This window comes from Perissodus microlepis, chromosome 18 (genome assembly GCF_051167445.1).
Source record: "Perissodus microlepis isolate ML-2025 ecotype Zambia chromosome 18, ASM5116744v1, whole genome shotgun sequence".
Taxonomy (NCBI): Eukaryota; Metazoa; Chordata; class Actinopteri; order Cichliformes; family Cichlidae; genus Perissodus; species Perissodus microlepis.
The window spans coordinates 34,619,320-34,755,882 of NC_140478.1; the positions used below are offsets into that span (position 1 = coordinate 34,619,320).

A 136,563-nucleotide genomic window follows, 5' to 3' on the forward strand; every position below is an offset into this window, starting at 1 on the left:
GGGACAGGTGTTAGGAGTTAAGGTGAAAATTACGATGCAACGGTGGAGGAGGAAGACGGGGTGACATCAGCAGAAGGAAAAGTAGAAAAAGTAGAAAAAGCAGAAAAAGCAGGAGTGCTCTTTCTCCAGAAGAAGCGGAAGCGTTTTTTCTTCTTTTCCATCATCTTTTCCACGAGCACTTTTTTCTCTAGGATGAGGGTTCGTAACTCATCAATTGTTTGTGTATTTTCCTTCTCGAGTTTCCTGCATGTTGTCTCCACTTCTTCTAATTTGGCTTGTTTTTCTTCGAGCCTTTCTTTCAGTTCTTTACATTTGGCCTCCTGCATAAGCTTTGCCTCGTGCATCTCTGTATAACTGTGTTGTAATTTGTTGTGTGCGTCTTGTAGCTGCTGACTTCTCTCGAGTTCTTGAAGTGTACACTGCAGGTCTTTGTTTGTTTTCTCTAGTTGCTGCTTTAACATCTGCACCTCAGTGTTTTTGCACTTCAAGTTGTTGGAAAGTTTCTCCAGTTCTGTGTTGTTAATTATTCTTTTTGAATCATAATCAGGTTACCACAAATTGTTTTTTAATTTAGTAGAACTTGAAATGTTTGTCAGTGGGTAAACAATTCATAATGCAAAGTCAGAAACATCAAGTTATTCTTAGTACTGCATACTTGCAATACATAAGTTGTCCTAACAGTCATGTAGGGCATCCGTAGTTCAGGGGGTCGGGAAGCTCATCTTGTAACTGGATGTAATATTAGCAGACAGAGGGTTTGATGTTGCAGAATCTTTGGAGTTGTACCATGCTGAATTGAAGAGCCCAACTTTCACCAAAGGAAAGAACTAACTGGCCCCTAGATTGCCCAATCAAATCTCTTAATGCCACCAGCCCTCCCCTACCTTCACTGTGTGCTCAGCTTGTAGAAAAGAGTTGACTGTGGAAGAAATGGCAAAAATGTGGAGCTGAAAAGCTAAGAGAGAAAAAGAAATTATATATAAACCAACGTGTCAAATTAATGGACATGTTAGTTATTGGAGTTCTGGCTGCATTTTATATATCTATATTGTGTCCTTTTTATAATAAATAATAAAAAACATTATTTATCCTCACTGTATGAACATTGTTGGAGTCCTTGAAGTCTCGTCATGTTGAAGTTACTCATGTGATGTGATGTTGTTATAATGATCCAGCTGGTGTGCAGCCATCATATTAGAGTTCTCTTTCTTCTTCTGATTTTATACAATTTTTCTGTGATGGTGTCACATTTACAGTGGTCGCAACAATTGCACCTATAGGACCCTGAAAAACTGGTGCACAGACTTCAGAGTCTAATAAGTGTCACCACTGTAACCACTGCATAATGCAAACCATGACACGAGTTTAGTCTTGGTGTGAAACTCATTTTGGTTCATAGACACCAATCTGACCTTAAGTGGAACAGACCCATAAAACTAATGCGTAATAAATATGTTAATAAATAAATCCAAATTCTCCCATCATCATTCTTTGGTAGGAAGTCATAAATAGGAGTTAAATTCAGACTCGCACAGGCTCACCTCTGCACGACTGGCTTCTCCTGTAACCCTGCATGTTTCTAAGGTTTGTTTTCTTTCTTTTTTTGTTGTTGTTCTTGTGCTTTTTGTCCTCGGGTGAGGTTTGAAGTGTCTGTGTGGTGCAGCTGGTCTGGTCTGTCCAGGCTGCACCACACAGACACTTCCAATCACCACACATCAAAGTACAAAGCGTATGACGTCATCACATTCTGTGTTAGGAAGTCATATTTAGGAGTTAAATTCATTGTTCATCATACTCAAGAAATCTTTCTGTTATCTTGATTAACTTATCCCAACATTGTTAATCAGACTAAGTGATCACATGACGCTAGTTATCAACTCTATAAGGTAAACCAGGGTTTCCCATTTTAGCTACTAGCCTGTTTACATGAAAGGGGTGGCGTTGGGGGCATCTGACCAATCACATACAGAGCAGCAGAACAGCTGACTTTACAAAGAAAGATAAAACTATAAACATGAGCATCCAATCATGATCCAGGTGACAGTGAACCGCCATCGAGCTCATCCACTGATCAAAGCCTCTCCATTTCAGCTCAAAAGAACACAGAGCTCAGGCTGTACCCAAGACTCGGGTACAGAGGCTCTCTTTTTTTTTTTTTTTTTGCCCCCACCACCAAATAACAGGAATGCATATAAGAGCAGCGGTAGCTACTCACAGATCCCTGTCAGAACAGGCATGGGGTCTGTCAACTCCCCGGCCGTTTCTGTGAGATTGGAGGCGTACGACATCGGAGAGAAGAAATGCATCTCGGATGTGAGGAGGACTTTCTGCCTCTTTGTCACCTTTGACCTCTTGTTCATCACGATGCTCTGGATCAAGGCGCTTCATAGATACAGAGAAAAGCCCAACAATCATATGACCCCCTATGAGCAAGCACTTTGGCGACAGTGGGAAGGAAAAACTCCCTTTTAACAGGAAGAAACCTCCGGCAGAACCAGGCTCAGGGAGGGGCGGCCATCTGCTGCGACCGGTTGGGGTGAGAGAAGGAAGACAGGATAAAAGACATGCTGTGGAAGAGAGACAGAGGTTAATAACAGATATGATTCAATGCAGAGAGGTCTATTAATACATAGTGAGTGAGAATTAAGATTCTCCCATCATCATTCTTTGGTAGGAAGTCATAAATAGGAGTTAAGATTAAGATTAAGATATATCACCAGACAGTGAGCCTTTTTGACTGAGTCAGCCTACTCGGGAGAAATTTATTGGATGCATCTGCTGTCTTCTATGTATTTTGCTCAAGAAAAAACTAAAACTGAAGATGATTTTATTATTTCCCAGAGATTAAAGGGTTATTTAAAAGTAAAGTTAAACAAAGTCAGGAAAGATAAAACGCTAGTATTGAAGTTTTTAAAAAACTCCAAAGTAGGTGAAGCCGTTAAAAGGCCAGGCTCAGAGCCTTTGGTTTTGCTTTTTTGTGGAAAAACATTTATTGTTCTTTTAGAGCATTTAGAGTTGTTTCTTTCAGCTTGTGGTGGACTTTCGGATTGACAGCATCATTCCTATCTGCTTTTACTTTTGTGCCTGATCGGTACGATTAACAGCAGTCAGCTTGACGCACAAGTTCAATTTCAAGTTGGCTTTTATTGTCACTTCAACCATATACATTTAGTTCACAGTGAAACGAAACAACGTTCCTCCAGGACCAGCCGATCGGCCACAATGCTGGTGGCTTTGCGAATACAGCGTGTAGTGTAGATGTCCTCAATAGAGGGGAGAGAGACCCCGATGATCTTCTCTGCTGTTCCCACTATCCGCTGTAGGGTCTTGCGGTCCGATATGGCACAGATGAACTGAATAACAAAAATAAACACACCGTAGATTTCTGATGCACTAAATCACTTTGGAGGAAAAATGAGTTTCCTCTGCTGACTGACAGTTATTGTTTGTTGAGCTCAGTTGTATGAAAGTTCAGAGGAACTCATGAGTAGCCACCGATTTGTACACAACTGATAGCAAAGTGTGGAATATGGCATTACATGTGAACAAAGGTTTAAAGCTGGTGAAGAATGCACGTTCCTTATCTGTACAGACTTTTTCTTAACTAAACTATCAAGTGGTTTAGTTGGTATCGTGGTTTACAGTGGTTCGCCTACCAGGTGAAAGATCCCAGAAGGAGACGCTTATCCCATTGGGTTTGGTTCAGGAAAGGCATCTACCTGCTGTGGTGACTTCTTGTGACAAGGGAGAAGTAATACCATTACTTCTTCCTGTTCACAATTTTTATCTTTGTAACAACAAATCATTGAGTAATAAAACCAGCTGCCTTTTCAGTGAGTCTCTCATCCAGTGGTGGTTGAGCTCCAAATCCACCGTCTTACACATCAGTTTGCGGCAGCTATCCTCGTTCTGCTCTTGGTGAGCTTCATATAGAGGTACAGAAGCCAGTTCTTGACATGGTGCAGGTTCTGCAGATGGACTCTGTTGAGGGCTTCAGTCCAGTTAGGTGGAGTCAGACAGCTGGATGAGAGACTCTCTGGAGAAGCAACTACAGAACTCCCAGAATAGCATCATAACCAGAGAGCCGGCTGGTAGTGATGACAGAATAAAGGTAGAGCAGATAGACACTGAACTTTCAAAATAAGAGCCACAGGATTGTCCATAAGTAAATCAGTCGCAGATGGCAACGTCCTTTAAGATGGATTAAAAAGGTATACCCGTTGATATACCTGATTAGATCTGTGCGCTGTCATACAACGCAGCGGCCAGATTGCACCAGACTGTCCTCCTCCACAGTTATTTAAATGGACTATAAAATATGCAATAAGATTAATGCTACAGGTTATTTTAACCAAACCAAACTATTTGTGCTTTCTCAGCACTGCCCCACCACTAACATCTGGATGAGTGTTAGAAAGCTAACTAACTTTATCAAATTACATCCAGGCTTTGTTTTAAAAGGAAAGAATTTCTTGTCTTTAACAAACGGCAGTGTTGTTAACCCATCCAGATAAAAACAAAAACATACATCTGTTTGTTTCTATTTTTTTTACCATGGTGGCAGTTTAGGAGGAGCTCTTGCAGGAACTTTTCTGGTTTTTAGTTACTGAAATGCTGCAGTATGTGCAGGGTGCCGATCTTTGTTTTTTCTGCTTTGAACCGTGATCTCAGGGTCTGCTGATTTAAACTAATGGAGAATTTACAGGCTCGTGCTGCAGTATTGAAGTGTCCAGCATGTTGGAACAGTGTTTGTGTCCTCCAGGACTCTGAACTGTTTACAGTATTTGACTGAAAGTTTTAATTTATTCTGAACACGTTTATCTTCTTAGATGACAGCAATCATTAATTAAGCCGAGTGGACTCTGTCTCTCTCCTTTTTGAAGATGTTACTCAGCGTTGTTGCTTTTTCTGTAAATGTCACATCTGAAAAAAGCCGGAAGGAACATTTAGTAAAAAATGTTACTAAAATGCCATCACGATAAGAGATGGATAAAGTCAGCAGAATTATCAAACGTATTCCTGTAAGGGTGCATTTAGATACCACAAACAAACAGAGTTTATGAACTACAGAAAAAAAGTTTTTTAATCTTGTGCACACATTAATACGGTTCCTGCTCAGTTTGCCTGTTTACATGTTTTACTATTTTATCTTATTTGACTTGTTAAAAACAGGTCTGTTAACCATTAATCGGGAGGAAGCCGTTACATTATTGTCAGTCGTCCTCATCGTTTCAAATTGTACGCTATCGTTTGTTTCGTGGTTTCCAAAATAAGCTGTTTACGGCAACGTTTTTCCATCGGGGCGCAGAGAATACCAGCATGGCCAGTGAATATGAGGCAGAACCAGGTAGCTCCAAACAGAAGGACTAGTCGAAACAAAACGAGGACCTTATTCCTAATGAGGGCCGGCCCCTGTAGCATGGACATGATTTGGTTATGAAAAGTCTGACACGGACCAGAAAACTCTACTATGCAAATTATGCCGCAAACCGGTTCCCACCACAGACTCAAACACGACAAACCTCTTCTACCACCTACGCAAGAATCACGTGAAAGGTTGTTGACAGAGTTTACAGATGAGAAGCAAAAAAGAGCCGTCAGGTGCTCAAAATAAACCTTAGACTCAAACGTTAGAACAGGCTTTTCCTCGCAGCACGCCGTGTAATAAATACAAAGAACATGGTGGCCGTTACATATAGTTTCATGCACCGGTCAAAACACTCGGCTCCAGGTACACGACACCCAGCTGAAAACACTTCACACAAGTCGGGTTGCCCAAGATTCATAGAGTTTACATAAAAAGCCCTTTTTTGTCATATACATCGTTATCAGGATGAGAAATGTCTTACATGAGGATATGAGATTTTGGTCATCGCACAGCCCTAACCCCAAATGTTTATTTGAATCCTACAACTTCTCATGTTTTTTGTGTTGTATTAAAACTTATGATTATTATTTTAGATGGAATAAACTTACAAAAAATATTCCTCTAGTAACAAAAAATATAACTGCCTCACTCAGGTCATTTTAGCCTCAGTTGTGTCAGGGTTAACTTTAACATTCAGAGTATTTGTCATGATGAGCTGTTTGTGTTTGTCAGGTGAACGGCGGCATTCAGAATCGGCTGGAACAAGAAGTCCTGCACTACGACTACCACGCCTCCTTCTTCGACATCTTTGTAAGGTTCTTTCTTTTGCTTTAAATGATCAACTTTATATCATTTATTTTATGTGGGGGTTTTTTTTTCACTATTTTTTTCCTTCCTTTTTGTTTCTCTCCTCCTTCTGTGCCACCTTCACCTTCCTCCCCTCCCTCAGCTGCTGGCAGTTTTCAGGTTTGCCGTCCTCATCCTGGCCTACGCTGTCTGCAAGCTTCGTCACTGGTGGGCCATCGCGGTAGGTTTTAAGGCTGTACGCCACAACAGTGTTTCTGTAATTGCGCCAGCAGAGGGCGCTGCCCAGCAAGAGCTCACATTGTTGGGTGCACAGTGAAGTGTCTGGCAGGAGGATGCACTAATTCTTGTTTCTGTGCATTAAATATGTCTTCAGGGGGCATCAGTGTTTGTTACAGGGTGATTCTGTGATTTTTCCATTTCACTTCATTATATTCAGTATATTTAGAGAGTTAAAGACCATTAACATGAGGATGTTTTCAGGTAAAAGGGGTTCTGTTTAAAATATTAGCAAAAATAAGAGCATTTCTGATGTTTTCTGTCTTTGTGCAGATCACCACTGCAGTCAGCTGTGCTTTCCTGATTGCTAAAGTCATTTTGTCGAAGGTAAGAAAAAGCTTTACAATTCCTAACTGTCTGCACTCCTGGGTGCACTCCTACACACACACACACACACACACACAAACACACACACACACACACACACACACACACACACACACACACACACACACACACACACACACACCTTAACAGCACCTCAGAAAACAGGGTGGTACTTAAAGCTTTGATCTAAGAAACCTGACAACATCTAATATTTTCATTATTTGTAACAAAAATGTTGCACTGACTTTAGTTTTTTACTTCTAATAATATCTTTATTTATTTTAGTATTGGTGTCAATGTCCACACACAAAAACCTCTTAGAGGACAGTTTGTTGTTGGAGTTAATTTTCCTCTGCAGTCTTTGCTCCATATTCCCCGATGGCGATGCATACATGAGGATTTAAGGAAGTGAAGCAAACTATCTCCTTCCTGTACAGGAAAACCTGTAATTGCTGCTGCTTAACAATAATAAATATTTGTTTTTGCACCTTCTAAATTTTAAATGGTCAGATTTTGTATGCTTTGTGTAGAATTACGTATTCATATTGGGACGTGTGTGTTTCTTGTGTAGCTGCTGAGTCAGGGGGCCTTTGGGTACCTGCTGCCCATCATCTCCTTCGTTCTGGCCTGGATAGAAACGTGGCTGCTCGACTTCAAGGTCCTGCCTCAGGAGATCGAAGACGAAAACAGTGAGTCTCAATTGAGCTAATAATAAAAAAGGCACCTTCATTACTGTTGCAGTACTGCTGCTGTCGCTGCTGTGATCTCTGTCAACAGATCGTTTACCTTACAGGTTCCTTTTAAAACCTTCCTTTAAGTTAGCAAAAGAATGTGAAAAAACAAGTACTATGACTCAAGAGCCTCTGAGTGGAGAATGAAAAAGAAACAAGAAAACGATAAAGAACAGCAGCAGACGCTCTGGTGAAACACTGCCACCTGCTGGTGAACATTCAAAGCTACATACTGAGTAATTTTATTCAGTTGTTTTATTTCAAATAAAAGATCATGGGATAAGAAGTTAATATTATAATTATTTATTATAATGTTAGAGTAAAAAGCGTAATGCATCAGCTTCCTGTTGCTATTTCACAGGTAGTTTACCTGTAATTATTAATAATTATATGCCATGAACAACATCTACAAATGTGTTTACTCACCTGATAAATGAAAGTTATTTCACCACTGTTATGTTATTTTAACCTCATTGATGTCCTGCTGATGCAGTTATTCCTGCTTCCTTCATCCTGCTGTGTTTCAGGACATCGGTCCATCATAGATACAAGTAGGGCTCCTCTCCTGGGTCCAGGTCCTTTATCTGATGGGCAGTTCTACTCTCCGCCAGAGTCTTTGGCAGGTCTGTTTCCTCCCACTGACATCAGACAAACCCAAACACACCCGACACACTCGCTTCAGCTGTCGCTCCTTCAGACTGCTCAGTCTGATGATTCTGACTCTTCATTCCCATTTAAATGAGCGTACAGACACAAAATATGAAGATATACAGTTCATTTTATTGTCATTATTATTATTATTATTATTATTAGAGTTTTTAGATTTCCAGCTTTGCACTTCACACCCAGAAATGAGTGGCGTAGCTCCTTCAGTATTTGTTTCACTGCACAGTGAAAGGAGCTTTTTCATCTGCAGACATCTTATTGCTTAGAAAATAATTCAATTACTCAGCTGCCTCTGCAGTGAGCCTTCCATACAATGGGTGGGCCCATCCTTTGCAGACACAGACACTCTCCAGAGCAGAAGCAGAGCTGCAGTCGATAACACAAAATACAAAAATAATTCCCGTTTCTGTAAAATGTGAAGAATTAAAAGTGAAGGTTTATTCTCACACCAGACTCCTGCAGCTGCTTTGAACCTGCAGCCTCCTGCAGACGGATTAAGACAAGCGCGCCTCAGTTGTTTCACACAGGTCAATAAACAAGAAAATTTAAAAATGATGAAACCTGACAAGACAGGAATTGTCAGGCTGGTTATCAGTGGCTGAATTTTCAAAATAAGAGCGAAGGGCATCATCTGCTATTAAGCAGTTGTAGATGCCATTAATGTCTTTAAGGATAATACATTTAGTTGGCATGAATACCTGAGCCGTCCGGGTTCAGAGGGGTCGTCTTCTAATCTGAAGGTTGGCAGTTAAAATCCTGGCTCCACCGTTCTTTTATCATCCTAAATTTTCTGTGGTGTTTCTATAAAAACGCTGACCGATTTCCCTTTCGTGCTCAGACTCTGACGAGGAGCTGGATGATAAACACGAACCTCAAAAAGGGCTGATTACACAAGTGACTTAACAGGTAAGAATACGTAATGACAGACGTCAGTCAGGATTCGTATCCACAGTATTAGTCTGATGTGCTGTTTTATTTCTCCACAGGATCGCCGATCCTGAACATGGAGGGATTTTTGGGTCCTCCAGCGTTGTGCTACTGAGGGGAAAACTTCTGCCTTACACCTTCAGCCATTTTAGTTTGTATTTGTTCATATCCACAAATGCAGCTCACGTTCTGATATCAGCCTTCTGCACGTACACCGCGACCGGGAAAGTGCCACTTAAAAGTTTCAGTGTCATGAACTCTGGTTACTGTATGAGTTTTGTTTCTCCACCTTTAAGGAACTCGAGACCTTACAAGAGATTTATCAGAAATAAATCATTACATCCTTATCAGTATCCATCCATAATTCAAAACATTACATTCATTTTAAAACTTAAAAAAATATATATACACTTTCAATTAAAAAACAGAGTGTTAATGTCTTATTTCCAGCATAATGTTTACTTATAATTCTGTGATCATTTTCTTATGCTTCGGTTGTGTCACTGCAAAGGAAAATAAGCTCATGGATGCCACAGAAAGGATTGTTCAGCCAGTATTGAGCCTGCAGACCAGACTGTAGCAGAAAGAGAAAGTCAAACTCTTAGAGATGTTTATGATTACTTCAATGTCTTAAAAATGTGCATGAAAGAATATTAAGGTAACATATAGAGATGTGAACGATACTGTTTGTTTTGAAACGAGTGAAGGATTGTGTGTTAAAGAAAACGAGCCATAAACGTGCAGCATGTACACTCGGAGATTTGGGTTTAGTGCACTGAACAGAAGGGACGCTGCTCTCGAAAGCTGCTGTGACGGGCGGGGAAACGTTCTAATGGAAATGTACATATCTTCATGCATGCTTTGCAAGCTCAGTGGATGTTTATTCTTTTTTTTCTTTTTTAAAGAAAAGCCCGTCTGTATAACAGAATCATTAAAATGTTAAAGGTTATGTGGTTTTGTTTAATTGTTTATGTCAAACGTCGACCTTAAAGAGATCAACAGAATAAGAACTTAGACATAAATTAGCCTTGTGAATAAATAAAATGTGAAAATATCAGTTTGTTTCAGGTAATGTCAGCTGTTTATTAAAAAAAATATTCCTTTATAAAAACTTTTTCATCTCTATTTTTCTTAAGCCAAATTACTAGTCTTAATTAAGGTGAACAGACTCTGAATGGGGGACTTTTATTTTAATTGTGTGTAATATATTAATTACATTTATTGAATTAAATAAAGATTAACCCTTATTTTTTAAAGAAGACATGCTACTGAATACATGGACTGTAGATAAAAGATGGAGGTGACCTTTTACTAGAGTTATTAGTTTCGAATTTTCTAGTTTTTATTTTTCATTCCATTTTGACTTTTTAAGGTCAGTTTAGTGTCAGTTAGTCTCCAGAGTGAATTTTCTTCTTTCAGTTTAGTTTTTAGTAGTTTCAGTTACTTTTAGGCTTTTAAATTATTATTGTTATATGGAGGCCAAATGTCAGAGGGAACATTTATGAAAATCAGTAGAGAGATCACTAAAAATAAAGATTTACCCCCTATTTTTAGTTTAGTTTTCCAAGTTCAATGTCTTGAAATGTTTTATTTTTATCTCAGTTTGGGTTTAGATTAGATTAAATTTTTGGGGGTTTTGTTTGTTTGTTTTTTGCTAAGCAAGCATTGTCAACATGCTCCATCCATAAAATACAGCTCAACCTTTGTTTAATTTAATGCATTTTTTATTCATTAAATAAGATCAAACTAATTTTTTGGGGGGACTTTTTATTTAGTAATTTTTGTGGCAATAACCAAAAAAACAAGCAACATATTAACATTCTCTGACATAAGACAGAGAGGAAAAAAAACACCACGATTAATATAATGACATGTCGTAGGGGAGATTTATACCTTTATATTACAATGTTCCAAAGTTCGTGTTCATTCACCCAAGTATCTGGCCACACATCCATCTCTGGTGGAAGATCTCCACCTTCAGTTGCAGGCTTGCTGTCATTCTTTCCATTGTATGAACTCTTTTCAGTCTCTGTTTCCATTGAGTTATGGATGGTGAGTTTGTTTGTTTTCCTTTTCTTAGCTATCAGTAAGAGTATCTGCAGAATATATTTTTCATCTATGGTATACCTCTCTCTAGGTATAACTCCCAAGAGAAATATGGTGGGGTTCAGTGCAGTATTTACTTGTAGGATTTTCTCTGTTTCTTCTTTGATTCTTATCCAGAAACCTTGAATTATTGGACAGTCCCAAAAGATATGTGAATCGTCTCCTATTCCCCCACATTTTCTCCAACATAGTTCTGCATTGGGTTCCTTACAATATGAGGAGATAACAAGAGGTGTATTAAAAAAAAATCTAATTTTAAATTTCCAGTCAAACTCTCCATAATTGACTACTTATTCCCTTGTGACAAGTTTGACACATCTCTTCCCATACATTATCAGTGATAATAATATTTAGTTCTAGTTTCCATTTCTCTGTAATATGGCCTGTATTTTAAGATCAAACTAATTTTAATATTAGATAAGAATAACCCAAGTAAGTAAAAAAGTGTTTTATAAATGATGATTTCGTTAGAAATCCAGAAATCACTCAAACAGAACCTGTCTGTCAAAGTGAAGCAAGCTAAAAGCTCAGAAAAACAAACATCACACCACGATTTAAAGACGCTCAAGAAAACTTGTGAGAAAAATTACAAACAAAGTTATTGGCATCTATTAGTCTGCAAATGTTTGTAAGGCTTTGGGGCTCCAGTGAACAACGGAGAGGTGAACTTTCCAAGAAGCTACCAGTGACTCATCCAGGTCACATAAGAACCCAGAATAACATCTAAAGAACTGCAAACCACAGAAATCTAATATATAAAAAATGTATAAAACCACATGTGCTCAATGGGTTGTTTTTAATTGTTATTCTTCTGTTTCAATTCCTGTTAAGATAAACCAGCTGGAGGGAACGCGGCAGATAAACGACTGCAGACAGAAGAAGAAACACAAAGCAGCAGTTTCTGTAATTCTCTTTTATTAATTTTTTTCTTCACATTTTTATTGACAGAAGTCAAGTAACCAAGGCATCTGTAAACAGTGCATCCACAAATCTACATGTTGCCTCTCATCAGTGCGATCGTTCAGTCATTCAAAAACACTGTTTGGAAATAAATACAATACTGATTGTTTTTTTTTTCTTTAAAAAAAAGAAGAAGAAGAAGAAGGTAAAACCTACATCTGCCTGAAGGAGCTCGTAAAGATTCAGTCTTTGTCTGTAGTCACAGTCTGGAAATGATGCCACATATGAAGCAACACACGGAGGTAAACGACTCAATGTGGTAAAATCCTGAAGCCGGAGGATGAAATACTGACACCACCTGCACGGTTGGTTATGTGAGGTTTGAGTTTTCAGAGGGAAAAACAAACACAGATGTGTAACGAGCTGTAAACAGAGAGCCAAGAGGAAAGAAGCTCCGGCACTGATCTAAATTTATATTTCTGTTCCTAAAGCTCAGAAATGCCCTCACCGTTTCTAGACTGAGGAGAAAAGTTTTGGCCTGCAGCCACAGTGGAAGCAAATCCTCATCAAACTGTTTATATACAAAACACAAACATGGCTTACATGGTGGTACAGGTTCAAAAATATTTCCTTTGTAAATGTAATCTCTGGATTTAAAAGAATCCAAAAAATTTGGAGCAAAATTATTTTCGGGATCAAAAAAAGAAGTTTGTCCCATCACTGTGCGCACTGACAGTGTCCGACAAATGTTATTAATTTACTTTTACTAATACTATTCATTTATTGATTTATTGCAAAACTATTAAAACATTTTAGGAATTAAACTTGTTACTTTTTGAGCTTTCATCACTGTTAAGTAGCACTTCAGTTCCACAGTTTGTTTAGTGTAAAGTAGAATTAAAAACATAAAAGTCATGGTGTTTATTTGCTTCCACTGGGCTGCTAAATCAAAAATTTAACTACTTTAACCACTAACTAATTTTAAAACAAGCTTTAAATATGGCTTAATTGTTACCTTTAAAATCAAAACAAACAAGAAAAAAAAAGGTCTAAATTTTCTGTTATTGGGTTGTGTTTTCTTCAGATTGGTCATTTTTACTTATTTTTGTTGAGACTTCTTGTTGAAAACTTTCCAAATACGGTGACTGCTTGCTTTTCAGTGCATTTAGTAGCAGTTGTGCAACTTTTCCTTCACAGAACACGATCAGAACACGTCTACCAAAAAACGACTCTGCTTCTTCTTTGTGTAAGAGCTCAGTGAATACTCTCCTTTTGAGTTTAATATTATATTTTTTAAATGTCATAATAAATGGAGCAAAATTTATTCTGACCTTTAACGACTAAATCTGTTACACCAAACTGCCAAAAGAAAAAACAACGTCTGAGGTTCAAACTGGTGCTTCACGTCTTTTAAAGTCGAGCTGTTATCCTTACTTGCCGTTAAATGTCTGCTGTTTTAATGGTGAATATTTAAGTGAGTGAGCTGGGAAGTCCCTACTATTGTCATCTCAGGCAACACCACTCTGGGTGTGAGACCAAAGCCCCACCCCCTCCTGCTCAAACCTACTGTTTGTGAGGGGCAGCCAACCAGAAGAAAGCAGGTTTAAAGTGGTACTTTTTTTCCTATGCTCTTGCATTGACTCTAGATCAAGACCCTACGTTTGTTGTTAGTAATTGATAAAAGATGGTTTAGTGACGGGCAGTGGCGGTCCTAGCCTGTCACTAAACACTCCCTATGCCCCCCCCCCCCCCCCCCCCCCCACCTACACACACACACACACACACATTATGGATTGTACATTAACATAAAACTTGTTGGAACCATACTGAATTTCACCAGAGAAACACACACATACATGAAGAGAGAGAGAGTATGCATACTATGCAAACGGCTACCAAACAGCCATCATAGTTCGCCATACAATGAGAACAGGACAAATAAAGAATTGACAATGACTAATTAATATTGTGCTGAACACACGCTCTTTTCTGGAATATTCTCACTAATTTTCTTGATATTTATTTATAATCACCTCTGTTAATCCTTGATATTTATAACTGAGTGATCTGTATATATTAGTGCTATTTCTTAAATGTGTCAAATCTGTCACATAAGGTATTGTTTGGAGTTTAGTCTGTTACTGTTACTATTTTTACCATTTCTTCTTGGAGCAACTGTAACCCACATAATTTCCTTAGGGATTAATAAAGTATTCTGATTCTGATTGTTTCAGGATGACCTGCCATTATCCAATGACACATCTGCTTACCTGTATCTTTTGCTCGTTTCTCCTCCTCTTGTTTTCTCTTTTTTCTAAACTGAGGACCTGATGGCTTTTTTTCTTGTCCATCTTGGTTTTAATTTTGCGCTCCAGTATGAACACCCATCCCCCAACCCGAGGATCACCACAACATGATCTAACAGACCTACTCCTTAGTTCACAGATTCACTTTGTCTAAGGTTTATTTCTGGGATTTTGTACAACCCAGGGTTCAAATCATGAATACATAATGGGCTTGGATTTACAACATTATGAATGAAATCTGCTCTGTTTGGAAGCAGCAGGGCCCACCGCCCCTTTCGACGGGTTGTGTGTGAGATTTTAAATCATCAAACTGTAAATTTTAATAACAATAACAGTTGTTATTGATCCCTATACCCCGAGTCCTAAAGTGTATATTTATTTTCTTACTCTTCTTATATATATTGTTTGTTTACTTGCACTGCTGTAACTGGAGCCTCGTCTCTCTATATACTGGACTGTATGTAGCGGAGATAACAATAAAGTTTACTTTGACTTCAGCAGCGAGCAGGCGCACCGAGGGGTTTCGCGCTCACTTTTCGTGTATAGAATTTTGAAAGAACATCGGTGCAAATGATACGTCTGTATCATAATGTCTGGTGTTTTCATGTTTGTTGGTTTGTTTTAATTTTGTTTTATTTTGCGAGTTGGTTATTAGATGCTGCTCCAGCCAGCCAGAGAATCACCCGCCGCCCCGCCCTCTCCTCCCTGTGCCGCAAGCAGCAGGCCCCAGCAAACCCAATCGGTGCCTACGACATTCCCGATATGCGCTGGCATGATGTCGGGGCAGCATGAGTACGAGTAGTTTTTTTTTTTTGCCTGTTGAGATATTCATTGTGTGTACTCATGTTGTACAGTGTTTTGGTTGTCACCACGGGGAGGCGCTGTTTCATTGTGGGAGCGCGGATGCTGCGTCATCACGCCCCTGGGAAGAAGAAAGGTGTACCACAACGAAAATGGCACCCGTGAGGAAAGGTTTGCCATGTGTAATAAAGTTCCCAAAATATTAAGAACATTTTTGCCTCCGTCGTCATTTTTCCTTCGAGTTGATCGCTGTCGATGCTGCAATACTCAACAGGTTATGGGCCCAGGGCCGACTCGAAGAAGAGTTTTTTCTCATGAAGATCCGGAGCCGCAACGGATAGCGGGCTAACGGCTAAATAGCAACATGGATCAACGAGGAGCAAGCAGGCTGCCTCGACTCACGTTTGACGGAGATGAGACCAGGTATGAACTTTGGGAAACTAAGGTGCTAGGATATTTGCACTTGTTGGGATTAAAAGACACTGTTCTGAAGGAACCGAACAGTGAGGCTGAAGTAGCAGCAGACGGTAAGAAGAACGCTGACGCTTACGCCGAGTTAATCCAATTTTTGGACGATAAAAGCCGCTCACTGATTATGAGAGATGCCCCTGATAATGGGAGAAGAGCATTAGAAATATTGAGGGACTACTACGCTGGAAAGGGGAAGCCCCGAATCATCAACCTGTACACCACGCTGACATCGCTTCAGAAAAAGAGGGAAGAGACTGTCACAGACTATGTCATCAGAGCAGAGGCCGCCATTACAGCACTGCGGGTGAGACTTTAGGTGATGGATTATTGATTGCTATGGTTTTAAAAGGACTACCTGAAAGTTTTAAGCCATTTGCAATACACGTTACCCACGATAAAGACGATATGACATTTGCTGAGTTCAAAACAAAGCTACGGAGTTTCGAAGACACTGAAAAGTCAAGCGCATTGGAGTGTAGAGACAACGTAATGAAAACAGGAGGAAGAACCGGGCGTGAGCACACGAGATCCAGCGCACAATGCAGACACAAGAGCGATGTGGACATTGTGTGTTTCAAGTGTGGACTAAAAGGCCACCGAGCAAAAGTGTGCAGACGGAGGACGTGGGGCAGTCATTGCAAAAGCAGCACACACAGTGATACCACATGTAGACATAAAGACAAACAAGATGGCGCGCGGAAGGTCGCAGATGAGAGCGGCAACGGATCCAAAGCAGAAACGCCGGATTATGCCTTCAGGATTAAGGGCGTAGACATCAAAGTCCAGCAGTCAGCATACAGCATTGAGGAGAAAGGCCTGTTGGTGGACACTGGGGCTACCTCACACATCCTTAACAGCATCGCCAAGTTCAAGAGCTTCGACAACGCGTTCAGACCGGAGTCACACAGCGTAGAACTGGCAGACGGTACCCAGTGCAGAGGCGTCGCCCAACAGAGGGGGGACGCAGAGGTGTTCCTGATTGACAATACAGGCCAGCGACGCAAAGCAACGCTGAAAGATGCGCTGTTTATTCCATCATACCCCCAGAACATATTCTCTGTAAAGTCAGCCACTGCATTAGGAGCAACAGTCACCTTTAGACAAGGGCAGGACATGTTGACCCACAAAGACGGTACTAACTTTAACATTCATGTGTATGGCAAGTTGTACTATTTGCAGACTGAAGTTGAGGGTAATGATAAGTGTAACACCTGTCATGACATACAGGCATGGCATGAGATATTAGGTCATTGCAACTATGAAGATGTAGTAAGATTGCAAGGTGTGGTTAACGGTATGCAGATTAAGGGGAGAACCGATAGACCTGACCAGGAATGTGAAGTGTGTATCCAGGGAAAGTTTGCACAAACCCGAAACAGAGATCCTGATACAAGAGCAAAGGCTCCTTTACAAATGGTACACACAGATTTAGCAGGTCCGATAGCCACTGAATCTATTGATGGGTACAAATATGTGCAGTCATTCACTGATGATTATTCAAACTCAGTGTTTCTATATTTCCTGAAGACGAAAACTGATACAGTGCAGGCAACAGAGAAATTTCTAGCGGATGTTGCACCATATGGCAATGTAAAATGCATTAGATCAGACAATGGGACAGAGTTCACATGCAGAGATTTCCAAACCCTGTTAAGAAAAAATGGCATTAAGCATGAGACATCAGCCCCGTACTCACCCCATCAGAACGGTACAGCCGAGAGGGGGTGGCGTACTCTTTTCGAGATGGGCAAGTGCATGCTAATTGAGAGTCAGCTACCGAAATGCCTATGGAACTATGCCATTCAAACTGCTGCTGTAACACGGAACAGATGCTTTAATAAGCGAACAGGGAAAACACCCTACCAAATGCCTACAGGTAAAAAGCCAGACTTGTCAAAGATGCAGAAATTTGGGTCTGTGTGCTATGCATACAAACAGGACAAGGGGAAACTTGATTCAAAATGTGTCCAAGGTTTCTTTGTAGGTTATGATAAGAACAGTCCCGCCTACTTAGTTTACCACCCCGAAACTGAGAAAGTTCAGAAACATAGACTTGTTAAGTTTGTGAGCAAAGTAAATGTAGAAAGACAAACACAGACAGATGAGGGAGAACTAAATGATGACTGTAGCAGAGTAAGACAGCCTACGGCTAACAGACCTTCAGAGAAAGGTGACAAGGACAATGAGGAGGTTCCAGAACCTATTGTGACAGACAAAAGTCCACAAAGTGGTATACCTGATGAGCGTGAACGAAAAGGGACAAGTGTGACAAGTGATGGATTTGTCAACAAAAGGTATCCTATTAGGGAGAGAAGAAAACCAGGACATTTAAATGACTTTGTAGCTGCCAACAGTGGCAGCGATGAGATCCACACTACCATAGACTACTGCTACAGGGCAGTGTGTGGTGTCCCAAACACATTTAAGGAAGCCATAGAATCAGCTAACTCAAAGAACTGGATCAAAGCCATGGATGAAGAAATTCACTCGTTACGGGAAAATGACACTTTCACCCTAACCACTTTGCCAAAGGGAAAGAAAACAGTGGGGGGGGAAGTGGGTTTATTCCGTTAAGAGTGACATTGAGGGAAACGACAGATACAAGGCAAGGTTCGTAGCCAAGGGTTACAGCCAACAGTTGGGGATAGATTATGGAGAGACATTCTCACCAACAGCCAATTTAACCAGCATAAGAGTTTTGTTACAGAAAGCAGCACAGGAGAACCTGTTACTCCATCAAATGGATGTGAAGACAGCGTATTTACACGCTCCCATTGATTATGAAATCTACATTGATCAGCCAGAAGGTTATGAAGAGGGAGAAGGGCTAGTCTGTAGATTACAAAAATCCTTGTATGGGTTAAAGCAATCTGGTCGTAACTGGAATAGGATCTTGCATGAATACCTAACAGCGAACAGTTTCAGGCAAAACCCAGCAGACCACTGTGTTTATACCAAAGAGACAAAAAATGGCATGGTGATTATGATCATCTGGGTGGACGACCTGATAATTGCTGCTGGCAATGAAAAGGTAATGAAGGATGTGAAAGAAATGCTTTCAGTCAAATTTAAGATGAAAGACTTGGGCAGACTTAAGCATTTTCTGGGTATTGATTTCACTCAGTCTGATGGATGTGTAACAATGTCACAAGAAACATATGTCAACAAGATACTGATGAGGTTTAACATGCAGAACTGTAAACCCAGAGAAACTCCCTGTGATCAGAAGTTGTGTTACACAGAAGGTGCTACTAAGATAAGAGATGTGAGGATGTATAGAGAGGCTGTAGGCAGTCTTATATACCTCGCATCAGGTACCCGTCCTGACCTGAGTTTTGTGGTAAGCAAGTTATCGCAACATTTCCATGAGCCTACGGAAGAACAGTGGGGAACTGTGAAACATGTGTTGAGATATCTCAAAGGGTCCAAAGATAAGAAGTTGAAAATTTGGGTCTAGTGGCCTACAGTGATGCTGACTGGGCAGGTGACACTGCCGACAGACGCAGCACTACTGGTTACTGTGTACATCTATGTAACAACAGTTCTTTAGTTTCATGGAAGACCAAGAAACAGCCCACTGTGGCGCTCTCTACCTGTGAAGCAGAGTATATGGCTCTGGCTTCCACAATGCAAGAGTGTATATATTTAGAACAGCTTTTGAAAGGTATAGATGACTACAGATACACTCAAACAATAGTGTACGAGGACAACCAGGGAACAATTGCCCTGGCTAAAAACCCTGTGAGCCGACAGAGGTGCAAACATGTGGACATTAAATATCATTTTGTAAGGTCCATTGTAAATGAAGGGAAAATGTGTCTGTTATATTGCACCACTGAAGAAATGGTTGCAGATGTTATGACCAAACCTGTTTCTAAGCTAAAACTTGCTAAGTTTGCTGACATTATGTTTGGTGCTTAAAAAGAAGAAGGAAAAAAAAAAAGAGAGAAAAAGAAAAAAGGAAGTGTGGTAGAGATTGTACAACTGTTTATCGTTTATTGTACAACTTTTCTTGGATTCCAGCAACCTGAGTACAAGAGGGGGTGTTGAGATATTCATTGTGTGTACTCATGTTGTACAGTGTTTTGGTTGTCACCACGGGGAGGCGCTGTTTCATTGTGGGAGCGCGGATGCTGCGTCATCACGCCCCTGGGAAGAAGAAAGGTGTACCACAACGAAAATGGCACCCGTGAGGAAAGTTTTGCCATGTGTAATAAAGTTCCCAAAATATTAAGAACATTTTGGCCTCCGTCGTCATTTTTCCTTCGAGTTGATCGCTGTCGATGCTGCAATACTCAGCATTGCCGATGCCCGTGAATCTGCCCCCCACCACGATGCCGCCCCGGGCAACCGCCCGTGTCGCCCGTATCAAAAACCGCTACTATATAGCAGTGGAACAGAAGCTGTTGTGGTCTTCTTGTCCTGAGACATGAATGTTTGTAAACAACTTTATTTTTTTGAATGTGTTCATATTTCGACAGTGCACATCTGTATGCTGAAACTGTAATGAGGAACCTGAGGTGATGGACAACAGAAGTAAATATATATAAATATGAAAACATATTGAAGTAATGTCTTTACCCTGTGCAGCGTGTGGACGCTGTGCACACAATCACCTTATTCACTGTAGTAAACGTGCACCGCTACCTCACGTGACTGACTCTGTCTCCATGGTTACATGTATATTATTAGCTGTGTAAACAGCTTCCAAAGATACCGCCATAGCTCTCTGCAGCCGTAACACCTTCACACTTTGCAAATCATTTCACGTTTTTGATAGTTATGAAGACAGAATGTGTTTTTAAGCTCATGCTAGGTGGTTGCTATGGTGGTTGCTGTGGACTAGGGTGGACCGCGCGTCCGATTCCTGTTATTAGCTGTCCGCTGTAGGAAGGCTGCGTTCCATTTAGAAGTAGCGACAGTCTGTCGTAACTCGAACTCAAACCCCGTTTTGTTCTTTAAGAAAATGCATTTATTTTAAAGCCGTTCATAACACGCACTCACATAAAACACTTTGCCTCACCATGACAGTGCAACTTTACTAAAAAATTTCGGCTCTTTTGGCTCCTAACCGGCTCTTCAGGTTGTTTTGTTGCTTTAATTAATTTATTATCAACAAAAATATGAAATTATGCACAAAAGGAATTAATAATGTAAAAAAAAAAAATTCTGTTTTTTTTTTTATATATGTTTATATATAAATATATACGGTGGCCCCTATAGACAAATCACGTACAAAGCTCAGCATTGCCCCTAGCATCCTGGAGCACTTCCGTTGTGTTTTGTACATGTTTTTGTCTCTCGGGGCCACCGTAAATATACTTTTGTTTATTCACTCCACATAAAATGTAATAAATAAATCATATAATACAAAAACCAACGATTTACATTTCAACTTTTAACTATTTAAATTTTCAGCTTTTTCTTTTAAACAAATTTAAAGTGAAACAACACAAAACACTGCAAACCACAACACAATTAAATATAAATTAAAATATGAAAACAAAAAGAACATGCATATTCTCTGTCATACGGGCCTGCATGAATAAACTTTTTGAATCCTTTATCATCCGCAAATGAAAATAGTTGTGGATGATTACTATACCTTTCTAATCTGACGTTGTTGACCCTGGCTCGCTATGTTATATATGAGAGAAAGACAATATCTTCTTGGAATAACCCCCCACCCCAGGGGGGAAAACCTATACAAGGTGTAGGTCTATTAGGTGTTGATACTGGAGTGCAAAATTGCTGATGGACAAAAATGGACAAGAAAAGGTCAAAGCCATCGGGTCCTCGGTTTAGAAAAAAACAGAAAAGGAGAAACAAGCAAAAGATACAGGTAAGCAGATGCGTCTTTAGATAACGGCAGGTATTATGTATCCTGAAACAAGACAACATTCATTAGTAGGAATTGGGAAAATTTCCAAAAGATTAAAAGATTATTGAATCTTTTGGACTGTTCAGCATAATATTTATTCGATTTTACAGTCCTGTGGTCTCAGCCTCAGATACTTATCAAATCAAACAAAGCTCATAAAAAAACAAACAGATGGACGCTGAATGAATTATTAGATTAATTGGAAGAGGTGTTTTATTGATTTGTCTGCTACTCTCAGTGTATGATGAATTATAATGGCTGTTTGTCATTTACTCTCTTTCTCTCACTATATCAAATATTTATCTGGTTAAATTCAGTATGGTCCCGATAGCAGTTTCCACAATAACATATGTTAATGTACAATCCTTAATTTGGTGTGTGTGTGTGTGTGTGAGAGAGAGAGAGAGAGAGCGAGTCAGTGTGTGAGAGTGGGCGGGTATTAACATCTTCGCTGGGACCAAAACTTGGTAGTTTACTATACTCGTGGGGACAAACAGGCCTCACAGGGACCAAGATCCCAGTCCCCACGTGTTTGAAGGCATTTTTGAGACTCAAAATTTGGTTTTAGTGTCAGGGTTACAATTAGGTTATGGTTAGGTTTAGGGTAAGGGTCAGGGTTAGGCATTCATTTTTGATGGTTAGGGTAAGCAGCTAGCTTGTGTGTGTGCCTTTCCTGCCTTTACTCCATGTGCACCTAGAAGCAGTTGAGTCTTCCAGCCAAGTGGTTCACAAAACGTTCATTTCTCAAGGCTTCACACAGCGTGTGTGTGTGTGTGTGTGTGTGTGTGTGAGGGTATAATGAAGGTCGCCTTCATTACTTAACCATATAAACACACATGGGTGATTTTAATATTGATATTTAACTCAAACAAAAGTTTGTTATGTTTTATTGAATGTTTGTTTATAATCCTCAGATTTACCCGTTCTTATATTTTGCTTGTTCTTATGTTATTATATTGTATTTTTCTTGCAGACAAGAATTTTGGATACGATTGTCTTACCTGTGATTTCTCTTGATTGTGTGTGAAATGTGCGTGTAGCTTCGTTCAGTATGTAACCCCAGATAGTGGTTTGGCTTCAGGGTAAATTAGCAGCAGTCTATAAAGGGCTGCCAGTTAACATCAGACGGCCTCTGATGTCCAAATGAAGCTTTCTGAAGCTTGGATTGAAAAACGGTTCATTACTCGAAGCTTTTCAACACAGTCCTGTTTGGTGACATCTGGTGGACAAAACTATGAAGCGCAGTTGAATCTACAGCTTATAATGAACTGCTTCATTATGATTGCCCACTCTGCAGAGATGAACTGACAGCTTCTCTTTAATGTCACGTGACAGTTGTGTCTGATATCGGGCTGATATGGTGCTTTGAACATGTATTTGTTTTACGTGAAAAAAATTCTGTTACGTCGATTTTAATAATAAATAATTTAGATGAATAAAACGTTCTTGTGTAAACATGTGCCATGGTGTGTTCTCCTGTTGCTTGTGACTTCTTGTAGTTTGTTAGTAATAAAAAATACATTATATATATCAATGTAAAGCACAATATTATAATAGGTTGTGAGTATGCTTGTGCTGTGAGGTCACTGCCTCCACCTGATTATGTAATTAACCAGCAGACTGGTACATTTATATATAATATACTATAAGTTATATCATTATAATTATGTGTATATCATATTTCTTATGTACATTTTAGACCTGGGAGCAGAAATGCTGATGAACTGGTTTTTATTCAGGAACAGGCAGAGCGTCCTCTCTTCCTGGCTCCATGTCTATAATTATGTCACACACTGATTCGCTCTCACAAAATCACCAAAACACAGCACAAATCCCACCAATGATTCAATTCCTTATAAATCATTGAATCAGGTACTGAAGCAGTGACGTGCTGAATGAAGCTTCAGACGTCATTGATCACGTGACTCTGTTCAGTCAAACCAAGCCTCAGCACAGCGTTTCTGAAGCAGTGTGTTGATTTTTTGACACATGTGCCGGAGCTTCAGCTTCAAACGGGCCGTCACCATCAGAGTTGCTGGAACCATGTCCCACTACTGGCTACTCTGTTTTATTCTGTGTTAAGTTTCTGAATGTGAATTTTCTGTGTTAAGAATAACAAAGAAAATGTAATGAAGTGATTTTAAAGTTTAAACTTTGTGTTAAATCTTGTAAATCAGAGAGAGAGAGAGAGAGAGAGAGATGAGGTGTGGGTGGACATCAGATGATCAAATGTCAACAACCTGATTGGCCCAAGTGTGAAGATGTGACGTCCACTGAGGGAAGGGGGGAGAAAGGGTGAGCAGGTATAAAAGTGAGGTGAAGAAGAGATTCGGGGTTCTTCCCTTTTGTCCTCTGTGAGATGAGCAGTTCAGAAGTTTGGATCTAAGAGGTTCACAGTTCAAATTCCAGCAGAGACGCTAAAAGGAGAACCACAGTCCAACCTGTGAATGTTTTTAACCCTTTGTGAAACAACAAAGGCATAAATATGATCATATAAATATTATCTACTGGGTCAGACTCATAGGATCAGGGATTAGAACTCCTTTTATCAGAGAGATGAAATCTACTTCCTGTACAGGGCTTTTTTGTGGGCCTACCGATCGACAGAAAAAGGTCAGAGGGCAGCATCCACTCTGGTTTTACACAGTTTTGCAGGTTTAGCTCTTCTGAAGTTCAGCACCTGCTTTTTCAGCCAATCAGAAGCCAGTATTGTAGAGAGTTCATATTTCTTTTCATGCAATTGAATAATTTTGAATGTTTAGGTGAATATTTATATTTAGAGTATTTTCTCGATCAGTGTCTTCAGTCCTGACCCTGAGTGCGTACATTTAAAAATAAAGTGATATAACTTCTTTTACATTACTGTGAACTTCTTGTACAGTTTGACAGCTGATTGTTGTCGTGTTTGTCGTCATATGAAGATCGTTTCCTAAAGAGGACTGAACAGTCATTCAGCCTCTGGCTCCATCCATGAATCTGATGTTTGCTGTATAATCTGTGCTGTTAATAGTGTAATGGAACATATAATTTGTACATATAATTTCATATGTAATTATGATGATCTTTAGAGAGACTTACAGGGCTCTCAGCGAAGGCGGTCGCACTTTTCTCCTCTCCTCTCCTTATCTTCCCTACTTAGCTTCTTATGTCCTTGTCTTGTCTTGTGTTTTTACTTACTTCTCCCTGGAAGACTCTCTCACAGTCTGTTCTCTAAAACCTAAAAGAGGAATTATGGATTTGATCAACTGGTCTCTGAATGCAATTGACACCCCTTCTCAACGAGAAGTCTGGGCTCGGCTGAGCCTGACTGCTGAAGATATCTACCTATTCGGAACCATGATAACAGGGTTCTTGCTGATCGGAGCTGGCTTGGCCCTGGCTTATCGAAGAATTAAGGAAGCGGAACCGGCTGTTCAAACCCCCACAAGGCTGCCCGCTGGGATTGAAATGATGGGACGAGGCGTGAGTTTCTCAAAATGGGCTCATTGAGTGCAGCACGGAGAAGATCTTGGAGAACGCACGGCTGCCGTGAATACTCAGAACAAGACCTCTGAGTGGAAAACTGGATTACATCTGGAGTGGCTAGCTCGACTAACACCTTTGAGCGCAAATTGATCACATCTTGGGGAAGTGCACTGCGGTCATGAGTTCTCAGAACCTGCTCTTTGAGCAAAAAGAATGACAACATCACGAAACGTAAGTTTGGATAACATCATGGAGAAGCTCGCGGCTCTCCAACGGGAGATTGAGAGACCAGTGTTGGACTGTTAGAACAGCTTTGAAATTCATATGAGTTGTTCGCACTAAAGTAAAAACCATCATCACTTCATGCGGAGACCCCTTCGGCGCCAGCTGCAGTCTCAAGGCTGGAGCTGAACAAAACACCCTGATAACGACTGTTTAGACTGTTCCCCCCATTCCATGCAAGGCCACCTGGGTTGGCTGGAAGACTGTTTACTTAGCCTAGCAGGGCGAAGGACACTGTCTCCGCTGAACTCTGGACACACACACACACACACACACACACACACACACACACACACACTGATATGCACACACTGATCCCCCCTCCCTTTCCAAACGCCTTCGATGCTTGTGCCCTACTGGGGAAGATGGCAGTCGACTGGACCAGCGCAGACATGCTGCAGGACCGGATGCGCTGTCTACACCGGCTCTCATTCACCCTTTACCCGCCCCTGTTGCTTGTCTTGTGTTTCTATGGTGTATTGATAGTCATGTGCTTTTTGTGCTGAGGTGTTTTTTCTGTTATCAAACTGTTCTCCCACTAGGAGCTCAGTCTGAGTGGAGGTTTTTTTCTCCTCCTCTTACCTCATGTTATGTATTTTTGTTGTTTTTTTCCTATCAGCCTACCTTTCTGACATGTCTCCCCAATGTGATGTTTGTGTAAAGTTGGTCAGAAGGTTTCTTTGTAAGTGTGCATGCGCCATTAGCGTGCTGCCTGCTGTAACCCTAATTTCCTTCGGGATTAATGAAGTATTCTGATTCTGATTTACCCATTAAGATTTTAAATGAACGATAAACAAAGGCCAAGAAAACTGAGTTAAACTCCTGAGTCTACTATATATTTGCACCATGAATAAATGAATTGTTTGCACCAGTAATAAATAATCAAATATATCAAATTATCATCAATATTTAAATAAAAGCAAGCATCGCACCAAACAAAACAACAATTCAACAGACAGTTCTATAAAACTGTGGATGATTCAAAGTGCTGCTATAACTGCACAACAAAACTGCAGTGAGAAAAGCTTTGGATGTTCAGTTTAGTTATAATGACAGTTAAACAACTAAAATACTCGGTTAAGTAGGTGAGAAAAAGTTACATTTACTGGATCAGTTTAAGACCAAAATACATTTGAATGAATTACTGACATGGACACTTTGTGAAAAATTACTAAACAGTTCAGGCAAAATTTTACTAAAACCTTGAATTAAACTTGAAAGTTTTCATTTGAACTCCACTGTGACTGTGTACACAGGAAAAACTACAAAATAATGTTTGTTTGTTTGTTTTTTAAACATTGTGGACCGATCTGCATTTGTTGTTGCTAAATTTAAATATTTGTTACTATTTAATGATCATAATCTCATTTGAACATAGGTTTGATTTAGTGGAGTCAGTTGTTCCCATGCATCATTCTGTAAGTGTGAGAATGAACTAAGATTAGAAAATGTCAAAATATAAAGTTTGATTTATTTTTATTCATCACAGCATCCTAAACTTTGCTGAACTTTTTGAAATATAGAATGAACTCGCTGAGTGTTGACTGTCATAACTCAAGAAAAGTTTAACTGGGCTGACCCAGTTGAAACTAATTTTAACAGTTTAAACCAGTTAAACCAGTTTACCTGGGTCAGACTTGTTACTGCATGTTGTAATCACACATACCACACCCTGAATCATGTGATTGGCTCTTGGTCGCTCTGTAAGAATATTTCTTTAGTGCCTCCCTTCACAGATGTGTCTGTATCAGGATGGGTCTAAACAACATGGTGTAAATGCAGTTGCTGGTGAGCCTCATTTCCTGTAGGAGGTGAACAAGAGCAGAGATCTGTTTCCCTTCAGAGCACAGAGGTTGTTTCTGTTCAGAGGAAGTGAAACTGTCTGACAGTCACTGAGAGACGGTGAAACGGCACAGCACATGAATCAAATGGATCAAACAAAATTCTGCTGTTCAGTCTGTTTGGATCTACTGAAGGATCCGGTGACTATTCCCTGTGGACACAGCTACTGCATGAACTGTATTAAAAGCTTCTGGGATGAAGAGGAAGAGAAGAAAATCTACAGCTGCCCTCAGTGCAGACAGACTTTCACAGCGAGGCCTGTCCTGGTGAAAAACACCATGTTAGCAGATTTAGTGGAGGAGCTGAAGAAGACTGGACTCCAAGCTGCTCCTGCTGATCACTGCTATGCTGGACCTGAAGATGTGGCCTGTGATTTCTGCACTGGCATGAAGCTAAAAGCTGTGAAATCCTGTCTGGTGTGTTTGGTCTCTTACTGTGAGAAACACCTTCAGCCTCATTATGATGTGGTTCAATTAAAGAGACACAAGCTGGTGGAGCCCTCCAAGAAGCTCCAGGAGAACATCTGCTCTCGTCATGATGAGGTGATGAAGATGTTCTGCCGTACTGATCAGCAGAGTATCTGTTATCTCTGCTCTGTGGATGAACATAAAGGCCACGACACAGTCTCAGCTGCAGCAGAAAGGACTGAGAGGCAGAGAGAGCTGGAGGTGAGTCGACAAAACATCCAGCAGCGAATCCAGGACAGAGAGAAAGATGTGAAGCTGCTTCAACAGGAGGTGGAGGCCATCAATCAGTCTGCTGATCAAACAGTGGAGCACAGTGAGAAGATCTTCACTGAGCTGATCCATCTCATCCAGAAAAGAAGCTCTGATGTGAAGCAGCAGATCAGATCCCAGCAGGAAACTGAAGTGAGTCAAGTCAAAGAGCTTCAGGAGAAGCTGGAGCAGGAGATCACTGAGCTGAAGAGGAAAGATGCTGAGCTGAAGCAGCTCTCACACACAGAGGATCACATCCAGTTTCTACACAACTACCCCTCACTGTCAGCACTCAGTGAGTCTACAGACTCATCCAGCATCAATATCCGTCCTCTGAGCTACTTTGAGGATGTGACAGCAGCTGTGTCAGAGGTCAGAGATAAACTACAGGACATTCTGAGAGAGGAATGGACAAACATCTCACTGACAGTCACTGAAGTGGATGTTTTACTGTCACAACCAGAGCCAAAGACCAGAGAAGGATTCTTAAAATATTCATGTGAAATCACACTGGATCCAAACACAGCAAACAAAGAGCTGTTATTAGCAGAGGGGAACAGAAAAGCAACATTCAATTTTTTTGGAAAGTCTTATTCTGATCATCCAGACAGATTCACTGACAGGTCTCAGGTCCTGAGTAGAGAGAGTCTGACTGGACGTTGTTACTGGGAGGTGGAGTGGAGAGGGGAAGGAGTTTATGTAGCAGTCGCATACAAGAATATCAGCAGAAAAGGAGGGGGTAAAGAATGTGGATTTGGACGTAATGACAAATCTTGGTCATTAGATTATTACAACAACAGTTATACATTTCGGTACAACAACATCCAAACTCCTGTCTCAGGTCCTCGTTCCTCCAGAGTAGGAGTGTACCTGGATCACAGAGCAGGTATTTTGTCCTTCTACAGCGTCTCTGAAACCATGACTCTCCTCCACAGAGTCCAGACCACATTCACTCAGCCACTCTATGCTGGACTGAGGGTTTATTGTGTTGGAGCCACTGCTGAGTTGATTAAAGTGAAATAGACTGAAGTCTTTCATATTGTGGGTTTAAATCTGTATTTTAGTTTATTTTATTTTCTCTCCATCATTTCTGCACAGAGATCAGCTGTCAGTCAAACATTATGGGTGGTACCTCCACATCTTCTAGTTGTTCTCTTGATGTTTCTGAGTTTTTAAAGGAGATCTTTCCTGTGACTGTTTATGGAGGCTATCACTGCTCATCATCATTTTGATTTACTAAAATATTTCTCCACATGAAAATGTAAACTTCTCTATCCTCTAAATGTTTCTGGAATATTTGTATTGAAAAATGTCGACATTTCTCTTTATGAGTATGGCAGACCATGTGTGTGTGTTTGTGTTTGTTTTTGTCAAAATCATCAAACAAATGAGGAAAAACTGTGATTTTAATGAATGAATTCATATATTGTGTTGATGTTTTATTGTGTGAATAAACTGGAAGGTTTGACTATAAATCAAACTTTGAACAAAGTCTTTTCTTCTGTCTTCATTCCAGGATCTCACTCAAATCTGATGCAGAAAATATGAAACTAATCTGAGAGAATAACTGAAGCAGTTTTCCTCCTGAAGCATCACAAAGTTCAGAGTTCATGTTTAGAGCAGAAGATTCAGCAGTCGCTCTGTGACCTTTCAACTTTCTTCACTAAAACAGCTTCATTACAGAGAAACAAGTCACATTTTCTTCATGTTCTTAAGTCCTTTCAGATGTTTGTAATGGTCCTTGAATGCAGCATCAGTGTCGCAGAAAAGGTCACTTTCTGTTGTGTTCAAAGATTTCCTTCAGATATGGTCTTTAATCAGTAAAGCCAGTGATACAGCAGTGTCATTAGCTGTGTTATTGGCACCAGGCTGTGTTTATGTATGTATTTAATTCTGTCTGAGGATGTCTTCAGCATGAAATGATCATTTGCTCAGCTGCTGTGTCTCATCTCTTATCAGACATTGGTTGGAACAGAGTTTTGTTGCTGACCATCTGACAAGAGGGTGAAGAAAAGCTTCAGGCTTCATTTGGACACTGCGTTGGACAGAAGTCTCCACAAAAATGACTCAGAAACACAAATATTATTAATGAAAGTCCAAATGTCAAAAAGGGGTCATACATGATCCTGAGAAATGTCCTTGAACATTTGAACATGAGTCAGAGGGTTGTCAGGTTTCTACACTGCATCGTGGCATCAAGCCTGAGATGTCTGTGTAAACAAGTATGGAGGACACAAATGCACAGACGCAGTCGAGCTGTTTACTGCTGATGAGGAAGGAAAATAGTCTGTTGGATATTAAAGCAGCATTTATTAGAGTAAGAACAGATACTTGTGTCCTTCATTTGATCCCCGTCAATTTACAGAAGACTTAAGGACCCTTTGACTTCTAACATACAGCTGCATGTTTACAATTTTATTATTTATTTATTGATTTCTAGCAAAGCGAGACTTTACTGATTAAAGACATATAATCAGACATATTACTGTTACTTTCTGAAAAAGACTCACATAAAGCAGATTTATCACAAGCAAACATCAAGACACATCCTTCATGGCTTAAAGTTGCAGTGGGACTCTTTCGCCATCTGGTGGTTGTAACAGTTATGACAACTGTTCCTGCATATATGTCCCTCCTCAGTGTGAAGAAGACTGGACTCCAAGCTGCTCCTGCTGATCACTGCGTGTTCCTCCTGTGTCTAAAATCTATTTCCATTATGAATCAGGAAACTGTTTGCACCAATCATAAAGCCAATAAAATACGTCACACACTAAGAAATAACAAAAAGGAATTGTGGATTTCAAGGAGATTTTTCCCTCGTTTTTTTGAATCATAAGAATACAAACTAATGCAAGACTGTCATGTTTTCATAAGTTTGTAGAGACACTGTTCTGTTGTATTCTAGGACATCAGTCACCTTTTTAAATGCATGCTCCTCCTCCTCCTCATCATCATCATCATCAGCACCCATGACCTCCTTTTAGTCTTTGTTTTGTTATTTTTCAGAGTTCAGGAGATGTTCTTATGGGATTTCCACAGTGTACAAGTACTGTTTAGACCCTTTACCTAAAAGAAAAGAGTAAAGTACAAAGTAGATTTACTCACTGCAGGAAAATAATGCCTCAATCTGATATATTGTCTTATATGACAAACTGAAAGTGATGCATCAAAGTGTAAGCAGCATTTTCCTGTTACAGCTGGTCTAGATGGAACTGATCTGATCTCCTTTATGTACAGGTAGATATCCAGTGGGTTTGCTAAGGGTCACAGATGAGGGGCTGTGTGAGATGTTTAATGGGAAAGGAAATAAAACCATTGTTCCAGACCTGCAGCTAAGATACTCGAGTATCTTAAAGTATGAAGCTGAGTATTACTTCCATACTTTCCTCCACTGCTGATGACCTTGTTACCTGCTGCTCCCTGTTAATGATCAGCCTCAGTTCTGATAGTAAACTGTTGGCTCTCGTTCTGTCAGGTTGTCGCTCAGTGACGTCTTGTTTTCATTTTCCTTCTTCTTCAAATGTGTCTTCCTTTAACTCTTTGCTTTTGTTTCTTCTTCAAACACCAAATGATACACGTGCTGCACCTCTGATGGTTTGTCAGAGAGCAGAACAATTTACATTACAGAGAATATTTTACAGTTGAACATAAACTTTCACTTTTTTCCTCTAAAGTGTGCTCACTGGTTTTTCCAGCTGCTGTGAGATGTTTCTGCCTGACTGTAAAGATGGAAATAAACACAGATGGAAACACTGAGTCAGAGTGTTGCTGCTGGTTAGTCAGTATATAGGGAGTGCAGAATTATTAGGCAAGTTGTATTTTTGAGGAATAATTTTATTATTGAACAACAACCATGTTCTCAATGAACCCAAAAAACTCATTAATATCAAAGCTGAATGTTTTTGGAAGTAGTTTTTAGTTTGTTTTTAGTTTTAGCTATTTTAGGGGGATATCTGTGTGTGCAGGTGATTATTACTGTGCATAATTATTAGGCAACTTAACAAAAAACAAATATATACCCATTTCAATTATTTATTTTTACCAGTGAAACCAATATAACATCTCCACATTCACAAATATACATTTCTGACATTCAAAAACAAAAACAAATCAGCGACCAACATAGCCACCTTTCTTTGCAAGGACACTCAAAAGCCTGCCATCCATGGATTCTGTCAGTGTTTTGATCTGTTCACCATCAACATTGCGTGCAGCAGCAACCACAGCCTCCCAGACACTGTTCAGAGAGGTGTACTGTTTTCCCTCCTTGTAAATCTCACATTTGATGATGGACCACAGGTTCTCAATGGGGTTCAGATCAGGTGAACAAGGAGGCCATGTCATTAGTTTTTCTTCTTTTATACCCTTTCTTGCCAGCCACGCTGTGGAGTACTTGGACGTGTGTGATGGAGCATTGTCCTGCATGAAAATCATGTTTTTCTTGAAGGATGCAGACTTCTTCCTGTACCACTGCTTGAAGAAGGTGTCTTCCAGAAACTGGCAGTAGGACTGGGAGTCAAGCTCAACTCCCAGTCCCAGTAGGACTGGGAGTTGAGCTGCATTTACTCCTTATGCAGCATAAGGAGTAAATACAGAATATTAACCAAAGTTGTGATTAAAACACCTTTTACAAATGCACAAAAAAACCCAAAAAAGAAATCTTTCTACCTTCTGCAAAGTTCATCGCCCCAGAAAAGACAAGAGCAGCAAATTCTCCGACACTGAAACCTGCAGCAGCGACACACATCTCAATGGCCTGTGTACAGCAGGAAACAAGTCAAAAAAAATAAAAATAAAAATGTAACAGCCTCCCGATTATGACCGATATATCATTTATGTCACTGATACATCCGTAACTGAAATTAACTCAGAACAATTTGTTTATTTTTTTAAATGGTCATTCAGAATCAGAAGATTATTTACGGTGATGTTTTTGGTGGGAGTGAAACAACAATCTACTGATAAAAACAATAAAAAGAAGATGTGATAATAAGAAATAACCACTGTTGGAAGCCTTATTTACTCTGTCGCCTTAATCAGGTGCAGTAATTAAAGTTGAAATGAGAAACTTTGCATTTGAAAGATGCTCTTCTACTGGGCACTCAAAATGCTTTCTTACAACAAGCATCATTCATCCACACCTTCATACATAATGTGCGCACATTTTAAATATAAATTAATATTACTGTAGCAGTATTTTTTTTTTTTTATTAAAAAGATAAAATGGCCACATTTAAGAAGGCAGGACCTGCAGTTATTGTCCTTTTTCCAGACATTTATCTGGCACTTACTTTGGGGTTTTCTTGGTTGAGTCTCTCCACAGCAGCCAGGGAGGTGACAAACACCGCCGGCTGACAGTGAACCGTTTTCTGCAGCTCAAATTCAAATTCAAATTTTATTTGTCACGTACACAGTCACACACAGTACGATATGCAGTGAAATGCTTAGACAACTGCTCGTGACCTAAAGAAAAAAAGAAAAGGCTATGAATAAGATAGGAAATAAATATGAAAATTAAAAAGGGGTAAATTTAACTGGGAAAGAATAAGATAAAATATATAAATTAAAGTTAAAAAAATAAAATAACTGTACAACAAAATACACAATACACAGTATAGAACTATATAAGAATGTATGAAGAAAGCTCGTCCTCGGGGCCCTCCAGACACAGAGACAGCAGGTCGTAACCCAGGATCTTCTGGGCTACGGTGAACATTTCTTTAACGTTGGGGTATTTCAAAAGTCCTCTGCCCATGCCCACAAACTGGCTGCCCTGACCGGGGAAGAGGAGCACGGAGCAGCCGCTGGGGTCTTTTTTGGGTCTCCGCTGAGGCTCGCTGTTCGGGGGAGAAGCGGGGGCTTCAGCCGGAGGAGGGTAATCTCCAGCCGTGGAACCGGGCTTGTTGGTGGACAGCGTCCTGCTCAGAGAGACCAGCGACCTGACCTTCCCTCTGGAAGATGCTGCCATCCTGACTGCCACTGATGCCAACATGAGCTGTTCCTCATCCAACGACGTGTCTGCGGATGAAATAAGACGCACAGCCCGCCCGGACAAACTGTAATCACCGAAAGAGTCAACTTTGCTTGAACTCAACTCTGACATCTGCTCGGCATGACACCTCACAGGGAGACGCCATGTTGTTTATACGGAGTTTATTCTCGTCTTCTTCCGGTTGACGTTCAGGCTCTTTCACGCTGCAGCGCCACCTCAGGTCAAAGTATGTCATGCTCTAATGTATCGTGTTTTTCTTTTCTGTGCTTTAATTTGTCTACAAAGTGAAAATAACTATAAGAGCTTTTAAGTATACACAGACATGCGCTTCTTAAATTTAGCTTAATTGGCTCCAGAGGTAGGAAGTAAAAAAGTAAAAAAAAACTTCCTTACTGTACTTAATTTTTACTCCCTACATTTTTAAACAAATATCTGTAGTTTCCTCTCCGTATATTTTCAAAACAAACTCGTTACTTTGGGTTTAACGCATTTGGGGGAAGTTAATATTTCACGTCACTGCAGGCCTTCAAACAATGAGATTTGAGCCTAAACAGTGACACATGAAAGGCAGTCGCGTTTTAATCAGTAGAGATGAAAGAGCAAACCATGTACCGTAGTTTTGATTTATTTATTTTTAGCACAACACCAGAACAACCCCACGTGCCCATAATTTGCGGTACTTCAGAAAAAAAGGAGTGAACATAAAAGGGAGTAAAATGTTGTGGCAGGTAATTTCAAATGCAGCATTTCTATCACCTCAACAAACACTAACTGTGTCACAGTGTGTTGCTAGCTAAAGCTCCACTTGCTGTATTTCACAGGAAGAGAAAGAGTGAGAGCTAACTTCACTCAGAGATATAGAAAGAAAGAGAAAGAAACCAGGCTGTATTTAAAGGTAAGGACTGCTTAGTGATATTTGATAAAATGTAATTGTATTTTAACAGGGACATAAAGTGCTTGTCTTACTCCCTTCTTCTAGCTCGAAATTACTTGCCAAGTGGTAAGGACCGTTCATGGTCACACGGTGAGAACATTGGTGTTGACTATGAAGAGATATGGTCAGACAGGGGAGGGGCCAGTCAGATTTATCAACTCAACCTCCTTAAAGCATGGAGAGAGGCTGAAACCAATCTCTGGTGAGCCCGGTTAAGGAAAGAGATGAGTTGGTGCCTGAGATGCCAAATTCCAACATCCTCATTCCCGCCATTGAGATAACACTCTCACACAGGCCCAGAGAGCAGATGTTGCTGCATTGCAGATGTGTTATACCCCCTGCCCAGCCGAATGACTCTCAAAAAGAAAATTTTGCAGAAAATCAATGTGATCGCTTGGATCACTGGAATTATCATCTCGATATCTCTTGTCCTTCTTTCATTTCAGACGTCTTGAAAACAAGTTTTAACAAAGTCCTGGAGAAGTGCCCAATGCTGGAGGACCTCCTGCTTTACCCCTGGCTCAGATAAACTCCTCTCTGACACAAACACACACGCATACTGAATTCACATCTTGCCATACAAATGTGATACAGTAACCAACTTTCTTTCTTTCAGAAAAAAAGAAAATTGGGAGATTCAAAATTTTCCTCACAGTAATGTTTGCATCAGTCTATCAGATGAATCCCCTCCAAGTCCAATATTTACATCAGTTACAGTGATAATGCTTGGTGTCTACTTTCAGCCACCGCAGTAGAATGCCAGGAATGAATCTCATTGAAATTGTAGTTGCATTTGCTATTTAATTTAATTGTCATGGATGATACACAGACAACCCAACAGCAAACAGAGGAAAACAATGGGCTTAAATACACAGAGGGATAAATGAGGGAATAAGACACTGGATGAGAGCACAGCTGCGAGAAATCACAAACAACAAGACCATGGGGAAGGAAAACTGAAAACACTAACATAGTCTAAGGAGCTTAGAAAGAAAACGTCTGGACTTCTTTAAGTTGCTTGAAGACGTTCAAGCAAAGTTTAAGTTCTTTTCTTCCAAGAAGGTGAAACATCTTCAAGCAACTTCAAGTCCAAACGCTTTCTTTCCAAACTCCTTAGACTACGATGACCTAGATGACTGAGAACCTTCACAGACATGAAAACACTAACATAGCACACAAGACTATCAAAGTAAAACAGCAAACAAGAGACTTTTACAAAGACACAGAGTTGACACAGAGACATGACTGACTGGGGAGAAATTGGGGAACATGGAAACAAGAGTGACTAGACATGACACGTGGGACACAGGGGCAAGGCAAAGTAACAGAAACCTAAAGCCTAAGAATATAACACAAGAAGAAAACAATAAAGAGAACCAAAAACATACATAAGAATAATCAATGAATATAAATGAACAAACACAAAACACTGGGTCACAGACTCAGTACCATGACAGTTAAATGTACATAATAAATACTTTAAATCAGATGACAATGTAGCTGACACTGTGTTTATTAGTGTGTGGTCAACCACAAATCTTCATACTGTCATCCATACATGAGGTCTTTATACAAACGATGAAAGATAATGAAAGAAACTGTTTAATTGATGTGAAATGATTGAATTATATGAAATATTATGGCTTTGTCTGCCAGTGTTTTTCTGTAAACTACTTTGAACTACTGGCAGTCAGTGAAGTCACTGAAAGGCAAGATTCTATGTTGTGTTGCCGTAGTTTCCAGAGTTTACTTATAAAGCTCACTAACAGAATTCAGTTAGAAAAGTCAAGCATTTGAAGGGCGCACATTTGAAGGAATATTAACTCAATATTAACTCATTACGGTTTACATTTTCGAGTTTAAAAGTTCTCCGAAATTACAATGAAAAAGGAAACAAGAAAAATTACCACTCCAGCCGATAAGAAAGATTCAGGAGATCAAGGTAAGTAAAATAATAGAATAAAATCCTGGTAAAATCCAAATCCTAGAAATGTTGACACTGTGTGAATAATTTTTGGAGCAATTGAATCATATGTTTGATTGAAAATAGCTGTAATACAAGATGTCTAATCAAAGAAAGGTTACCGGTCTTTTGGTAAAATAATGTAATAAGTTTATTCTTGGACTCAACAGTAAAAACAGACCAACAAGTGTCATCAAGATCTAAGACTTAGTAAACCTAGTATCAATTCGCACTGGTCAGTTTTTTTATCCCAAGAATAAACTTGTGATAATTTAAGCAAAAGCAATTTCAAATTCTTTGCCATCAAACTGCTTCCAGTCCTGATGTCGGGGACTCTTTTTCACCACTGTGTTGTTGTCGTTTATAGATTGTAAGAGCAGGACTGCTAAAAGAAAGGCCAGTCCTGAAAAGAAGACCCCAATAAAAAGGAGGAGGGTCGCTGAGCAGGCTGGTCCTTCCACCAGCTCAGATGTGGTCAGAGGAGTGAAGCGCAAGGTTGTGCAAGATGAAGAGGGCACAACAAAGAAAGCAAAGAAGGCTAAACTTCTCGACCATATGAGCGGTGACAAGGAGCAAGCATCCTCCTCGTTGGACTCTGGTAAAGGTAGGCTAATTAGTTGAATAAGGGGGTAGATTAAGTGTGGTTGCTAGGTTTAAGATATTAGTGTTTAGTGTTTGTGTCTATCATCCAGTGAGCTGATGTGCTTTTGGTGTTTTCCACATCTCCAGACTTGAACAACAAACAGGTGTGCGCAAAAAATGGCAAAAGAAAGGCCGCGGGAGACAACAGAGAGTCACCCAAGAAAAAAAAAAGGAATGTGGACCAGGACAAAAAATCAGTGGCAGACCAAAAACGTAAGTAGCAAGCAGCTTGGGTTTTATATTCAGGGGAAGGGCAAAAGGAACATTTAGGCTACAGAGGAGAGTAATTTGTGTCACAGCTGTAATAAAACAAGATTTGTTGTTTTGTCTGTTCAGGTGAATTCCAAGCCAGATATGTGGAGGAGCACCAGCTCGGAGAAGGAGGCTGCGGAGCAGTGTTTGCTGGCTACCGGATAGAAGATCATTTTCCAGTAAGTGTTCAGATGATGGTAGTAAGACAGGCAGTAACGCAGATAATGGATAATATCGTAAACTGAGACGTCTGCTGTGTTTCCACCTTTCATTATGTCATACTGAGGAAATGCTCACCAATGCTCTGTGTCTTCTAGGTTGCCATCAAACACATTCCCAAAAATAAAGTCTACTGCAAAGTGGCGGTAAGCGTCCAACACTTGAATCAGTTTTACATTACTGGATTGAATGCGGCGTTCCTCATCATCCACTTTGTTGTAATATTTCAGGATGAAAGCGGGAAGAAGCTCTCAGTGGAAGTGGCCATTATGGTTAAACTTGCAGGTGAAGCAGAAGGGTCAGTGGGAATATCAGCACCTGTGTCCTTGCTGGAGTGGTTCGACCTTGGCAAAGAGCTGATCCTGGTGCTGGAGAGACCTGTCCCCGCTGTGGACCTGCAAAAATACAAAGAAGAAAATGGAAGAACTTTACCAGAGGACAAGGCCAAGGTAGGTTGACTGGGAGAACCTTAGACTGTACAGCATTCAATCAAGGCAGAAAAGCATTAACTCATTATTGTGTTTTTCATCTTTTCCAGGTCATTCTGAAGCAACTAGTTGATGCTGTAAAGGAACTTGAGGATAAACACATCTTTCATCGGGACATCAAGGGACAAAACATTCTGATTGAGACCGGCTCAGATGTGCCTCGAGTTCGCATCATTGACTTTGGACTGAGCTGCTTTGTTAAACAGCGATCTCTGTATCGCATCTTCTATGGTAACATATTCTGCTCCTGCTTTTCACAGATGTAACAATTTGTGTCTTTTGTTTTAGAAGAAATTGCAATTGTGTCTGTTTGTTAGGCACTCCTCTTCACATCCCTCCCGAGTGGTACATTAGGAGCTGCTACAGGTGTGGACCCACCACGGTGTGGCAAATGGGAGTGGTGTTGTATGAAGCGCTTCATGCACGATACTTTAGTACCGCGAGGTTCCTCACAAAGAAACTGAGCATCAAGAAGCGTCTGTCCACAGGTAAGAAAACTTCACACTTCCAGATTCACTGATGCCTTGGATCACTAGAACTATCATCTTCATCTTTTTGATCTTTTCTTTCTTTCAAGAATGCCGGAATTTCTTGGACGCATGTTTAACTACAGTCCCGGAGAAGCGCCCAACACTGGAGGAGCTCCAGCTTCACCCCTGGCTAAGATAACACACACAAACACACAATTCACACCTTATCATATAAGTATGATACATTGTAGTAACTTCCTTTCTTTTTTCTGTTGGACAGGAATAGATAGAATGGGTCAATCTTAAAAAATAAATAAATAAAAATTTAGCTTTTTTGGAGTTCCTGTAACCCCCCCAGCCATCCCAGGAAAGGGGATCTCTCTTTGAATGGGCTTTCCCGAGGTTTCTTCCCATCGATCTGGCCCCCTGGGGAGTTTTTCCTCGTCTTCATAGAGAGCTTGGGCTGGGTCAGGAGCTCCATCAAAACTGTCTTTATTTGATGACATTAAAGTCATCAAATAAAGATGTGTTTTACTTAAAGTAAAATTTGATCAAAATAAAACTTGTTTAATTCATCTTTGCTGAGGATTCTCCTTCATTACTATTTTGTTTTGTTTTTTTGTTTTGTTTTTTTTTACCCATGGTGCATTTTGACAAATAAGAAAACTGAATCAGGTTAAAGTGTGCACAAAGACAGTCACACTGCAAATGATCTGAAGACTTGCATCTGTTGCTCTAACCCCCAACTAGTTTAGACAGATTTCCTGGTTCTACCAGAGGTTTTTTCCTTCAAGAAGGGAGTTTTTCCTTCCCACTGTTGCTGAGTGTTTGCTCATAGTGGGTTGTAAAAGCATAAAAGTTAATAAGAGTTATCACAGCGGGAACTATATAGCTTAAGTGTACAATTTCTACAGGACGAATTATAACTTCATTATGTATAAAAGCTCCTGTGGATAATTACTCCTATTTGTAACTTTACACAAGAGAAAGTTTGCTGTCACACTATTTATAACAGGTTGGATTTTGTCCTCTGAGTTGAGCCTTTGGTTGCAGTTTATTGAAGAATTTCCTCTAAAGTAGCTGTTGATAAAGATTTAAAGTCCTGTTTATATACAGAAATATGCTTTAGTTCATGTTTTTTTACATGTCTGCCTCAGTGGATCAGTAGAAGAACTGGCACAGGAAACTAGATGATGAAAAAAGGGTACGAATACACATATATATCTATATCTATATAGATACAGATATATATACACACACACACAGGTTGCAATGTAGTATTTTCATTTTTTCTTAGCATTTCTTTAACGTCTTGGTGCAAAAGAATACCTGCATTTGTGTGTAAAGAAATGTTACATATATACTAAAAACAGTTGGAAAAAAGAACTACAAATTTGGAAAGGAATTTATTCATGTTCTTACTCATAGATGGAGTACATGGTTTAAAAAACACTGAGGAAACAGATATGAGGCGGCTGTATCAACATAAAAACATTAATACAGTTAAAAATGAATAAAAAGTTGCACGCTTAAACTTATTTCTCTACAGTTTGTACAATTAATCCATGTAACAATAGGTTCTCTCTTAATATAGTAGTTAATTAAAATATCTTTACATAAAAATACATTTTTAAGTACTCTCCGGTGGAAGTCTGTTGTGGCTTATGTTTCTAAATGACACAACCATAAAGCAGCCCACAGAATATACAAATATGTCTTTGATAAGTGAATGTTGGCTCCCACAATGGCCTGTTAAGTTATTGCAAAAATAATTTACTGCATAATATGTCAGATTAGAACATGTTATAAGCACAAAACTGAAGGGGAAACAATAAAAACAAAAATTAAAAAACAAATACTAAATTAAGTTAAAGGATATTTCTTACTATACTATATAATTGTATAATGTTGCGTTTGATTGCAAAAGAAAACCCACCAAGAAAAAAAGAAAGAAAGAAAAAGAGAGAATAGAGTTTGATTTATTCAAAACACATTCTTTTCTTTTATTTAAGCTGTAGCGAGATTCAAATGGACAAAAGAGAAAGAAAAATATTACAGATTTGTTTTATTAATCATGAATAAACTTTATTATACACAACTCTAAATTTCAGTTGGTCTTAGTCAGATGTGTTTTTAATTAAATCCTGCAACACTGTGCTCGCTGCCATCACTTTATATCTTAGTGTGCAATTCAAATATATACTTATTACAATATTTTTCCCCCTTAACTCTCAACTCGCGTTTTTAAAATGTCTGTGATCATATTTGTCCGTTGACTTCTGTCTGGGCCTCGAACGATTCATCAGGCAGGTTGGCAGCCTCCAGCTGATGCTCCAGACTTTCATCATCGCCTCTATTCTGATCAACTCTTATCTTAAACTTAGTGATGAACTCATTACTGGCCAGCGCGCCCTCCTTTTTAGGGCATGTGGGCTTTGATAACAGCCGGCTTTCCAGTCGCTCTGCAAAGAAAATTCACAAAACATTTCTTATTTGGTAAGCTTGTTAACAAATTTTAGTTCAGTTTTGCTGAAAGTTATAGCATGCATCAGGTAAGAAGCAATTGGTTTTTAAAAAGCATATACATTCCCCAAAACATTTTTATTATGTGCATTTTGGAGAATAAAAGATTGTACACAATTTCCCTTTTTAAAGTAAAAAGATTATTAAGTCTAATTCTTACTTATTCAGTAGATTAAAGTATTGAAACATCATTATTCATAAAATATGCACATTACAAAATTAAAGTTATTCAAAAGTTACTCAAGTACTTACTCCAATACTCACATTATTCAAGTACATTTAATTTTTGCCAATGTAATGTCACATAAAATCTTAATCTGAATAAGGGATTTGAACCCCACTGTCACGGCCAGGGGATCAGCAGGCCGCTGACTAGTAGTGTTCTCTCTCTTGCTCTCTCTGTCTCTTGCTCTCTCTCTCGCTCTCTCGCCAGGGCGGAACTCATGGTGGGTTCACGCCCTCGGCCCACGCCCCTCTGAAGAGGAAACACCTGGGCCTCATCAGTGCAGCCAGCATTTAAGCCAGGGAGTGGCTTCTACTCATCGCTGGATCGTTGTGTGTGACTCGCGTCAGTGCAGCCCGGCTCTGAGCAAGTTCTCTTTTGCTTCCCTGTGCAAAACCTCTAACGTGTGTTTCCTTCTGTACATAGATCCCCTGGACCCGACTCTGCATTCCCCGAGCGGATTCCCTTTTTGTGTGAGTGTTTGGAGAGAGAGTCAGAAGAGGAGCAAGTGTCTTTTCCCTACCTGGATTTCCCCGGAGCCTTTTCCCTGTCACCGCTTTGTATATAGCACTATCCCCTGCACTGTTTGTATATACACCTGGTGGAACTGTAATAAATACTGACTGTGCCTCTGAGTCCTGAGTGTGAGTCCTCAAGCGAACCGTGACACCCACACAGATGAGAGCTTAGCAGTGAAGCTCTCTCTTAAAATTTGAGTTATAAAGTCAGAAGTTATCACTGACAGAGATCCATGTTCTTTTAACATAAGAAAGAATATTTGCTGTATTGACATTAATCCAAGCCCTTAAAACGCCATTTTGGATTAAGCATTTCCTTTTAGAAAAGTCTTCAATGAGCAGGAAGCTCCAGTACTGAAAAAGAAGCCAACATCAACTGCTAAACCTGCTAAAAGTAAGTAAGTCCCCGTAGACTCCTATGATCAAAACACATACAGTATAAAAGTTATAGGTTACAGATCTGAAAAGTAAAACAAATGTCAAAGTGCAAAAAGACTTATGGTCCCATAGAAGTCTATTCCATTTGCCTGGAATTAGGTGAACACCTTTGTGACAAATTTAATGGCTCAGTCATTTGTTTCATGTCATATTTAATAAAAGACTGACATGGTGGCATGTTGAATTGTCCATTTTGCACATATTTGGTCATTCTAAGCGTCAGAAGGGGAAAGATCATTCTGGGAATGCCTACTGGCGAAGGACGTGTGACTGACAAGTCCAGTGTGTGAAGTTTAACTACAGTCTAAGGAGCTTGGAAAGAAAAGCATCTGGACTTCTTTAAGTTTCTTGAAGATGTTTCACCTCTCATCTGAGAAGCTTCTTCAGTTCAGAATTTCTTCAGAGAACTGAAGAAGCTTCTTGAATGAGAGGTGAAACATCTTCAAGAAACTTAAAGAAGTCCAGATGCTTTTCTTTCCAAGCTCCTTAGACTACGATGACCTGAACGACTGAGAACCTTAACAGACAGTTCTTCCCTTCATTCATCATACCTGATTTCAAAACACCAAGATGGCAGTCGTGAAAACACTCATCTTGAGTCTTCATGGGACTACGGTGAGATCAGTTATGCCTCTTATGATGCTGTCCCAGACTTCAAAGCAGTATAAAACATGTTTGCAGCCTGTAACAACTGTGCATGCGGTTATTTTTCGTTTTAAGATTTCCGTGTTTAAATCATAATAAGATTTAGTTTTCATTTTAATTAACTTGAGGTGAGTCAGATTCTTTCATTCAAGTCACTGAATGAATCTCTTGACATGTTTGGGGGTAGGTGCCTTTTGTAGCATTTTAATGCAATTATCTGACAGATTATATGGTCTACACTGTTATTAACTATACTAACACTCTGTTCCAGAAGTCTGTGCTGCAAAGAGGCAAAGTGAATACGGCACCTGCAGGAGTAATGGGGGTCATCAGTCGGTTCAGCTGGATGTTCCAGTGCCGTACATGTTGACTGGCATTCCTCAGCCTCTCCTGAACCTCCTGGAAACAAAAATCATGCAGGCATCCTCATCAGTGTTGTTTTAGAAGAGCACTAAATAAGATGCTGCTCACAAAGCCAGTCAAAACAAACTTGTTCACCTCCAGACGCTGGTGGCTTCTTTGGCGAGATGCCTGCAGATCCTGGAGCTCCTGAGAGGCAGAGTTGAGGGCTGAGGGGGTGTCCTCATCGGGACTGCCATCTGACAGCTCCTGTATGGGGCTGAGGTTTTGCATTGTACGTTGCTGCTCCTGGAGGAGCTGGAAATGTTTCCTCTTTTCATCTTCAGCCTGCAGCAACCTGAAGGAGGGGAAAAAGGGAAGAAGCAACTGAAAATGTTAATACTTCTCATGGATATATCAGATCTCCATCACAAATAAAATAATAAAGGGCCATAATAAGAGTTAAAAATCCATTGTTACCGCTCAAGCTCCAGTCTGGCCCTCTCCTCCTCCAGCCGAGCCTGGATCTCCATATTAAGGGCAACTTCCAGCTGCTGCTGTGTCAGCTCCAGCTCCCTGATCCTCTTCTTCTGTTGTTCAGCCTCCTTTTCCTTCACCTGCATCTCAGCCTGCATGCTGTCTTTTATCTATGCACACACACAGCTACATAAACAGATGCACCAACAGAGCGGTATGAACTGACCTATTCCTGAATCACCTTTTCCTGGACTGTCATAACCATTTTTCCAAATCATTAAAGACTAGGTTGAAGCCGTTGTTATGTTTTATTGATTGTTTGGCTTTAGGTTTTCCAGTTTTCCAGCTGCTGCTGTTTAATGTTTGCCTGGGAAAAGAAATTTCAGTTAGTGTGGGAAGTTTGGTTAAGCTGGTGGAAAACAATACTGTTACACTGACCTTTTGGATAAGATTGTCTTACCTGTGGTTTCTCTGATGTGCACGACAAAACAGTCTCCAGGCAGCTTGAGTGCCCATTTAAAGGTTCCTGGTGGTACCAAGTGATTGAAGAGAGGATTGAAAAGCCATATTAGTTTATTGTAGATTGTAGTCAGTTGGCCAAGCTTGTAATGAAAAACGGTTCATTACTCGAAGCTTTCATCACAGTCCTCTTTGGTGACATCTGGTGGACAAATATATGAAGAGCAGCTTGAGTCTGCAGCTTATAATGAACTGCTTCATTATGATTGCCCACTCTGCAGAGCTGACAGCTTGTGTTTGATGTCATGTGACAGTTCTGTGTGATATCGGGCTGATATGTTGCTTTGAACATGAATTTTTGGGGGGTGAAAAAATTATGTTATCATCAATCAATCATGTGGTCAGAAGAATCTGTGCTTACCTTGCAGGAATGTTTTAAATTTACAGATTGGGAAGTTTTTATTCAGTCTTGATGCTTTGGTGGATGTTAGCTCATATGCAGTTTTTTGTAAAGACATGATTATACCCCTTAAGCGTGCTAAAGTGTACCCTAACAATAAGCCATGGGTCACCAAATGCATCAAATCCTGTTTAAGGAAAAAGAGACAGGCTTTTAAAGAGGGGGCTGTTACTGACTTTCAGGCAGTCACCAAAGACTTGAAAATCGAGCTCTTGAAAGCAAAACAGATCTACAAAAACCTTCTTGAAAGCAAATTTGCTGCAAAAAATTTTGGGTCTGCCTGGACTTGTATGAAAACCATATCAGGGTTTCAAAATCCCCAGAGCAGCAGTCAGATCATTGTAGACGGTTTTAAGTCAGACAGAGATGTGAATATGCTTTATGCTCGTTTTAGTTCTTCTGAACTGAAACAGAAACTGAAAGATACTCAACACTTCATCACTGAACTCAGCGATGTCCAAAAGGCCTTTCATACAGTTAATGTGAACAAGAGCCAGGGCCCTGATAACATTAGTGCCGCCTAATTAAATCTTGCGATAAAGAACTCAGTCCTAAATTTCAGGTTATTTTTAATAAATCCTTTCAAATACAAAATGTGCCCTCGCTTTGGAAGGAAGCTGTCGTCGTTCATGTCCCTAAATCTAGTCGTCCAAACGTCCTGAATGACTTCAGGCCTGTTGCCTCACCTGAGTTGTCATGAAAGTCTTTGAAAAAATCATCAGAAATGTGATTATGGAAGAGATTGAATATCAGCTGGATCCAATGCAGTTTGCGTACAGGCCCAACAGAGGAGTGCAGGACGCGCTTTTGACTCTAAATCTGATTCTTAAACATGCAGAGAGTAAAGGGACTTTTGCAAGACTTCTTTTCATTGATTTTTCTTCAACTTTTAATACAACACAGCCCCATATTTTAATTAAAAGACTTTTAGAGGAGTTTGAAATCAGGAAAAACCTGGTTTGCTGGATTTTAGATCTTTTAACTGACAGGTCACAAAGAGTGAGAATAAATGGGGTTCTGTCTGACCCAGTGTTCTCCTCCACAGCTTCTCCTCCAGGGTGTCTCTTATCGCCCTTATTATTCATTCTCTTTACAAACATGTGACAGAGCAGATATGAAAACAGGGCCATCATTAAATTTACAGATGACTTTGTTATTGTCAGCTTACTGAAAGAGGGTGAAACTCACCACGGTCCAATCATTGATGACTTTGTTCAGTGGTGGGAGGAGTCTTATCTCCAATTGAACATATCTAAAACAAAAGATATGGTTATTGATTTTAGGAAACAACAAAATGGGCACAGAGTCACTTTAATTAAAGGTCAGAAAATAGAGCAAGTGCAATCATATAAATATCTTGGGACCATAATCAATGAAAAACTGAACTTTTATTGCAAATCGGTCTGTAAAAAGGGTCACCAGTGCCTTTACTGCCTCAGGAAACTTGCTCATTTCCACATTGAGCGAAAGATTTTAACTTTGTTTTCTTGTTCTTTTATTGAGTCTGTTTTATCTTTTTGTTTGGTGGCATGGTTCAGTCAGACCTCTGTCACAGAGAAAAATTGACTGAATTAGTTAGTGAGATGGTCCAGTCGTCTGATAGATGAGTCACAGGCCTGTTTAGACTCCCTGTACTCTAAACAGGTACCACAGATGGCTTAATCAATCCTTAAAAATGGTTCCCATCCTCTACGGGGTGGATTTAGCTTCTTTCTTCAGGACGGAGGTTTCTAGTTCCAAGATGCAGGACAAAGCATTATAAAAACAGCTTTGTCCCTGCTGCTGTCACTGAACTCAATAAGAATTGTTTTTGATTTGATTCACTTTGTTTAATTACTAAATATGTGTTTTGTCAGGTTTCATTAGGTGTGTGTGTTTGTGAAGGGAGGCCAAATGCTATCATTGTTCTGTAAAGCAAATTTACCTGTGGGTATAAATAAAGTAACCTTAACTTAAAGCTTATAGGAGGTTGTGAGGTCAATGCCTCCACCTGATTATGTAATTAACCAGCAGACTGGTACGTTTATATATAATATACTATAAGTTATATCATTATAATTATGTGTATATCATATTTCTAAACGAAGCCTCAGCACAGCGTTTCTGAAGCAGTGTGTTGATTTTTTGACACATGTGCCGGAGCTTCAGCTTCAAACGGGCCGTCACCATCAGAGTTGCTGGAACCATGTCCCACTACTGGCTACTCTGTTTTATTCTGTGTTAAGTTTCTGAATGTGAATTTTCTGTCTTAAGAATAACAAAGAAAATGTAATGAAGTGATTTTAAAGTTTAAAGTTTGTGTTAAATCTTGTAAATCAGACAGAGAGAGAGTTGAGGTGTGGGTGGACATCAGATGATCAAATGTCAACAACCTGATTGGTGTGAAGATGTGACGTCCACTGAGGGAAGGGGGGAGAAAGGGTGAGCAGGTATAAAAGTGAGGTGAAGAAGAGATTCGGGGTTCTTCCCTTTTGTCCTCTGTGAGATGAGCAGTTCAGAAGTTTGGATCTAAGAGGTTCACAGTTCAAATTCCAGCAGAGACGCTAAAAGGAGAACCACAGTCCAACCTGTGAATGTTTTTAACCCTTTGTGAAACAACAAAGGCATAAATATGATCATATAAATATTATCTACTGGGTCAGACTCATAGGATCAGGGATTAGAACTCCTTTTATCAGAGAGATGAAATCTACTTCCTGTACAGGGTTTTTTTGTGGGCCTACCGATCGACAGAAACTAGAGTCAATAAAAAAACTGGACATTGGCTCAATGTGTGTGTGGCACAGGGAAACAAGGACTGAGCGCTGTGTAGTCCCACATAAAGTCAGACACCTGGTCACCCTAGGTGGACCATGGCATGGTCTATATGGAGGATACAGACACTGCTGAAAACATGACTCTGTCTGGTTTAGATGATAAAATGTCTTTACTTTAGGAGGCTGTGGCTCAGAGTACATTCACATAATGCCTTTGAATAAATGTAAAAAGCTTGTTTTTCTCCTGCTTTGATTTCTTTGTCCAGGTGACGATACCCAGCCCTACTTTTTATCAGTTTGAGCTGGCCGAGTTACAGAACTCTGATGTTCTGAAAGACGCATTCAAGCCCAACAGTCTCCTTGACTTCTATGCCGCCCTCCCAAATGACACGTACCCTAACATAAAAAACACGCAATGAAGATGTCCACACTTTTTGGCAGCACGTATATCTGCGAGCAAACCTTTTCACGCATGAAACTCATGAAAACTCCGATGAGATCAAGATTGACAGATGAACATCTGCATCAGTGTTTGAGACTGGCTGTGACTAGAATGGAACCGGACACTCAACTTCTCACCGGCCAGATGCAGGCCCACAGTTCACACTGATGAACATACAGTACATAGGTAAGCTCACTTTTGTGACTTGAATGAGTTATTCTGAGTATAAACAAATAGAATCATAATAAAATCTACTGGGATAAAATCCATCTCCACAACCATTGAAAAAAGCTTGTGAAAATGTTTTGTGCTGTGTAGGTGCTGTATCACTTAGTTCGGTTTCTCAGCCTGCTTGCTTTGTGGTTTTCAGAGGGAAGTTGGTGAGAGAGAGCAAACAGTGGTGTCTACTAGGCTACCCTACTGGAACCTACAACACTGGATTATAAGGAAAGAACACAAGAACTTTGAGAGACTGCTCATATGAGTCATTTAAGAGATTCTGCTCTGACAACTGAAGCGTAAGATTGTGCACGGCACAACAGAAACTTTCTTTCTGTGAAGAACCCAGAGAGGGTTATTTGATTATTTATTGATGTCATAAATAGTGTTATTAAGTATTTCCTAAGTTAATTTTTTCTGTTAAGAACCCAGAGAGGGTTATTTGATCTCGGAAAGGGTTATTAATATTTGGTTATGTGTGGCTTTCTGGAAAACAATAAATGTTTACATTTCGGCAAACCTGCGATCGTCACACTTTTTCTGTTACAAACTGACCCTGGCCCCCCATCAGAGAAGGAAAAAGTTTGGGGACCCCTGCTCTGGACTTTACTAGACAACGAGTGAAGAACAGATAACGAATATCATCTTTAAAGTGATGAATAATAACTCTGCCTCTGTCTTCATAAAAAGATCGTACTTCTGAAAGGTCAGAGGGCAGCATCCACTCTGGTTTTACACAGTTTTGCAGCTTTAGCTCTTCTGAAGTTCAGCACCTGCTTTTTCAGCCAATCAGAAGCCAGTATTGTAGAGAGTTCATATTTCTTTTCATGCAATTGAATAATTTTGAATGTTTAGGTGAATATTTATATTTAGAGTATTTTCTCGATCAGTGTCTTCAGTCCTGACCCTGAGTGCGTACATTTAAAAATAAAGTGATATAACTTCTTTTACATTACTGTGAACTTCTTGTACAGTTTGACAGCTGATTGTTGTCGTGTTTGTCGTCATATGAAGATCGTTTCCTAAAGAGGACTGAACAGTCATTCAGCCTCTGGCTCCATCCATGAATCTGATGTTTGCTGTATAATCTGTGCTGTTAATAGTGTAATGGAACATATAATTTGTACATATAATTTCATATGTAATTATGATGATCTTTAGAGAGACTTACAGGGCTCTCAGCGAAGGCGGTCGCACTTTTCTCCTCTCCTCTCCTTATCTTCCCTGCTTAGCTTCTTATGTCCTTGTCTTGTCTTGTGTTTTTACTTACTTCTCCCTGGAAGACTCTCTCACAGTCTGTTCTCTAAAACCTAAAAGAGGAATTATGGATTTGATCAACTGGTCTCTGAATGCAATTGACACCCCTTCTCAACGAGAAGTCTGGGCTCGGCTGAGCCTGACTGCTGAAGATATCTACCTATTCGGAACCATGATAACAGGGTTCTTGCTGATCGGAGCTGGCTTGGCCCTGGCTTATCGAAGAATTAAGGAAGCGGAACCGGCTGTTCAAACCCCCACAAGGCTGCCCGCTGGGATTGAAATGATGGGACGAGGCGTGAGTTTCTCAAAATGGGCTCATTGAGTGCAGCACGGAGAAGATCTTGGAGAACGCACGGCTGCCGTGAATACTCAGAACAAGACCTCTGAGTGGAAAACTGGATTACATCTGGAGTGGCTAGCTCGACTAACACCTTTGAGCGCAAATTGATCATATCTTGGGGAAGTGCACTGCGGTCATGAGTGCTCAGAACCTGCTCTTTGAGCAAAAAGAATGACAACATCACGAAACGTAAGTTTGGATAACATCATGGAGAAGCTCGCGGCTCTCCAACGGGAGATTGAGAGACCAGTGTTGGACTGTTAGAACAGCTTTGAAATTCATATGAGTTGTTCGCACTAAAATAAAAACCATCATCACTTCATGCGGAGACCCCTTCGGCGCCAGCTGCAGTCTCAAGGCTGGAGCTGAACAAAACACCCTGATAACGACTGTTTAGACTGTTCCCCCCATTCCATGCAAGGCCACCTGGGTTGGCTGGAAGACTGTTTACTTAGCCTAGCAGGGCGAAGGACACTGTCTCCGCTGAACTCTGGACACACACACACATACACTGATATGCACACACTGATCCCCCCTCCCTTTCCAAACGCCTTCGATGCTTGTGCCCTACTGGGGCAGATGGCAGTCGACTGGACCAGCGCAGACATGCTGCAGGACCGGATGCGCTGTCTACACCGGCTCTCATTCACCCTTTACCCGCCCCTGTTGCTTGTCTTGTGTTTCTATGGTGTATTGATAGTCATGTGCTTTTTGTGCTGAGGTGTTTTTTCTGTTATCAAACTGTTCTCCCACTAGGAGCTCAGTCTGAGTGGAGGTTTTTTTCTCCTCCTCTAACCTCATGTTATGTATTTTTGTTGTTTTTTTCCTATCAGCCTACCTTTCTGACATGTCTCCCCAATGTGATGTTTGTGTAAAGTTGGTCAGAAGGTTCCTTTGTAAGTGTGCATGCGCCATTAGCGTGCTGCCTGCTGTAACCCTAATTTCCTTCGGGATTAATAAAGTATTCTGATTCTGATTCTGATTTACCCATTAAGATTTTAAATGAACGATAAACAAAGGCCAAGAAAACTGAGTTAAACTCCTGAGTCTACTATATATTTGCACCATGAATAAATGAATTGTTTGCACCAGTAATAAATAATCAAATATATCAAATTATCATCAATATTTAAATAAAAGCAAGCATCGCACCAAACAAAACAACAATTCAACAGACAGTTCTATAAAACTGTGGATGATTCAAAGTGCTGCTATAACTGCACAACAAAACTGCAGTGAGAAAAGCTTTGGATGTTCAGTTTAGTTATAATGACAGTTAAACAACTAAAATACTCGATTAAGTAGGTGAGAAAAAGTTACATTTACTGGATCAGTTTAAGACCAAAATACATTTGAATGAATTACTGACATGGACACTTTGTGAAAAATTACTAAACAGTTCAGGCAAAATTTTACTAAAACCTTAAATTAAACTTGAAAGTTTTCATTTAAACTCCACTGTGACTGTGTACACAGGAAAAACTACAAAATAATGTTTGTTTGTTTGTTTTTTAAACACTGTGGACCGATCTGCATTTGTTGTTGCTAAATTTAAATATTTGTTACTATTTAATGATCATAATCTCATTTGAACATAGGTTTGATTTAGTGGAGTCAGTTGTTCCCATGCATCATTCTGTAAGTGTGAGAATGAACTAAGATTAGAAAATGTCAAAATATAAAATGTGATTTATTTTTATTCATCACAACATCCTAAACTTTGCTGAACTTTTTGAAATATAGAATGAACTCGCTGAGTGTTGACTGTCATAACTCAAGAAAAGTTAAACTGGGCTGACCCAGTTGAAACTAATTTTAACAGTTTAAACCAGTTAAACCAGTTTACCTGGGTCAGACTTGTTACTGCATGTTGTAATCACACATACCACACCCTGCATCATGTGATTGGCTCTTGGTCGCTCTGTAAGAATATTTCTTTAGTGCCTCCCTTCACAGATGTGTCTGTATCAGGATGGGTCTAAACAACATGGTGTAAATGCAGTTGCTGGTGAGCCTCATTTCCTGTAGGAGGTGAACAAGAGCAGAGATCTGTTTCCCTTCAGAGCACAGAGGTTGTTTCTGTTCAGAGGAAGTGAAACTGTCTGACAGTCACTGAGAGACGGTGAAACGGCACAGCACATGAATCAAATGGATCAAACAAAAATCTGCTGTTCAGTCTGTTTGGATCTACTGAAGGATCCGGTGACTATTCCCTGTGGACACAGCTACTGCATGAACTGTATTAAAAGCTTCTGGGATGAAGAGCAAAAGAAGAAAATCTACAGCTGCCCTCAGTGCAGACAGACTTTCACAGCGAGGCCTGTCCTGGAGAAAAACACCATGTTAGCAGATTTAGTGGAGGAGCTGAAGAAGACTGGACTCCAAGCTGCTCCTGCTGATCACTGCTATGCTGGACCTGAAGATGTGGCCTGTGATTTCTGCACTGGCATGAAGCTAAAAGCTGTGAAATCCTGTCTGGTGTGTTTGGTCTCTTACTGTGAGAAACACCTTCAGCCTCATCATGATGTGGTTCAATTAAAGAGACACAAGCTGGTGGAGCCCTCCAAGAAGCTCCAGGAGAACATCTGCTCTCGTCATGATGAGGTGATGAAGATGTTCTGCCGTACTGATCAGCAGAGTATCTGTTATCTCTGCTCTGTGGATGAACATAAAGGCCACGACACAGTCTCAGCTGCAGCAGAAAGGACTGAGAGGCAGAGAGAGCTGGAGGTGAGTCGACAAAACATCCAGCAGAGAATCCAGGACAGAGAGAAAGATGTGAAGCTGCTTCAACAGGAGGTGGAGGCCATCAATCAGTCTGCTGATCAAACAGTGGAGCACAGTGAGAAGATCTTCACTGAGCTGATCCATCTCATCCAGAAAAGAAGCTCTGATGTGAAGCAGCAGATCAGATCCCAGCAGGAAACTGAAGTGAGTCGAGTCAAAGAGCTTCAGGAGAAGCTGGAGCAGGAGATCACTGAGCTGAAGAGGAAAGATGCTGAGCTGAAGCAGCTCTCACACACAGAGGATCACATCCAGTTTCTACACAACTACCCCTCACTGTCAGCACTCAGTGAGTCTACAGACTCATCCAGCATCAATATCCGTCCTCTGAGCTACTTTGAGGATGTGACAGCAGCTGTGTCAGAGGTCAGAGATAAACTACAGGACATTCTGAGAGAGGAATGGACAAACATCTCACTGACAGTCACTGAAGTGGATGTTTTACTGTCAGATCCACCAGAGCCAAAGACCAGAGCTGAATTCTTAAAATATTCATGTGAAATCACACTGGATCCAGACACAGCAAACAAACAGCTGTTATTATCAGAGGGGAACAGAAAAGTAACATTAATGAATCAACAACAGTCTTTTTCTGATCATCCAGACAGATTCACTGGATGGTTTCAGGTCCAGAGTAGAGAGAGTCTGACTGGACGTTGTTACTGGGAGGTGGAGTGGAGAGGGGAAGGAGTTTATGTAGCAGTCGCATACAAGAATATCAGCAGAAAAGGAGGGGGTAATGAATGTAGATTTGGACGTAATGACAAATCTTGGTCATTAGATTGTATCAACAACAGTTATACATTTTGGTACAACAACATCCAAACTCCTGTCTCAGGTCCTCGTTCCTCCAGAGTAGGAGTGTACCTGGATCACAGAGCAAGTATTTTGTCCTTCTACAGCGTCTCTGAAACCATGACTCTCCTCCACAGAGTCCAGACCACATTCACTCAGCCGCTCTATGCTGGACTTTGGCTTTATTATGGAGCCACAGCTGAGTTGATTAAAGTGAAATAGACTGAAGTCTTTCATATTGTGGGTTTAAATCTGTATTTTAGTTTCATTTTATTTTCTCTCCATCATTTCTGCACAGAGATCAGCTGTCAGTCAAACATTATGGGTGGTACCTCCACATCTTCTAGTTGTTCTCTTGATGTTTCTGAGTTTTTAAAGGAGATCTTTCCTGTGACTGTTTATGGAGGCTATCACTGCTCATCATCATTTTGATTTACTAAAATATTTCTCCACATGAAAATGTAAACTTCTCTATCCTCTAAATGTTTCTGGAATATTTGTATTGAAAAATGTCGACATTTCTCTTCATGAGTATGGCAGACCATGTGTGTGTGTTTGTGTTTGTTTTTGTCAAAATCATCAAAGAAATGAGGAAAAACTGTGATTTTAATGAATGAATTCATATATTGTGTTGATGTTTTATTGTGTGAATAAACTGGAAGGTTTGACTATAAATCAAACTTTGAACAAAGTCTTTTCTTCTGTCTTCATTCCAGGATCTCACTCAAATCTGATGCAGAAAATATGAAACTAATCTGAGAGAATAACTGAAGCAGTTTTCCTCCTGAAGCATCACAAAGTTCAGAGTTCATGTTTAGAGCAGAAGATTCAGCAGTCGCTCTGTGACCTTTCAACTTTCTTCACTAAAACAGCTTCATTACAGAGAAACAAGTCACATTTTCTTGATGTTCTTAAGTCCTTTCAGATGTTTTTAATGGTCCTTGAATGCAGCATCAGTGTGGCAGGTTTAAAAGGTCACTTTCTGTTGTGTTGAAAGATTTCCTTCAGATATGGTCTTTAATCAGTAAAGCCAGTGATACAGCAGTGTCATTAGCTGTGTTATTGGCACCAGGCTGTGTTTATGTATGTGTTTAATTCTGTCTGAGGATGTCTTCAGCATGAAATGATCATTTGCTCAGCTGCTGTGTCTCATCTCTTATCAGACATTGGTTGGAACAGAGTTTTGTTGCTGACCATCTGACAAGAGGGTGAAGAAAAGCTTCAGGCTTCATTTGGACACTACGTTGGACAGAAGTCTCCACAAAAATGACTCAGAAACACAAATATTATTAATGAAAGTCCAAATGTCAAAAAGGGGTCATACATGATCCTGAGAAATGTCCTTGAACATTTGAACATGAGTCAGAGGGTTGTCAGGTTTCTACACTGCATCGTGGCATCAAGCCTGAGATGTCTGTGTAAACAAGTATGGAGGACACAAATGCACAGACGCAGTCGAGCTGTTTACTGCTGATGAGGAAGGAAAATAGTCTGTTGGATATTAAAGCAGCATTTATTAGAGTAAGAACAGATACTTGTGTCCTTCATTTGATCCCCGTCAATTTACAGAAGACTTAAGGACCCTTTGACTTCTAACATACAGCTGCATGTTTACAATTTTATTATTTATTGATTTCTAGCAAAGCAAGACTTTACTGATTAAAGACATATAATCAGACATATTACTGTTACTTTCTGAAAAAGACTCACATAAAGCAGATTTATCACAAGCAAACATCAAGACACATCCTTCATGGCTTAAAGTTGCAGTGGGACTCTTTCGCCATCTGGTGGTTGTACAATTTTCTCTCGTCTCTTATTTGTTGTGTGTGATCAGGACAATTCTGGAGAAGACGAGCCTGCAGCGGAAAGTCACCCCCTGCAGGCCAGAAGGAAATGAGATATCTTAAAAATACAAAGTATGTATGTGTGATATCAAGAAGATAATTCTTAAGAACAAAAGTTAATAAATGCAATTACTAAGAGTTGTGTTGTATTGATTTGCTTCCTGTCCTAATTCCCTCTCTCCCTGAGGACACTCCAGGGCCATCTATGCACACAAATCAGTTACAGGATCAAATGAATAATAGAAAATAAACAGAAATAGAAAATGTTCTTCTATAAGTTTCACAGAGATTTGGTTTACATATTTTATATAATATAGTAAATGTGCACGAATGACCAGCAATCATTCAGTCACTGCGACATTTCTGGGTCCATTTTAAAGTTGTCACGCTTTGGCGCTAGCGACCGGAAAAACACAGAAGTGAGTGCAGACTTTACTGAAGAGTAGAAGACTGTCCAATTTCACAGCAGCTCACTTCCGGCCTACCCGGCCTTCGAAGGACCCGCCCTATGTGGACCGGGTAGGCCGGGTCCTTCGAAGCATGATACCCCTGAACTTGGACACAGCCCCAGAGAACATGACTGGGGAAACATGGATAACATGACAGGAAGAGGAACAGAATGAAACATGAGGGAAGCAAGAACTCACAACAAAGACAATCACAGCCACACAGAGGGAGACACAGAGGGCAAAAACACAAGGGGGGAAATACTAACTAATACAAATCTAAACAGGGACAACCTCGGCACTAGAGAATCAACTTAACCAAAGACGACTTAAACATGAAACATAATACAAAATGACATCAAAACACAAGAAAACTGAAAACGCTGGGTCAATGATCCAGGATCGTGACAGGTTTGAGGCCTCTGTGTTGTCACTGCAGTAGATCAAGCAGTCAATATAATAATCCTGACATGTTTGTATAGTTGCATGTAGATCAAGTGTAAGCATACCACAGGTTATTATTTATTTATTATTTGCTACTACATATGTCATATTAGGTGAACTGACATAAGATTTGTTGCCAAGAAGCATTTTTACAACAAAGAAATAAATGAACAGACACAACTTTCCTTACATTTCATACAAAGTTTAGATGGTTTTCCATGTTTTTGTTTGTTTGTTTCAGAAATACTAGAACATGGATTCTCCTTTATTGAGCTATTTCACTGCTAACCTCTAAATCCTCTCATCTCCAGAAACCCTGGATGGATGGATGTTAAGACATTATTACTTTATTGCAACAGCAGAGAGTCCAGCCAAACTGATCCTTTCATCAGAGCACATTTTTAACTTTGAGTTGTGCCTCAGTGGTTGTTTGTTTTGGGGAACTGAGCAGCAGTTAGCCTGGGAAATAGCTAGCAACACTAGATTTAAGGAGATAGCAGCATAACTAAAGGCTGGTTTAGCATCACTGCCCTTTTTATTAAAAAATAAAGTTTTATATCCAATCTTAAAAGTGGCGTTTGGCCTCAATTATTATCTCTGGACCTGAACTCCACATAAGACTGAATGATGAATAAATCAACATAACACTGGATGAGAGAAAATAAGGCATGCACCCTGGCAAAATAAAAACACAATGAAAGTGAAAAAAAGTGAAAATGAAAAGTGTTGGTTGTTTGTAAACGGTGTCGTACTTGCATAGGTCCTGTCTACTCACAGCACTTTCTGCTACATGTCTCATGTACCCAGTCACACACGTTCATGCAGCACTTCTATCTGTGCCTGAGGGCTTTAGCCAACATTCACACACGCTGATGGACTTGGGGTTCAGTGTCTTGTCCAAGGATACTTTGGCATGTGGACTGGAGGAAACTGTGGACCAATCCACTGACCCTGCGACTGGTACCAACTGTACCACCTGAACCACAGCTGGGACAAGATTAAAGCTGCTTAATAAAAGAAAACAGCAAGAGCAAAGAAATAAAGAACACTTGGGAAAGTCCGAATAGAGATAACATGTGTTCACTGCTTGAGCCGCAATCTACTAGGTAACCTGAGTGAAGGAAAAGATTTGTCACGATTAACCAGCCTCTAAAGTTGGAAGCTCCTTGTAATGAATCATTTGACATTTCCATTTATTGCCAGTCTTTAGGGACTGAAACACTAACATGTGAAATTGGCTGTCAGAATTCACAGTTATGTTCTGCAGCAGATTTTAATCAAACTTTATGCAGCCTGGCGGGTGTTCATCAGCCTTCCTGGTGATTTAATTGGCCAGCATCTTAGCGTGCAAGGTGAATACAGCATGAATCACACAGGCTGCCATAAACAAAGTTATGCCCAAGACACTGTTACGGATTCAAATATTGGGGATGGATACAAGAGGAAAAACCACAATAACAACACTGGTCCGGCCGGGTTGAGTCAAACGATGATTTTTAATGATCACACGCGTGGGAGATGGACACCGTACGCAGACAGCATCAGATCTCAAAATGGTGGAGCATTGATCAAACTCTTATAGCCTCTAGTGTTGGTCAGTCACTGTCCTGCACAGTTTTAATGCACAGTTGTTAAGGTCAGCATTCTTTTGCTCGGCCTCACTTTTCCTCTGGGCTTAATGGGCGTCTCGTCAGAGCTCTGTTAGCTGAAGCTGTCTGGAAATCTCCCCCGTGTAGTGAAACGGGCCTTGGATTTAACGCTCTCCGTCTCCGCTGCATGAGATCGTTTTCCTGCAGCTCTGTTGACATTTTCAGGTTGTTGTTGTGGGTCCAGCTGCTGTAGCATTTGGTCAGGGTCACATCAAAGATGGTAGAGGAGTGAGCAAAGATGGTAGAGGGGAGAGCAGGAGTCCAGGTCAGCCTCGGCAAAGCAGCCTGTAATCAAGCATAAAGAGAAAAAACAAAAACAAAACAAAAACAAAACAAAAACAGACGAACAGGAAAATGATGTTGTGTTGGCTGTGTTATTCGGAGAGGGGAGAAACACCGGGCCAGGCCCTGTGTCAGCCTTCTCTCCCCCTTTTTTTTGTTTTTTCTCACTATATAATCAACTCATAACCCACCAAGCTGACAGGACAACACAGGTACATGTTAAAATTCTTAAGATCATGTTTAAAAGCCCATAAAAGGAATTTTCTTTCATTCAGTAATCACTTGTATTAATCAATCAGCAGAAAACATGTCACAATTTGAATCTTTTAACCACTAAATTTGTCGTGTCATCACTGGTTGGTCAGACCAGTGTCTTTTTTGAAGATAAGTTGTTGTCCTGCAACCCAGAGAGTTTATTTGTTAGTAGTGGACAAACTTCATCATTTAACAACAGGTGTATGTTAAATTTCGCTGCTTTAACCTTGTTGGAAAATCTTCACGTGTTCATGAATGTAAGCTGTTTCTTCATTGCGTGTGTGTGCGTTTGTGGGTGGGTTATTTTAACTTTTTTCTCAAACAAGGCATTTCTTCTAACACGTGCCTTTCTCATACATTTCTCTGGTTGTGTGTGTGTTTTTATTTTGTTTCCCAAATTTTGATTTCCCACCTTAAATAACAGCATTCCATGTCTTCAGCCAGGAGTTAGGGCTTGCTTGTGAGATTCAGGGACACATGGTGCCAACAACAATTCAGTCAAAAACTTGCCTGCAAATTTCCAGTGATGGTAACCGATAACTGGAGGAGAAGATGTCCTTTAAGTTTCTTTTCGGGGTGGGGACAAAGTGAGGTCAAGCTGTAAACTTTTGAGCCAAAGCTTGGCCTGTCTGTCGTCCCAATTCTGTTTATGCTTTTGCCGCTGTACTCAGGTTTCCAGGTTGAGAGAAATCCACCTGTATTAACACACTAAAACATTCACTTAGTATTTCTTTTCTGAAAACATCAGCTCACTTCATCCGCCTAGATTTTACTCTCTCTCTCTCTCGGTGCATACTTCTCACAGTCAGGCAGTTGTCCCCTATGGGCATGCAGAGTTCCTGTCACACACACAGCTGAAATTCGTGCTTGATCACACCCTATATTATGATAAAACCAACAGTAAATCAAATGTAACCGCTTATATTATTGAGCTGAACCAAGAGTCAGTTAAAAATCTTATAAATCCTGCTTCACACCACAAAACTGAAACAAATGACAGCTGTACAGGGAGTGCAGAATTATTAGGCAAATGAGTATTTTGTCCACATCATTCTCTTCATGCATGTTGTCTTACTCCAAGCTGTATAGGCTCGAAAGCCTACTACCAATTAAGCATATTAGGTGATGTGCATCTCTGTAATGAGAAGGGGTGTGGTCTAATGACATCAACACCCTATATCAGGTGTGCATAATTATTAGGCAACGTCCTTTCCTTTGGCAAAATGGGTCAAAAGAAGGACTTGACAGGCTCAGAAAAGTCAAAAATAGTGAGATATCTTGCAGAGGGATGCAGCAGTCTCAAAATTGCAAAGCTTCTGAAGCGTGATCATCGAACAATCAAGCGTTTCATTCAAAATAGTCAACAGGGTCGCAAGAAGCGTGTGGAAAAACCAAGGCGCAAAATAACTGCCCATGAACTGAGAAAAGTCAAGCGTGCAGCTGCCAAGATGCCACTTGCCACCAGTTTGGCCATATTTCAGAGCTGCAACATCACTGGAGTGCCCAAAAGCACAAGGTGTGCAATACTCAGAGACATGGCCAAGGTAAGAAAGGCTGAAAGACGACCACCACTGAACAAGACACACAAGCTGAAACGTCAAGACTCGGCCAAGAAATATCTCAAGACTGATTTTTCTAAGGTTTTATGGACTGATGAAATGAGAGTGAGTCTTGATGGGCCAGATGGATGGGCCCGTGGCTGGATTGGTAAAGGGCAGAGAGCTCCAGTCCGACTCAGACGCCAGCAAGGTGGAGGTGGAGTACTGGTTTGGGCTGGTATCATCAAAGATGAGCTTGTGGGGCCTTTTCGGGTTGAGGATGGAGTCAAGCTCAACTCCCAGTCCTACTGCCAGTTTCTGGAAGACACCTTCTTCAAGCAGTGGTACAGGAAGAAGTCTGCATCCTTCAAGAAAAACATGATTTTCATGCAGGACAATGCTCCATCACACGCGTCCAAGTACTCCACAGCGTGGCTGGCAAGAAAGGGTATAAAAGAAGAAAAACTAATGACATGGCCTCCTTGTTCACCTGATCTGAACCCCATTGAGAACCTGTGGTCCATCATCAAATGTGAGATTTACAAGGAGGGAAAACAGTACACCTCTCTGAACAGTGTCTGGGAGGCTGTGGTTGCTGCTGCACGCAATGTTGATGGTGAACAGATCAAAACACTGACAGAATCCATGGATGGCAGGCTTTTGAGTGTCCTTGCAAAGAAAGGTGGCTATATTGGTCGCTGATTTGTTTTTGTTTTGTCTTTGAATGTCAGAAATGTATATTTGTGAATGTGGAGATGTTATATTGGTTTCACTGGTGAAAATAAATAATTGAAATGGGTATATATTTGTTTTTTGTTAAGTTGCCTAATAATTATACACAGTAATAGTCACCTGCACACACAGATATCCCCCTAAAATAGCTAAAACTGAAAACAAACTAAAAACTACTTCCAAAAACATTCAGCTTTGATATTAATGAGTTTTTTGGGTTCATTGAGAACATGGTTGTTGTTCAATAATAAAATTATTCCTCAAAAATACAACTTGCCTAATAATTCTGCACTCCCTGTATTTATCACTCAATCTCACTCTGCCGACTGAAGTGTCGGTCTAAATCATGCACGATTTGTCTCTTCTATATCAAAACCCAGCCAAACATCAAACATTCACCCTAGTCATTCAAAACCTTATTTGTAATATTATAATCACCAAACTCAGTGTCTTATTTACAGGTTTTTAACAGTATTTGCAAATCATAATTATAAAACTCAAAAAACACGTTAAACAGGAAGCAAAAGTCCTCTGTGCGCTTCACAGCAGCCACCTCATTTGCATGTTCACACACCGTCTAAAAATAGCTCGCAGCGCTGCAGCGCGCTGTCGTCACACACAGTCTCGTCTCACACACAGCTCTATTATTTTATATTACAAAGACATCTTATATTTACAATCACTGTCAGGCCTGACAGATTTAGCGCCTACACAATTTTGACAAATTTAAGTTAACGGTCCAACTGAAAAAGTCCAACTTTTTTGTGATCAATTAACCAGTATCTGTCCAACAGTTTCTGGCCTCATCTCTAAAGTCCCTAACTCAATTTAAAAGTGTCCAACACCCAAGGTCCAACCTTTGCTGCCCAAAAAAGCGCAGATACCGTTCCAAACGGTAAGGAGCATCTAACTCCTAGCTTATTCCAGGATGCCCCGTACCCCACAGTTAAGCCAAACTGAACTAACCCTGTTAGCTGACAGGTCAAGGTCGCGCGTCCACGGCCAGGAGGGAGCGTAACCTCCGGGCTATGCGCTTCTTAGCAGTCCAACTGCCGTTCTTGAAAAATTTATAATACTTTGAAACAACAGTCAACACCCCAAAACAAGTGTATGACTGACGCAGGTCCAACCTGTCTGACCAATGGGGACTCTAACCCACAAAATGACCAATTCCCTATCCAACTAAATTCACTCAGCAGTCCAACTGCTCTAACTACTCAGTACTGTCACAGTTCTCATGAGATTTTTCATCAAAATCAAAACAGACATCTACCAGTAATTTCAGTGAGTAGACTTCAATTTTGTCATGTCCAATTTGGCACACTTTGGAAATAATTCAACAGGTAGTGCCTTACCTTTGTATAAGCCGGCTTATGCCCACTCACGTCAGACCACTGGCTCGTGCCTGTCCGTTCGACAACCTCGGACCGTCCAAACCTCCAAAATTCCACCCCAATACCACAGGACGAGCCCCCAAACTGTTACGGATTCAAATATTGGGGATGGATACAAGAGGAAAAACCACAATAACAACACTGGTCCGGCCGGGTTGAGTCAAACGATGATTTTAATGATCACACGCGTGGGAGATGGACACCGTACGCAGACAGCATCAGATCTCAAAATGGTGGAGCATTGATCAAACTCTTATAGCCTCTAGTGGCCCCCACCTAATCATAAAAGCCTAAACATTCACATTCTTTCTCTCACACGGCGCCTAAGCTACGACCTTGGCTCCCTGTTTATCTGCTCCTGTTGAGATGGGACAGAAAACCTCTCCAGTATGTTCTGTTCTCTTCTAATCAGACAAATAAGGCGATGACTTTCTGCAAACAGTATTTCTCATAACTCAGCAGTATAATGCATCATAAAACAATATCATTCATTCACAATAAATCAGCAGTCTAATGTAATGCAACTCAGCTTAACAAATGCAATAGTTATCACCTTCTTCTAATTCAGGAGAATCATGCAAACTAAAACTACATAATAATTCACCATCTTTAATTAAGGGTCTAACATGGCATAAAATAATATTATAATCTGACAACACATATTTGAAATTAAAATCAGCTGAGGACCTCGGTGCTGCTGCATACACACCTCCACACCACGTTATACACCTGAACACCACACGGCTAGTGATGGAAATTCCAGCTCTTTTTAGAGAACCGGCTCTTTTGGCTCCTAACCGGCGCTTCAGGTTGTTTTGTTGCTTTAATTAATTTATTATCAACAAAAATATGAAATTGTGCACAAAAGGAATTACTAATGTAAAAAAAAAAGGTGGTTTTATTTATATATGTTTACATATAAATATATACGGTGGCCCCTAGAGACAAATCACGTACAAAGCCCAACATTGCCCCTAGCATCCTGGAGCACTTCCGTTGTGTTTTGTACATGTTTTGGAGTTTGTACGTGCTGCTTTGTCTCTAGGGGCCACAAGGTGTAGGTCTATTAGGTGTTGATGCTGGAGTGAAAAATTGCTGATGGACAAAAATGGACAAGAAAAGGTCAAAGCCATCGGGTCCTCGGTTTAGAAAAAAACAGAAAAGGAGAAACAAGCAAAAGATACAGGTAAGCAGATGCGTCTTTAGATAACGGCAGGTATTATGTATCCTGAAACAAGACAACATTCATTAGTAGGAATTGGGAAAATTTCCAAAAGATTATTGAATCTTTTGGACTGTTCAGCATAATATTTATTCGATTTTACAGTCCTGTGGTCTCAGCCTCAGATACTTATCAAATCAAACAAAGCTCATAAAAAAACAAACAGATGGACGCTGAATGAATTATTAGATTAATTGGAAGAGGTGTTTTATTGATTTGTCTGCTACTCTCAGTGTATGATGAATTATAATGGCTGTTTGTCATTTACTCTCTTTCTCTCACTATATCAAATATTTATCTGGTTAAATTCAGTATGGTCCCGATAGCAGTTTCCACAATAACATATGTTAATGTACAATCCTTAATTTGGTGTGTGTGTGTGTGTGTAGGTGTGTGTAGGTGTGTAGGTGTGTGTAGGTGTGTGTAGGTGTGTGTGTAGGTGTATAGGTGTGTGTGTGTGTGGGTGTGTGTGTGTGTGTAGGTGTGTGTGTGTGTGTGTGTGTGTGTGTTTGTGTGTGTGTGTGTGTGTGTGTGTGTGTGTGTGAGTGTGTGAGAGAGAGAGAGAGAGAGAGAGCAAGTCAGTGTGTGAGAGTGGGCGGGTATTAACATCTTCGCTGGGACCAAAACTTGGTAGTTTACTATACTCGTGGGGACAAACAGGCCTCACAGGGACCAAGATCCCAGTCCCCACGTGTTTGAAGGCATTTTTGAGACTCAAAATTTGGTTTTAGTGTCAGGGTTACAATTAGGTTATGGTTAGGTTTAGGGTAAGGGTCAGGGTTAGGCATTCATTTTTGATGGTTAGGGTAAGCAGCTAGCTTGTGTGTGTGCCTTTCCTGCCTTTACTCCATGTGCACCTAGAAGCAGTTGAGTCTTCCAGCCAAGTGGTTCACAAAACGTTCATTTCTCAAGGCTTCACACAGCGTGTGTGTGTAGGTGTGTGTGTGTGTGTGTGTGTGTGTGTGTGAGTGTGTGAGAGAGAGAGAGAGAGAGAGAGCGAGTCAGTGTGTGAGAGTGGGCGGGTATTAACATCTTCGCTGGGACCAAAACTTGGTAGTTTACTATACTCGTGGGGACAAACAGGCCTCACAGGGACCAAGATCCCAGTCCCCACGTGTTTGAAGGCATTTTTGAGACTCAAAATTTGGTTTTAGTGTCAGGGTTACAATTAGGTTATGGTTAGGTTTAGGGTAAGGGTCAGGGTTAGGCATTCATTTTTGATGGTTAGGGTAAGCAGCTAGCTTGTGTGTGTGCCTTTCCTGCCTTTACTCCATGTGCACCTAGAAGCAGTTGAGTCTTCCAGCCAAGTGGTTCACAAAACGTTCATTTCTCAAAGCTTCACACAGCGTGTGTGTGTGTGTGTGTGTGTGTGTGTGTGTGTGTGTGTGTGTGTGTGTGTGTGTGTGTGTGTGTGTGTGTGTGAGGGTATAATGAAGGTTGTCTTCATTACTTAACCATATAAACACACATGGGTGATTTTAATACTGATATTTAACTCATACAAAAGTTTGTTATGTTTTATTGAATGTTTGTTTATAATCCTCAGATTTACCCGTTCTTATATTTTGCTTGTTCTTATGTTATTATATTGTATTTTGCTTGCAGACAAGAATTTTGGATACGATTGTCTTACCTGTGATTTCTCTTGATTGTGTGTGAAATGTGCGTGTAGCTTAGTTCAGTATGTAACCCCAGACAGTGGTTTGGCTTCAGGGTAAATTAGCAGCAGTCTATAAAGGGCTGCCAGTTAACATCAGACGGCCTCTGATGTCCAAATGAAGCTTTCTGAAGCTTGGATTGAAAAACGGTTCATTACTCGAAGCTTTTCAACACAGTCCTGTTTGGTGACATCTGGTGGACAAAACTATGAAGCGCAGCTTGAATCTACAGCTTATAATGAACTGCTTCATTATGATTGCCCACTCTGCAGAGATGAACTGACAGCTTCTCTTTAATGTCACGTGACAGTTGTGTCTGATATCGGGCTGATATGGTGCTTTGAACATGTATTTGTTTTACGTGAAAAAAATTCTGTTACGTCGATTTTAATAATAAATAATTTAGATGAATAAAACGTTCTTGTGTAAACATGTGCCATGGTGTGTTCTCCTGTTGCTTCTGACTTCTTGCAGTTTGTTAGTAATAAAAAATACACTATATATATCAATGTAAAGCACAATATTATAATAGGTTGTGAGTATGCTTGTGCTGTGAGGTCACTGCCTCCACCTGATTATGTAATTAACCAGCAGACTGGTACATTTATATATAATATACTATAAGTTATATCATTATAATTATGTGTATATCATATTTCTTATGTACATTTTAGACCTGGGAGCAGAAATGCTGATGAACTGGTTTTTATTCAGGAACAGGCAGAGCGTCCTCTCTTCCTGGCTCCATGTCTATAATTATGTCACACACTGATTCGCTCCCACAAAATCACCAAAACACAGCACAAATCCCACCAATGATTCAATTCCTTATAAATCATTGAATCAGGTACTGAAGCAGTGACGTGCTGAATGAAGCTTCAGACGTCATTGATCACGTGACTCTGTTCAGTCAAACCAAGCCTCAGCACAGCGTTTCTGAAGCAGTGTGTTGATTTTTTGACACATGTGCCGGAGCTTCAGCTTCAAACGGGCCGTCACCATCAGAGTTGCTGGAACCATGTCCCACTACTGGCTACTCTGTTTTATTCTGTGTTAAGTTTCTGAATGTGAATTTTCTGTGTTAAGAATAACAAAGAAAATGTAATGAAGTGATTTTAAAGTTTAAAGTTTGTGTTAAATCTTGTAAATCAGACAGAGAGAGAGTTGAGGTGTGGGTGGATTTCAGATGATCAAATGTCAACAACCTGATTGGTGTGAAGATGTGACGTCCACTGAGGGAAGGGGGGAGAAAGGGTGAGCAGGTATAAAAGTGAGGTGAAGAAGAGATTCGGGGTTCTTCCCTTTTGTCCTCTGTGAGATGAGCAGTTCAGAAGTTTGGATCTAAGAGGTTCACAGTTCAAATTCCAGCAGAGACGCTAAAAGGAGAACCACAGTCCAACCTGTGAATGTTTTTAACCCTTTGTGAAACAACAAAGGCATAAATATGATCATATAAATATTATCTACTGGGTCAGACTCATGGGATCAGGGATTAGAACTCCTTTTATCAGAGAGATGAAATCTACTTCCTGTACAGGGTTTTTTTGTGGGCCTACCGATCGACAGAAACTAGAGTCAATAAAAAAAATGGACATTGGCTCAATGTGTGTGTGGCACAGGGAAACAAGGACTGAGCGCTGTGTAGTCCCACATAAAGTCAGACACCTGCTCACCCTAGGTGGACCATGGCATGGTCTATATGGAGGATACAGACACTGCTGATAAAATGTCTTTACTTTAGGAGGCTGTGGCTCAGAGTACATTCACATAATGCCTTTGAATAAATGTAAAAAGCTTGTTTTTCTCCTGCTTTGATTTCTTTGTCCAGGTAGAAATTCTGCTTTTTGCCTCTAAAATCTGAAACAGTTTGAAACAAAGTTTGGCGCTCTAATCCTCTCTGTGTTTTTCCTTTGGTCAGATGGTGATATTGAATGAAATATTCCAGTATTCAGTAGCTCAGCAGCTTTGTAACATGTGGTTTTGCACACTGTTCAAACCTCAGATGTTTGTGTAAACAAGTGTGGAGGACACAAACTCACGGGGGGAGGAACGACATTTACTGTTGATGTGTCTGACATTTAGTCTCCATGAGTTCTCATAAGACTGAAGAACTCTGTGATCTCTAACATGCAGCTGTATGTTTTGAAATTATGTGTCTCATTCTCTGGACCAGTGGTCCCCAAACTACGGCCTCCACATTTGACCCAGCCCCCTGAACAATATTAGAGATGCATTATTATTTTTTCAGTCTGGCCACGTGATCGACACTAATGCACCCATAGCACACTGGGGTGTAGTGGGCCTGCCCGACTGAATCTCTGGAAATGTTTCCTCATGTTAATAAAGCTCATTTGATTTGAATTGTGAACCGCGCTAAAAAAATTTTTTTGCTACTACGACCTCACTTTGCCCAGAACGTGAACGTGACCCCCCCAGAACGCAATAATGTTAGGTAAGAGAAAAATTGCTTCAGAATGCAGGGTATTTAACCTGCAGTGGACACACGATTATTTTTTTCTTCAATGCAAAGAAAAGGCTGTTTGTCTCATCCAACACGTGGCGGTATTCAAAGAATACAATCTGCGCCGACATTATGAATGCCGTCACAAAGACAAGTATGATAGCTTGCAAGGCCAAATGCGAACAGACAAAATCTCAAAGTTAAAAAGTGGACTGTTAGCTCAGCAGACTGCATTTGTACGCCAAACTCAGCTGAACCAGTCATCAGTTCGGGCCAGCTTTCGTGTTGCTCAACTGATAGCAAGCTACGGTAAACCTTTCACTGAGGGAGAGTTTGTCAAGAAATGTTTGAATGTTGTTGTGGAGGAGGTGTGTCCCGATAAGAAAGATGTCTATAATGCTGTGAGTCTATCGGCGAGCACAATCACCAGAGGCGTGGAAGAAATAGGGGGTAATGTATATGCCCAGCTGCAGCAAAAGACGAAAGAATTTGACTTTTTTTCATTAGCACTGGATGAGAGCACGGACGTGCAGGACACAGCGCAGCTTCTTATTTTTGTTCGTGGAGTTAGCGCAAACTTTGAGATGTGTGAGGAGCTGGCAGCCCTCCAAAGTCTGAAAGGCACTACGACGGGGGAGGATATTTTCGACAAAGTATGTCAAACAATGGAAGAGTTGGATCTGGACTGGGCAAAGCTTGCTAGCATCACGACTGACGGGGCTCCTTGTATGGTGGGCGCATCTCGGGGCCTAATAGGACGCATGAACCGCGAGATGGAAGAACGGGGTCTCACCGCCCCTCTACAAGTCCACTGCATAATTCACCAGCAAGCGCTTTGCTGCAAAGTGTGGAAGTGGGATTCTGTCATGAAGGCTGTGGTATCATGCATAAACTTCATCAGAGCAAATGGACTTAAACACAGGCAGTTCCAACAATTCCTGTCTGAACTGGAATCTGCGTACGGAGATGTGCTGCACTACACAGAGGTCCGATGGTTGAGCCGCGGCAGAGTTTTGAGGCGTTTTTACGAACTGCTACCCGAAATTAACGCATTTCTTCATTCAAAAGGCAAAACGGTCCCAGAGCTGATCGACCCAGAATGGAAGTGGCACCTCGCATTTCTAACAGACGTGACGGAAATGCTGAACGGCCTTGACTTGCAGCTACAAGGCCAGGGGAAACTCATTTGCGACATGTATTCCCACATAAAAGCATTTGAGTTGAAACTAGCGCTGCTTTTGGAACAAGTGAAAAAGCACAACTTCACCCATCCCCCTGCTACCCAAAACCTTTCTGCAGAGAACCCAGCGGTCCTGTTCCCAGCTGAAAAGTGTGTGGAAGCACTGGAAATGCTGAAGGCGGAGGTCAGTGTGCGCTTCCGTCAACTACATGTTCATGCAAAAGAAACCCGTCTTTTCCAAAACCCCTTTGTTGCCGACATCGATGAAGCCCAGCCTTTTTATTAGGGGTGGATTTTTATAATCGATTTATCGATTAAAATCGATTCTGACGTGGAAATCGATTCATTAAAATCCTGAATTCGTTTTTCAATATAAATTTATTTTGCCCGAAATTCCAGAATCTCAGGTGAAACCTCACAAAATTTCAACAACCACCAAACAGCTAAGACAGTAAATGAGAGCAGGAACACGGATTCTGCACAAAGACGTAAACACAAAACTCGGACCCGCCGTCGGATCAGAATCAGTGAGATGTCGCCTTTCTCACCGACTGCACGGACACGGTCGGGGCTGAAAGCCGACAGCTCGCTGATTCTGATGTTTCGGCGGGTCCGCGCTTTGTGTTTACGCCCTTTTTGCACTGATTCTGAAGCTGTTAGTTTTATCTCTCTCCAAACAATATTGACCGAACCAGCAGCAAAAGAAGATCCAAACTACGCTTCACATAAACATCGTCATGAATTCACTCTGACTTTTGCTGTTTTGCTTCCACCACAATAAAATCACACCTCATACACAGCTCTCTCTCTCTCTCTCTCTGTCTCTGTACTTCAAGAAAAGTTTCCCCTAAAAATCTGTTTTCTTCATTATTCGCTTGCTTGTTAGGCACGAATCTACCGTTGTTTACAGCGCTGTCGGACGCTGTTTTTTTTTTTTTTCGTTTTACATACTTCCGAAAAGAAAACCTAATTTCTGCCGTTCAATACTGAACAAACTTAAACTTAAAATTATGCAAAATGCAAAACGCTTAGCGTGTCTCTAATAAAACCTCTGTAACTTCAGAGGTAATGTTCATATGTTGATTAATGGTTTTCTTTCGTTTTTGATGTACTGCAGAATATTTTTATAAAATCCCAGGCCAGGAAAACCGCCTTCATGTTTTTCTGTGTTTTATCTTCAGCTACTTTGACACAAAGGCATCTGCTGTGATGCTCACACCTTTGATAAAGTCTGGAAAGTGTCAGCTTCCTTCCTATAGATACAAAAATATGTAAATGTACTGATCTGAATTATAATATTTCTGACTGTCAAAATTTCCCAGATTCAAATCGAATTGAATCGAATCGAATAGAATCGATTCGGGGATCGAATCGATTCGGGACCTTGTGAATCGGAATTGAATCGATTCTAGAAATCAGTGACGATACCCAGCCCTACTTTTTATCAGTTTGAGCTGGCCGAGTTACAGAACTCTGATGTTCTGAAAGACGCATTCAAGCCCAACAGTCTCCTTGACTTCTATGCCGCCCTCCCAAATGACACGTACCCTAACATAAAAAACACGCAATGAAGATGTCCACACTTTTTGGCAGCACGTATATCTGCGAGCAAACCTTTTCACGCATGAAACTCATGAAAACTCCGATGAGATCAAGATTGACAGATGAACATCTGCATCAGTGTTTGAGACTGGCTGTGACTAGAATGGAACCGGACACTCAACTTCTCACCGGCCAGATGCAGGCCCACAGTTCACACTGATGAACATACAGTACATAGGTAAGCTCACTTTTGTGACTTGAATGAGTTATTCTGAGTATAAACAAATAGAATCATAATAAAATCTACTGGGATAAAATCCATCTCCACAACCATTGAAAAAAGCTTGTGAAAATGTTTTGTGCTGTGTAGGTGCTGTATCACTTAGTTCGGTTTCTCAGCCTGCTTGCTTTGTGGTTTTCAGAGGGAAGTTGGTGAGAGAGAGCAAACAGTGGTGTCTACTAGGCTACCCTACTGGAACCTACAAAACTGGATTATAAGGAAAGAACACAAGAACTTTGAGAGACTGCTCATATGAGTCATTTAAGAGATTCTGCTCTGACAACTGAAGCGTAAGATTGTGCACGGCACAACAGAAACTTTCTTTCTGTGAAGAACCCAGAGAGGGTTATTTGATTATTTATTGATGTCATAAATAGTGTTATTAAGTATTTCCTAAGTTAATTTTTTCTGTTAAGAACCCAGAGAGGGTTATTTGATCTCGGAAAGGGTTATTAATATTTGGTTATGTGTGGCTTTCTGGAAAACAATAAATGTTTACATTTCGGCAAACCTGCGATCGTCACACTTTTTCTGTTACAAACTGACCCTGGCCCCCCATCAGAGAAGGAAAAAGTTTGGGGACCCCTGCTCTGGACTTTACTAGACAACGAGTGAAGAACAGATAACGAATATCATCTTTAAAGTGATGAATAATAACTCTGCCTCTGTCTTCATAAAAAGATCGTACTTCTGAAAGGTCAGAGGGCAGCATCCACTCTGGTTTTACACAGTTTTGCAGGTTTAGCTCTTCTGAAGTTCAGCACCTGCTTTTTCAACCAATCAGAAGCCAGTATTGTAGAGAGTTCATATTTCTTTTCATGCAATTGAATAATTTTGAATGTTTAGGTGAATATTTATATTTAGAGTATTTTCTCGATCAGTGTCTTCAGTCCTGACCCTGAGTGCGTACATTTAAAAATAAAGTGATATAACTTCTTTTACATTACTGTGAACTTCTTGTACAGTTTGACAGCTGATTGTTGCTAAATGTAAATATTTGTTACTATTTAATGATCATAATCTCATTTGAACATAGGTTTGATTTAGTGGAGTCAGTTGTTCCCATGCATCATTCTGTAAGTGTGAGAATGAACTAAGATTAGAAAATGTCAAAATATAAAGTTTGATTTATTTTTATTCATCACAGCATCCTAAACTTTGCTGAACTTTTTCAAATATAAAATGAACTCGCTGAGTGTTGACTGTCATAACTCAAGAAAAGTTAAACTGGGCTGTCCCAGTTGAAACTAATTTTAACAGTTTAAACCAGTTACACCAGTTTAACTGTGTCAGATTTGTTACTGCATGCTGTAACCAAACATAACACACCCTGCATCATGTGATTGGCTCTTGGTCGCTCTGTAAGAATATTTCTTTAGTGCCTCCCTTCACAGATGTGTCTGTATCAGGATGGGTCTAAACAACATGGTGTAAATGCAGTTGCTGGTGAGCCTCATTTCCTGTAGGAGGTGAACAAGAGCAGAGATCTGTTTCCCTTCAGAGCACAGAGGTTGTTTCTGTTCAGAGGAAGTGAAACTGTCTGACAGCCACTGAGAGACGGTGAAACGGCACAGCACATGAATCAAATGGATCAAACAAAATTCTGCTGTTCAGTCTGTTTGGATCTACTGAAGGATCCGGTGACTATTCCCTGTGGACACAGCTACTGCATGAACTGTATTAAAAGCTTCTGGGATGAAGAGGAAAAGAAGAAACTCTACAGCTGCCCTCAGTGCCGGAGGACTTTCACAGCGAGGCCTGTCCTGGAGAAAAACACCATGTTAGCAGATTTAGTGGAGGAGCTGAAGAAGACTGGACTCCAAGCTGCTCCTGCTGATCACTGCTATGCTGGACCTGAAGATGTGGCCTGTGATTTCTGCACTGGCATGAAGCTAAAAGCTGTGAAATCCTGTCTGGTGTGTTTGGTCTCTTACTGTGAGAAACACCTTCAGCCTCATTATGATGTGTTTCAATTAAAGAGACACAAGCTGGTGGAGCCCTCCAAGAAGCTCCAGGAGAACATCTGCTCTCGTCATGATGAGGTGATGAAGATGTTCTGCCGTACTGATCAGCAGAGTATCTGTTATCTCTGCCCTGTGGATGAACATAAAGGCCACGACACAGTCTCAGCTGCAGCAGAAAGGACTGAGAGGCAGAGAGAGCTGGAGGTGAGTCGACAAAACATCCAGCAGAGAATCCAGGACAGAGAGAAAGATGTGAAGCTGCTTCAACAGGAGGTGGAGGCCATCAATCAGTCTGCTGATCAAACAGTGGAGCACAGTGAGAAGATCTTCACTGAGCTGATCCATCTCATCCAGAAAAGAAGCTCTGATGTGAAGCAGCAGATCAGATCCCAGCAGGAAACTGAAGTCAGTCGAGTCAAAGAGCTTCAGGAGAAGCTGGAGCAGGAGATCACTGAGCTGAAGAGGAAAGATGCTGAGCTGAAGCAGCTCTCACACACAGAGGATCACATCCAGTTTCTACACAACTACCCCTCACTGTCAGCACTCAGTGAGTCTACAGACTCATCCAGCATCAATATCCGTCCTCTGAGCTACTTTGAGGATGTGACAGCAGCTGTGTCAGAGGTCAGAGATAAACTACAGGACATTCTGAGAGAGGAATGGACAAACATCTCACTGACAGTCACTGAAGTGGATGTTTTACTGTCAGATCCACCAGAGCCAAAGACCAGAGCTGGATTCTTAAAATATTCATGTGAAATCACACTGGATCCAAACACAGCACACAAACTGCTGTTATTATCAGAGGGGAACAGAAAAGCAACATTCAATTTTCTTGGAAAGTCTTATTCTGATCATCCAGACAGATTCACTGACAGGTTTCAGGTCCTGAGTAGAGAGAGTCTGACTGGACGTTGTTACTGGGAGGTGGAGTGGAGAGGGGGAGGAGTTTATGTAGCAGTCGCATACAAGAATATCAGCAGAAAAGGAGGGGGTAATGAATGCTGGTTTGGACTTAATGACAAATCTTGGTCATTAGATTGTATCAACAACAGTTATACATTTCGGTACAACAACATCCAAACTCGTGTCTCAGGTCCTCGTTCCTCCAGAGTAGGAGTGTACCTGGATCACAGAGCAGGTATTTTGTCCTTCTACAGCGTCTCTGAAACCATGACTCTCCTCCACAGAGTCCAGACCACATTCACTCAGCCGCTCTATGCTGGACTTTGGCTTTATGATTATGGAGCCACTGCTGAGTTGATTAAAGTGAAATAGACTGAAGTCTTTCATATTGTGTGTTTAAATCTGTATTTTAGTTTCATTTTATTTTCTCTCCATCATTTCTGCACAGAGATCAGCTGTCAGTCAAACATTATGGGTGGTACCTCCACATCTTCTAGTTGTTCTCTTGATGTTTCTGAGTTTTTAAAGGAGATCTTTCCTGTGACTGTTTATGGAGGCTATCACTGCTCATCATCATTTTGATTTACTAAAATATTTCTCCACATGAAAATGTAAACTTCTCTATCCTCTAAATGTTTCTGGAATATTTGTATTGAAAAATGTCGACATTTCTCTTTATGAGTATGGCAGACCATGTGTGTGTGTTTGTGTTTGTTTTTGTCAAAATCATCAAACAAATGAGGAAAAACTGTGATTTTAATGAATGAATTCATATATTGTGTTGATGTTTTATTGTGTGAATAAACTGGAAGGTTTGACTATAAATCAAACTTTGAACAAAGTCTTTTCTTCTGTCTTCATTCCAGGATCTCACTCAAATCTGATGCAGAAAATATGAAACTAATCTGAGAGAATAACTGAAGCAGTTTTCCTCCTGAAGCATCACAAAGTTCAGAGTTCATGTTTAGAGCAGAAGATTCAGCAGTCGCTCTGTGACCTTTCAACTTTCTTCACTAAAACAGCTTCATTACAGAGAAACAAGTCACATTTTCTTGATGTTCTTAAGTCCTTTCAGATGTTTTTAATGGTCCTTGAATGCAGCATCAGTGTCGCAGGTTTAAAAGGTCACTTTCTGTTGTGTTCAAAGATTTCCTTCAGATATGGTCTTTAATCAGTAAAGCCAGTGATACAGCAGTGTCATTAGCTGTGTTATTGGCACCAGGCTGTGTTTATGTATGTATTTAATTCTGTCTGAGGATGTCTTCAGCATGAAATGATCATTTGCTCAGCTGCTGTGTCTCATCTCTTATCAGACATTGGTTGGAACAGAGTTTTGTTGCTGACCATCTGACAAGAGGGTGAAGAAAAGCTTCAGGCTTCATTTGGACACTACGTTGGACAGAAGTCTCCACAAAAATGACTCAGAAACACAAATATTATTAATGAAAGTCCAAATGTCAAAAAGGGGTCATACATGATCCTGAGAAATGTCCTTGAACATTTGAACATGAGTCAGAGGATTGTCAGGTTTCTACACTGCATCGTGGCATCAAGCCTGAGATGTCTGTGTAAACAAGTATGGAGGACACAAATGCACAGACGCAGTCGAGCTGTTTACTGCTGATGAGGAAGGAAAATAGTCTGTTGGATATTAAAGCAGCATTTATTAGAGTAAGAACAGATACTTGTGTCCTTCATTTGATCCCCGTCAATTTACAGAAGACTTAAGGACCCTTTGACTTCTAACATACAGCTGCATGTTTACAATTTTATTATTTATTTATTGATTTCTAGCAAAGCGAGACTTTACTGATTAAAGACATATAATCAGACATATTACTGTTACTCTCTGAAAAAGACTCACATAAAGCAGATTTATCACAAGCAAACATCAAGACACATCCTTCATGGCTTAAAGTTGCAGTGGGACTCTTTCGCCATCTGGTGGTTGTAACAGTTATGACAACTCTTCCTGCATATATGTCCCTCCTCAGTGTGAAGAAGACTGGACTCCAAGCTGCTCCTGCTGATCACTGCGTGTTCCTCCTGTGTCTAAAATCTATTTCCATTATGAATCAGGAAACTGTTTGCACCAATCATAAAGCCAATAAAATACGTCACACACTAAGAAATAACAAAAAGGAATTGTGGATTTCAAGGAGATTTTTCCCTCGTTTTTTGAAATTATAAGAATACAAACTAATGCAAGACTGTCATGTTTTCATAAGTTTGTAGAGACACTGTTCTGTTGTATTCTAGGACATCAGTCACCTTTTTAAATGCATGCTCGTCCTCCTCATCATCATCATCATCATCAGCACCCATGACCTCCTTTTAGTCTTTGTTTTGTTATTTTTCAGAGTTCAGGAGACGTTCTTATGGGATTTCCACAGTGTACAAGTACTGTTTAGACCCTTTACCTAAAAGAAAAGAGTAAAGTACAAAGTAGATTTACTCACTGCAGGAAAATAATGCCTCAATCTGATATATTGTCTTATATGACAAACTGAAAGTGATGCATCAAAGTGTAAGCAGCATTTTCCTGTTACAGCTGGTCTAGATGGAACTGATCTGATCTCCTTTATGTACAGGTAGATATCCAGTGGGTTTGCTAAGGGTCACAGATGAGGGGCTGTGTGAGATGTTTAATGGGAAAGGAAATAAAACCATTGTTCCAGACCTGCAGCTAAGATACTCGAGTATCTTCAAATATGAAGCTGAGTATTACTTCCATACTTTCCTCCACTGCTGATGACCTTGTTACCTGCTGCTCCCTGTTAATGATCAGCCTCAGTTCTGATAGTAAACTGTTGGCTCTCGTTCTGTCAGGTTGTCGCTCAGTGACGTCTTGTTTTCATTTTCCTTCTTCTTCAAATGTGTCTTCCTTTAACTCTTTGCTTTTGTTTCTTCTTCAAACACCAAATGATACACGTGCTGCACCTCTGATGGTTTGTCAGAGAGCAGAACAATTTACATTACAGAGAATATTTTACAGTTGAACATAAACTTTCACTTTTTTCCTCTAAAGTGTGCTCACTGGTTTTTCCAGCTGCTGTGAGATGTTTATGCCTGACTGTAAAGATGGAAATAAACACAGATGGAAACACTGAGTCAGAGTGTTGCTGCTGGTTAGTCAGTATACAGGGAGTGCAGAATTATTAGGCAAGTTGTATTTTTGAGGAATAATTTTATTATTGAACAACAACCATGTTCTCAATGAACCCAAAAAACTCATTAATATCAAAGCTGAATGTTTTTGGAAGTAGTTTTTAGTTTGTTTTTAGTTTTAGCTATTTTAGGGGGATATCTGTGTGTGCAGGTGACTATTACTGTGCATAATTATTAGGCAACTTAACAAAAAACAAATATATACCCATTTCAATGATTTATTTTTACCAGTGAAACCAATATAACATCTCCACATTCACAAATATACATTTCTGACATTCAAAAACAAAAACAAATCAGCGACCAATATAGCCACCTTTCTTTGCAAGGACACTCAAAAGCCTGCCATCCATGGATTCTGTCAGTGTTTTGATCTGTTCACCATCAACATTGCGTGCAGCAGCAACCACAGCCTCCCAGACACTGTTCAGAGAGGTGTACTGTTTTCCCTCCTTGTAAATCTCACATTTGATGATGGACCACAGGTTCTCAATGGGGTTCAGATCAGGTGAACAAGGAGGCCATGTCATTAGTTTTTCTTCTTTTATACCCTTTCTTGCCAGCCACGCTGTGGAGTACTTGGACGTGTGTGATGGAGCATTGTCCTGCATGAAAATCATGTTTTTCTTGAAGGATGCAGACTTCTTCCTGTACCACTGCTTGAAGAAGGTGTCTTCCAGAAACTGGCAGTAGGACTGGGAGTCAAGCTCAACTCCCAGTCCCAGTAGGACTGGGAGTTGAGCTGCATTTACTCCTTATGCAGCATAAGGAGTAAATACAGAATATTAACCAAAGTTGTGATTAAAACACCTTTTACAAATGCACAAAAAAACCCAAAAAAGAAATCTTTCTACCTTCTGCAAAGTTCATCGCCCCAGAAAAGACAAGAGCAGCAAATTCTCCGACACTGAAACCTGCAGCAGCGACACACATCTCAATGGCCTGTGTACAGCAGGAAACAAGTCAAAAAAAATAAAAATAAAAATGTAACAGCCTCCCGATTATGACCGATATATCATTTATGTCACTGATACATCCGTAACTGAAATTAACTCAGAACAATTTGTTTATTTTTTAAATGGTCATTCAGAAGCAGAAGATTATTTACGGTGATGTTTTTGGTGGGAGTGAAACAACAATCTACTGATAAAAACAATAAAAACAAGATGTGATAATAAGAAATAACCACTGTTGGAAGCCTTATTTACTCTATCGCCTTAATCAGGTGCAGTAATTAAAGTTGAAATGAGAAACTTTGCATTTGAAAGATGCTCTTCTACTGGGCGCTCAAAATGCTTTCTTACAACAAGCATCATTCATCCACACCTTCATACATAATGTGCGCATATTTTAAATATAAATTAATATTACTGTAGCAGTATTTATTTTTTTTATTAAAAAGATAAAATGGCCACATTTAAGAAGGCAGGACCTGCAGTTATTGTCCTTTTTCCAGACATTTATCTGGCACTTACTTTGGGGTTTTCTTGGTTGAGTCTCTCCACAGCAGCCAGGGAGGTGACAAACACCGCCGGCTGACAGTGAACCGTTTTCTGCAGCTCAAATTCAAATTCAAATTTTATTTGTCACGTACACAGTCACACACAGTACAATATGCAGTGAAATGCTTAGACAACTGCTCGTGACCTAAAGAAAAAAAGAAAAGGCTATGAATAAGATAGGAAATAAATATGAAAATTAAAAAGGGGTAAATTTAACTAGGAAGGAATAAAATAAAATATATAAATTAAAGTTAAAAAAATAAAATAACTGTACAACAAAATACACAATACACAGTATAGAACTATATAAGAATGTATGAAGAAAGCTCGTCCTCGGGGCCCTCCAGACACAGAGACAGCAGGTCGTAACCCAGGATCTTCTGGGCTACGGTGAACATTTCTTTAACGTTGGGGTATTTCAAAAGTCCTCTGCCCATGCCCACAAACTGGCTGCCCTGACCGGGGAAGAGGAGCACGGAGCAGCCGCTGGGGTCTTTTTTGGGTCTCCGCTGAGGTTCGCTGTTCGGGGGAGAAGCGGGGGCTTCAGCCGGAGGAGGGTAATCTCCAGCCGTGGAACCGGGCTTGTTGGTGGACAGCGTCCTGCTCAGAGAGACCAGCGACCTGACCTTCCCTCTGGAAGATGCTGCCATCCTGACTGCCACTGATGCCAACATGAGCTGTTCCTCATCCAACGACGTGTCTGCGGATGAAATAAGACGCACAGCCCGCCCGGACAAACTGTAATCACCGAAAGAGTCAACTTTGCTTGAACTCAACTCTGACATCTGCTCGGCATGACACCTCACAGGGAGACGCCATGTTGTTTATACGGAGTTTATTCTCGTCTTCTTCCGGTTGACGTTCAGGCTCTTTCACGCTGCAGCGCCACCTCAGGTCAAAGTATGTCATGCTCTAATGTATCGTGTTTTTCTTTTCTGTGCTTTAATTTGTCTACAAAGTGAAAATAACTATAAGAGCTTTTAAGTATACACAGACATGCGCTTCTTAAATTTAGCTTAATTGGCTCCAGAGGTAGGAAGTAAAAAAGTAAAAAAAAACTTCCTTGCTGTACTTAATTTTTACTCCCTACATTTTTAAACAAATATCTGTAGTTTCCTCTCCGTATATTTTCAAAACAAACTCGTTACTTTGGGTTTAACGCATTTGGGGGAAGTTAATATTTCACGTCACTGCAGGCCTTCAAACAATGAGATTTGAGCCTAAACAGTGACACATGAAAGGCAGTCGCGTTTTAATCAGTAGAGATGAAAGAGCAAACCATGTACCGTAGTTTTGATTTATTTATTTTTAGCACAACACCAGAATAACCCCACGTGCCCATAATTTGCAGTACTTCAGAAAAAAAAGGAGTGAACATAAAAGGGAGTAAAATGTTGTGGCAGGTAATTTCAAATGCAGCATTTCTATCACCTCAACAAACACTAACTGTGTCACAGTGTGTTGCTAGCTAAAGCTCCACTTGCTGTATTTCACAGGAAGAGAAAAGAATGAGAGCTAACTTCACTCAGAGATATAGAAAGAAAGAGAAAGAAACCAGGCTGTATTTAAAGGTAAGGACTGCTTAGTGATATTTGATAAAATGTAATTGTATTTTAACAGGGACATAAAGTGCTTGTCTTACTCCCTTCTTCTAGCTCGAAATTACTTGCCAAGTGGTAAGGACCGTTCATGGTCACACGGTGAGAACATTGGTGTTGACTATGAAGAGATATGGTCAGACAGGGGAGGGGCCAGTCAGATTTATCAACTCAACCTCCTTAAAGCATGGAGAGAGGCTGAAACCAATCTCTGGTGAGCCCGGTTAAGGAAAGAGATGAGTTGGTGCCTGAGATGCCAAATTCCAACATCCTCATTCCCGCCATTGAGATAACACTCTCACACAGGCCCAGAGAGCAGATGTTGCTGCATTGCAGATGTGTTATACCCCCTGCCCAGCCGAATGACTCTCAAAAAGAAAACTTTGCAGAAAATCAATGTGATCGCTTGGATCACTGGAATTATCATCTCGATATCTCTTGTCCTTCTTTCATTTCAGACGTCTTGAAAACAAGTTTTAACAAAGTCCTGGAGAAGTGCCCAATGCTGGAGGACCTCCTGCTTTACCCCTGGCTCAGATAAACTCCTCTCTGACACAAACACACACGCATACTGAATTCACATCTTGCCATACAAATGTGATACAGTAACCAACTTTCTTTCTTTCAGAAAAAAAGAAAATTGGGAGATTCAAAATTTTCCTCACAGTAATGTTTGCATCAGTCTATCAGATGAATCCCCTCCAAGTCCAATATTTACATCAGTTACAGTGATAATGCTTGGTGTCTACTTTCAGCCACCGCAGTAGAATGCCAGGAATGAATCTCATTGAAATTGTAGTTGCATTTGCTATTTAATTTAATTGTCATGGATGATACACAGACAACCCAACAGCAAACAGAGGAAAACAATGGGCTTAAATACACAGAGGGATAAATGAGGGAATAAGACACAGGATGAGAGCACAGCTGCGAGAAATCACAAACAACAAGACCATGGGGAAGGAAAACTGAAAACACTAACATAGTCTAAGGAGCTTAGAAAGAAAACGTCTGGACTTCTTTAAGTTGCTTGAAGACGTTCAAGCAAAGTTTAAGTTCTTTTCTTCCAAGAAGGTGAAACATCTTCAAGCAACTTCAAGTCCAGACGCTTTCTTTCCAAACTCCTTAGACTACGATGACCTAGATGACTGAGAACCTTCACAGACATGAAAACACTAACATAGCACACAAGACTATCAAAGTAAAACAGCAAACAAGAGACTTTTACAAAGACACAGAGTTGACACAGAGACATGACTGACTGGGGAGAAATTGGGGAACATGGAAACAAGAGTGACTAGACATGACACGTGGGACACAGGGGCAAGGCAAAGTAACAGAAACCTAAAGCCTAAGAATATAACACAAGAAGAAAACAATAAAGAGAACCAAAAACATACATAAGAATAATCAATGAATATAAATGAACAAACACAAAACACTGGGTCACAGACTCAGTACCATGACAGTTAAATGTACAATAATAAATACTTTAAATCAGATGACAATGTAGCTGACACTGTGTTTATTAGTGTGTGGTCAACCACAAATCTTCATACTGTCATCCATACATGAGGTCTTTATACAAACGATGAAAGATAATGAAAGAAACTGTTTAATTGATGTGAAATGATTGAATTATATGAAATATTATGGCTTTGTCTGCCAGTGTTTTTCTGTAAACTACTTTGAACTACTGGCAGTCAGTGAAGTCACTGAAAGGCAAGATTCTATGTTGTGTTGCCGTAGTTTCCAGAGTTTACTTATAAAGCTCACTAACAGAATTCAGTTAGAAAAGTCAAGCATTTGAAGGGCGCACATTTGAAGGAATATTAACTCAATATTAACTCATTACGGTTTACATTTTCGAGTTTAAAAGTTCTCCGAAATTACAATGAAAAAGGAAACAAGAAAAATTACCACTCCAGCCGATAAGAAAGATTCAGGAGATCAAGGTAAGTAAAATAATAAAATCAAATCCTGGTAAAATCCAAATCCTAGAAATGTTGACACTGTGTGAATCATTTTTGGAGCAATTGAATCATATGTTTGATTGAAAATAGCTTTAATACAAGATGTCTAATCAAAGAAAGGTTACCGGTCTTTTGGTAAAATAATGTAATAAGTTTATTCTTGGACTCAACAGTAAAAACAGACCAACAAGTGTCATCAAGATCTAAGACTTAGTAAACCTAGTATCAATTCGCACTGGTCAGTTTTTTTATCCCAAGAATAAACTTGTGATAATTTAAGCAAAAGCAATTTCAAATTCTTTGCCAAACTGCTTCCAGTCCTGATGTCGGGGACTCTTTTTCACCACTGTGTTGTTGTCGTTTATAGATTGTAAGAGCAGGACTGCTAAAAGAAAGGCCAGTCCTGAAAAGAAGACCCCAATAAAAAGGAGGAGGGTCGCTGAGCAGGCTGGTCCTTCCACCAGCTCAGATGTGGTCAGAGGAGTGAAGCGCAAGGTTGTGCAAGATGAAGAGGGCACAACAAAGAAAGCAAAGAAGGCTAAACTTCTCGACCATATGAGCGGTGACAAGGAGCAAGCATCCTCCTCGTTGGACTCTGGTAAAGGTAGGCTAATTAGTTGAATAAGGGGGTAGATTAAGTGTGGTTGCTAGGTTTAAGATATTAGTGTTTAGTGTTTGTGTCTATCATCCAGTGAGCTGATGTGCTTTTGGTGTTTTCCACATCTCCAGACTTGAACAACAAACAGGTGTGCGCAAAAAATGGCAAAAGAAAGGCCGCGGGAGACAACAGAGAGTCACCCAAGAAAAAAAAAAGGAATGTGGACCAGGACAAAAAATCAGTGGCAGACCAAAAACGTAAGTAGCAAGCAGCTTGGGTTTTATATTCAGGGGAAGGGCAAAAGGAACATTTAGGCTACAGAGGAGAGTAATTTGTGTCACAGCTGTAATAAAACAAGATTTGTTGTTTTGTCTGTTCAGGTGAATTCCAAGCCAGATATGTGGAGGAGCACCAGCTCGGAGAAGGAGGCTGCGGAGCAGTGTTTGCTGGCTACCGGATAGAAGATCATTTTCCAGTAAGTGTTCAGATGATGGTAGTAAGACAGGCAGTAACGCAGATAATGGATAATATCGTAAACTGAGACGTCTGCTGTGTTTCCACCTTTCATTATGTCATACTGAGGAAATGCTCACCAATGCTCTGTGTCTTCTAGGTTGCCATCAAACACATTCCCAAAAATAAAGTCTACTGCAAAGTGGCGGTAAGCGTCCAACACTTGAATTAGTTTTACATTACTGGATTGAATGCGGCGTTCCTCATCATCCACTTTGTTGTAATATTTCAGGATGAAAGCGGGAAGAAGCTCTCAGTGGAAGTGGCCATTATGGTTAAACTTGCAGGTGAAGCAGAAGGGTCAGTGGGAATATCAGCACCTGTGTCCTTGCTGGAGTGGTTCGACCTTGGCAAAGAGCTGATCCTGGTGCTGGAGAGACCTGTCCCCGCTGTGGACCTGCAAAAATACAAAGAAGAAAATGGAAGAACTTTACCAGAGGACAAGGCCAAGGTAGGTTGACTGGGAGAACCTTAGACTGTACAGCATTCAATCAAGGCAGAAAAGCATTAACTCATTATTGTGTTTTTCATCTTTTCCAGGTCATTCTGAAGCAACTAGTTGATGCTGTAAAGGAACTTGAGGATAAACACATCTTTCATCGGGACATCAAGGGACAAAACATTCTGATTGAGACCGGCTCAGATGTGCCTCGAGTTCGCATCATTGACTTTGGACTGAGCTGCTTTGTTAAACAGCGATCTCTGTATCGCATCTTCTATGGTAACATATTCTGCTCCTGCTTTTCACAGATGTAACAATTTGTGTCTTTTGTTTTAGAAGAAATTGCAATTGTGTCTGTTTGTTAGGCACTCCTCTTCACATCCCTCCCGAGTGGTACATTAGGAGCTGCTACAGGTGTGGACCCACCACGGTGTGGCAAATGGGAGTGGTGTTGTATGAAGCGCTTCATGCACGATACTTTAGTACCGCGAGGTTCCTCACAAAGAAACTGAGCATCAAGAAGCGTCTGTCCACAGGTAAGAAAACTTCACACTTCCAGATTCACTGATGCCTTGGATCACTAGAACTATCATCTTCATCTTTTTGATCTTTTCTTTCTTTCAAGAATGCCGGAATTTCTTGGACGCATGTTTAGCTATAGTCCCGGAGAAGCGCCCAACACTGGAGGAGCTCCAGCTTCACCCCTGGCTAAGATAACACACACAAACACATAATTCACACCTTATCATATAAGTATGATACATTGTAGTAACTTCCTTTCTTTTTTCTGTTGGACAGGAATAGATAGAATGGGTCAATCTTAAAAAATAAATAAATAAAAATGTAGCTTTTTTGGAGTTCCTGTAACCCCCCCAGCCATCCCAGGAAAGGGGATCTCTCTTTGAATGGGCTTTCCCGAGGTTTCTTCCCATCGATCTGGCCCCCTGGGGAGTTTTTCCTCGTCTTCATAGAGAGCTTGGGCTGGGTCAGGAGCTCCATCAAAACTGTCTTTATTTGATGACATTAAAGTCATCAAATAAAGATGTGTTTTACTTAAAGTAAAATTTGATCAAAATAAAACTTGTTTAATTCATCTTTGCTGAGGATTCTCCTTCATTACTATTTTGTTTTGTTTTTTTTTACCCATGGTGCATTTTGACAAATAAGAAAACTGAATCAGGTTAAAGTGTGCACAAAGACAGTCACACTGCAAATGATCTGAAGACTTGCATCTGTTGCTCTAACCCCCAACTAGTTTAGACAGATTTCCTGGTTCTACCAGAGGTTTTTTCCTTCAAGAAGGGAGTTTTTCCTTCCCACTGTTGCTGAGTGTTTGCTCATAGTGGGTTGTAAAAGCATAAAAGTTAATAAGAGTTATCACAGCGGGAACTATATAGCTTAAGTGTACAATTTCTACAGGACGAATTATAACTTCATTATGTATAAAAGCTCCTGTGGATAATTACTCCTATTTGTAACTTTACACAAGAGAAGTTTGCTGTCACACTATTTATAACAGGTTGGATTTTGTCCTCTGAGTTGAGCCTTTGGTTGCAGTTTATTGAAGAATTTCCTCTAAAGTAGCTGCTGATAAAGATTTAAAGTCCTGTTTATATACAGAAATATGCTTTAGTTCATGTTTTTTTACATGTCTGCCTCAGTGGATCAGTAGAAGATCTGGCACAGGAAACTAGATGATGAAAAAAGGGTACGAATACACATATATATCTATATCTATATAGATACAGATATATATACACACACACACAGGTTGCAATGTAGTATTTTCATTTTTTCTTAGCATTTCTTTAACGTCTTGGTGCAAAAGAATACCTGCATTTGTGTGTAAAGAAATGTTACATATATACTAAAAACAGTTGGAAAAAAGAACTACAAATTTGGAAAGGAATTTATTCATGTTCTTACTCATAGATGGAGTACATGGTTTAAAAAACACCGAGGAAACAGATATGAGGCGGCTGTATCAACATAAAAACATTAATACAGTTAAAAATGAATAAAAAGTTGCACGCTTAAACTTATTTCTCTACAGTTTGTACAATTAATCCATGTAACAATAGGTTCTCTCTTAATATAGTAGTTAATTAAAATATCTTTACATAAAAATACATTTTTAAGTACTCTCCGGTGGAAGTCTGTTGTGGCTTATGTTTCTAAATGACACAACCATAAAGCAGCCCACAGAATATACAAATATGTCTTTGATAAGTGAATGTTGGCTCCCACAATGGCCTGTTAAGTTATTGCAAAAATAATTTACTGCATAATATGTCAGATTAGAACATGTTATAAGCACAAAACTGAAGGGGAAACAATAAAAACAAAAATTAAAAAACAAATACTAAATTAAGTTAAAGGATATTTCTTACTATACTATATAATTGTATAATGTTGCGTTTGATTGCAAAAGAAAACCCACCAAGAAAAAAAGAAAGAAAGAAAAAGAGAGAATAGAGTTTAATTTATTCAAAACACATTCTTTTCTTTTATTTAAGCTGTAGCGAGATTCAAATGGACAAAAGAGAAAGAAAAATATTACAGATTTGTTTTATTAATCATGAATAAACTTTATTATACACAACTCTAAATTTCAGTTGGTCTTAGTCAGATGTGTTTTTAATTAAATCCTGCAACACTGTGCTCGCTGCCATCACTTTATATCTTAGTGTGCAATTCAAATATATACTTATTACAATATTTTTCCCCCTTAACTCTCAACTCGCGTTTTTAAAATGTCTGTGATCATATTTGTCCGTTGACTTCTGTCTGGGCCTCGAACGATTCATCAGGCAGGTTGGCAGCCTCCAGCTGATGCTCCAGACTTTCATCATCGCCTCTATTCTGATCAACTCTTATCTTAAACTTAGTGATGAACTCATTACTGGCCAGCGCGCCCTCCTTTTTAGGGCATGTGGGCTTTGATAACAGCCGGCTTTCCAGTCGCTCTGCAAAGAAAATTCACAAAACATTTCTTATTTGGTAAGCTTGTTAACAAATTTTAGTTCAGTTTTGCTGAAAGTTATAGCATGCATCAGGTAAGAAGCAATTGGTTTTTAAAAAGCATATACATTCCCCAAAACATTTTTATTATGTGCATTTTGGAGAATAAAAGATTGTACACAATTTCCCTTTTTAAAGTAAAAAGATTATTAAGTCTAATTCTTACTTATTCAGTAGATTAAAGTATTGAAACATCATTATTCATAAAATATGCACATTACAAAATTAAAGTTATTCAAAAATTACTCAAGTACTTACTCCAATACTCACATTATTCAAGTAAATTTAATTTTTGCCAATGTAATGTCACATAAAATCTTAATCTGAATAAGGGATTTGAACCCCACTGTCACGGCCAGGGGATCAGCAGGCCGCTGACTAGTAGTGTTCTCTCTCTTGCTCTCTCTCTCGCTCTCTCGCCAGGGCGGAACTCATGGTGGGTTCACGCCCTCGGCCCACGCCCCTCTGATGAGGAAACACCTGGGCCTCATCAGTGCAGCCAGCATTTAAGCCAGGGAGTGGCTTCTACTCATCGCTGGATCGTTGTGTGTGACTCGCGTCAGTGCAGCCCGGCTCTGAGCAAGTTCTCTTTTGCTTCCCTGTGCAAAACCTCTAACGTGTGTTTCCTTCTGTACATAGATCCCCTGGACCCGACTCTGCATTCCCCGAGCGGATTCCCTTTTTGTGTGAGTGTTTGGAGAGAGAGTCAGAAGAGGAGCAAGTGTCTTTTCCCTACCTGGATTTCCCCGGAGCCTTTTCCCTGTCACCGCTTTGTATATAGCACTATCCCCTGCACTGTTTGTATATACACCTGGTGGAACTGTAATAAATACTGACTGTGCCTCTGAGTCCTGCGTGTGAGTCCTCAAGCGAACCGTGACACCCACACAGATGAGAGCTTAGCAGTGAAGCTCTCTCTTAAAATTTGAGTTATAAAGTCAGAAGTTATCACTGACAGAGATCCATGTTCTTTTAACATAAGAAAGAATATTTGCTGAAATTGACATTAATCCAAGCCCTTAAAACGCCATTTTGGATTAAGCATTTCCTTTTAGAAAAGTCTTCAATGAGCAGGAAGCTCCAGTACTGAAAAAGAAGCCAACATCAACTGCTAAACGTGCTAAAAGTAAGTAAGTCCCCGTAGACTCCTATGATCAAAACACATACAGTATAAAAGTTATAGGTTACAGATCTGAAAAGTAAAACAAATGTCAAAGTGCAAAAAGACTTATGGTCCCATAGAAGTCTATTCCATTTGCCTGGAATTAGGTGAACACCTTTGTGACAAATTTAATGGCTCAGTCATTTGTTTCATGTCATATTTAATAAAAGACTGACATGGTGGCATGTTGAATTGTCCATTTTGCACATATTTGGTCATTCTAAGCGTCAGAAGGGGAAAGATCATTCTGGGAATGCCTACTGGCGAAGGACGTGTGACTGACAAGTCCAGTGTGTGAAGTTTAACTACAGTCTAAGGAGCTTGGAAAGAAAAGCATCTGGACTTCTTTAAGTTTCTTGAAGATGTTTCACCTCTCATCTGAGAAGCTTCTTCAGTTCAGAATTTCTTTAGAGAACTGAAGAAGCTTCTTGAATGAGAGGTGAAACATCTTCAAGAAACTTAAAGAAGTCCAGATGCTTTTCTTTCCAAGCTCCTTAGACTACGATGACCTGAACGACTGAGAACCTTAACAGACAGTTCTTCCCTTCATTCATCATGCCTGATTTCAAAACCCCAAGATGGCAGTCGTGAAAACACTCATCTTGAGTCTTCATGGGACTACGGTGAGATCAGTTATGCCTCTTATGATGCTGTCCCAGACTTCAAAGCAGTATAAAACATGTTTGCAGCCTGTAACAACTGTGCATGCGGTTATTTTTCGTTTTAAGATTTCCGTGTTTAAATCATAATAAGATTTAGTTTTCATTTTAATTAACTTGAGGTGAGTCAGATTCTTTCATTCAAGTCACTGAATGAATCTCTTGACATGTTTGGGGGTAGGTGCCTTTTGTAGCATTTTAATGCAATTATCTGACAGATTATATGGTCTACACTGTTATTAACTATACTAACACTCTGTTCCAGAAGTCTGTGCTGCAAAGAGGCAAAGTGAATACGGCACCTGCAGGAGTAATGGGGGTCATCAGTCGGTTCAGCTGGATGTTCCAGTGCCGTACATGTTGACTGGCATTCCTCAGCCTCTCCTGAACCTCCTGGAAACAAAAATCATGCAGGCATCCTCATCAGTGTTGTTTTAGAAGAGCACTAAATAAGATGCTGCTCACAAAGCCAGTCAAAACAAACTTGTTCACCTCCAGACGCTGGTGGCTTCTTTGGCGAGATGCCTGCAGATCCTGGAGCTCCTGAGAGGCAGAGTTGAGGGCTGAGGGGGTGTCCTCATCGGGACTGCCATCTGACAGCTCCTGTATGGGGCTGAGGTTTTGCATTGTACGTTGCTGCTCCTGGAGGAGCTGGAAATGTTTCCTCTTTTCATCTTCAGCCTGCAGCAACCTGAAGGAGGGGAAAAAGGGAAGAAGCAACTGAAAATGTTAATACTTCTCATGGATATATCAGATCTCCATCACAAATAAAATAATAAAGGGCCATAATAAGAGTTAGAAATCCATTGTTACCGCTCAAGCTCCAGTCTGGCCCTCTCCTCCTCCAGCCGAGCCTGGATCTCCATATTAAGGGCAACTTCCAGCTGCTGCTGTGTCAGCTCCAGCTCCCTGATCCTCTTCTTCTGTTGTTCAGCCTCCTTTTCCTTCACCTGCATCTCAGCCTGCATGCTGTCTTTTATCTATGCACACACACAGCTACATAAACAGATGCACCAACAGAGCGGTATGAACTGACCTATTCCTGAATCACCTTTTCCTGGACTGTCATAACCATTTTTCCAAATCATTAAAGACTAGGTTGAAGCCGTTGTTATGTTTTATTGATTATTTGGCTTTAGGTTTTCCAGTTTTCCAGCTGCTGCTGTTTAATGTTTGCCTGGGAAAAGAAATTTCAGTTAGTGTGGGAAGTTTGGTTAAGCTGGTGGAAAACAATACTGTTACACTGACCTTTTGGATAAGATTGTCTTACCTGTGGTTTCTCTGATGTGCACGACAAAACAGTCTCCAGGCAGCTTGAGTGCCCATTTAAAGGTTCCTGGTGGTACCAAGTGATTGAAGAGAGGATTGAAAAGCCATATTAGTTTATTGTAGATTGTAGTCAGTTGGCCAAGCTTGTAATGAAAAACGCTTCATTACTCGAAGCTTTCATCACAGTCCTCTTTGGTGACATCTGGTGGACAAATATATGAAGAGCAGCTTGAGTCTGCAGCTTATAATGAACTGCTTCATTATGATTGCCCACTCTGCAGAGCTGACAGCTTGTGTTTGATGTCATGTGACAGTTCTGTGTGATATCGGGCTGATATGTTGCTTTGAACATGAATTTTTGGGGGGTGAAAAAATTATGTTATCATCAATCAATCATGTGGTCAGAAGAATCTGTGCTTACCTTGCAGGAATGTTTTAAATTTACAGATTGGGAAGTTTTTATTCAGCCTTGATGCTTTGGTGGATGTTAGCTCATATGCAGTTTTTTGTAAAGACATGATTATACCCCTTAAGCGTGCTAAAGTGTACCCTAACAATAAGCCATGGGTCACCAAATGCATCAAATCCTGTTTAAGGAAAAAGAGACAGGCTTTTAAAGAGGGGGCTGTTACTGACTTTCGGGCAGTCACCAAAGACTTGAAAATCGAGCTCTTGAAAGCAAAACAGATCTACAAAAACCTTCTTGAAAGCAAATTTGCTGCAAAAAATTTTGGGTCCTCCTGGACTTGTATGAAAACCATATCAGGGTTTCAAAATCCCCAGAGCAGCAGTCAGATCATTGTAGACGGTTTTAAGTCAGACAGAGATTTGAATATGCTTTATGCTCGTTTTAGTTCTTCTGAACTGAAACAGAAACTGAAAGATACTCAACACTTCATCACTGAACTCAGCGATGTCCAAAAGGCCTTTCATACAGTTAATGTGAACAAGAGCCAGGGCCCTGATAACATTAGTGCCGCCTAATTAAATCTTGTGCTAAAGAGCTCAGTCCTAAATTTCAGGTTATTTTTAATAAATCCTTTCAAATACAAAATGTGCCCTCGCTTTGGAAGGAAGCTGTCGTCGTTCATGTCCCTAAATCTAGTCGTCCAAACGTCCTGAATGACTTCAGGCCTGTTGCCTCACCTGAGTTGTCATGAAAGTCTTTGAAAAAATCATCAGAAATGTGATTATGGAAGAGATTGAATATCAGCTGGATCCAATGCAGTTTGTGTACAGGCCCAACAGAGGAGTGCAGGACGCGCTTTTGACTCTAAATCTGATTCTTAAACATGTAGAGAGTAAAGGGACTTTTGCAAGACTTCTTTTCATTGATTTTTCTTCTGCTTTTAATACAATACAGCCCCATATTTTAATTAAAAGACTTTTAGAACAGTTTGAAATCAGGAAAAACCTGGTTTGCTGGATTTTAGATCTTTTAACTGACAGGTCACAAAGAGTGAGAATAAATGGGGTTCTGTCTGACCCAGTGTTCTCCTCCACAGCTTCTCCTCCAGGGTGTCTCTTATCGCCCTTATTATTCATTCTCTTTACAAACATGTGTCAGAGCAGATATGAAAACAGGGCCATCATTAAATTTACAGATGACTTTGTTATTGTCAGCTTACTGAAAGAGGGTGAAACTCACCACGGTCCAATCATTGATGACTTTGTTCAGTGGTGGGAGGAGTCTTATCTCCAATTGAACATATCTAAAACAAAAGATATGGTTATTGATTTTAGGAAACAACAAAATGGGCACAGAGTCACTTTAATTAAAGGTCAGAAAATAGAGCAAGTGCAATCATATACATATCTTGGGACCATAATCAATGAAAAACTGAACTTTTATTGCAAATCGGTCTGTAAAAAGGGTCACCAGTGCCTTTACTGCCTCAGGAAACTTGCTCATTTCCACATCAAGCGAAAGATTTTAACTTTGTTTTCTTGTTCTTTTATTGAGTCTGTTTTATCTTTTTGTTTGGTGGCATGGTTCAGTCAGACCTCTGTCACAGAGAAAAATTGACTGAATTATTTAGTGAGATGGTCCAGTCGTCTGATAGATGAGTCACAGGCCTGTTTAGACTCCCTGTACTCTAAACAGGTACCACAGATGGCTTAATCAATCCTTAAAAATGGTTCCCATCCTCTACGGGGTGGATTTAGCTTCTTTCTTCAGGACGGAGGTTTCTAGTTCCAAGATGCAGGACAAAGCATTATAAAAACAGCTTTGTCCCTGCTGCTGTCACTGAACTCAATAAGAATTGTTTTTGATTTGATTCATTTTGTTTAATTACTAAATATGTGTTTTGTCAGGTTTCATTAGGTGTGTGTGTTTGTGAAGGGAGGCCAAATGCTATCATTGTTCTGTAAAGCAAATTTACCTGTGGGTATAAATAAAGTAACCTTAACTTAAAGCTTATAGGAGGTTGTGAGGTCACTGCCTCCACCTGATTATGTAATTAACCAGCAGACTGGTACGTTTATATATAATATACTATAAGTTATATCATTATAATTATGTGTATATCATATTTCTTATGTACATTTTAGACCTGGGAGCAGAATTGCTGATGAACTGGTTTTTATTCAGGAACAGGCAGAGCGTCCTCTCTTCCTGGCTCCATGTCTATAATTATGTCACACACTGATTCGCTCTCACAAAATCACCAAAACACAGCACAAATCCCACCAATGATTCAATTCCTTATAAATCATTGAATCAGGTACTGAAGCAGTGACGTGCTGAATGAAGCTTCAGACGTCATTGATCACGTGACTCTGTTCAGACAAACCAAGCCTCAGCACAGCGTTTCTGAAGCAGTGTGTTGATTTTTTGACACATGTGCCGGAGCTTCAGCTTCAAACGGGCCGTCACCATCAGAGTTGCTGGAACCATGTCCCACTACTGGGCTACTCTGTTTTATTCTGTGTTAAGTTTTTGAATGTGAATTTTCTGTGTTAAGAATAACAAAGAAAATGTAATGAAGTGATTTTAAAGTTTAAACTTTGTGTTAAATCTTGTAAATCAGAGAGAGAGAGAGAGAGATGAGGTGTGGGTGGACATCAGATGATCAAATGTCAACAACCTGATTGGCCCAAGTGTGAAGATGTGACGTCCAGTGAGGGAAGGGGGGAGAAAGGGTGAGCAGGTATAAAAGTGAGGTGAAGAAGAGATTCGGGGTTCTTCCCTTTTGTCCTCTGTGAGATGAGCAGTTCAGAAGTTTGGATCTAAGAGGTTCACAGTTCAAATTCCAGCAGAGACGCTAAAAGGAGAACCACAGTCCAACCTGTGAATGTTTTTAACCCTTTGTGAAACAACAAAGGCATAAATATGATCATATAAATATTATCTACTGGGTCAGACTCATAGGATCAGGGATTAGAACTCCTTTTATCAGAGAGATGAAATCTACTTCCTGTACAGGGTTTTTTTGTGGGCCTACCGATCGACAGAAACTAGAGTCAATAAAAAAACTGGACATTGGCTCAATGTGTGTGTGGCACAGGGAAACAAGGACTGAGCGCTGAGTAGTCCCACATAAAGTCAGACACCTGCTCACCCTAGGTGGACCATGGCATGGTCTATATGGAGGATACAGACACTGCTGATGTCATGATCCTGGGTCCTTTTGACCCAGCGTTTGGTGTTTTCTGTTCTTCCTCTGTTTAGTGTTTACTCTGTTTTCTGCCGTGTGTTGTATTTTGTCCGCATTTCTTAGTTTGTGTCCTTTTATGCGTAGTTCCTGTTTTATTGTGAAGGTCTGCGTCTTATGTGAGTGTTTTCAGTTTGCCTCCCTAGTCTCGTCACGTTAATCACTCCCAGCTGTGTTCCCCACCTGTGTGAATTCCCTGTGTTCTCTGAGTGTATTTAAGTTGTGTCTTCTGTCTTAATAGTTGCTGGTTCGTCTGTGTGGTTTCCCCTCGGTCTCCCTGCATCTCTCCATGTGTATTTTCCCGGACCTCCCTGCATCTTCGTTTTTGGTTTGTTTTGTTAGTTTTACCCAGTTTAGGTTTCAGTTTCATGTTCCCAGTGCCTTTGTTGTTTGTTTTTCCCTTCGTTAATAAATACTCACCTGCACCAGAGCTGCCGCGTCCTGGTCCTAAATATTCCACACAGCTTGCCCCGGCAAACCGTGACAGCTGAAAACATGACTCTGTCTGGTTTAGATGATAAAATGTCTTTACTTTAGGAGGCTGTGGCTCAGAGTACATTCACATAATGCCTTTGAATAAATGTAAAAAGCTTGTTTTGCTCCTGCTTTGATTTCTTTGTCCAGGTAGAAATTCTGCTTTTTGCCTCTAAAATCTGAAACAGTTTGAAACAAAGTTTGGCGCTCTAATCCTCTCTGTGTTTGTCCTTTGGTCAGATGGTGATATTGAATGAAATATTCCAGTATTCAGTAGCTCAGCAGCTTTGTAACATGTGGTTTTGCACACTGTTCAAACCTCAGATGTTTGTGTAAACAAGTGTGGAGGACACAAACTCACGGGGGGAGGAACGACATTTACTGTTGATGTGTCTGACATTTAGTCTCCATGAGTTCTCATGAGACTGAAGAACTCTGTGATCTCTAACATGCAGCTGTATGTTTTGAAATTATGTGTCTCATTCTCTGGACTTTACTAGACAACGAGTGAAGAACATGTAACGAATATCATCTTTAAAGTGATGAATAATAACTCTGCCTCTGTGTCTTCATAAAAAGATCGTACTTCTGAAAGGTCAGAGGGCAGCATCCACTCTGGTTTTACACAGTTTTGCAGGTTTAGCTCTTCTGAAGTTCAGCACCTGCTTTTTCAACCAATCAGAAGCCAGTATTGTAGAGAGTTCATATTTCTTTTCATGCAATTGAATAATTTTGAATGTTTAGGTGAATATTTATATTTAGAGTATTTTCTCGATCAGTGTCTTCAGTCCTGACCCTGAGTGCGTACATTTAAAAATAAAGTGATATAACTTCTTTTACATTACTGTGAACTTCTTGTACAGTTTGACAGCTGATTGTTGTCGTGTTTGTCGTCATATGAAGATCGTTTCCTAAAGAGGACTGAACAGTCATTCAGCCTCTGGCTCCATCCATGAATCTGATGTTTGCTGTATAATCTGTGCTGTTAATAGTGTAATGGAACATATAATTTGTACATATAATTTCATATGTAATTATGATGATCTTTACCCATTAAGATTTTAAATGAACGATAAACAAAGGCCAAGAAAACTGAGTTAAACTCCTGAGTCTACTATATATTTGCACCATGAAGAAATCAATTGTTTGCACCAGTAATAAATAATCAAATTATCATCAATTATTTAAATAAATGAACCATCGCACCAAACAAAACAACAATTCAACAGACAGTTCTATAAAACTGTGGATGATTCAAAGTGCTGCTATAACTGCACAACAAAACTGCAGTGAGAAAAGCTTTGGATGCTCAGTTTAGTTATAATGACAGTTAAACAACTAAAATACTCGGTTAAGTAGGTGAGAAAAAGTTACATTTACTGGATCAGTTTACGACCAAAATACAATTGAATGAATTACTGACATGGACACTTTGTGAAAAATTACTAAACAGTTCAGGCAAAATTTTACTAAAACCTTTAATTAAACTTGAAAGTTTGCATTTCAAGCACATCTTGATGTTTTCATTGAAAATCCACTGTGACTGTGTACACAGGAAAAACTACAAAATAATGTTTTGTTTGTTTGTTTTTGTAAACACTGTGGACCGATCTGCATTTGTTATTGCTAAATTTAAATATTTGTTACTATTTAATGATCATAATCTCATTTGAACATAGGTTTGATTTAGTGGAGTCAGTTGTTCCCATGCATCATTCTGTAAGTGTGAGAATGAACTAAGATTAGAAAATGTCAAAATATAAAGTGTCATTTATTTTTATTCATCACAGCATCCTGAACTTTGGCGAACTTTCTAAAATATAAAATGAACTCGCTGAGTGTTGACTGTCACATTTCAAAGGACCAAGAAAAGATAAACTATTAAACTTTAACTGGGTCAGACTTGTTACTGCATGCTGTAACCAAACATACCACACCCTGCATCATGTGATTGGCTCTTGGTTGCTCTGTAAGAATATTTCTTTAGTGCCTCCCTTCACAGATGTGTCTGTATCAGGATGGGTCTAAACAACATGGTGTAAATGCAGTTGCTGGTGAGCCTCATTTCCTGTAGGAGGTGAACAAGAGCAGAGATCTGTTTCCCTTCAGAGCACAGAGGTTGTTTCTGTTCAGAGGAAGTGAAACTGTCTGACAGTCACTGAGAGACGGTGAAACGGCACAGCACATGAATCAAATGGATCAAACAAAAATCTGCTGTTCAGTCTGTTTGGATCTACTGAAGGATCCGGTGACTATTCCCTGTGGACACAGCTACTGCATGAACTGTATTAAAAGCTTCTGGGATGAAGAGGAAAAGAAGAAAATCTACAGCTGCCCTCAGTGCAGACAGACTTTCACAGCGAGGCCTGTCCTGTTGAAAAGCACCATGTTAGCAGATTTAGTGGAGGAGCTGAAGAAGACTGGACTCCAAGCTGCTCCTGCTGATCACTGCTATGCTGGACCTGAAGATGTGGCCTGTGATGTCTGCACTGGAAGAAAAATGAAAGCCTTCAAGTCCTGTCTGGTGTGTTTGATCTCTTACTGTGAGAAACATGTTAAGCTTCATTATGAATGTCCTGCATTTGACAAACACAAGCTGGTGGAGCCCTCCAAGAAGCTCCAGGAGAACATCTGCTCTCGTCATGATGAGGTGATGAAGATGTTCTGCCGTACTGATCAGCAGAGTATCTGTTATCTCTGCTCTGTGGATGAACATAAAGGCCACGACACAGTCTCAGCTGCAGCAGAAAGGACTGAGAGGCAGAGAGAGCTGGAGGTGAGTCGACAAAACATCCAGCAGAGAATCCAGGACAGAGAGAAAGATGTGAAGCTGCTTCAACAGGAGGTGGAGGCCATCAATCAGTCTGCTGATCAAACAGTGGAGCACAGTGAGAAGATCTTCACTGAGCTGATCCATCTCATCCAGAAAAGAAGCTCTGATGTGAAGCAGCAGATCAGATCCCAGCAGGAAACTGAAGTGAGTCGAGTCAAAGAGCTTCAGGAGAAGCTGGAGCAGGAGATCACTGAGCTGAAGAGGAAAGATGCTGAGCTGAAGCAGCTCTCACACACAGAGGATCACATCCAGTTTCTACACAACTACCCCTCACTGTCAGCACTCAGTGAGTCTACAGGCTCATCCAGCATCAATATCCGTCCTCTGAGCTACTTTGAGGATGTGACAGCAGCTGTGTCAGAGGTCAGAGATAAACTACAGGACATTCTGAGAGAGGAATGGACAAACATCTCACTGACAGTCACTGAAGTGGATGTTTTACTGTCAGATCCACCAGCAGAGCCAAAGACCAGAGCTGGATTCTTAAAATATTCACGTGAAATCACACTGGATCCAAACACAGCAAACAGATGGCTGTTATTATCAGAGGGGAACAGAAAAGTAACATTTATGAAACAACAACAGTCTTATTCTGATCATCCCGACAGATTCACTGAATGGTGGTCAGTCCTGAGTAGAGAGAGTCTGACTGGACGTTGTTACTGGGAGGTGGAGTGGAGAGGGAGAGTTTATGTAGCAGTCGCATACAAGAATATCAGCAGAAAAGGAGGGGGTAATGAATGCTGGTTTGGACGTAATGACAAATCTTGGTCATTATATTGTATCAACAACAGTTATACATTTTGGTACAACAACATCCAAACTCGTGTCTCAGGTCCTCGTTCCTCCAGAGTAGGAGTGTACCTGGATCACAGAGCAGGTATTTTGTCCTTCTACAGCGTCTCTGAAACCATGACTCTCCTCCACAGAGTCCAGACCACATTCACTCAGCCGCTCTATGCTGGACTGAGGGTTTATGATTATGGAGCCACTGCTGAGTTGATTAAAGTGAAATAGACTGAAGTCTTTCATATTGTGGGTTTAAATCTGTATTTTAGTTTCATTTTATTTTCTCTCCATCATTTCTGCACAGAGATCAGCTGTCAGTCAAACATTATGGGTGGTACCTCCACATCTTCTAGTTGTTCTCTTGATGTTTCTGAGTTTTTAAAGGAGATCTTTCCTGTGACTGTTTATGGAGGCTATCACTGCTCATCATCATTTTGATTTACTAAAATATTTCTCCACATGAAAATGTAAACTTCTCTATCCTCTAAATGTTTCTGGAATATTTGTATTGAACAATGTCGACATTTCTCTTTATGAGTATGGCAGACCATGTGTGTGTGTTTGTGTTTGTTTTTGTCAAAATCATCAAACAAATGAGGAAAAACTGTGATTTTAATGAATGAATTCATATATTGTGTTGATGTTTTATTGTGTGAATAAACTGGAAGGTTTGACTATAAATCAAACTTTGAACAAAGTCTTTTCTTCTGTCTTCATTCCAGGATCTCACTCAAATCTGATGCAGAAAATATGAAACTAATCTGAGAGAATAACTGAAGCAGTTTTCCTCCTGAAGCATCACAAAGTTCAGAGTTCATGTTTAGAGCAGAAGATTCAGCAGTCGCTCTGTGACCTTTCAACTTTCTTCACTAAAACAGCTTCATTGCAGAGAAACAAGTCACATTTTCTTGATGTTCTTAAGTCCTTTCAGATGTTTTTAATGGTCCTTGAATGCAGCATCAGTGTCGCAGGTTTAAAAGGTCACTTTCTGTTGTGTTGAAAGATTTCCTTCAGATATGGTCTTTAATCAGTAAAGCCAGTGATACAGCAGTGTCATTAGCTGTGTTATTGGCACCAGGCTGTGTTTATGTATGTATTTAATTCTGTCTGAGGATGTCTTCAGCATGAAATGATCATTTGCTCAGCTGCTGTGTCTCAAACGACTCCTACAGTCTTTGCTTATGTGACCAACTTTTAAACAACCAAAACAAATTCCCCTTTCCTTGATAAAAGTCAACTTATCTCGATGCATTTTAGCTTTAAACTGCTTACAATTCTCTAGTAAATGACTGCTGTGTGAACAAAACAAACAACTATGCAGAACAGTGGAATTTGTTCTGCTTCCAGTTGATTGAGTTTTGACTCCTGGAACCGTACTGACATTAGTGGCAAAACTACTTCCCTTTTTTCTTTGCTTGGTGGAACTTGAAACTTTAAAGCTGCTTCCAGATTGTGAGTCTTGGATGTTGCCAAACACTGGATCTTATGCTACTTTCACCTGTTTTATTATGAAGGCAACCAGATCAGTGAACACTGCTCTGTGACCATTTTGTTCCTGCAGTTCATAGGCAACAACTCTCCATTTTTCCCTCAATTTGTATGGAAGTTTCATAACAATCATTCTCATATTTGAGGGCAAATCCAACTCCTTCATATAAACAACTTGCTGTGTTGGATTCGAACATCCTTGAAGAAAAAGAGAGAATGACTGTAGACCTTTCACATCCTCACTTTTAATAGGTGCCCAACTCACAATCCTCTCCATCTATGCAGAGGCAATTTTATTTCCGTTCCCAAAATGTTCTCCAAGAAGATATTTGTCTGTGGAATAGCCCTGCTCAGGAGGTAAATGCTGACAACTATGCACCAAGTCTTTAGGCTGCCCCCTAGTGAACTGCTCTAAAAAATGCAAACAGTCGCTCCAGTTATCAGTTTTAGCTTCCACTCCATTTTCAAAGGCATTCATAAATGATCTGTACTGTAAAGGGTCTCCATCAAACATAGGGATGTTTCTAGCTGGAAGGACAGAAGATAAGTTTTGTTTTACAAGCAAAGTAGTGATGTCATTTTGTTTTTGCATAATATTGACAATCTCCTTCGTGCAATTCTCAGTCAAAGTAGGAGACTGAGGCTGTGTTTGCTGCGTCACTTGAGCTGAATCATCAACTTTTACCATCACCTCATCCACCTGATGTTGGTTTTGACTTTGTCTAGGTATGATTACTTGTGATTCAGATGCAGAATTTGTACCAGAGTAATCTCTTTCTGCCGGAACAAATGTATCAGCACAAGGATTTAAATTAGGCGCTTCTTGTACGTGCCCTCTTTCAAAATAAGAGTTCATTCCATCAGAACGCTCAGAGCTACAAACTGAGTTTATTTTTAAGACACGAAGCTTTGCCTTAGTTGCTGCCAACTCTGTTTCCAAGGATAATTTCTCCTTTTCTTTTCTCAGTTTTTCCTCTTGCGCTTCAATAGAATGTTTTTCTTTAATGCAGCGAGTCGCTCCATGAGCGCTGCCTTGTCAGCCGCAGCTTTAATGCGTGCGGAAGATGTTGATGAAATTCGACTTTGCTGTGACAATGTTTTCCAAGGTGGCTTTACACTTGAGATATTAGAGACACTGTCTTCAGGATTTATTTCATCCAAACTTTCAACAGCTTGATCATTAAGAGCAGTATTGCTTTGTTCAGTATACGGCTCGCCTGCTTGCTGCAACCAAACCTTTACTTTGTCCATAAAAACAGAGAATGCTGTCACCTTAGACTGAAAATGTGCGCTTTGCCTTTTCACTTCATCTTCTGGCAGTGGCAAACTTAAAAAGGATTCTTGCAAAGCGTTTGCATCTTGATAGCATTTAATAAACTTCCCAAATTCCGAAGACACTTCCTTAACCTTCTCATGTGAGGTCATTAAATTTTCGCCATGTACTTAGATGCTTGCTTACACATTGAACTCCGCTTTTCTTGGCATGTCTTTATATACAAATCCAAACCTTTTGGCGTAAATTTGATGCTTCTTTTCTCTGCTTGCATCTGAGTGTCATCCTCTTGTTTACTCTCTTGTTTACTCTTAATATCCGACATTTTTATTGTCCTCTTGGATTATTTCAAACATTATAAAGATGCACAGCACACTGAGAATCCATAGCATAAAGCGCAAACATGATTGCAGTGAAGAAACATTTCCACAGAGGGCGTTGGCATGTTTCAATTAGTGATCCTATTATGCACAAATTTAGTACATCAAAACTCAGTTCATCAGTCTTTGTAGTGAAATAATGTCTTTAAACTCCAATAGCTTCACCGTTTTCCTTTACGGCTTAAACAATATTATCACTCACCAGCTTTGATGAACGAGTGACATGTTGATCCAGGCTTCAACATCAAATCCGTCTGGAGTACTTACAGACGATCCAGTAACTTTTATTCGAGTTCGACGGTGATCCTTGAAATCCATATATCCAACATATCCATTAATGAAGGATTATTCCTTTGTCCACGGGCAGGTTTTTTACTTTTTGTAGTGGCAATTCCTTTTGTTTGACAAACCAAACATCCCACAGTTAAAGGTCCACAAGCCACTGCTGCACTGAGATAATATTTCGTACGCAGGCAAAAGAAGTCCACTGTCCAAACTTTAAAGTTGCGTTTTTATGGTTTATTTTATCCAGTTTGGCAAGCAATAACAAGATCCATTTTTAGTTACTTCCTGCTGCTTCTCCTGCTCTAGTAAAAAACCATAGGCTCACCCCAGTGCATGCTGGTCCTATACCAGTGTCTTTATTTATAGAAACAAAATGGCCCTACAGCTTTTACTGACTAATTTAACAAGGTAACATCAAACAAACAAAACATTGAAAGAAATATTAACCTACAAATAAACTTGTAAATAAACCCCAACATATAAGTAAACTAACAACAAACTTTAACTGATTTCAAAATAATAAAAAATAAGAACAAATAGCTCCAACAGAAGTTATTGCTGCAGACTGAAGGTTCTGTAAACTACTCAGTCATAGAATGATTACGATATTGAACTAAAACAAATGCCTGAATCCTAAATTATGGATATCCTATTGTGGTGATCTGAAATGTAACACTAAATGTGATTAAAACACTAAAACTCTGGACTCCGGGGCTGAACGACCGCGGGGATCACCAGCCCGAGGAAAACACAAAATACACATGACTCCGTGAGAAAGACAATTCATTCTTGAATGAAGACGTTGATCAGACACATTTAAAATGTAGCCAATTGTGTTTATTATTAAATTATTAAGGAAATAGAAAAGCGGGGGAATAGAAAAGGGGGGAGGGGTGGGGGGTAAAGAAGAGGGTAAAGGAAAGGGATAGAAAGGAGGAAAGAGATAGAGGAGAGAGAACCCCAACTATGCCCTCTGAGCAAGCACTGGGTGCGACAGTGGATAGGAACAACTCCCTTTAAAGGAAGAAACCTATGACAGAACCAGGCTCTAGAGGGGGCAGTCAACTGTCGGGACTGGTTGGGGGGTGAGGGTGAAAGAGAAAGGGGTGGGGGGGGGAGATGGGACAGGTGTTAGGAGTTAAGGTGAAAATTACGATGCGACGGTGGAGGAGGAAGACGGGGTGACATCAGCAGAAGGAAAAGTAGAAAAAGTAGAAAAAGCAGGAGTGCTCTTTCTCCAGAAGAAGCGGAAGCGTTTTTTCTTCTTTTCCATCATCTTTTCCACGAGCACTTTTTTCTCTAGGATGAGGGTTCGTAACTCATCAATTGTTTGTGTATTTTCCTTCTCGAGTTTCCTGCATGTTGTCTCCACTTCTTCTAATTTGGCTTGTTTTTCTTCGAGCCTTTCTTTCAGTTCTTTACATTTGGCCTCCTGCATAAGCTTTGCCTCGTGCATCTCTGTATAACTGTGTTGTAATTTGTTGTGTGCGTCTTGTAGCTGCTGACTTCTCTCGAGTTCTTGAAGTGTACACTGCAGGTCTTTGTTTGTTTTCTCTAGTTGCTGCTTTAACATCTGCACCTCAGTGTTTTTGCACTTCAAGTTGTTGGAAAGTTTCTCCAGTTCTGTGTTGTTAATTATTCTTTTTGAATCATAATCAGGTTACCACAAATTGTTTTTTAATTTAGTAGAACTTGAAATGTTTGTCAGTGGGTAAACAATTCATAATGCAAAGTCAGAAACATCAAGTTATTCTTAGTACTGCATACTTGCAATACATAAGTTGTCCTAACAGTCATGTAGGGCATCCGTAGTTCAGGGGGTCGGGAAGCTCATCTTGTAACTGGATGTAATATTAGCAGACAGAGGGTTTGATGTTGCAGAATCTTTGGAGTTGTACCATGCTGAATTGAAGAGCCCAACTTTCACCAAAGGAAAGAACTAACTGGCCCCTAGATTGCCCAATCAAATCTCTTAATGCCACCAGCCCTCCCCTACCTTCACTGTGTGCTCAGCTTGTAGAAAAGAGTTGAGTGTGGAAGAAATGGCAAAAATGTGGAGCTGAAAAGCTAAGAGAGAAAAAGAAATTATATATAAACCAACGTGTCAAATTAATGGACATGTTAGTTATTGGAGTTCTGGCTGCATTTTATATATCTATATTGTGTCCTTTTTATAATAAATAATAAAAAACATTATTTATCCTCACTGTATGAACATTGTTGGAGTCCTTGAAGTCTCGTCATGTTGAAGTTACTCATGTGATGTGATGTTGTTATAATGATCCAGCTGGTGTGCAGCCATCATATTAGAGTTCTCTTTCTTCTTCTGATTTTATACAATTTTTCTGTGATGGTGTCACATTTACAGTGGTCGCAACAATTGCACCTATAGGACCCTGAAAAACTGGTGCACAGACTTCAGAGTCTAATAAGTGTCACCACTGTAACCACTGCATAATGCAAACCATGACACGAGTTTAGTCTTGGTGTGAAACTCATTTTGGTTCATAGACACCAATCTGACCTTAAGTGGAACAGACCCATAAAACTAATGCGTAATAAATCTGTTAATAAATAAATCCAAATTCTCCCATCATCATTCTTTGGTAGGAAGTCATAAATAGGAGTTAAATTCAGACTCGCACAGGCTCACCTCTGCACGACTGGCTTCTCCTGTAACCCTGCATGTTTCTAAGGTTTGTTTTCTTTCTTTTTTTGTTGTTGTTCTTGTGCTTTTTGTCCTCGGGTGAGGTTTGAAGTGTCTGTGTGGTGCAGCTGGTCTGGTCTGTCCAGGCTGCACCACACAGACACTTCCAATCACCACACATCAAAGTACAAAGCGTATGACGTCATCACATTCTGTGTTAGGAAGTCATATTTAGGAGTTAAATTCATTGTTCATCATACTCAAGAAATCTTTCTGTTATCTTGATTAACTTATCCCAACATTGTTAATCAGACTAAGTGATCACATGACGCTAGTTATCAACTCTATAAGGTAAACCAGGGTTTCCCATTTTAGCTACTAGCCTGTTTACATGAAAGGGGTGGCGTTGGGGGCATCTGACCAATCACATACAGAGCAGCAGAACAGCTGACTTTACAAAGAAAGATAAAACTATAAACATGAGCATCCAATCATGATCCAGGTGACAGTGAACCGCCATCGAGCTCATCCACTGATCAAAGCCTCTCCATTTCAGCTCAAAAGAACACAGAGCTCAGGCTGTACCCAAGACTCGGGTACAGAGGCTCTCTTTTTTTTTTTTTTTTGCCCCCACCACCAAATAACAGGAATGCATATAAGAGCAGCGGTAGCTACTCACAGATCCCTGTCAGAACAGGCATGGGGTCTGTCAACTCCCCGGCCGTTTCTGTGAGATTGGAGGCGTACGACATCGGAGAGAAGAAATGCATCTCGGATGTGAGGAGGACTTTCTGCCTCTTTGTCACCTTTGACCTCTTGTTCATCACGATGCTCTGGATCAAGGCGCTTCATAGATACAGAGAAAAGCCCAACAATCATATGACCCCCTATGAGCAAGCACTTTGGCGACAGTGGGAAGGAAAAACTCCCTTTTAACAGGAAGAAACCTCCGGCAGAACCAGGCTCAGGGAGGGGCGGCCATCTGCTGCGACCGGTTGGGGTGAGAGAAGGAAGACAGGATAAAAGACATGCTGTGGAAGAGAGACAGAGGTTAATAACAGATATGATTCAATGCAGAGAGGTCTATTAATACATAGTGAGTGAGAATTAAGATTCTCCCATCATCATTCTTTGGTAGGAAGTCATAAATAGGAGTTAAGATTAAGATTAAGATATATCACCAGACAGTGAGCCTTTTTGACTGAGTCAGCCTACTCGGGAGAAATTTATTGGATGCATCTGCTGTCTTCTATGTATTTTGCTCAAGAAAAAACTAAAACTGAAGATGATTTTATTATTTCCCAGAGATTAAAGGGTTATTTAAAAGTAAAGTTAAACAAAGTCAGGAAAGATAAAACGCTAGTATTGAAGTTTTTAAAAAACTCCAAAGTAGGTGAAGCCGTTAAAAGGCCAGGCTCAGAGCCTTTGGTTTTGCTTTTTTGTGGAAAAACATTTATTGTTCTTTTAGAGCATTTAGAGTTGTTTCTTTCAGCTTGTGGTGGACTTTCGGATTGACAGCATCATTCCTATCTGCTTTTACTTTTGTGCCTGATCGGTACGATTAACAGCAGTCAGCTTGACGCACAAGTTCAATTTCAAGTTGGCTTTTATTGTCACTTCAACCATATACATTTAGTTCACAGTGAAACGAAACAACGTTCCTCCAGGACCAGCCGATCGGCCACAATGCTGGTGGCTTTGCGAATACAGCGTGTAGTGTAGATGTCCTCAATAGAGGGGAGAGAGACCCCGATGATCTTCTCTGCTGTTCCCACTATCCGCTGTAGGGTCTTGCGGTCCGATATGGCACAGATGAACTGAATAACAAAAATAAACACACCGTAGATTTCTGATGCACTAAATCACTTTGGAGGAAAAATGAGTTTCCTCTGCTGACTGACAGTTATTGTTTGTTGAGCTCAGTTGTATGAAAGTTCAGAGGAACTCATGAGTAGCCACCGATTTGTACACAACTGATAGCAAAGTGTGGACTATGGCATTACATGTGAACAAAGGTTTAAAGCTGGTGAAGAATGCACGTTCCTTATCTGTACAGACTTTTTCTTAACTAAACTATCAAGTGGTTTAGTTGGTATCGTGGTTTACAGTGGTTCGCCTACCAGGTGAAAGATCCCAGAAGGAGACGCTTATCCCATTGGGTTTGGTTCAGGAAAGGCATCTACCTGCTGTGGTGACTTCTTGTGACAAGGGAGAAGTAATACCATTACTTCTTCCTGTTCACAATTTTTATCTTTGTAACAACAAATCATTGAGTAATAAAACCAGCTGCCTTTTCAGTGAGTCTCTCATCCAGTGGTGGTTGAGCTCCAAATCCACCGTCTTACACATCAGTTTGCGGCAGCTATCCTCGTTCTGCTCTTGGTGAGCTTCATATAGAGGTACAGAAGCCAGTTCTTGACATGGTGCAGGTTCTGCAGATGGACTCTGTTGAGGGCTTCAGTCCAGTTAGGTGGAGTCAGACAGCTGGATGAGAGACTCTCTGGAGAAGCAACTACAGAACTCCCAGAATAGCATCATAACCAGAGAGCCGGCTGGTAGTGATGACAGAATAAAGGTAGAGCAGATAGACACTGAACTTTCAAAATAAGAGCCACAGGATTGTCCATAAGTAAATCAGTCGCAGATGGCAACGTCCTTTAAGATGGATTAAAAAGGTATACCCGTTGATATACCTGATTAGATCTGTGCGCTGTCATACAACGCAGCGGCCAGATTGCACCAGACTGTCCTCCTCCACAGTTATTTAAATGGACTATAAAATATGCAATAAGATTAATGCTACAGGTTATTTTAACCAAACCAAACTATTTGTGCTTTCTCAGCACTGCCCCACCACTAACATCTGGATGAGTGTTAGAAAGCTAACTAACTTTATCAAATTACATCCAGGCTTTGTTTTAAAAGGAAAGAATTTCTTGTCTTTAACAAACGGCAGTGTTGTTAACCCATCCAGATAAAAACAAAAACATACATCTGTTTGTTTCTATTTTTTTTACCATGGTGGCAGTTTAGGAGGAGCTCTTGCAGGAACTTTTCTGGTTTTTAGTTACTGAAATGCTGCAGTATGTGCAGGGTGCCGATCTTTGTTTTTTCTGCTTTGAACCGTGATCTCAGGGTCTGCTGATTTAAACTAATGGAGAATTTACAGGCTCGTGCTGCAGTATTGAAGTGTCCAGCATGTTGGAACAGTGTTTGTGTCCTCCAGGACTCTGAACTGTTTACAGTATTTGACTGAAAGTTTTAATTTATTCTGAACACGTTTATCTTCTTAGATGACAGCAATCATTAATTAAGCCGAGTGGACTCTGTCTCTCTCCTTTTTGAAGATGTTACTCAGCGTTGTTGCTTTTTCTGTAAATGTCACATCTGAAAAAAGCCGGAAGGAACATTTAGTAAAAAATGTTACTAAAATGCCATCACGATAAGAGATGGATAAAGTCAGCAGAATTATCAAACGTATTCCTGTAAGGGTGCATTTAGATACCACAAACAAACAGAGTTTATGAACTACAGAAAAAAAGTTTTTTAATCTTGTGCACACATTAATACGGTTCCTGCTCAGTTTGCCTGTTTACATGTTTTACTATTTTATCTTATTTGACTTGTTAAAAACAGGTCTGTTAACCATTAATCGGGAGGAAGCCGTTACATTATTGTCAGTCGTCCTCATCGTTTCAAATTGTACGCTATCGTTTGTTTCGTGGTTTCCAAAATAAGCTGTTTACGGCAACGTTTTTCCATCGGGGCGCAGAGAATACCAGCATGGCCAGTGAATATGAGGCAGAACCAGGTAGCTCCAAACAGAAGGACTAGTCGAAACAAAACGAGGACCTTATTCCTAATGAGGGCCGACCCCTGTAGCATGGACATGATTTGGTTATAAAAAGTCTGACACGGACCAGAAAACTCTACTATGCAAATTATGCCGCAAACCGGTTCCCACCACAGACTCAAACACGACAAACCTCTTCTACCACCTACGCAAGAATCACGTGAAAGGTTGTTGACAGAGTTTACAGATGAGAAGCAAAAAAGAGCCGTCAGGTGCTCAAAATAAACCTTAGACTCAAACGTTAGAACAGGCTTTTCCTCGCAGCACGCCGTGTAATAAATACAAAGAACATGGTGGCCGTTACATATAGTTTCATGCACCGGTCAAAACACTCGGCTCCAGGTACACGACACCCAGCTGAAAACGCTTCACACAAGTCGGGTTGCCCAAGATTCATAGAGTTTACATAAAAAGCCCTTTTTTGTCATATACATCGTTATCAGGATGAGAAATGTCTTACATGAGGATATGAGATTTTGGTCATCGCACAGCCCTAATCCCAAATGTTTATTTGAATCCTACAACTTCTCATGTTTTTTGTGTTGTATTAAAACTTATGATTATTATTTTAGATGGAATAAACTTACAAAAAATATTCCTCTAGTAACAAAAAATATAACTGCCTCACTCAGGTCATTTTAGCCTCAGTTGTGTCAGGGTTAACTTTAACATTCAGAGTATTTGTCATGATGAGCTGTTTGTGTTTGTCAGGTGAACGGCGGCATTCAGAATCGGCTGGAACAAGAAGTCCTGCACTACGACTACCACGCCTCCTTCTTCGACATCTTTGTAAGGTTCTTTCTTTTGCTTTAAATTATCAACTTTATATCATTTATTTTATGTGGGGTTTTTTTTTTCACTATTTTTTTCCTTCCTTTTTGTTTCTCTCCTCCTTCTGTGCCACCTTCACCTTCCTCCCCTCCCTCAGCTGCTGGCAGTTTTCAGGTTTGCCGTCCTCATCCTGGCCTACGCTGTCTGCAAGCTTCGTCACTGGTGGGCCATCGCGGTAGGTTTTAAGGCTGTACGCCACAACAGTGTTTCTGTAATTGCGCCAGCAGAGGGCGCTGCCCAGCAAGAGCTCACATTGTTGGGTGCACAGTGAAGTGTCTGGCAGGAGGATGCACTAATTCTTGTTTCTGTGCATTAAATATGTCTTCAGGGGGCATCAGTGTTTGTTACAGGGTGATTCTGTGATTTTTCCATTTCACTTCATTATATTCAGTATATTTAGAGAGTTAAAGACCATTAACATGAGGATGTTTTCAGGTAAAAGGGGTTCTGTTTAAAATATTAGCAAAAATAAGAGCATTTCTGATGTTTTCTGTCTTTGTGCAGATCACCACTGCAGTCAGCTGTGCTTTCCTGATTGCTAAAGTCATTTTGTCGAAGGTAAGAAAAAGCTTTACAATTCCTAACTGTCTGCACTCCTGGGTGCACTCCTACACACACACACACACACACACACACACCTTAACAGCACCTCAGAAAACAGGGTGGTACTTAAAGCTTTGATCTAAGAAACCTGACAACATCTAATATTTTCATTATTTGTAACAAAAATGTTGCACTGACTTTAGTTTTTTACTTCTAATAATATCTTTATTTATTTTAGTATTGGTGTCAATGTCCACACACAAAAACCTCTTAGAGGACAGTTTGTTGTTGGAGTTAATTTTCCTCTGCAGTCTTTGCTCCATATTCCCCGATGGCGATGCATACATGAGGATTTAAGGAAGTGAAGCAAACTATCTCCTTCCTGTACAGGAAAACCTGTAATTGCTGCTGCTTAACAATAATAAATATTTGTTTTTGCACCTTCTAAATTTTAAATGGTCAGATTTTGTATGCTTTGTGTAGAATTACGTATTCATATTGGGACGTGTGTGTTTCTTGTGTAGCTGGTGAGTCAGGGGGCCTTTGGGTACCTGCTGCCCATCATCTCCTTCGTTCTGGCCTGGATAGAAACGTGGCTGCTCGACTTCAAGGTCCTGCCTCAGGAGATCGAAGACGAAAACAGTGAGTCTCAATTGAGCTAATAATAAAAAAGGCACCTTCATTACTGTTGCAGTACTGCTGCTGTCACTGCTGTGATCTCTGTCAACAGATCGTTTACCTTACAGGTTCCTTTTAAAACCTTCCTTTAAGTTAGCAAAAGAATGTGAAAAAACAAGTACTATGACTCAAGAGCCTCTGAGTGGAGAATGAAAAAGAAACAAGAAAACGATAAAGAGCAGCAGCAGACGCTCTGGTGAAACACTGCCACCTGTTGGTGAACATTCAAAGCTACATACTGAGTAATTTTATTTAGTTGTTTTATTTCAAATAAAAGATCATGGGATAAGAAGTTAATATTATAATTATTTATTATAATGTTAGAGTAAAAAGCGTAATGCATCATCTTCCTGTTGCTATTTCACAGGTAGTTTACCTGTAATTATTAATAATTATATGCAATGAACAACATCTGCAAATGTGTTTACTCACCTGATAAATGAAAGTTATTTCACCACTGTTATGTTATTTTAACCTCATTGATGTCCTGCTGATGCAGTTATTCCTGCTTCCTTCATCCTGCTGTGTTTCAGGACATCGGTCCATCATAGATACAAGTAGGGCTCCTCTCCTGGGTCCAGGTCCTTTATCTGATGGGCAGTTCTACTCTCCGCCAGAGTCTTTGGCAGGTCTGTTTCCTCCCACTGACATCAGACAAACCCAAACACACCCGACACACTCGCTTCAGCTGTCGCTCCTTCAGACTGCTCAGTCTGATGATTCTGACTCTTCATTCCCATTTAAATGAGCGTACAGACACAAAATATGAAGATATACAGTTCATTTTATTGTCATTATTATTATTATTATTATTAGAGTTTTTAGATTTCCAGCTTTGCACTTCACACCCAGAAATGAGTGGCGTAGCTCCTTCAGTATTTGTTTCACTGCACAGTGAAAGGAGCTTTTTCATCTGCAGACATCTTATTGCTTAGAAAACAATTCAATTACTCAGCTGCCTCTGCAGTGAGCCTTCCATACAATGGGTGGGCCCATCCTTTGCAGACACAGACACTCTCCAGAGCAGAAGCAGAGCTGCAGTCGATAACACAAAATACAAAAATAATTCCCGTTTCTGTAAAATGTGAAGAATTAAAAGTGAAGGTTTATTCTCACACCAGACTCCTGCAGCTGCTTTGAACCTGCAGCCTCCTGCAGACGGATTAAGACAAGCGCGCCTCAGATGTTTCACACAGGTCAATAAACAAGAAAATTTAAAAATGATGAAACCTGACAAGACAGGAATTGTCAGGCTGGTTATCAGTGGCTGAATTTTCAAAATAAGAGCGAAGGGCATCATCTGCTATTAAGCAGTTGTAGATGCCATTAATGTCTTTAAGGATAATACATTTAGTTGGCATGAATACCTGAGCCGTCCGGGTTCAGAGGGGTCGTCTTCTAATCTGAAGGTTGGCAGTTAAAATCCTGGCTCCACCGTTCTTTTATCATCCTAAATTTTCTGTGGTGTTTCTATAAAAACGCTGACCGATTTCCCTTTCGTGCTCAGACTCTGACGAGGAGCTGGATGATAAACACGAACCTGAAAAAGGGCTCATTACACAAGTGACTTAACAGGTAAGAATACGTAATGACAGACGTCAGTCAGGATTCGTATCCACAGTATTAGTCTGATGTGCTGTTTTATTTCTCCACAGGATCGCCGATCCTGAACATGGAGGGATTTTTGGGTCCTCCAGCGTTGTGCTACCGAGGGGAAAACTTCTGCCTTACACCTTCAGCCATTTTAGTTTGTATTTGTTCATATCCACAAATGCAGCTCACGTTCTGATATCAGCCTTCTGCACGTACACCGCGACCGGGAAAGTGCCACTTAAAAGTTTCAGTGTCATGAACTCTGGTTACTGTATGAGTTTTGTTTCTCCACCTTTAAGGAACTCGAGACCTTACAAGAGATTTATCAGAAATAAATCATTACATCCTTATCAGTATCCATCCATAATTCAAAACATTACATTCATTTTAAAACTTAAAAAAAATATATATACACTTTCAATTAAAAAACAGAGTGTTAATGTCTTATTTCCAGCATAATGTTTACTTATAATTCTGTGATCATTTTCTTATGCTTCGGTTGTGTCACTGCAAAGGAAAATAAGCTCATGGATGCCACAGAAAGGATTGTTCAGCCAGTATTGAGCCTGCAGACCAGACTGTAGCAGAAAGAGAAAGTCAAACTCTTAGAGATGTTTATGATTACTTCAATGTCTTAAAAATGTGCATGAAAGAATATTAAGGTAACATATAGAGATGTGAACGATACTGTTTGTTTTGAAACGAGTGAAGGATTGTGTGTTAAAGAAAACGAGCCATAAACGTGCAGCATGTACACTCGGAGATTTGGGTTTAGTGCACTGAACAGAAGGGACGCTGCTCTCGAAAGCTGCTGTGACGGGCGGGGAAACGTTCTAATGGAAATGTACATATCTTCATGCATGCTTTGCAAGCTCAGTGGATGTTTATTCTTTTTTTTCTTTTTTAAAGAAAAGCCCGTCTGTATAACAGAATCATTAAAATGTTAAAGGTTATGTGGTTTTGTTTAATTGTTTATGTCAAACGTCGACCTTAAAGAGATCAACAGAATAAGAACTTAGACATAAATTAGCCTTGTGAATAAATAAAATGTGAAAATATCAGTTTGTTTCAGGTAATGTCAGCTGTTTATTAAAAAAAATATTCCTTTAAAAAAACTTTTTCATCTCTATTTTTCTTAAGCCAAATTACTAGTCTTAATTAAGGTGAACAGACTCTGAATGGGGGACTTTTATTTTAATTGTGTGTAATATATTAATTACATTTATTGAATTAAATAAAGATTAACCCTTATTTTTTAAAGAAGACATGCTACTGAATACATGGACTGTAGATAAAAGATGGAGGTGACCTTTTACTAGAGTTATTAGTTTCGAATTTTCTAGTTTTTATTTTTCATTCCATTTTGACTTTTTAAGGTCAGTTTAGTGTCAGTTAGTCTCCAGAGTGAATTTTCTTCTTTCAGTTTAGTTTTTAGTAGTTTCAGTTACTTTTAGGCTTTTAAATTATTATTGTTATATGGAGGCCAAATGTCAGAGGGAACATTTATGAAAATCAGTAGAGAGATCACTAAAAATAAAGATTTACCCCCTATTTTTAGTTTAGTTTTCCAAGTTCAATGTCTTGAAATGTTTTATTTTTATCTCAGTTTGGGTTTCGATTAGATTAAATTTTTGGGGGTTTTGTTTGTTTGTTTTTTGCTAAGCAAGCATTGTCAACATGCTCCATCCATAAAATACAGCTCAACCTTTGTTTAATTTAATGCATTTTTTATTCATTAAATAAGATCAAACTAATTTTTGGGGGGACTTTTTATTTAGTAATTTTTGTGGCAATAACCAAAAAAACAAGCAACATATTAACATTCTCTGACATAAGACCATTTAAGAGAGAGGGAAAAAAACAGACCATGATTAATATAATGACATGTCGTAGGGGAGATTTATAGCTTTATATTACAATGTTCCAAAGTTCGTGTTCATTCACCCAAGTATCTGGCCACACATCCATCTCTGGTGGAAGATCTCCACCTTCAGTTGCAGGCTTGCTGTCATTCTTTCCATTGTATGAACTCTTTTCAGTCTCTGTTTCCATTGAGTTATGGATGGTGAGTTTGTTTGTTTTCCTTTTCTTAGCTATCAGTAAGAGTATCTGCAGAATATATTTTTCATCTATGGTATACCTCTCTCTAGGTATAACTCCCAAGAGAAATATGGTGGGGTTCAGTGCAGTATTTACTTGTAGGATTTTCTCTGTTTCTTCTTTGATTCTTATCCAGAAACCTTGAATTATTGGACAGTCCCAAAAGATATGTGAATCGTCTCCTATTCCCCCACATTTTCTCCAACATAGTTCTGCATTGGGTTCCTTACAATATGAGGAGATAACAAGAGGTGTATTAAAAAAAAATCTAATTTTAAATTTCCAGTCAAACTCTCCATAATTGACTACTTATTCCCTTGTGACAAGTTTGACACATCTCTTCCCATACATTATCAGTGATAATAATATTTAGTTCTAGTTTCCATTTCTCTGTAATATGGCCTGTATTTTAAGATCAAACTAATTTTAATATTAGATAAGAATAACCCAAGTAAGTAAAAAAGTGTTTTATAAATGATGATTTCGTTAGAAATCCAGAAATCACTCAAACAGAACCTGTCTGTCAAAGTGAAGCAGGCTAAAAGCTCAGAAAAACAAACATCACACCACGATTTAAAGACGCTCAAGAAAACTTGTGAGAAAAATTACAAACAAAGTTATTGGCATCTATTAGTCTGCAAATGTTTGTAAGGCTTTGGGGCTCCAGTGAACAACAGAGAGGTGAACTTTCCAAGAAGCTACCAGTGACTCATCCAGGTCACATAAGAACCCAGAATAACATCTAAAGAACTGCAAACCACAGAAATCTAATATATAAAAAATGTATAAAACCACATGTGCTCAATGGGTTGTTTTTAATTGTTATTCTTCTGTTTCAATTCCTGTTAAGATAAACCAGCTGGAGGGAACGCGGCAGATAAACGACTGCAGACAGAAGAAGAAACACAAAGCAGCAGTTTCTGTAATTCTCTTTTATTAATTTTTTTCTTCACATTTTTATTGACAGAAGTCAAGTAACCAAGGCATCTGTAAACAGTGCATCCACAAATCTACATGTTGCCTCTCATCAGTGCGATCGTTCAGTCATTCAAAAACACTGTTTGGAAATAAATACAATACTGATTGTTTTTTTTTTCTTTAAAAAAAAGAAGAAGAAGAAGAAGGTAAAACCTACATCTGCCTGAAGGAGCTCGTAAAGATTCAGTCTTTGTCTGTAGTCACAGTCTGGAAATGATGCCACATATGAAGCAACACACGGAGGTAAACGACTCAATGTGGTAAAATCCTGAAGCCGGAGGATGAAATACTGACACCACCTGCACGGCTGGTTATGTGAGGTTTGAGTTTTCAGAGGGAAAAACAAACACAGATGTGTAACGAGCTGTAAACAGAGAGCCAAGAGGAAAGAAGCTCCGACACTGATCTAAATTTATATTTCTGTTCCTAAAGCTCAGAAATGCCCTCACCGTTTCTAGACTGAGGAGAAAAGTTTTGGCCTGCAGCCACAGTGGAAGCAAATCCTCATCAAACTGTTTATATACAAAACACAAACATGGCTTACATGGTGGTACAGGTTCAAAAATATTTCCTTTGTAAATGTAATCTCTGGATTTAAAAGAATCCAAAAAATTTGGAGCAAAATTATTTTCGGGATCAAAAAAAGAAGTTTGTCCCATCACTGTGCGCACTGACAGTGTCCGACAAATGTTATTAATTTACTTTTACTAATACTATTCATTTATTGATTTATTGCAAAACTATTAAAACATTTTAGGAATTAAACTTGTTACTTTTTGAGCTTTCATCACTGTTAAGTAGCACTTCAGTTCCACAGTTTGTTTAGTGTAAAGTAGAATTAAAAACATAAAAGTCATGGTGTTTATTTGCTTCCACTGGGCTGCTAAATCAAAAATTTAACTACTTTAACCACTAACTAATTTTAAAACAAGCTTTAAATATGGCTTAATTGTTACCTTTAAAATCAAAACAAACAAGAAAAAAAAAGGTCTAAATTTTCTGTTATTGGGTTGTGTTTTCTTCAGATTGGTCATTTTTACTTATTTTTGTTGAGACTTCTTGTTGAAAACTTTCCAAATACGGTGACTGCTTGCTTTTCAGTGCATTTAGTAGCAGTTGTGCAACTTTTCCTTCACAGAACACGATCAGAACACGTCTACCAAAAAACGACTCTGCTTCTTCTTTGTGTAAGAGCTCAGTGAATACTCTCCTTTTGAGTTTAATATTATATTTTTTAAATGTCATAATAAATGGAGCAAAATTTATTCTGACCTTTAACGACTAAATCTGTTACACCAAACTGCCAAAAGAAAAAACAACGTCTGAGGTTCAAACTGGTGCTTCACGTCTTTTAAAGTCGAGCTGTTATCCTTACTTGCCGTTAAATGTCTGCTGTTTTAATGGTGAATATTTAAGTGAGTGAGCTGGGAAGTCCCTACTATTGTCATCTCAGGCAACACCACTCTGGGTGTGAGACCAAAGCCCCACCCCCTCCTGCTCAAACCTACTGTTTGTGAGGGGCAGCCAACCAGAAGAAAGCAGGTTTAAAGTGGTACTTTTTTTCCTATGCTCTTGCATTGACTCTAGATCAAGACCCTACGTTTGTTGTTAGTAATTGATAAAAGATGGTTTAGTGACGGGCAGTGGCGGTCCTAGCCTGTCACTAAACACTCCCTATGCCCCCCCCCCCCCCCCCCCCCCCCCACCTACACACACACACACACACATTATGGATTGTACATTAACATAAAACTTGTTGGAACCATACTGAATTTCACCAGAGAAACACACACATACATGAAGAGAGAGAGAGTATGCATACTATGCAAACGGCTACCAAACAGCCATCATAGTTCGCCATACAATGAGAACAGGACAAATAAAGAATTGACAATGACTAATTAATATTGTGCTGAACACACGCTCTTTTCTGGAATATTCTCACTAATTTTCTTGATATTTATTCATAATCACCTCTGTTAATCCTTGATATTTATAACTGAGTGATCTGTATATATTAGTGCTATTTCTTAAATGTGTAAAATCTGTCACATAAGGTATTGTTTGGAGTTTAGTCTGTTACTGTTACTATTTTTACCATTTCTTCTTGGAGCAACTGTAACCCACATAATTTCCTTAGGGATTAATAAAGTATTCTGATTCTGATTGTTTCAGGATGACCTGCCATTATCCAATGACACATCTGCTTACCTGTATCTTTTGCTCGTTTCTCCTCCTCTTGTTTTCTCTTTTTTCTAAACTGAGGACCTGATGGCTTTTTTTCTTGTCCATCTTGGTTTTAATTTTGCGCTCCAGTATGAACACCCATCCCCCAACCCGAGGATCACCACAACATGATCTAACAGACCTACTCCTTAGTTCACAGATTCACTTTGTCTAAGGTTTATTTCTGGGATTTTGTACAACCCAGGGTTCAAATCATGAATACATAATGGGCTTGGATTTACAACATTATGAATGAAATCTGCTCTGTTTGGAAGCAGCAGGGCCCACCGCCCCTTTCGACGGGTTGTGTGTGAGATTTTAAATCATCAAACTGTAAATTTTAATAACAATAACAGTTGTTATTGATCCCTATACCCCGAGTCCTAAAGTGTATATTTATTTTCTTACTCTTCTTATATATATTGTTTGTTTACTTGCACTGCTGTAACTGGAGCCTCGTCTCTCTATATACTGGACTGTACGTAGCGGAGATAACAATAAAGTTTACTTTGACTTCAGCAGCGAGCAGGCGCACCGAGGGGTTTCGCGCTCACTTTTCGTGTATAGAATTTTGAAAGAACATCGGTGCAAATGATAAGTCTGTATCATAATGTCTGGTGTTTTCATGTTTGTTGGTTTGTTTTAATTTTGTTTTATTTTGCGAGTTGGTTATTAGATGCTGCTCCAGCCAGCCAGAGAATCACCCGCCGCCCCGCCCTCTCCTCCCTGTGCCGCAAGCAGCAGGCCCCAGCAAACCCAATCGGTGCCTACGACATTCCCGATATGCGCTGGCATGATGTCGGGGCAGCATGAGTACGAGTAGTTTTTTTTTTTTGCCTGTTGAGATATTCATTGTGTGTACTCATGTTGTACAGTGTTTTGGTTGTCACCACGGGGAGGCGCTGTTTCATTGTGGGAGCGCGGATGCTGCGTCATCACGCCCCTGGGAAGAAGAAAGGTGTACCACAACGAAAATGGCACCCGTGAGGAAAGTTTTGCCATGTGTAATAAAGTTCCCAAAATATTAAGAACATTTTTGCCTCCGTCGTCATTTTTCCTTCGAGTTGATCGCTGTCGATGCTGCAATACTCAACAGGTTATGGGCCCAGGGCCGACTCGAAGAAGAGTTTTTTCTCATGAAGATCCGGAGCCGCAACGGATAGCGGGCTAACAGCTAAATAGCAACATGGATCAACGAGGAGCAAGCAGGCTGCCTCGACTCACGTTTGACGGAGATGAGACCAGGTATGAACTTTGGGAAACTAAGGTGCTAGGATATTTGCACTTGTTGGGATTAAAAGACACTGTTCTGAAGGAACCGAACAGTGAGGCTGAAGTAGCAGCAGACGGTAAGAAGAACGCTGACGCTTACGCCGAGTTAATCCAATTTTTGGACGATAAAAGCCTCTCACTGATTATGAGAGATGCCCCTGATAATGGGAGAAGAGCATTAGAAATATTGAGGGACTACTACGCTGGAAAGGGGAAGCCCCGAATCATCAACCTGTACACCACGCTGACATCGCTTCAGAAAAAGAGGGAAGAGACTGTCACAGACTATGTCATCAGAGCAGAGGCCGCCATTACAGCACTGCGCAATGCGGGTGAGACTTTAGGTGATGGATTATTGATTGCTATGGTTTTAAAAGGACTACCTGAAAGTTTTAAGCCATTTGCAATACACGTTACCCACGATAAAGACGATATGACATTTGCTGAGTTCAAAACAAAGCTACGGAGTTTCGAAGACACTGAAAAGTCAAGCGCATTGGAGTGTAGAGACAACGTAATGAAAACAGGAGGAAGAACCGGGCGTGAGCACACGAGATCCAGCGCACAATGCAGACACAAGAGCGATGTGGACATTGTGTGTTTCAAGTGTGGACTAAAAGGCCACCGAGCAAAAGTGTGCAGACGGAGGACGTGGTGCAGTCATTGCAAAAGCAGCACACACAGTGATACCACATGTAGACATAAAGACAAACAAGATGGCGCGCGGAAGGTCGCAGATGAGAGCGGCAACGGATCCAAAGCAGAAACGCCGGATTATGCCTTCAGGATTAAGGGCGTAGACATCAAAGTCCAGCAGTCAGCATACAGCATTGAGGAGAAAGGCCTGTTGGTGGACACTGGGGCTACCTCACACATCATTAACAGCATCGCCAAGTTCAAGAGCTTCGACAACGCGTTCAGACCGGAGTCACACAGCGTAGAACTGGCAGACGGTACCCAGTGCAGAGGCGTCGCCCAACAGAGGGGGGACGCAGAGGTGTTCCTGATTGACAATACAGGCCAGCGACGCAAAGCAACGCTGAAAGATGCGCTGTTTATTCCATCATACCCCCAGAACATATTCTCTGTAAAGTCAGCCACTGCATTAGGAGCAACAGTCACCTTTAAACAAGGGCAGGACATGTTGACCCACAAAGACGGTACTAACTTTAACATTCATGTGTATGGCAAGTTGTACTATTTGCAGACTGAAGTTGAGGGTAATGATAAGTGTAACACCTGTCATGACATACAGGCATGGCATGAGATATTAGGTCATTGCAACTATGAAGATGTAGTAAGATTGCAAGGTGTGGTTAACAGTATGCAGATTAAGGGGAGAACCGATAGACCTGACCAGGAATGTGAAGTGTGTATCCAGGGAAAGTTTGCACAAACCCGAAACAGAGATCCTGATACAAGAGCAAAGGCTCCTTTACAAATGGTACACACAGATTTAGCAGGTCCGATAGCCACTGAATCTATTGATGGGTACAAATATGTGCAGTCATTCACTGATGATTATTCAAACTCAGTGTTTCTATATTTCCTGAAGACGAAAACTGATACAGTGCAGGCAACAGAGAAATTTCTAGCGGATGTTGCACCATATGGCAATGTAAAATGCATTAGATCAGACAATGGGACAGAGTTCACATGCAGAGATTTCCAAACCCTGTTAAGAAAAAATGGCATTAAGCATGAGACATCAGCCCCGTACTCACCCCATCAGAACGGTACAGCCGAGAGGGGGTGGCGTACTCTTTTCGAGATGGGCAAGTGCATGCTAATTGAGAGTCAGCTACCGAAATGCCTATGGAACTATGCCATTCAAACTGCTGCTGTAACACGGAACAGATGCTTTAATAAGCGAACAGGGAGAAAACCCTACCAAATGCTGACAGGTAAAAAGCCAGACTTGTCAAAGATGCAGAAATTTGGGTCTGTGTGCTATGCATACAAACAGGACAAGGGGAAACTTGATTCAAAATGTGTCCAAGGTTTCTTTGTAGGTTATGATAAGAACAGTCCCGCCTACTTAGTTTACCACCCCGAAACTGAGAAAGTTCAGAAACATAGACTTGTTAAGTTTGTGAGCAAAGTAAATGTAGAAAGACAAACACAGACAGATGAGGGAGAACTAAATGATGACTGTAGCAGAGTAAGACAGCCTATGGCTAACAGACCTTCAGAGAAAGGTGACAAGGACAATGAGGAGGTTCCAGAACCTATTGTGACAGACAAAAGTCCACAAAGTGGTATACCTGATGAGCGTGAACGAAAAGGGACAAGTGTGACAAGTGATGGATTTGTCAACAAAAGGTATCCTATTAGGGAGAGAAGAAAACCAGGACATTTAAATGACTTTGTAGCTGCCAACAGTGGCAGCGATGAGATCCACACTACCATAGACTACTGCTACAGGGCAGTGTGTGGTGTCCCAAACACATTTAAGGAAGCCATAGAATCAGCTAACTCAAAGAACTGGATCAAAGCCATGGATGAAGAAATTCACTCGTTACGGGAAAATGACACTTTCACCCTAACCACTTTGCCAAAGGGAAAGAAAACAGTGGGGGGGAAGTGGGTTTATTCCGTTAAGAGTGACATTGAGGGAAACGACAGATACAAGGCAAGGTTCGTAGCCAAGGGTTACAGCCAACAGTTGGGGATAGATTATGGAGAGACATTCTCACCAACAGCCAATTTAACCAGCATAAGAGTTTTGTTACAGAAAGCAGCACAGGAGAACCTGTTACTCCATCAAATGGATGTGAAGACAGCGTATTTACACGCTCCCATTGATTATGAAATCTACATTGATCAGCCAGACGGTTATGAAGAGGGAGAAGGGCTAGTCTGTAGATTACAAAAATCCTTGTATGGGTTAAAGCAATCTGGTCGTAACTGGAATAGGATCTTGCATGAATACCTAACAGCGAACAGTTTCAGGCAAAACCCAGCAGACCACTGTGTTTATACCAAAGAGACAAAAAATGGCATGGTGATTATGATCATCTGGGTGGACGACCTGATAATTGCTGCTGGCAATGAAAAGGTAATGAAGGATGTGAAAGAAATGCTTTCAGTCAAATTTAAGATGAAAGACTTGGGCAGACTTAAGCATTTTCTGGGTATTGATTTCACTCAGTCTGATGGATGTGTAACAATGTCACAAGAAACATATGTCAACAAGATACTGATGAGGTTTAACATGCAGAACTGTAAACCCAGAGAAACTCCCTGTGATCAGAAGTTGTGTTACACAGAAGGTGCTACTAAGATAAGAGATGTGAGGATGTATAGAGAGGCTGTAGGCAGTCTTATATACCTCGCATCAGGTACCCGTCCTGACCTGAGTTTTGTGGTAAGCAAGTTATCGCAACATTTCCATGAGCCTACGGAAGAACAGTGGGGAACTGTGAAACATGTGTTGAGATATCTCAAAGGGTCCAAAGATAAGAAGTTGAAAATTTGGGTCTAGTGGCCTACAGTGATGCTGACTGGGCAGGTGACACTGCCGACAGACGCAGCACTACTGGTTACTGTGTACATCTATGTAACAACAGTTCTTTAGTTTCATGGAAGACCAAGAAACAGCCCACTGTGGCGCTCTCTACCTGTGAAGCAGAGTATATGGCTCTGGCTTCCACAATGCAAGAGTGTATATATTTAGAACAGCTTTTGAAAGGTATAGATGACTACAGATACACTTAAACAATAGTGTACGAGGACAACCAGGGAACAATTGCCCTGGCTAAAAACCCTGTGAGCCGACAGAGGTGCAAACATGTGGACATTAAATATCATTTTGTAAGGTCCATTGTAAATGAAGGGAAAATGTGTCTGTTATATTGCACCACTGAAGAAATGGTTGCAGATGTTATGACCAAACCTGTTTCTAAGCTAAAACTTGCTAAGTTTGCTGACATTATGTTTGGTGCTTAAAAAGAAGAAGAAAAAAAAAAGAGAGAAAAAGAAAAAAGGAAGTGTGGTAGAGATTGTACAACTGTTTATCGTTTATTGTACAACTTTTCTTGGATTCCAGCAACCTGAGTACAAGAGGGGGTGTTGAGATATTCATTGTGTGTACTCATGTTGTACAGTGTTTTGGTTGTCACCACGGGGAGGCGCTGTTTCATTGTGGGAGCGCGGATGCTGCGTCATCACGCCCCTGGGAAGAAGAAAGGTGTACCACAACGAAAATGGCACCCGTGAGGAAAGTTTTGCCATGTGTAATAAAGTTCCCAAAATATTAAGAACATTTTGGCCTCCGTCGTCATTTTTCCTTCGAGTTGATCGCTGTCGATGCTGCAATACTCAACATTGCCGATGCCCGTGAATCTGCCCCCCACCACGATGCCGCCCCGGGCAACCGCCCGTGTCGCCCGTATCAAAAACCGCTACTATATAGCAGTGGAACAGAAGCTGTTGTGGTCTTCTTGTCCTGAGACATGAATGTTTGTAAACAACTTTATTTTTTTTGAATGTGTTCATATTTCGACAGTGCACATTTGTAGGCTGAAACTGTAATGAGGAACCTGAGGTGATGGACAACAGAAGTAAATATATATAAATATGAAAACATATTGAAGTAATGTCTTTACCCTGTGCAGCGTGTGGACGCTGTGCACACAATCACCTTATTCACTGTAGTAAACGTGCACCGCTACCTCACGTGACTGACTCTGTCTCCATGGTTACATGTATATTATTAGCTGTGTAAACAGCTTCCAAAGATACCGCCATAGCTCTCTGCAGCCGTAACACCTTCACACTTTGCAAATCATTTCACGTTTTTGATAGTTATGAAGACAGAATGTGTTTTTAAGCTCATGCTAGGTGGTTGCTATGGTGGTTGCCGTGGACTAGGGTGGACCGCGCGTCCGATTCCTGTTATTAGCTGTCCGCCGTAGGAAGGCTGCGTTCCATTTAGAAGTAGCGACAGTCTGTCGTAACTTGAACTCAAACCCCGTTTTGTTCTTTAAGAAAATGCATTTATTTTAAAGCCGTTCATAACACGCACTCACATAAAACACTTTGCCTCACCATGACAGTGCAACTTTACTAAAAAATTTCGGCTCTTTCAGCTCCTAACCGGCTCTTCAGGTTGTTTTGTTGCTTTAATTAATTTATTATCAACAAAAATATGAAATTATGCACAAAAGGAATTAATAATGTAAAAAAAAAATTCTGGTTTTATTTATATATGTTTATATATAAATATATACGGTGGCCCCTATAGACAAATCACGTACAAAGCTCAACATTGCCCCTAGCATCCTGGAGCACTTCCGTTGTGTTTTGTACATGTTTTTGTCTCTCGGGGCCACCGTAAATATACTTTTGTTTATTCACTCCACATAAAATGTAATAAATAAATCATATAATACAAAAACCAACTATTTACATTTCAACTTTTAACTATTTAAATTTTCAGCTTTTTCTTTTAAACAAATTTAAAGTGAAACAACACAAAACACTGCAAACCACAACACAATTAAATATAAATTAAAATATGAAAACAAAAAGAACATGCATATTCTCTGTCATATGGGCCTGCACGAATAAACTTTTTGAATCCTTTATCATCCGCAAATGAAAATAGTTGTGGATGATTACTATACCTTTCTAATCTGACGTTGTTGACCCTGGCTCGCTATGTTATATATGAGAGAAAGACAATATCTTCTTGGAATAACCCCCCACCCCAGGGGGGGAAACCTATACAAGGTGTAGGTCTATTAGGTGTTGATACTGGAGTGCAAAATTGCTGATGGACAAAAATGGACAAGAAAAGGTCAAAGCCATCGGGTCCTCGGTTTAGAAAAAAACAGAAAAGGAGAAACAAGCAAAAGATACAGGTAAGCAGATGTGTCTTTAGATAACGGCAGGTATTATGTATCCTGAAACAAGACAACATTCATTAGTAGGAATTGGGAAAATTTCCAAAAGATTATTGAATCTTTTGGACTGTTCAGCATAATATTTATTCGATTTTACAGTCCTGTGGTCTCAGCCTCAGATACTTATCAAATCAAACAAAGCTCATAAAAAAACAAACAGATGGACGCTGAATAAATTATTAGATTAATTGGAAGAGGTGTTTTATTGATTTGTCTGCTACTCTCAGTGTATGATGAATTATAATGGCTGTTTGTCATTTACTCTCTTTCTCTCACTATATCAAATATTTATCTGGTTAAATTCAGTATGGTCCCGATAGCAGTTTCCACAATAACATATGTTAATGTACAATCCTTAATTTGGTGTGTGTGTGTGTGTGTGAGAGAGAGAGAGAGAGAGAGAGCGAGTCAGTGTGTGAGAGTGGGCGGGTATTAACATCTTCGCTGGGACCAAAACTTGGTAGTTTACTATACTCGTGGGGACAAACAGGCCTCACAGGGACCAAGATCCCAGTCCCCACATGTTTGAAGGCATTTTTGAGACTCAAAATTTGGTTTTAGTGTCAGGGTTACAATTAGGTTATGGTTAGGTTTAGGGTAAGGGTCAGGGTTAGGCATTCATTTTTGATGGTTAGGGTAAGCAGCTCGCTTGTGTGTGCCTTTCCTGCCTTTACTCCATGTGCACCTAGAAGCAGTTGAGTCTTCCAGCCAAGTGGTTCACAAAACGTTCATTTCTCAAGGCTTCACACAGCGTGTGTGTGTGTGTGTGTGTGTTTGTGTGTGTGTGTGTGTGTGTGTGTGTGTGAGGGTATAATGAAGGTCGTCTTCATTACTTAACCATATAAACACACATGGGTGATTTTAATACTGATATTTAACTCAAACAAAAGTTTGTTATGTTTTATTGAATGTTTGTTTATAATCCTCAGATTTACCCGTTCTTATATTTTGCTTGTTCTTATGTTATTATATTGTATTTTGCTTGCAGACAAGAATTTTGGATACGATTGTCTTACCTGTGATTTCTCTTGATTGTGTGTGAAATGTGCGTGTAGCTTCGTTCAGTATGTAACCCCAGACAGTGGTTTGGCTTCAGGGTAAATTAGCAGCAGTCTATAAAGGGCTGCCAGTTAACATCAGACGGCCTCTGATGTCCAAATGAAGCTTTCTGAAGCTTGGATTGAAAAACGGTTCATTACTGGAAGCTTTTCAACACAGTCCTGTTTGGTGACATCTGGTGGACAAAACTATGAAGCGCAGCTTGAATCTACAGCTTATAATGAACTGCTTCATTATGATTGCCCACTCTGCAGAGATGAACTGACAGCTTCTCTTTAATGTCACGTGACAGTTGTGTCTGATATCGGGCTGATATGGTGCTTTGAACATGTATTTGTTTTAGGTAAAAAAATTCTGTTACGTCGATTTTAATAATAAATAATTTAGATGAATAAAACGTTCTTGTGTAAACATGTGCCATGGTGTGTTCTCCTGTTGCTTGTGACTTCTTGTAGTTTGTTAGTAATAAAAAATACACTATATATATCAATGTAAAGCACAATATTATAATAGGTTGTGAGTATGCTTGTGCTGTGAGGTCACTGCCTCCACCTGATTATGTAATTAACCAGCAGACTGGTACGTTTATATATAATATACTATAAGTTATATCATTATAATTATGTGTACATCATATTTCTTATGTACATTTTAGACCTGGGAGCAGAAATGCTGATGAACTGGTTTTTATTCAGGAACAGGCAGAGCGTCCTCTCTTCCTGGCTCCATGTCTATAATTATGTCACACACTGATTCGTTCTCACAAAATCACCAAAACACAGCACAAATCCCACCAATGATTCAATTCCTTATAAATCATTGAATCAGGTACTGAAGCAGTGACGTGCTGAATGAAGCTTCAGACGTCATTGATCACGTGACTCTGTTCAGTCAAACCAAGCCTCAGCACAGCGTTTCTGAAGCAGTGTGTTGATTTTTTGACACATGTGCCGGAGCTTCAGCTTCAAACGGGCCGTCACCATCAGAGTTGCTGGAACCATGTCCCACTACTGGCTACTCTGTTTTATTCTGTGTGAAGTTTTTGAATGTGAATTTTCTGTGTTAAGAATAACAAAGAAAATGTAATGAAGTGATTTTAAAGTTTAAACTTTGTGTTAAATCTTGTAAATCAGAGAGAGAGAGAAAGAGAGAGAGAGAGAGAGAGAGATGAGGTGTGGGTGGACATCAGATGATCAAATGTCAACAACCTGATTGGCCCAAGTGTGAAGATGTGACGTCCACTGAGGGAAGGGGGGAGAAAGGGTGAGCAGGTATAAAAGTGAGGTGAAGAAGAGATTCGGGGTTCTTCCCTTTTGTCCTCTGTGAGATGAGCAGTTCAGAAGTTTGGATCTAAGAGGTTCACAGTTCAAATTCCAGCAGAGACGCTAAAAGGAGAACCACAGTCCAACCTGTGAATGTTTTTAACCCTTTGTGAAACAACAAAGGCATAAATATGATCATATAAATATTATCTACTGGGTCAGACTCATAGGATCAGGGATTAGAACTCCTTTTATCAGAGAGATGAAATCTACTTCCTGTACAGGGTTTTTTTGTGGGCCTACCGATCGACAGAAAAAGGTCAGAGGGCAGCATCCACTCTGGTTTTACACAGTTTTGCAGGTTTAGCTCTTCTGAAGTTCAGCACCTGCTTTTTCAACCAATCAGAAGCCAGTATTGTAGAGAGTTCATATTTCTTTTCATGCAATTGAATAATTTTGAATGTTTAGGTGAATATTTATATTTAGAGTATTTTCTCGATCAGTGTCTTCAGTCCTGACCCTCAGTGCGTACATTTAAAAATAAAGTGATATAACTTCTTTTACATTACTGTGAACTTCTTGTACAGTTTGACAGCTGATTGTTGTCGTGTTTGTCGTCATATGAAGATCGTTTCCTAAAGAGGACTGAACAGTCATTCAGCCTCTGGCTCCATCCATGAATCTGATGTTTGCTGTATAATCTGTGCTGTTAATAGTGTAATGGAACATATAATTTGTACATATAATTTCATATGTAATTATGATGATCTTTACCCATTAAGATTTTAAATGAAACGATAAACAAAGGCCAAGAAAACTGAGTTAAACTCCTGAGTCTACTATATATTTGCACCATGAAGAAATGAATTGTTTGCACCTGTAATAAATAATCAAATATATCAAATTATCATCAATTATTTAAATAAATGAACCATCGCACCAAACAAAACAACAATTCAACAGACAGTTCTATAAAACTGTGGATGATTCAAAGTGCTGCTATAACTGCACAACAAAACTGCAGTGAGAAAAGCTTTGGATGTTCAGTTTAGTTATAATGACAGTTAAACAACTAAAATACTCGATTAAGTAGGTGAGAAAAAGTTACATTTACTGGATCAGTTTAAGACCAAAATACAATTGAATGAATTACTGACATGGACACTTTGTGAAAAATTACTAAACAGTTCAGGCAAAATTTTACTAAAACCTTTAATTAAACTTGAAAGTTTGAATTTCAAGCACATCTTGATGTTTTCATTGAAAATCCACTGTGACTGTGTACACAGGAAAAACTACAAAATAATGTTTGTTTGTTTGTTTGTTTTTTTAAACACTGTGGACCGATCTGCATTTGTTATTGCTAAATTTAAATATTTGTTACTATTTAATGATCATAATCTCATTTGAACATAGGTTTGATTTAGTGGAGTCAGTTGTTCCCATGCATCATTCTGTAAGTGTGAGAATGAACTAAGATTAGAAAATGTCAAAATATAAAGTTTGATTTATTTTTATTCATCACAGCATCCTAAACTTTGCTGAACTTTTTGAAATATAAAATGAACTCGCTGAGTGTTGACTGTCACATTTCAAAGGACCAAGAAAAGATAAACTATTAAACTTTAACTGGGTCAGACTTGTTACTGCATGTTGTAACCAAACATACCACACCCTGCATCATGTGATTGGCTCTTGGTTGCTCTGTAAGAATATTTCTTTAGTGCCTCCCTTCACAGATGTGTCTGTATCAGGATGGGTCTAAACAACATGGTGTAAATGCAGTTGCTGGTGAGCCTCATTTCCTGTAGGAGGTGAACAAGAGCAGAGATCTGTTTCCCTTCAGAGCACAGAGGTTGTTTCTGTTCAGAGGAAGTGAAACTGTCTGACAGTCACTGAGAGACGGTGAAACGGCACAGCACATGAATCAAATGGATCAAACAAAATTCTGCTGTTCAGTCTGTTTGGATCTACTGAAGGATCCGGTGACTATTCCCTGTGGACACAGCTACTGCATGAACTGTATTAAAAGCTTCTGGGATGAAGAGGAAAAGAAGAAAATCTACAGCTGCCCTCAGTGCCGGAGGACTTTCACAGCGAGGCCTGTCCTGGTGAAAAACACCATGTTAGCAGATTTAGTGGAGGAGCTGAAGAAGACTGGACTCCAAGCTGCTCCTGCTGATCACTGCTATGCTGGACCTGAAGATGTGGCCTGTGATGTCTGCACTGGGAGAAAAATGAAAGCCTTCAAGTCCTGTCTGGTGTGTTTGATCTCTTACTGTGAGAAACATGTTAAGCTTCATTATGAATGTCCTGCATTTGACAAACACAAGCTGGTGGAGCCCTCCAAGAAGCTCCAGGAGAACATCTGCTCTCGTCATGATGAGGTGATGAAGATGTTCTGCCGTACTGATCAGCAGAGTATCTGTTATCTCTGCCCTGTGGATGAACATAAAGGCCACGACACAGTCTCAGCTGCAGCAGAAAGGACTGAGAGGCAGAGAGAGCTGGAGGTGAGTCGACAAAACATCCAGCAGAGAATCCAGGACAGAGAGAAAGATGTGAAGCTGCTTCAACAGGAGGTGGAGGCCATCAATCAGTCTGCTGATCAAACAGTGGAGCACAGTGAGAAGATCTTCACTGAGCTGATCCATCTCATCCAGAAAAGAAGCTCTGATGTGAAGCAGCAGATCAGATCCCAGCAGGAAACTGAAGTGAGTCGAGTCAAAGAGCTTCAGGAGAAGCTGGAGCAGGAGATCACTGAGCTGAAGAGGAAAGATGCTGAGCTGAAGCAGCTCTCACACACAGAGGATCACATCCAGTTTCTACACAACTACCCCTCACTGTCAGCACTCAGTGAGTCTACAGACTCATCCAGCATCAATATCCGTCCTCTGAGCTACTTTGAGGATGTGACAGCAGCTGTGTCAGAGGTCAGAGATAAACTACAGGACATTCTGAGAGAGGAATGGACAAACATCTCACTGACAGTCACTGAAGTGGATGTTTTACTGTCAGATCCACCAGCAGAGCCAAAGACCAGAGCTGGATTCTTAAAATATTCATGTGAAATCACACTGGATCCAAACACAGCAAACAGATGGCTGTTATTATCAGAGGGGAACAGAAAAGTAACATTTATGAAACAAAAACAGTCTTATTCTGATCATCCAGACAGATTCACTGAATGGTGGTCAGTCCTGAGTAGAGAGAGTCTGACTGGACGTTGTTACTGGGAGGTGGAGTGGAGAGGAGGAGTTTATGTAGCAGTCGCATACAAGAATATCAGCAGAAAAGGAGGGGGTAATGAATGTGGATTTGGACGTAATGACAAATCTTGGTCATTAGATTGTATCAACAACAGTTATACATTTTGGTACAACAACATCCAAACTCCTGTCTCAGGTCCTCGTTCCTCCAGAGTAGGAGTGTACCTGGATCACAGAGCAGGTGTTTTGTCCTTCTACAGCGTCTCTGAAACCATGACTCTCCTCCACAGAGTCCAGACCACATTCACTCAGCCGCTCTATGCTGGACTTTGGCTTTATGATTATGGAGCCACTGCTGAGTTGATTAAAGTGAAATAGACTGAAGTCTTTCATATTGTGTGTTTAAATCTGTATTTTAGTTTCATTTTATTTTCTCTCCATCATTTCTGCACAGAGATCAGCTGTCAGTCAAACATTATGGGTGGTACCTCCACATCTTCTAGTTGTTCTCTTGATGTTTCTGAGTTTTTAAAGGAGATCTTTCCTGTGACTGTTTATGGAGGCTATCACTGCTCATCATCATTTTGATTTACTAAAATATTTCTCCACATGAAAATGTAAACTTCTCTATCCTCTAAATGTTTCTGGAATATTTGTATTGAAAAATGTCGACATTTCTCTTTATGAGTATGGCAGACCATGTGTGTGTGTTTGTGTTTGTTTTTGTCAAAATCATCAAACAAATGAGGAAAAACTGTGATTTTAATGAATGAATTCATATATTGTGTTGATGTTTTATTGTGTGAATAAACTGGAAGGTTTGACTATAAATCAAACTTTGAACAAAGTCTTTTCTTCTGTCTTCATTCCAGGATCTCACTCAAATCTGATGCAGAAAATATGAAACTAATCTGAGAGAATAACTGAAGCAGTTTTCCTCCTGAAGCATCACAAAGTTCAGAGTTCATGTTTAGAGCAGAAGATTCAGCAGTCGCTCTGTGACCTTTCAACTTTCTTCACTAAAACAGCTTCATTACAGAGAAACAAGTCACATTTTCTTCATGTTCTTAAGTCCTTTAAAATGTTTTTAATGGTCCTTGAATGCAGCATCAGTGTCGCAGGTTTAAAAGGTCACTTTCTGTTGTGTTGAAAGATTTCCTTCAGATATGGTCTTTAATCAGTAAAGCCAGTGATACAGCAGTGTCATTAGCTGTGTTATTGGCACCAGGCTGTGTTTATGTATGTATTTAATTCTGTCTGAGGATGTCTTCAGCATGAAATGATCATTTGCTCAGCTGCTGTGTCTCATCTCTTATCAGACATTGGTTGGAACAGAGTTTTGTTGCTGACCATCTGACAAGAGGGTGAAGAAAAGCTTCAGGCTTCATTTGGACACTACGTTGGACAGAAGTCTCCACAAAAATGACTCAGAAACACAAATATTATTAATGAAAGTCCAAATGTCAAAAAGGGGTCATACATGATCCTGAGAAATGTCCTTGAACATTTGAACATGAGTCAGAGGGTTGTCAGGTTTCTACACTGCATCGTGGCATCAAGCCTGAGATGTCTGTGTAAACAAGTATGGAGGACACAAATGCACAGACGCAGTCGAGCTGTTTACTGCTGATGAGGAAGGAAAATAGTCTGTTGGATATTAAAGCAGCATTTATTAGAGTAAGAACAGATACTTGTGTCCTTCATTTGATCCCCGTCAATTTACAGAAGACTTAAGGACCCTTTGACTTCTAACATACAGCTGCATGTTTACAATTTTATTATTTATTTATTGATTTCCAGCAAAGTGAGACTTTACTGATTAAAGACATATAATGAACATCACTTCAAAACTGATGAACAATAACCGCACTTCTTCATATATAGAATACATCACAGTACAGAGGGCAATTTCTGGGTGCTTGAATTTTACAGGTTTAACTTTTCTTCTTTTTTGTTTTTTAAATATTTATTAATGATTATTTATTCTAATGTCTGTGTTTGTGATGCAGCGGTTGCCTTAACTTATCTTTGATCTTATCTGAAGTTCAAAAGCTTTTTTTTCAAACAAACAGAAGCCAGTATTCTAAAGAGTTCATATTTATTTCATTCAGGTGAATATTTAAATTTAAACTACATACTGTCTCAACCAATGGTTTCAAACTGATCCTGAGTGAGTACATCTAAAAATGAAGAAATAAAAACTGGCTCTTTTTACATTTGTATTACTGTTACTTTCTGAAAAAGACTCACATAAAGCAGATTTATCACAAGCAAACATCAAGACACATCCTTCATGGCTTAAAGTTGCAGTGGGACTCTTTCGCCATCTGGTGGTTGTACAATTTTCTCTCGTCTCTTATTTGTTGTGTGTGATCAGGACAATTCTGGAGAAGATGAGCCTGCAGCGGAAAGTCACCCCCTGCAGGCCAGAAGGAAATGGGATATCTTAAAAATACAAAGTATGTATGTGTGATGTCAAGAAGATAATTCTTAAGAACACAAGTTAATAAATGCAATTACTAAGAGTTGTTGTGTTGTATTGATTTGCTTCCTGTCCTAATTCCCTCTCTCCCTGAGGACACTCCAGGGCCATCTATGCACACAAATCAGTTACAGGATCAAATGAATAATAGAAAATAAACAGAAATAGAAAATGTTCTTCTATAAGTTTCACAGAGATTTGGTTTACATATTTTATATAATATAGTAAATGTGCACGAAACACCAGCAATCATTCAGTCACTGCGACATTTCTGGGTCCATTTTAAAGTTGTCACGCTTTGGCGCTAGCGACCGGAAAAACACAGAAGTGAGTGCAGACTTTACTGAAGAGTAGAAGACTGTCCAATTTCACAGCAGCTCACTTCCAGCCTACCCGGCCTTCGAAGGACCCGCCCTATGTGGACCGGGTAGGTCGGGTCCTTCGAAGCATGCTACCCCTGAATTTGGACACAGCCCCAGAGAACATGACTGGGGAAACATGGATAACATGACAGGAAGAGGAACAGAATGAAACATGAGGGAAGCAAGAACTCACAACAAAGACAATCACAGCCACACAGAGGGAGACACAGAGGGCAAAAACACAAGGGGGGAAATACTAACTAATACAAATCTAAACAGGGACAACCTCGGCACTAGAGAATCAACTTAACCAAAGACGACTTAAACATGAAACATAATACAAAATGACATCAAAACACAAGAAAACTGAAAACGCTGGGTCAATGATCCAGGATCGTGACAGGTTTGAGGCCTCTGTGTTGTCACTGCAGTAGATCAAGCAGTCAATATAATAATCCTGACATGTTTGTATAGTTGCATGTAGATCAAGTGTAAGCATACCACAGGTTATTATTTATTTATTATTTGCTACTACATATGTCATATTAGGTAAACTGACATAAGATTTGTTGCCAAGAAGCATTTTTACAACAAAGAAATAAATGACCAGACACAACTTTCCTTACATTTCATACAAAGTTTAGATGGTTTTCCATGTTTTTGTTTGTTTGTTTCAGAAATACTAGAACATGGATTCTCCTTTATTGAGCTATTTCACTGCTAACTTCTAAATCCTCTCATCTCCAGAAACCCTGGATGGATGGATGTTAAGACATTATTACTTTATTGCAACAGCAGAGAGTCCAGCCAAACTGATCATTTCATCAGAGCACATTTTTAACTTTGAGTTGTGCCTCAGTGGTTGTTTGTTTTGGGGAACTGAACAGCAGTTAGCCTGGGAAATAGCTAGCAACACTAGATTTAAGGAGATAGCAGCATAACTAAAGGTTGGTTTAGCATCACTGCCCTTTTTATTTAAAAATAAAGTTTTATATCCAATCTTAAAAGTGGCGTTTGGCCTCAATTATTATCTCTGGACCTGAACTCCACATAAGACTGAATGATGAATAATTCAACATAACACTGGATGAGAGAAAATAAGGCATGCACCCTGGCAAAATAAAAACACAATGAAAGTGAAAAAAGTGAAAATGAAAAGTGTTGGTTGTTTGTAAACGGTGTCGTACTTGCATAGGTCCTGTCTACTCACAGCACTTTCTGCTACATGTCTCATGTACCCAGTCACACACGTTCATGCAGCACTTCTATCTGTGCCTGAGGGCTTTAGCCAACATTCACACACGCTGATGGACTTGGGGTTCAGTGTCTTGTCCAAGGATACTTTGGCATGTGGACTGGAGGAAACTGTGGACCAATCCACTGACCCTGTGACTGGTACCAATTGTACCACCTGAACCACAGCTGGGACAAGATTAAAGCTGCTTAATAAAAGAAAACAGCAAGAGCAAAGAAATAAAGAACACTTGGGAAAGTCCGAATAGAGATAACATGTGTTCACTGCTTGAGCCGCAATCTACTAGGTAACCTGAGTGAAGGAAAAGATTTGTCACGATTAACCAGCCTCTAAAGTTGGCAGCTCCTTGTAATGAATCATTTGACATTTCCATTTATTGCCAGTCTTTAGGGACTGAAACACTAACATGTGAAATTGGCTGTCAGAATTCACAGTTATGTTCTGCAGCAGATTTTAATCAAACTTTATGCAGCCTGGCGGGTGTTCATCAGCCTTCCTGGTGATTTAATTGGCCAGCACCTTAGCGTGCAAGGTGAATACAGCATGAATCACACAGGCTGCCATAAACAAAGTTATGCCCAAGACAAATATTTGAAATTAAAATTAGCTGAGGACCTCGGTGCTGCTGCATACACACCTCCACACCACGTTATACACCTGAACACCACACGGCTAGTGATGGAAATTCCAGCTCTTTTTAGAGAACCGGCTCTTTTGGCTCCTAACCGGCGCTTCAGGTTGTTTTGTTGCTTTAATTAATTTATTATCAACAAAAATATGAAATTATGCACAAAAGGAATTACTAATGTAAAAAAAATTGTGGTTTTATTTATATATGTTTACATATAAATATATACGGTGGCCCCTAGAGACAAATCACGTACAAAGCCCAACATTGCCCCTAGCATCCTGGAGCACTTCCGTTGTGTTTTGTACATGTTTTGGAGTTTGTACGTGCTGCTTTGTCTCTAGGGGCCACAAGGTGTAGGTCTATTAGGTGTTGATGCTGGAGTGAAAAATTGCTGATGGACAAAAATGGACAAGAAAAGGTCAAAGCCATCGGGTCCTCGGTTTAGAAAAAAACAGAAAAGGAGAAACAAGCAAAAGATACAGGTAAGCAGATGTGTCTTTAGATAACGGCAGGTATTATGTATCCTGAAACAAGACAACATTCATTAGTAGGAATTGGGAAAATTTCCAAAAGATTAAAAGATTATTGAATCTTTTGGACTGTTCAGCATAATATTTATTCGATTTTACAGTCCTGTGGTCTCAGCCTCAGATACTTATCAAATCAAACAAAGCTCATAAAAAAACAAACAGATGGACGCTGAATAAATTATTAGATTAATTGGAAGAGGTGTTTTATTGATTTGTCTGCTACTCTCAGTGTATGATGAATTATAATGGCTGTTTGTCATTTACTCTCTTTCTCTCACTATATCAAATATTTATCTGGTTAAATTCAGTATGGTCCCGATAGCAGTTTCCACAATAACATATGTTAATGTACAATCCTTAATTTGGTGTGTGTGTGTGTGTGTGAGAGAGAGAGCGAGTCAGTGTGTGAGAGTGGGCGGGTATTAACATCTTCGCTGGGACCAAAACTTGGTAGTTTACTATACTCGTGGGGACAAACAGGCCTCACAGGGACCAAGATCCCAGTCCCCACATGTTTGAAGGCATTTTTGAGACTCAAAATTTGGTTTTAGTGTCAGGGTTACAATTAGGTTATGGTTAGGTTTAGGGTAAGGGTCAGGGTTAGGCATTCATTTTTGATGGTTAGGGTAAGCAGCTCGCTTGTGTGTGCCTTTCCTGCCTTTACTCCATGTGCACCTAGAAGCAGTTGAGTCTTCCAGCCAAGTGGTTCACAAAACGTTCATTTCTCAAGGCTTCACACAGCGTGTGTGTGTGTGTGTGTGTGTGTTTGTGTGTTTGTGTGTGTGTGTGTGTGTGTGAGGGTATCATGAAGGTCGTCTTCATTATTTAACCATATAAACACACATGGGTGATTTTAATACTGATATTTAACTCATACAAAAGTTTGTTATGTTTTATTGAATGTTTGTTTATAATCCTCAGATTTACCCGTTCTTATATTTTGCTTGTTCTTATGTTATTATATTGTATTTTTCTTGCAGACAAGAATTTTGGATACGATTGTCTTACCTGTGATTTCTCTTGATTGTGTGTGAAATGTGCGTGTAGCTTCGTTCAGTATGTAACCCCAGACAGTGGTTTGGCTTCAGGGTAAATTAGCAGCAGTCTATAAAGGGCTGCCAGTTAACATCAGACGGCCTCTGATGTCCAAATGAAGCTTTCTGAAGCTTGGATTGAAAAACGGTTCATTACTCGAAGCTTTTCAACACAGTCCTGTTTGGTGACATCTGGTGGACAAAACTATGAAGCGCAGCTTGAATCTACAGCTTATAATGAACTGCTTCATTATGATTGCCCACTCTGCAGAGATGAACTGACAGCTTCTCTTTAATGTCACGTGACAGTTGTGTCTGATATCGGGCTGATATGGTGCTTTGAACATGTATTTGTTTTAGGTAAAAAAATTCTGTTACGTCGATTTTAATAATAAATAATTTAGATGAATAAAACGTTCTTGTGTAAACATGTGCCATGGTGTGTTCTCCTGTTGCTTGTGACTTCTTGTAGTTTGTTAGTAATAAAAAATACACTATATATATCAATGTAAAGCACAATATTATAATAGGTTGTGAGTATGCTTGTGCTGTGAGGTCACTGCCTCCACCTGATTATGTAATTAACCAGCAGACTGGTACATTTATATATAATATACTATAAGTTATATCATTATAATTATGTGTATATCATATTTCTTATGTACATTTTAGACCTGGGAGCAGAAATGCTGATGAACTGGTTTTTATTCAGGAACAGGCAGAGCGTCCTCTCTTCCTGGCTCCATGTCTATAATTATGTCACACACTGATTCGCTCCCACAAAATCACCAAAACACAGCACAAATCCCACCAATGATTCAATTCCTTATAAATCATTGAATCAGGTACTGAAGCAGTGACGTGCTGAATGAAGCTTCAGACGTCATTGATCACGTGACTCTGTTCAGTCAAACCAAGCCTCAGCACAGCGTTTCTGAAGCAGTGTGTTGATTTTTTGACACATGTGCCGGAGCTTCAGCTTCAAACGGGCCGTCACCATCAGAGTTGCTGGAACCATGTCCCACTACTGGGCTACTCTGTTTTATTCTGTGTTAAGTTTCTGAATGTGAATTTTCTGTGTTAAGAATAACAAAGAAAATGTAATGAAGTGATTTTAAAGTTTAAAGTTTGTGTTAAATCTTGTAAATCAGACAGAGAGAGAGTTGAGGTGTGGGTGGATTTCAGATGATCAAATGTCAACAACCTGATTGGCCCAAGTGTGAAGATGTGACGTCCACTGAGGGAAGGGGGGAGAAAGGGTGAGCAGGTATAAAAGTGAGGTGAAGAAGAGATTCGGGGTTCTTCCCTTTTGTCCTCTGTGAGATGAGCAGGTCAGAAGTTTGGATCTAAGAGGTTCACAGTTCAAATTCCAGCAGAGACGCTAAAAGGAGAACCACAGTCCAACCTGTGAATGTTTTTAACCCTTTGTGAAACAACAAAGGCATAAATATGATCATATAAATATTATCTACTGGGTCAGACTCATAGGATCAGGGATTAGAACTCCTTTTATCAGAGAGATGAAATCTACTTCCTGTACAGGGTTTTTTTGTGGGCCTACCGATCGACAGAAACTAGAGTCAATAAAAAAACTGGACATTGGCTCAATGTGTGTGTGGCACAGGGAAACAAGGACTGAGCGCTGTGTAGTCCCACATAAAGTCAGACACCTGCTCACCCTAGGTGGACCATGGCATGGTCTATATGGAGGATACAGAC

At 40.0% G+C, this 136,563-nt stretch overlaps 12 protein-coding genes and 1 long non-coding RNA gene across 13 annotated transcripts; 10 read left to right on the top strand and 3 right to left on the bottom strand.

Moving 5' to 3' along the window:
* The first annotated feature begins 5,319 nt into the window (after positions 1-5,319).
* Positions 5,320-10,051, top strand: LOC146368757 (STARD3 N-terminal-like protein). The gene is made up of 8 exons (XM_084913585.1): positions 5,320-5,347; positions 6,084-6,178; positions 6,318-6,395; positions 6,725-6,778; positions 7,350-7,467; positions 8,037-8,132; positions 9,014-9,081; positions 9,162-10,051. Exons 1-7 carry the CDS (start codon positions 5,320-5,322, stop codon positions 9,076-9,078), a joined length of 534 nt encoding a protein of 177 aa, XP_084769711.1. The 3' UTR covers positions 9,079-9,081; positions 9,162-10,051.
* A 16,961-nt stretch (positions 10,052-27,012) lies between these two features.
* Positions 27,013-28,895, top strand: LOC146368758 (tripartite motif-containing protein 16-like). Its single transcript, XM_084913403.1, has one exon. It carries the CDS (start codon positions 27,234-27,236, stop codon positions 28,893-28,895), a length of 1,662 nt encoding a protein of 553 aa, XP_084769529.1. The 5' UTR covers positions 27,013-27,233.
* Positions 28,896-34,003: 5,108 nt separating this feature from the next.
* LOC146368759 (serine/threonine-protein kinase pim-2-like) lies at positions 34,004-39,407 on the top strand. The gene is made up of 10 exons (XM_084911685.1): positions 34,004-34,090; positions 35,245-36,740; positions 37,129-37,365; positions 37,491-37,616; positions 37,740-37,834; positions 37,973-38,020; positions 38,105-38,323; positions 38,413-38,593; positions 38,680-38,850; positions 38,940-39,407. Exons 2-10 carry the CDS (start codon positions 36,680-36,682, stop codon positions 39,029-39,031), a joined length of 1,230 nt encoding a protein of 409 aa, XP_084767811.1. The 5' UTR covers positions 34,004-34,090; positions 35,245-36,679; the 3' UTR covers positions 39,032-39,407.
* Positions 39,408-40,782: 1,375 nt separating this feature from the next.
* On the bottom strand, positions 40,783-44,578 carry LOC146368760 (differentially expressed in FDCP 6 homolog). The gene is made up of 5 exons (XM_084911679.1): positions 44,456-44,578; positions 43,999-44,362; positions 43,678-43,876; positions 43,488-43,578; positions 40,783-41,294 (listed from the first exon to the last, which is right to left on the bottom strand). Exons 2-5 carry the CDS (start codon positions 44,151-44,153, stop codon positions 41,092-41,094), a joined length of 648 nt encoding a protein of 215 aa, XP_084767805.1. The 5' UTR covers positions 44,154-44,362; positions 44,456-44,578; the 3' UTR covers positions 40,783-41,091.
* A 7,231-nt stretch (positions 44,579-51,809) lies between these two features.
* LOC146368761 (tripartite motif-containing protein 16-like) lies at positions 51,810-54,170 on the top strand. Its single transcript, XM_084911676.1, has one exon. It carries the CDS (start codon positions 52,071-52,073, stop codon positions 53,730-53,732), a length of 1,662 nt encoding a protein of 553 aa, XP_084767802.1. The 5' UTR covers positions 51,810-52,070; the 3' UTR covers positions 53,733-54,170.
* A 13,444-nt stretch (positions 54,171-67,614) lies between these two features.
* LOC146368762 (general transcription factor II-I repeat domain-containing protein 2-like) lies at positions 67,615-68,904 on the top strand. Its single transcript, XM_084913586.1, has one exon. It carries the CDS (start codon positions 67,615-67,617, stop codon positions 68,902-68,904), a length of 1,290 nt encoding a protein of 429 aa, XP_084769712.1.
* A 2,878-nt stretch (positions 68,905-71,782) lies between these two features.
* LOC146368763 (tripartite motif-containing protein 16-like) lies at positions 71,783-74,093 on the top strand. Its single transcript, XM_084911674.1, has one exon. It carries the CDS (start codon positions 72,018-72,020, stop codon positions 73,680-73,682), a length of 1,665 nt encoding a protein of 554 aa, XP_084767800.1. The 5' UTR covers positions 71,783-72,017; the 3' UTR covers positions 73,683-74,093.
* A 2,589-nt stretch (positions 74,094-76,682) lies between these two features.
* Positions 76,683-78,302, bottom strand: LOC146368764 (uncharacterized). Its single transcript, XR_014797539.1, has 2 exons — positions 77,954-78,302; positions 76,683-77,420 (listed from the first exon to the last, which is right to left on the bottom strand). It is a non-coding gene; the product is annotated as an uncharacterized LOC146368764 (long non-coding RNA).
* Positions 78,303-78,789: 487 nt separating this feature from the next.
* On the top strand, positions 78,790-84,197 carry LOC146368765 (serine/threonine-protein kinase pim-2-like). Its single transcript, XM_084911684.1, has 11 exons — positions 78,790-78,880; positions 79,477-79,551; positions 80,037-81,533; positions 81,919-82,155; positions 82,281-82,406; positions 82,530-82,624; positions 82,763-82,810; positions 82,895-83,113; positions 83,203-83,383; positions 83,470-83,640; positions 83,730-84,197. The coding sequence occupies exons 3-11, from the start codon at positions 81,473-81,475 to the stop codon at positions 83,819-83,821; spliced, it is 1,230 nt and encodes a 409-aa protein (XP_084767810.1). The 5' UTR covers positions 78,790-78,880; positions 79,477-79,551; positions 80,037-81,472; the 3' UTR covers positions 83,822-84,197.
* A 1,305-nt stretch (positions 84,198-85,502) lies between these two features.
* LOC146368766 (differentially expressed in FDCP 6 homolog) lies at positions 85,503-89,494 on the bottom strand. The gene is made up of 5 exons (XM_084911680.1): positions 89,217-89,494; positions 88,760-89,123; positions 88,439-88,637; positions 88,249-88,339; positions 85,503-86,070 (listed from the first exon to the last, which is right to left on the bottom strand). The coding sequence occupies exons 2-5, from the start codon at positions 88,912-88,914 to the stop codon at positions 85,868-85,870; spliced, it is 648 nt and encodes a 215-aa protein (XP_084767806.1). The 5' UTR covers positions 88,915-89,123; positions 89,217-89,494; the 3' UTR covers positions 85,503-85,867.
* Positions 89,495-95,316: 5,822 nt separating this feature from the next.
* LOC146368767 (tripartite motif-containing protein 16-like) lies at positions 95,317-97,606 on the top strand. The gene has a single exon (XM_084911673.1). It carries the CDS (start codon positions 95,531-95,533, stop codon positions 97,193-97,195), a length of 1,665 nt encoding a protein of 554 aa, XP_084767799.1. The 5' UTR covers positions 95,317-95,530; the 3' UTR covers positions 97,196-97,606.
* Positions 97,607-101,682: 4,076 nt separating this feature from the next.
* Positions 101,683-111,491, top strand: LOC146368768 (STARD3 N-terminal-like protein). The gene is made up of 8 exons (XM_084913587.1): positions 101,683-101,703; positions 107,605-107,682; positions 107,822-107,899; positions 108,229-108,324; positions 108,792-108,909; positions 109,479-109,574; positions 110,453-110,520; positions 110,601-111,491. The coding sequence occupies exons 1-7, from the start codon at positions 101,698-101,700 to the stop codon at positions 110,515-110,517; spliced, it is 537 nt and encodes a 178-aa protein (XP_084769713.1). The 5' UTR covers positions 101,683-101,697; the 3' UTR covers positions 110,518-110,520; positions 110,601-111,491.
* Positions 111,492-127,049: 15,558 nt separating this feature from the next.
* Positions 127,050-129,339, top strand: LOC146368769 (tripartite motif-containing protein 16-like). The gene has a single exon (XM_084911670.1). The coding sequence runs from the start codon at positions 127,264-127,266 to the stop codon at positions 128,926-128,928; it is 1,665 nt and encodes a 554-aa protein (XP_084767796.1). The 5' UTR covers positions 127,050-127,263; the 3' UTR covers positions 128,929-129,339.
* The last annotated feature ends 7,224 nt before the right edge of the window (positions 129,340-136,563 follow it).

Coding starts and splice junctions, on each gene's coding strand:
- LOC146368757 (XM_084913585.1), top strand. CDS start 5,320: ATGGCCAGTGAATATGAGGCAGAACCAG. Junction 6,396..6,724: donor GTCACTGGTGGGCCATCGCG/GTAGGTTTTAAG, acceptor GTCTTTGTGCAG/ATCACCACTGCAGTCAGCTG. Junction 8,133..9,013: donor TCCGCCAGAGTCTTTGGCAG/GTCTGTTTCCTC, acceptor TTTCGTGCTCAG/ACTCTGACGAGGAGCTGGAT.
- LOC146368758 (XM_084913403.1), top strand. CDS start 27,234: ATGAATCAAATGGATCAAACAAAATTCTGCTGTTCAGTCTGTTTGGAT.
- LOC146368759 (XM_084911685.1), top strand. CDS start 36,680: ATGAAAAAGGAAACAAGAAAAATTACCACTCCAGCCGATAAGAAAGAT. Junction 38,324..38,412: donor TACCAGAGGACAAGGCCAAG/GTAGGTTGACTG, acceptor CATCTTTTCCAG/GTCATTCTGAAGCAACTAGT. Junction 38,594..38,679: donor TCTGTATCGCATCTTCTATG/GTAACATATTCT, acceptor TCTGTTTGTTAG/GCACTCCTCTTCACATCCCT.
- LOC146368760 (XM_084911679.1), bottom strand. CDS start 44,153: ATGCAGGCTGAGATGCAGGTGAAGGAAAAGGAGGCTGAACAACAGAAG. Junction 43,579..43,677: donor GAAGCCACCAGCGTCTGGAG/GTGAACAAGTTT, acceptor TTTTGTTTCCAG/GAGGTTCAGGAGAGGCTGAG. Junction 41,295..43,487: donor GACCCCCATTACTCCTGCAG/GTGCCGTATTCA, acceptor TTTTCTTTGCAG/AGCGACTGGAAAGCCGGCTG.
- LOC146368761 (XM_084911676.1), top strand. CDS start 52,071: ATGAATCAAATGGATCAAACAAAAATCTGCTGTTCAGTCTGTTTGGAT.
- LOC146368762 (XM_084913586.1), top strand. CDS start 67,615: ATGCGAACAGACAAAATCTCAAAGTTAAAAAGTGGACTGTTAGCTCAG.
- LOC146368763 (XM_084911674.1), top strand. CDS start 72,018: ATGAATCAAATGGATCAAACAAAATTCTGCTGTTCAGTCTGTTTGGAT.
- LOC146368765 (XM_084911684.1), top strand. CDS start 81,473: ATGAAAAAGGAAACAAGAAAAATTACCACTCCAGCCGATAAGAAAGAT. Junction 82,407..82,529: donor ATCAGTGGCAGACCAAAAAC/GTAAGTAGCAAG, acceptor TTGTCTGTTCAG/GTGAATTCCAAGCCAGATAT. Junction 83,384..83,469: donor TCTGTATCGCATCTTCTATG/GTAACATATTCT, acceptor TCTGTTTGTTAG/GCACTCCTCTTCACATCCCT.
- LOC146368766 (XM_084911680.1), bottom strand. CDS start 88,914: ATGCAGGCTGAGATGCAGGTGAAGGAAAAGGAGGCTGAACAACAGAAG. Junction 88,638..88,759: donor GCCAGACTGGAGCTTGAGCG/GTAACAATGGAT, acceptor CCCCTCCTTCAG/GTTGCTGCAGGCTGAAGATG. Junction 86,071..88,248: donor GACCCCCATTACTCCTGCAG/GTGCCGTATTCA, acceptor TTTTCTTTGCAG/AGCGACTGGAAAGCCGGCTG.
- LOC146368767 (XM_084911673.1), top strand. CDS start 95,531: ATGAATCAAATGGATCAAACAAAAATCTGCTGTTCAGTCTGTTTGGAT.
- LOC146368768 (XM_084913587.1), top strand. Junction 107,683..107,821: donor CCTCCTTCTTCGACATCTTT/GTAAGGTTCTTT, acceptor CCCCTCCCTCAG/CTGCTGGCAGTTTTCAGGTT. Junction 109,575..110,452: donor TCCGCCAGAGTCTTTGGCAG/GTCTGTTTCCTC, acceptor TTTCGTGCTCAG/ACTCTGACGAGGAGCTGGAT.
- LOC146368769 (XM_084911670.1), top strand. CDS start 127,264: ATGAATCAAATGGATCAAACAAAATTCTGCTGTTCAGTCTGTTTGGAT.